Source organism: Sebastes umbrosus, chromosome 3, assembly GCF_015220745.1.
Source record: "Sebastes umbrosus isolate fSebUmb1 chromosome 3, fSebUmb1.pri, whole genome shotgun sequence".
Taxonomy (NCBI): Eukaryota; Metazoa; Chordata; class Actinopteri; order Perciformes; family Sebastidae; genus Sebastes; species Sebastes umbrosus.
Window position 1 is genome coordinate 36,307,270 of NC_051271.1, and position 124,797 is coordinate 36,432,066.

Genomic DNA, 124,797 nt, shown 5'->3' on the forward strand with positions numbered 1-124,797 from the left:
CATTACAAAAATAAATATAGAATCACAACCTTGCTCACTCACCAAGTTCATGTTGTCTGATGCTTTTAAAGGTTTCTTTTATAAACAGCCGTCAAACAATAATGACACACAAAAATCTGATGGTGGCTATTTGAATTTTCAACTTGTGACATATGTAACGTTAATAATGTAAAATACAATTATGGACACATTGCAATAGGCTACATATAAGTTTAAGTCCAATAAACACTTTTATTTAGGGAACAATTTGATGTTTTTCTCACAACATCAGCATTTTTTAGTCTGAGGTGAATGCACGTTTAAATTAGAACAGATGACTACGAGATACAATTACGATAAATTGAGTTAAACGAAATGTATGTAAAAACTCTGGTTTATTGAATTAATAATAGAAACAGAAAAAAAAGTTAATATATAATAAATGTAATATAACATAGCATTTCAGTAAGCTATATCCAAGCAGACTTTTTTTAATCATTTGTAAAGTGAATGAAAATTGCACAGGATTCGACAAAAGAGGGATTGTATAAAAATCCGGAGGATCGTTTTCATTTAACATTTCATCCCTTTAAAGACTTTTGTGTTGAAGACAAAGTTGAGTTTCTGGTATGTTTGCCTCTAACAGTGTCTAGTTTGACAGCTGGCACACACACACACACACACACACACACACACAGAGGACTGAGTGAGCGGCTCTGATTGGAGCAGACGAGAAGGCAGAGTCAAACCCTGACAGCTGATCTGGAATCGGCTTCCTCTGTTCCAGCCTCGGGGTTGGAACAGAGATTTACAACAAAGAAAACAATCCCAGACCAGCTACTGAGCCAGAAGTGGCGCGCTAGGCAATGACGCACATTTTGATTAAAATAAATAAATAAGACAGAATTTATGTTTTGTTTTTTGTTTTAAAAAATAATAATAACCATAACAATAATATAGTAATGATAAAGCAGACACACCATACCGGTAATAACGACAATAACAAAAGATACTTTTAGAGAATCATTTCAAAATGAAATAAAAAGAGAGATCATCTTAATCTGATGATCCCCTCCCACTCCACTTCCTCCTCCTGCTGTGACATCATTTCCTGTTCACGCTGGAGGAAGTGATGAGGGAACTCTGCACAGACCGCAGGACAGCATCATCCATGGACAGCACTGCATGCAGCTCAGCACCACTAGATCTGTTCGGCCTTGATGTATTGCCAAGCTTTCATTTAAAACCAGCTGCTACTGCTCCGTCAAATAAATGCATGTTCTCGTGCCACATGAAAATATGTACAATCTGTTTGATATAACACTGTAATTTAAGCGATAACTAGATATAATCCCACTAAATAAATTTCTGAGAAAATAATGGTGGGTTAAAAGTGATATCTGTGTTGTTTGATTTAAAGGCTGCGAGGATGATATCATGGTTTGGTTTCATCTAGAGGAGCAATATAGATCCCCGTTTTTAGGACCACGTCACTTTTTTATGTCATATTGTTGATCATGATGGGATATGCAAGCATGTGTAGATACACAGATTGTGAACATAATAACTCAGAAGTAGGGTGAGCAGATCCCAACAAACCAAGTGTGGGACAAAGAGTATGTTTTTGTGGGACAATGTGGGACATGTTGCTAAGAGGTAGTCTTCAGTTTTGATATATCTATCTAACTTAAAGCTGCAGTGGGCAGAATTGGAGCAAATATGATTAAAAGAAGTTATTTATATAAAACGGTCGCTATATCCTGACAGTAGTACATGAGACAGGTAATCTGAAAAAAATCATGTTCCTCTGTGTCCTCCGGTGCTCCTAACGGCATCTGCAAGTTTTCACAGACTGGAGGAAAACAAGCAGTCAGAGCTGATCTGGAGTCTGCCGTCCAGCTGCCATCTATGAGAGCCGGCTGTCAATCACTCGCGAACTCCGACCAAACGGTCAAACTAGGTAGCGCTGATCAAATATGAATCAATATTCTGTTACTGTAATGCCTATTTCTCTCCTCTAATGTTTTCAGAATCATCTTGTAGTGTACTGTTTAGCTGTAAAATGAGAAGGTTTGTGACCCGGCAGCCATGTTGAGATCAAGTTGAAGAAAGTACCAAGCACCGCCCACCAGCTGGAGCACAGCCAATAGGAACGCTCTCTCTCTGAAATGACCTGTGATTGGTCAAAGTCTCCATCACAGGCTAGATATTCTAAAGCCTGAAAACAGAGCCATGAGGAGGAGCAGAAGTCTAGTTTTCTCTCAGAACACTTGAATTACAATATGCTTGGTTATTATTGAAAATGGTTGCCTACTGAAGCTTTGATGAAGTGTTTATTCACCCCAAACAGCAGCCAAAGACGTTAGCATAAGGCAGCTGTAAACTAGCTAGCAGCAGACCGTATGTTCCTGTTTGTTTGTATGGCCATCAAGCCTCTGACTGAACTCATATTTCACAAGAAACTCCAGTTCTTTCTTTAATTTTCCTCCAGCCTCTCTCATTTTACATCTCACCCTCCATACATCTTTATGAAACAGGTTCATAGGGCAGCTGTGCCTGCTGAGTTACAGATACAATAAATGATTTCCAAAAAAAAAAAAACTTTCATGAATATGTTGAGTGAAGAGGCAAAGTGATGGACTGACTAACATGTAAAAAAATAAGAACAGAGCATTACATCCAAGTTCACAAACCCTTGATATGACATCATCATCACTCTTGTATTGCCACAGGTATTACATTATATCAAACTGAACATTTCAGCAGTGACCTGTCTGCCCTGTCTGTTAGAACACATTCGTCCTGATTGTCCTGATTGACCTCTGCACCTCCTTCCGCACCATTATCAGGATTTCTAGCACTTTTGTCGATTGCAAGTCAAAACAAGTTACCAAAAGTCAACCAGAGTCATACCGGAAGTTAACTCTTCCACCTTCATAATAAAAGCGAACATATGTTAAACTGGGTGAGAGCGTGGGTGTAAAGAGCTCAAAATATCAAATACGAATCGTAGAATTATATTTATTTAAAATACACTTTACAATACAATAAAATGCATTAAAAGGTCTCACGATACTTGGCGTGTAATTCTAAATGAATTTTATTTTTAACATCCAAACCGGAAGTTGTATTTCCGGCTGCCTTCACACTGTAACGCCTAGGATAGCTAGCTTGCAGTCATTCATATTAAGCTAACCGCTTCATCGCTGGCTGCCTCGGCCTCTTCGGGCTTCCTTATACCAGTCCGACAGTACTAGAGAATGGCTCTGCTAACGCCGTTATTCGCCTTCCTGTACCACCTGCCGCAGGTGTACAAGTGGCTGCTGAAGCCCTACTATGTAGCCTCTCTCTTCATGTCTGTAGCCTTCCTAGCTGTCCGCAAGACGCCGGGCATCTGCGACCATCTGGCCACACAGCGAGAGGACGGCAACTCCTGCGACTTCGACTGGGTCCGTAGAAAAATGCTAGAAAGTCACTAATTTGCTTTTCAAGAACTGCTCCCAACTAGCTGTCTATCCGGTCAGCTGTGTGTGGTTGAACAGGCTGACAGCAAGGGCTAGCTGTTAGCTGTTCTTAGCCCTATACTATACTATATATTAGGCCTATATAAGGAGGTTGGGGCACGGGTCAGGGTACTGCACATGCGCAGTGTAACTCAAGCTGCGGTCGAGTGTTACGATTGGCTCAATTTCAACGAGTGCAGACCAGGTTTATACTGCGCGTGCGTAGATATGACTTGTGACCCATCCTCCTTTCCATAGGCCTTGGCTACAGGGAGAGAATGACAGGCCAAACTACGGTCAAAAGACTGCACATTCATTCTGTTCTGCTTATTGTCGGAGTTACTCATGTCACAAAACGTAATGTTTTAACTCACTAGAGTTAATTAAGGTATTTATATTATTACCGGCATACATAGACTGTAAATCGGTGTTTATTTAAATGCAGAATGAACCGAGAGCGAGTCGCAGTGCTGCAGTCAGTATTGGTTTAACGTTAGCTAACGTTAGAGCATTGATCGACGTCCTCTAACGTCAATAACAGTGTTTCTCTAGTGCCCCCCTATCCATCATCCTGTTCCCTTACCGCCCACCATCAAATACAATGTAGGCTAATTGTCTCCCTAAATATTAATGTCGATTATTATTTATTTATATTTTCATTATATTATATTTTTATTATTATTATTCTGTTATATCATTAAAAAAGCATGTGAATATAATATATATTTATGAGTTTTGCAACAGTTATACATTTGACATTCAGACTTTAATTAGGTATCACAAACATACTTGCTCACTTTGAGACCTTTAAAAAAGGGAGGATTTCTAAACCGGGTCTGTGGGTCCTCCCTCAGACACATTAGAGTTTCAGAGACTTTGTTTACTGCATTCTGACGACTGTAAAAGAGTGAAAATAACAAAATAATAACTTCATTGCAACAGCATTTTATGTTAAACTTTTAATTTGACCTTTAACTCCCAGGAAAGAAAACTGAATAATTGGCCCCTCTGGTGTGAACTTGAATGTTGTAAAAGTGTCAGACTGTCGGATGTGTGGAGGGAGGGAGTTCTAGAGCCTCTGTAAGATACAAGAGTACGTAGAGAATCAATGCAGGAGAGTATAAGAATCAGTGTTTTTAAGGACACATAAGCCAAATCGTGTATTGGCAGTTTTGCCCGAATTTCACAGTAGGTCCTTACTAAACTGTTAAAACTTGTATATCTCAAACTCCAAGACAGGAATATATATCGACGAGCAAAATGTCTTAAAACTCTTAGATATCTTATGGAGTTTGTTGTGTTGTTGTCGCCACATAAGAGAGCGTAGACTAGAAAGGTACGGTGGCCTCCTTGATATTCCACTAGCTGCTGCTGAAGCCTGGACTTACACCTGATTTCACCTGATCATTTTTCAGTAATAATATAATTAATACATCAGCAAGAAGACATTGTGTACATCCCCTTTTATCATTATCGGTTGACTTTGCCTCCATTCTCCCTGTCCCCTTAGAAGGTCTGTGTATTGGCAAGAATCGATACGATACGTATCACGATACAAGGGTTACGATTCAATATATCGGGATATATTGCGATACTGTAAGCAAGGCGATCAATTGCAATATTTAAAATCAAATTTCAGGAAAACTATCATAGTATAAAGAACACACCACCATTTGCATAAAAAAGTTTTTTAATTTAAAAAAGTTTACTTTTTTCTGCATCAGAACAGTGGGATCTGCATTTGCATTTATCACAGTCCCTGTAACATCATAACACTACTTGTTGTGCAATCTGAGCCACTGTCTACCACAAATCTTTGCATGTAAACTATTAATTAAAAATCAATCCAGTATTTTTTGAGACTCTATACAGTGTCAGAAAACATAATATCACGATACTCAAGTGTATCAATATTTTCTTACACCCCTACCCCTTACTGGCACATTATACAAATATGCTGTCACAAAATGTAAAATTACCAGGTAGTGTGACATCACGGTGTCCCACAGTGATCTAAACGCTGTCAATATGAACAGACTGGTTAAAGTGGCTGGCTATAGTTAAGGACATGTCATGTCTGTGTTCTCAGAGGGAGGTGGAGATCCTCATGTTCCTCAGTGCCATCGTCATGATGAAGAACAGACGAGCGAGTGAGTAAATGTCATCTTTTCTGTTTTGTTCTGAATTAATTTCTCCTGAGTAGCAATATGATATATTATAATGTGATGCATGGATGATAAAGAATGAGTTACAGGGAGTGTAATGATACAAGCGAGAGTAAACCAAGGTATGACTAGAATAACATTCCTGAAGGAACACATTAAATCTCTTGAATTTAATAGTTTGTTTTTTACAATTGTACATTTTAAAGAACCTGAATATCAGCTATTGTCATATTCAGTTAGAAAATATTGACATCATCCCCCAAAACCCATACAGGTTGAATCTTAGAAACAGCACTGCTCAGGATTTGAAATAACAGATGAGCATCATTATCCGCTGCTCATTTTTATGGATTTTGGACAAAAGCAAGGAAAGTGTCTTTGTGTCTGTTTATTTCAGTAACTGTGGAGCAGCATTTGGGCAACATCATCCTGTTCAGCAAAGTGGCCAATGTCATCCTGTTCTTCAGACTGGACATCAGGATGGGACTGCTCTACCTGACACTCTGCATAGGTCAGTCTAACATTTACACACATACATCAGCTGACACTTCTGTTTCCTGTCTTAGGAATCAAATGTCAAAAACCAGGGTCTGATGTGAGCGGGTGGGGGGAAAAAATCCATTCACCTATGTATCACAATTTTCTTTTCTTTTTTTACGATTTTGAAATAGACCTAATAATGCCAGAATTGATATATTTGCTTCATTTGAGTCTCTGCGGAGGTAGAAGGAAGTTACCGCTTTTATTGCTGTGGGAGGGGATTATTCGAATAATAATCGAATTTCAATTAATAATCGATTCAAAATGTCCTAGGGCCCAGGGTGACGTCTTCATATTGCTTATTCTGTCTCACCAACAATAACTAAAAACAAAACAAACAACAACGAAGAATCAATTTAACAATAAACCGCCGAGAGAAGCAGCATACGTGGAGAATGTGGAATTAGGGAATGTTTCGTCATTTTTGCTTTATAAATGACCATAAAATGATCAAATGTGTGCTCGTTGATGTCAGTGACGGATCGGTTGACGAAACCAGTATTCTGCAAACATCCTAACGTCCCCCTCTTCTGTTGGTTCTTTGTGTGTTTTAAGTGTTTTTGATGACCTGTAAGCCTCCTCTTTACATGGGACCAGAATACATCAAATACTTCAGCGACAAAACCATCGATGTGAGTAAAATGGTAGAATTTGTAGTAGCAGTTTGTCTGTTACCAAGACAAGAGCAAAGATGTGTACAATTTCTTTTGAATCATAAATCAAAAGTAAGTAAGTAAGTGTGTGTGTGTGTGTGTGTGTGTACAGGATGAGCTGGACAGAGACACTCGTGTGACGTGGATTGTTGAATTTTTTGCCAACTGGTCTCCGGAGTGCCAGTCCTTCGCTTCCGTCTATGCTGATCTCTCTCTCAAGTACGACTCCGTCCACCCACGCAGTAACAGTATAAAGCACACTCAGTGGCATTAACAAGAGTAACTTTAGTTACTTGTTTTGTTCTTGTGTTTCAGGTACAACTGTGCTGGTCTCAAATTTGGTAAAGTGGACATCGGACGTTATGGAGAGGTTTCCAAAAAGTAAGACATTATATTTTCTCTTTTGTCTTTAAGACGTTTGTGTCGTAGATTTGATGGGCTTTCATTTTGTCAGAGAAGACACGCACTAGACTTGTAAACATGTTGTAACCGTATGGATTTAATTCTGTTCTGCAGGTACAAGGTGTCCACGTCCCCGCTGTCCAAACAGCTTCCATCCTTGGTGTTGTTTCAGGGAGGGAAGGAGGTGATGCGGCGCCCCCAGGTGGACAAGAAGGGTAGAGCCGTATCCTGGAGCTTCACCGAGGTCAGGCTGGACAATGCACTTCAGATCTGTGGCTTTTAAATTAGAAAATACATGGCTTGTGTAGTCAATAATATGTGCTGTACAACCTCACTTTACTTTACATTCAAACCATGCTGTTTACACCTCAATATAAGCCGCAGAGTTGTCACTAAACAACCTTGTTTAAATGCATTTGTGGCATGAATTATGAGTGTCAATTTGCAGCATCTTAAAAGTGGCTTTTGGCATTTAAAATGTGAAAGGTGACTTCCAGGAAATATCACACCTGCTAATGCTCCAAAGCATAAGTCTCTATGACCTCATGTTGATATAGCACTATGTCACCTAGAGCAGCTGTTCTCAACCACTGGGTCTCAGAGCACCATCTAGTGTACTGTGGATTGTAAGTACTTTAGGGTGGGACCTCTTTGCAGTCAGTATGGACAGGAAGAAGGATCACAGTGACCAATAACTATTTCAATATACATATACAGTATGTGAAAATGTGTTTGTATCTGGCATTGGGTTCTATTCTTTATTATTTTTGTGTTCGCCTTGTAAAGCACATAATGAGCGCTCGTTTTGATAAGTGCTTTATAAATAACCTTGATTATTATTATTATCAACCACACAAGATGTGTTTATTAACATGTGAACACCACATGTTGTAGAAAATCCTAAAAGCCAATCAGCTCTTTGATCAGTGTGACAGCCAGGCGTTTCCCATCATGTCCTGGGTCTTGCAGTCGGTGGAGAGCAACTGCGGCGCCTGGCTCTAAAAACTGCGGCCGCCTCAATCTCGCGAGGTTGTCGTTGCCCACGTGTGCGTGATGTAGGGATCAAGTCGGACACAAATCTATCCGGCATGCATTGCGCACCGATCGCCGGTGATCGATTCTGCGCAGGCCTGGCACGCGTCGAACGAGCCTAATATTTACCGGAGCAAAACCGGTCAGGGAAACCTTTAACCTTGGCTGCAGATGTTGTTAATTTCTCCCCGATTTCGGGATCACTTTCTTGCTGGAACGTGTGCCGTCCAGTTTTCGGTTTATACACTTTTAATCCGGTCATTATTGACTGTAGAAGTGCTGATTAAATTCATGTAGCTCACACTGAATCCCCGTTCCTCGGCTGATTGACAGCAGAGACCCGGAAACACTGACCACTCAGAGCAGACTGGGCTGTTTGACGGGGTGAGGGGGCTTAAAGGGACAGGCACTGAACCTGAGGGTGAATACAGGCACATTCAGACAGGATGAGAAGAATAACGTTTATTTTTTAAACATTACAGCATGTAAACTAGTAGAAAATTAAAACAGATGTATGAACCTGAGCATAATATGTGATCTTTAAACTGTCTGATTCAAATAAACTGGTATCAATAACGGTCTCTGTCTCTCTCTCCACCAGGAGAACATCATCCGAGAGTTCAACCTGAACGAACTCTACCAGAAATCCAAGAAGCTCAACAAGACCAAAGGAGACAAGGTCGGCCAGTCCCAGTTCCCACCGGTCCCCGAGGAGGACGAGTCCGAGCAGCAAGGAGCCGTCGAAGAGGCGCTGGAGTCTGAATCCAAGAAGGACAAATAAAGACGGTTTCCAGCACTCGGCTTTCACTTCTGGATGAAACCTGTTGGTCTAGGTCAGCTTCTCCTCCTCCTCCTCCTCCACCTCTTCTTCCCTCTCCTCTTTAAATAGTTCAGTTTGTTCACTCGTGAATCAGAGCAGGGCTGGCGTCGTGTGGATCATCGTGAGAATTTAAAATAGCCACGGTACTTCTGCCTCTCTCCAGCACCATTTAACGCTAAACCCCAGTTAAACCCAATCATTCAATATCCCTCTATAAAAGAGCAAAGAGAACAAGTGTACACTTTCGCAGAGGAGCAAACTGTATATGGATGTAAGGCCTGGAAATGTGCTGCGCAGACCTGCCATGTGCACCAGGTTATTAGAGTCCCCACCACCATCATTTGTGATGGTTAAAGCTGTGAAGTCTGAGGGACCGTCAGTTGAGTTCTTACTAATCAACAGTAAGGGAGTAAGTGAATGTGATGCTACTTTTGTTGTTTTAGAATTTTTATGCAACTAATTTAATTAGATTAGAGTAGATTGTTTTGTTTTTTTATTCATTCTATGAATAACTGTATATTCATGTAAATTTAAGTTCTAACTCTGCTGTTTTCACATATAATTAATTTGCAGTGTGAAACATTTCATTCTGGTTCCTGGTGGTCTGGGCTTGAAATGAGAGATGCTATATGGGAGCACTTGGTTTAACACGAACACGTCTGCATGAGTCGGGTGGTGTTACTCAAGTTTACCAATAGTTGGGCTAGGAATGTTAATAATTAACCGTTTAACCGATATTACGAATTTTAACCGATTTAACACTATCGGTTAAACGGTTAACCAGCTTAACAGCCCACCTTAAGAGAGTCTGAGCCGGTGTTTCAGGATACAGGGAGTTGGCTCGGGTCTTGAGGAGTTGTAGCGTCTATCCACCGACAAATAAACTGCACACACACTGCTACAGCTACGTTCCAAGCTATAACGCCGCCGCCGCCACACACACACAGTCTGTCGGACACTTGCTAACGTTACGCCGGACAGACACACAGCTGACAACCTCGCATTGATTCGGTGGAGACTTACTGGGACAATACACGCAGCATCGTGGCTGTTACAGTAACTCTCCCGGACGGGTGAACTGGGGACTCAGTTGTCTGTTGTGCTCATACACTGCAGCTGGTGCACCGCTGCAGCTGCATGCAACGCACTAATCTTGTTGGTTAACGGTTAATAATCGCTTAACGAGGGTCAGCTATCGGTTAAAAAAATATATATATAAATTAGCATCCCTATTCATCCATGTTTACTGACCAAGCTCAACTCTACCGCCATTCCATCAGTATTTTTACAAATTCCAACTCTCCTTCATGTGTTGTTGCTTTTTGTATTCAGTGTCCGTGCCTATCAGAGAGACGACTGTCTTCAGCTCTCGGTTACCATCGCTGCCATTCATTCGTCATTCATTCGTCATTCGTTTTCTTCTTTGAAAACACTTACAGCTTTTATACTAACTATACTGATTTAGTTGTACCTTTTTTTTTTGACTATTCTTATGTTGCCAACAAGGTAACCAGTATTTTTTATGTTTTTGGAAACAAGCAGTGCTCGAGCTTCTGCATCCACTGGCACTCCGTGTTTTACAGTTTCTCAACGCCCAGTCGGTTTGGTTACAGTTCCAATAAAGTTCATTTAAAAAAAATTACTACGTCCTCAATAGTGTTGACAGAAACAGATGGACATCCTTTTTGTGCACTTTGTGTAATTCCATTATGTATGGACAGTAAGGAGATGCGGATAATATGGTCCGTCTGTTGTGAACTGAAGTTTGTAAATTAACTGGTAAATGGACTTTTAACCGCCAGATTCTTTGATCGTTCAAGCAATTAAGCCCATGACCTCAAACTCCACGTTCAATGACAACCGATTCTAAAAATGAGTTTGGGGCGACCGGTTCCGGTTTATAGTTTCTCTCGATCGCTCTGGCTCATTTTTTAAAACCGTTTCAACATTCTCTAAACTGTCAGTACAAATGTCACAACTGTTTGATGGAACATCACAACTCTGTTGCATGTCTGCAAAAGGTAGCAACTGACCAATTTGGCCAGTTGGCCCCAAAATGAAAAGTTGTTTCATCATCATGTGAGCCGTACCGGTCCAAATGTTTGTGTTTTTTCACTACGGCAGTCAGCTCTGGACATGTAATCTGTTTTGTTTTACTTTTTGTTAACACTTTGTACTATACCAGAATGTCAGTTTTGTCCAGCTAAATGCTGTCGTGTATCACACTGAGCTTTTTTAGATCCTCATTTCAATTGTATGCAAACGTTTACTGGGAAAGGTCAATACTGTACAATACTGTAGTACACAGAAAAGGGATATGCACATGTGTACAGTATGTGTACAGTCAGTCAGTTTCTTTGTAACAATGTGTTACCTGGACTGTAAATGGAAAATTCACCTTTGATCTCTCATGTAAAGTCATATACAGAATTTGCCACTAAATAACATCAAACATGCAAAAAAAGAAAAAAAGGCTGCGGTAGTTCAGTAAAAAAACAACTAATTGTACCTCCTCATTATAGATATTTATGGAATATACACGTATATCTGACAGGTTTTGATAACTGAATGGATCATTTTGCATGTGACGGCTCAAACGATGAAAGAATGTTTAGAAGTCGTGAAGTTGAAGTTGTGACAGTTTCACTGAGAATCAACTCATCGGTTTTCCTCAGCAAGGCGTGTGCAAGTGGTTATTGTACTTACTCATTTGCACACTTGCCACAAAACACGTGCAGTTTGCTTGAATGAATGAATAAAAAATTCTAATCTGTTATGAACAACAAACTCATTGTTCAGAGATTTGAATTTACTTTTTTGAAAAAAACAAAACAATTCTCATTCAAGAATTGAGCCAAAGCGAACGAGAGAAACTGTAATCCGTCCAGTGTCCGTCTGGCTTTAGTCCTTTTCACAGTTTCAGATGTAAATTTTCTAAATGGTTTCATCTCCTGTTGCTGCGTTCACTGACGGCAGCGGCTCCTGTAACTTTGGACCCTGTCAGCTGTTTCCTAGCAAAGCAATCCTGAAACGCTTTAAATGGAAATAGTCTATTGAATGATGAGCATGCTAATTCAATTTTGCACAGGCATTGATTTTCTTCCGAGAATGAATCCTACTGACTTTAATGATCCTCTGACTTTTTCCTCTAGCGCCACCATCAGGTCAAAATGAAATGTGTCCCAATACTTTGGTTTATGGCCAAACACCTGCAGAACTAATGACATTCCCATCAGCCTCAGCTGTACTTTGTATTTACTGTTAATTAGCAAATGTTAGCATGCTAACACACTAAACGATGGTGAACATGGTAAACATTTTAGACATTAGCGGTGCCTTCAAATGGCGTCGTGTTTACCGTGTTCACGAGAAGAGTCCATATGGACTTAGGATCATTTCAACAGAATTGCGTTGCTAGGCAACAGCTTGGGTTCATGTTTACGTTCACAATAGTAAAATGGTCTATAGTTGCTGAACTACAGCGTGTTAGCATTGTCATTGTGACCATGTTAGCATGCTGACGTTAGCATTCAGTATAGCCAGAGCTGCTAACATGTCGGTGGACTCCTAGTCTTATTTAAATCTATTTTTTTTACAAATTATATCGATGTTTCGGACAGAAACAGTGAAGAGTGTTGCTGGCAGTCGCATAGTTCCATCATCAGACAGTACCATGATACCTGTACTGGATCTTTAGACTGTGTCCAGATCCAGGACTGACTCTTCCCCCATCAGATTCTGATGTCAAAACACTCGTCCTGCACATTGATTGGCTGAATACCGGACAAGTATTTTATTCTACAAACTTGCGATGAGCATGACGATGAAGTGAAAGCATGTTTGCTGCTTCGAACTGAAGTCTGGTCCTAGTGAGAGACCACATCACATCGTGTGAGACATTCACGCATCCACTTTCATTTTGATTTTGTTTTTTGTTCTGTATAAACTACAGCTTGTTCCAGTCTTTTACGCCAAATTCACACCAAAGCAGCGGCGAAGTGCAGCCCGCGGCGAGCTGCCGTGCAACGTCTGTGAAAAGATCTGGTGTGCATTTGGCGTCGGGACCAGATAAGACGATTGTTTCCGAGGCATTTTATTCAATTTTCCGGCATTATTTCCTGCTTTCTTGCGAACATTCCTTTCAGGATTTTGAGTTTTTTCCACTTGTAAATTGGTAAACATGTGCACACATACACTGTATACATTTGCTTTTTGAAGACACTGTGAGTTTATTCCTTTTAATCATTATTTTGTTACTAAAACTGTTGTTTTGCATTGTACACTTTTTGTGAAATTGATTTGATCTTTTGTCATGTTGCATTTCAGTTGAGCTGCATTCTAAAGTCCTGTATGTATATTTGCTCCTATACATGAATAGAGAAGTCTGCTGAAAAGACCTCCGAAGTCTGTCCTGTTTTGTTATTCATGCAATAAAACAATGTACACATGAAGCGTTTCAATGCAGCCGTCGTTCTTCAGATAAATGATGCTCGGCTGATTCTTCAGTGTTCCTCTGAAACCTTCAGTGCGTCTTACTTCCACATGTACTCTATATACAGTGCATTCAGAAAGTATTCAGACCCCGTGTTATGCTGCAGCAGCCTCGTGCTAAGTAAGGGATAATGTACAGCGAGCCGGTCATTGTTGTGAAAGAATCCCAGGTCGATGCAGAGCCGAAGGGGATTATTTCACAACAATGACCCGCTTAGCTGTACATTATCCCGCTTATTACACGGCTACTTACTGAAGAAATCAATATTTTGACACAAAAACGGTCCTCCAGAGTCCGACATCAGAGCTGCGCCCATAGCAACGGTCTGTTATACATAGCAACGCCGCAGAACGCCGTGATTGTCCAATCAGAATCGAGTATTCAACACAGCCGTGTAAAAAAAAAAAAAAAAGATTATTTAATTTTCCCTCATCAGTCTACACTCAACATCCCATAGTGACATTGAGGAAAAAAGGGGAAATTTCACATCAACAGAAGTATTCAGATCCTTTGCTATGACGCTCAGGTGCCTCCCATTTCTCTTAATTAATTTGAGTAATTTAAATCTTGATGCTAGTATACTAACGACACAGAAAATAATATATATAATAATATAATATACTTGCCTGCAAATATTTCGCAATAAAACCATTACCGGCAGCAATGTGAATTTGCGACAGTTGCAACACTTGTTCAATAAAAAGTTCCGATAGATTTGCGCGGGCAGAGGACCAACTACTGGAATCATATTTACCCAGTTTGTCTGAGCTAAATTGTTGTATAGTCTAAACTACTAAGTTATTTTTAAGTTTCCTTTTAGCAAAATGTTCTGAGTGAATTTGAGTTCCCTCTGGTAAACAGTTAAACAGTGTACATGTCTAGGGCTTTTATTGTGACGGGTAAGAACAGAAAGAGTGGATCTGGTCTGATAACTCTCTGTGGGTTCATCACAACGAGTGACCTCTCTTGAATGACACAGCTTCATTTGATCCATCCTTTAAAGCCCCTCAAGCTGTAGAGTTTGAAATGTCCCTTTACTTTCGTGGCCTCCGGTGGTCGTATCAAAAAAAATGCACTGTGGGAGACAACGATGCATGAATCTGACCCGAGGACAGTTAAGTGAATGGAATGAAACTGCACCCAATTGTTTCTACAATCTAAAACTATCCATCCATCTGCTGGAAAATGCTGGATTGCTCCCTCTGGACTGGGGAGTGCGTTCCTGCCCCAAGCGAGGGAGTTCAGGTATCTCTGGGTCTTGTTAACGAGTGAGGGTAAAATGGAGCGGGAGATGGAGACAGGCGGTTCGGTGCAGGCATCAGCAGTTATGAAGGCGTTGTGCCGGACCGTTGTGGTGAAGAGGGAGATGAGCTGGAAGGCAAAGCTCTCGGTTTACCGGTCCATATACGTTCCAACCATCACCTGTGGTCACAAGCTTTGGGTAGTGACCGAAAGAATGAGATTGCGAATACAAGCGGCCGAAATGAGTTTCCTCCGTAGGGTGGCTGGGCTCAGCCTTAGAAATAGGGTGAGGAGCTCAGACATCCGGAGGGAGCTCGGAGTAGAGACGCTGCTCCTTCGTGTCAAAAGAGGCCAGCTGAGGTGGTTCGGGCATCTGATCAGGATGCCTCCTGGACGCATCCTTTTGGAGGTTTTCCGGGCACGTCCAACTGGTAAAAGGCTCCGGGGTAGACCCAGAACACGCTGGAGAGATTATATATCTCGTCTGGCCAGGGAACGCCTCAGGATGTTTCTACAAACTAAATGTCATGAAAATAAGAATGCTGTAATTGCACAGTTCCACATATTGGAGGGTTGACCAGATTGGCAGTGGCAGTACAATCACTCACCTCCATTGTAATTAGGCTGGTGCCACAAGTTTCAGAGGCCAAAATCTCTGCACATAAAACTGAAACTATCCGTATTGCTGCTGCATACCACTACGCCTCATTTATTGTGTGAGTTAGATGAAAAGGCCCTTTAAACTGCTCGAGATTTAACAAATAGCACTAAAATAGAGGGCGCCAAATCACTTCCGTCTCATAATGCACCTACAGTGCAAAAGTCTGCAGAGTCGAATTTGAGCATGTTCAGAATTCTCTAGTCTAGGTCTCTAGTTTGTGGCTGTAAAGTTTCATGAGGCTGTGATTATCCTAGAGGTCAACACAGGTCGTTTTGTAACAGGGAGGTCAAGTTTAAAAAAAATGGTCTCACTACAATGAAATGTCTCCTATGGGGAGTAACATCATCACACGTGAATACAGTTGGGCTCATTGGATCCACAAGAGTCTCAGCTTTACAGTGAAACCCAATTTATGTAATTCTAAGACTGTTTAGGGACCCCAGTATGCAGAAATATTCAAACACACCATTTTTAGAATAGGAGAAAATAACATATTTATACTGGATGCAAAAAGCTGCATGTGATTATCATAAAGTGGGTCAGGATATAGTGACTGTTTTATAAAAATAACTTTTTGTTTTTTTAAATCATATTTGCTCCATTTCTACCCACTGCTGATTTAAGTTAAAGCTAAATTATAATTCCTTTGGAGACCAGAAGGAATTTCACTCATGTAGTCTCCAATTTGAATAGTAAGACAAGAGTAGTTGGGGCCACTGGCTTAATTCTTTTAACAGAAACCATAATACTCTATCGTAGAATAGAGATCATTTCCACTGGAAATTTTTTATAGATAATAACTAACTGAAATCATGACTGAAGATGCAATCTGACTGAGACCATGTTATCTGAGAGATTCTGAACTGCTTTGTAACCGTGATTCTAAAACTCTCTTTTGAGTCAATATTAAAAAGTCTTCACGTATCAATAGCTATATTTCCATATAAATTCATATAAAACAATTTCAAATTAAATAGGTGACATAAAAAACACTTTAATTTTTCAAGGCAATTGCTCGAGGAATGAATTTTTCTAGAGAGACCGGCCCATCGACAACAAAAGGCTAAAACATGAGTTCCTTGTTCACTTTAGTTTCCACACGTTCTCTTTGTTCAAACAGACCACTTGGTCCACAGCCAAACACAGTGGCCTATAGTGGCTAGTAGTAATAGTAGTGCATGCTGCAGTCTGGTATGAACGCCACTTAAAAAAAAAGAAAAGAAAAAGAAAATCCACACTTAGAATCACATCATCCTGTACAAACATGGAATCATATTCACATCTAGGAATAAATCAACAAATGACTCAAAGAAAACAGGGAATCAGCTTCTTTTTTTTTTTTTCTTCTTCAAATGTCACATTTTTCATCCCTCCATCAAAAAGGCAAGTCAAATTCACGCGGCGACGTCGATCGGAGAGAGTTCGTGTGTGACCGTTCCCTCCGGCCGCTGGTAGATTGTCACAAGTCCATAATAGATCCTACTAATCGCTTGATTATTGACCCTCCTGTCGGCTCCCGTTGTGCATTTCCACGACTGACTGGAAGGCTGTGAACGAGACGATGGCCTCGAGGAGACGGACGACAGCTTACGAGGATTCTGCCATTACTGACTCCGTGCTTCACACACACACACACACAACACTTGTGTTCATGGTCCAATGAAATCGCTCCATTTGGTGGATTGCTGTTATCAAAAGTCGGGTTTAACTGACAACTGGGGCCATAACTTGTATTAACCATAAACATATACACAGACGCCGCACTGGACTCTTCGGCCCGTTGCGGCGATACGTCAACGTGGGCGCCATATTGGACCAGGCAAGACTGACCTGTAACCCTATACAAGTGAACGGGGGAGCTGCCGTTTTTCTGGATAAAAAGCACTATGAAGTCTACATTTCTCAACCGATTTCAACGAATCTTTATTATATTAAATGGTTTATGATCTACGAGGAGTAGAAAAATAAATTTTGTCTCCAGTTACTTAGAATCTGGATAGTTCAGCTATAATCGCTGCTAGACGCTCAAGAGACGGAGATGCTGTAGAATGACATGAACTGAATTATTGATGTGATAGAAAATAATTCATTCATCATAAGGAATTATTAAAACTCACGTTTGTCAAGTATGGCTTTGGCTTATTTTACTTGTTTAAGGTTAATACTTGTAGAGAGGTCCCTGTATAATAATATAATATCATATAATATAATATAATGTACAATGAAACGTCTTCCTCCGTTTTAGCGATCATGCTTTCAGTCTATAGGCTACCGCTAACATTGCTACTGTTATTACTATTATGTACTCACTAATAAGAGCAATCAGAATAACAGGCAAATAGTAGTACATAAATAAATAATGGTAACAATAAATATTAATATAATAATATTAGTTACGATCTGAATTTATTGAAATAATAGTGATAACACAGCAATTATAAAAAACTAAATAATCTAATAGCGTAATTGTTAACCAAGACATGCCATCAGTTTTATTGTTTGCATTATTAGACATATATCGTTTTTAATACGTATCGTACATTTCATGTTTTAAACACGATATCATGATAGATATGAACATCAATAAGCTAACATTAACTCATATCGATTAGCTAACATTAACGAACGTTAGCTAGCTCTCATCTGATGTTACAGAAGCAAACGTTTTGTAAAAATGTAACGTTAACAGCTGATTATGTGAAAAACGCTTAAAGGAGTTTTGAATAATTACATAATTGATTGAATCCCACCTTATCGAATGACAGGCTGGTGATCCATGAACTGGAAGCAGTGACGTTAACGTATTACGTTTTTCGGCATTATCTTTGAGAAAAGAAAAAAAAAAATTACAACGTTAACTTAACGTTTCGCCTCGTAGATCGTAAATGTTTGAATATAAAAACGACTCGTTGAAATCGGTTGAGAAATTTAAACGTTATAGTGCTTTTTATCCAGAAAAACGGCAGCTCCTCCGTTCACTTGTATGGGGTTACAGGTCAGTCTTGCCCTGTCCAATATGGCGCCCACGTTTGACGTACGATCCGGGAGTCAATGCGGCGTCTATGTGTATATATGTCTATGGTATTAACAACTAGCTATGACTTCATCCGATATGACTGATCACACATGTAGTTTTACACTAAACTGGTTGTCTATGGCAAGCCCTTAACTTTAAATGGATCCTACTTTGATTTTGATCGGGTTCCACAGACTGTGCATGAATGTGTTTTGTTATTACTATCATCATCATGGGGTTTTTGTGTTCAATGATGTTCCAAATGTGAGCGTGAAAATGTTAAAATATTAAACATCTGCACCAATTTTGACCTAAACGCAGCTTCAGTCCAAAAGTGCTGATTCGAACCTTCGTAAACTTACAGTCATCAAACCTCAGTCCAGAGCTCACTGGTGGGGATCAAACTCCTCACCCTGGCAGTGGTAATGCCTTGCGCTGCTATAGCCTACTTGTGTAATGGAACATCCAGACCTGACCAAGCTGGTGGCCTCATGCTACCTACTGAGCTACAGTCAGGATAAAACCCACAAAAATTCGCCAAATCATGGTTCTTGTTTGGTCCTGTGAGACCCCCAAAAAAATGGTCTTTTATAGCTCAATGCCAGCAAGTCCTGGCTTACATCAAGTCCAGGTCTTACTCTCAGTTATTGTGGTGGATGTCTGGAGGCAGGACAGTCCAGCAAAGTTTAGCTCCACAATCAACCAGCCAACGAGGAGCGACATCTGGACAAAATGGTTCAACTCATCCTCAGATGTTCAGGTCTACAGTCGGTCAGTGGTTTTGTTGTATTAAATCTCTCCCTCAAAAGGCAGGAGACAGCAGCACCTCCTCTTCTTCTCGTTGGTCCTCGAGCAGGGAGGCCTGTCGCCACTCAGACAGAAATCTCGTAGGTGGTGCCTCCGACGCCCGTCACCTTCTTCACCCCGCCACCCTGAGGCTTGTGGGCGGGACTCTGCGTCAATGCCGAGCTGGGATAAGCCACTCCGTGGCGGGCGGACACGCCGACTGGGTGAGAGGGGGAGGAAGGGGCGGAGCAGGAGGAGGCGGAGGAGAAGGGGTGGCTGCCGTTGGTCCGACACAGAGGTTTCATCTGGATCAGCTCATCCCTGATTGTAGGAAAACACAAAGATGATCAGGGTGACAGTTCAGGACAGGAAGTCCAGGGTTCGTTTGAAAAATAAATGGAGAACTCAATGACACTAACAATCAGTATTTTACCACTTCATTTTCCAAACAGCTGGCTCACTGCTACAATGCATGAGATATTACTACAGGTCTGAAATAGTCTGAGTTAATTTGGCCTGGATCAAGGGGACAAAATGACACACAGTTGCCTTTTAGCTCTGGTCTGGTTTGTGTTCACACCATGGATGTATAATGAGACCTGGATACGCCATTGATGTATTAAGAGAACTGGATACAGCGTTGGAGACGGGCCCCTCGTTCATTACTATGAAAGTTGCTCAGTGACGCATGAAGCCTAAGTGACTCGACTTCCAAGTGGAAAAGAACCCGGATCTTCCGCATCCATTGGGCCCATGGAGCAGGCGCAGTAGCGTCCGCTCGGTCACATGACTCGGTCACGGGGTCACAGCCGTCACGCTGTCGTCACGGCTTGCCAACTCCGCCTCCCAGCCCTCGCTCCAGCCTCGGTCTGGGTCTCATTCACATGAACGGAGGAAGGAAAATAACTCTGGATTTGGCTATTAGTGCGTTTTACAACTTTTAGGACCTAATGATTTAAATAAGGACTAGTAGAGTGTTCATACTGGGAAGTTCTTTTACATAAAAAAAAACAATTATCCACTGAGTTACAGACATCTCTTTCCTAATGTAAGTCTATGGGAAAAAGTCTTTTTGGGCCCAATGGCATCACGTGACGGACACAGAAGTTGCAGTACCGCCATTTGGCCGCTACAGAAGTTGGCATCAACGACCGACGCTCTTCCCGGGGGGTTGGTATGCGCCAGATGAGCAATTCTCAAAGGACTGAATAACCCAACCATGTTGGGGGTCCGGTATCCAGTTCTTATTATACATCCATGGTTCACGCTAACAAACCAAGACGAGTAAACAAGAAGTCCCACACACACTGACAGTTAACTCATTGATTGATTAGTTTTCATTACTGTGGGACGGGCATGTGACACACTGATTAATGGACTTAATGAACTGCTTCTGACTGTCTGATTGATCGGATGGATTTATATCTACTTTCAAAAAAAAATCCTGTGCTCGATTCATTTACGAGTTTGACCGACAGCTTTATCACGAGCCCAAACAAATCAAACTAAACGGGCTGAACGCACCAGGGTTCGTTTTTTAACCGAACCAAACAAGATAAGTGTGAAAGCCCCCTTTTTGTGTTTCAGCTTTAAAAACACCGTTCACAGCTGGTCTACACATTATATTCTCACTCCAAAACCTCGGTCTAAATGGGCTCACAGTCTGTATGTAACGTACAATCTCACTACAAGAACCACAACCACAGTTGACAGAGACAACAACGATGGAATGGTTTGTGCTGAAATGGACATTGAACTGAAAGCATCTCACCCAGTAGTACATGTCACAGTGTTTCTGTAATGCTAAAGTATGAGGGTTGAATATCAGACTAATCGTTGATTAGGATTTTTCGCTCTGCTGGAGGAAATGATTTTCATTTAATAGTTGATTAATCTGTGAACTGGAATACGCGCGACATTCAAACTCATTTAGTCATCAAGGCTCACAATGAAGACACACAATGAGACATCCCTGTGGTCTCAGGACCACAGCAGTAGGGCTGCACGATTATGGCCAAAATGATAAATCCCGATTATTCTGATCAATATTGAGATCCCGATTATTTATCACGATTGTTCATAGATTTTAGGGGGCAATATATCTTTATTGCAATTTCACATTTAAATAAACAGAGCGCTGCTTTCACTTCCATATTGTGCTAAGATAAGATAAGATATACCTTTATTAGTCCCCAACAAATTCTAAATATTATCCTTTTACTTTCTTATTGTCATCTATGGTGGTTATTTGCATAAAAACTCAAATGATTAGGAAATATATGATTTTATTTGAATAAAATATTTGCTTTGATTAAAAAAAAAATCTTGGCGTTAGTAGTTTTAATTCTATATTATGAGCTCCTCAGAGTTAGATTTAGGACGTTAAACAGATCATAATTCCCTCTTAAATATCTATTTTATATTGCTGTGAAAACATCTCCTTCAAAAACAACTGGATTTATTCAAGTTTCTCTCCAAGATTACATTCGAAACGCATCATGATAGCAGTAAAATCCATCATCGCGTAATGCATTTTTAATTGTTAACGGAGCTCTGAAACTCCGTGCAGTCGGCAGACGAGCCGGTCACTGTGATCACTCTGAGCAGCATCACGGGAATGAATTACAATATAATCAGTGTCTGATTAAGTTAGTTGTTCCAGATGTTGTTCCTCCACGGCGTATTTTGGACTTACAGTTGTAGCTTTATGTCTTCTTCACTCAAGCTGAAGAACTTCCACACCGACGACATGTTGTGTGTGTGTGTGTGTGTGTGTGTGTGTGTGTGTGTGTGACGTTACGGACTGTGCTGCTGTATGCCGACCATCATGTGGCGACTGCACATGTGTGTGACCGGCAAAGAAATCTGATATATGAGACTGCTGAAAACCGGCCGGCTGATTGATGGTGCGTTCTAGCTGTTAGTTTAGGAAGCGCATGATTTATGCAGCAGAGTTTTCTATGAGCGGAGCATTTTTAAACGTTAATATCGCAGTCGATCATGTTCATTTTACTTGTGGGAAGCCAAACCAGCCGTACCAGTGAGCGGAATGGACAAGCAACAGGGATGTTGGACAGGACGGAAACACGCACAGCAACATATCAGAAGATCAAACAGTTGAATTGTCGTCATGCAAAAGTTTGGTGGTAATAATAATTATAATGATCGTGTAGAGGACAAGAACAAACAGGCAGACCACAACAGCGTCATACACTACATGTAACATCACTGACGAATGGAAGAAGAGCCAATGGAAAAGAAGGAAGAACTCACAGGAAATCTGGCAGGAGGAGGAGGAGAGAAGGGAAGAAGAGGAGGAGGAGGAGCAGGAGGAGCAGTCAATCAGGTAGTCAGGTTTTCAGGCGGGCAGCTGGTTTTTTCGGGGTTAACAGGAAACCAATTGTCCTGACAAAAGGCGAAATTCATACTCACTTCGGCGCTTGTATTCCTCCTCCTCCCATCCCTCCACTTCCTCCTCCTCCCACCCCCGCCGCGTTCGCGCCGGCTGACGCAGAAGCCTTTCGGACCAGCCGGTACTGCATTTCGGCGGCGGCGGCACTCGAGTAAGAGAGCGACTTGCCCAGAGGCGGTGGGTGCGGGGAGCGGGGAGGGTGGGTGGTGGAGGTGGAGGAGGGTCCCAGAGGTGTGTCGGTGGAGCGAGTGCGGTAGGGGTAAGCGTGGTGTGGTGGTGCGTGAGGGGCGGCGAAGCGGGGAGGGCGGGAGGTAGAGGAAGAGGCGGAGGAGTGGTGGTGGTGATGATGTTGTGCGTGGTGGTGGTGATGGTGGTGATGATGTGCGTGGTGCTGGTGCGGGGGAGGCGGGGCAGAAGAGGAGGGGGGAGCCGGGGCCTGATTGGCGGGCGCGGGGTGAGCGCCGGGGTGGGGCTCGGCCAGCAGGCGCTCTCTCTCTGGAGGAGGCGGTGGGGAGGAGGACGTGGTGGAGGAGGAGGAGCGATGGAGGTAGGAGTGGTGGTGGTGGTGGGAGGTGCGGTGGTAGTGACGGGGTGACTGGGCGGTCTGGGAGTGCATCTCAGCATCTCTCTGTTGTGATGACAGGAAGGGGGAGCTGTAGCCACCTGCCGCTGGTGTGCAGGGTCTCCCGGAGGAGACCTCAGGGGCTGCTGAACCCGCCGCCACCCCTTTGTCGAAATCCTCACCACCTGCCAGTAGGCTGTCATACGACAGGCTCCCGTTGCGGGACGGGTGGTGAGGCGGGGGCGTCTGATTGGCTAAGCTCTTGAAGCTGGCCGAGGCGGTGGTTGCCTCGGAGACGTGGACGGCGCCCGCTGAGGTGTGCGTGGAGCTGGAAGATCGCGATGCCACTCCCGAGAGGACCGTCGGGTCAGAGAAGGAGGGGTACGAGCGTCCGCCGAGGGAGTAGCCGGGGATGCCTCCTCCTCCTCCTCCCCCCGCCTCTCTTCTCCCCTCTCTCCTCTCCCCACCTCCTCCCACTCCCACTCTGTCGGACGAAGTGTCCCTCCGGTCCAGGCTCGGCTGGGAGCGGAAACCGGGCTGCTGGCTAGCCTGAAGGAGGGAGGAGGTGGAGGAGGAGGAGTCCCTGGCACTGCCAACACTCTCCCCTCGACTTAACTGGAGGAGGCAGGGGGAGGAGGAGGAGGAGGAGGAGGAGGAGGAGGAGGAGGAGGAGAAAGTGAAGGGAAGGTGAAGGAAAAGAGGGTCAGCAGGAAGGAAAAAGAAACAACAAGATGCTGAGCAAATAGGAGTAGAGACCAGTATTGACATCCTGACACAACACCTCAACTGTTGCTGTCGGCAATATTTCTTTGCTAGACAGGATATTGTCGCTTTACAGATACTGTTGGTCTTAATCTTCATGTACATATTCAATATGTTTACTTTGACAGTATCGCCACACAATGCTAAGATGAAGGAAGACCATAGAGAGATGAAGGCTCTGCACACTTATGTCCAATGCAAGTATCTAAAAATGAGGCCAAGCTTCCGGTCACTGGACCTTCATCTGAGCAATCAGGACATGACTTTCTATTAGGGGTGGAACAATACGTGTAACTGTGTTGAACTCTTCCGTACCGGACGTTCGGTTCGTTCCGCGACCGAAAGAACGTATATTGCTATGAAGTGAAAGTCAATTATACGTTCCATTGCAACGCCAGCGCCCAGCAGCAGACCTACGCCTCCGCCGGCTTGGATTGTAATTGATTTGACTACCATAATGACGCCTACAAAGTGCCGTACAAAAGTAAAACTAAATTATTTCTGTTGTATTGTCATCATTTTAATCTCTCTACCGAAATGACCTGTGTTGAACAATAAAAATATTATAAATATGCATAACATAACAACAACACAACAACTATTTACTTACTTTATTTATTTATTTAACTTCTTGGGTGTATTAAAAAGGTAATAAAAGTGATGAATTACAGCCAATATATCCGTTATTACAGCCGCACACAGCTAGCAGGAAGCTGAAAACCGGATATTAGGGCTGTGTATTGGCAATAATCGGATAAAATACGATACGTATCACGATTCAATATATTGCAATATATCGAATCGCTGGATTATATAGACAATATTATGTTGTGTATAATTAACCTGATATCAATATTTCATTTTTAAATATCATGGTTATCGTCAATACCACACCCCTTATTTACTTTACTTATAAATCTAATTCTCTGTGTGGCACTTAACCAAACAAAATACCACAAATGCCAACAGCATTGTAAACGATACAGACTGATTAACGCGTATTTCTCGTGGCGTGCAGTCGCTGAATTCAAATAGAAAAAGCTTTTATAGTTGAATTAAAGGTTACCAGTAAATCTCCACCACCTGCTGCCAGTTCATTATCAGCTGGTAGAGATTTAAACATCGTAGCTGCTGACATACAGGCCGCCTGCACTTACTGTAAGCATCACACAGCTGTTAAGTCTTTCTCTATTTGATATCCTTATAGATTAATAAATGAATTAAAGTAAATAAATAGATTCCCTTTTGTCCTGATAAAGGTCAAGTGAATGAAAGCTGGAGTTAATCATTCATTACAATGAAGACATACAGTAATATCCCTCATGAATTTAAAAAGAAACTATTGTCCAGACTTAAGTTTAACAGAAATAATGAAAAACAATCATTGTGTTGGTACTCTTATAGGCAGTAATGACCTCTTTCTGAGTCATCAGGAAACGTTTTCTCCATACGAGACCATCAAAATTAGATATCCAAAGGTACTTGTAGGACACTACTGAAACAAGGAATTGCTAAATGGAGGTACATTTGAGCTTTTAATACTGAATCTGAGTTACAGGGGAACAACGTCTGGAGAGAATCTACAGGAGACACACTTCTAATCAGGGAGAAATGAAGGAGAATCAAAACAATATTTGTATACGGTGTGTGCTGGATTGACAGGTGGGAGGATGTGGACCAGACATGGGTACAAATACTGAGTAGAACCGACTTATTCTGTACCAATCAATCCAGATGTATTCAGGTATAATCCTTTGATTCAAAACACTAAAATGACTTTCTCTTTATCGGCCTTAAATTGACTCTGTCAACAACAGTAATGCCATTAAAGACAGGTGAATCTAGTCACTTAACCATTATAAATATGTTCAAACAGTATTTCACCCATGTTCAGAGCAAACAGAAAAGGGGGGTGGGGACAGGAAACAAAGTGAAGACGAGAAGGAAAAAAAATGCTTCGAGAACAATCACTTACTGATACTGATCAACAGAAAGCCACTGAGAAACCAAACCCACATGACCCGACAGGAAATCAAAAGAAAAAAAACACAAACAGAAAATGGAGATGCATTAGATTGAAATCAAAAAAGATAAAAGAAGCAGAGACGGGGACAATCTCAGCTCAGAAACATACCGTACATACACACAATGCTCTTTTTAAATGGGAGTGTACGGCTGAGATGTTGCTGCTAGGTTTATAGTGCGGATTTGGAGTCCACGAGCTTAGTTAATATGTCCAGCGAGGAAAAAACCTCCCCAGCATGGGCAGCTGTAGCTGAGAGGTAAGAGCGGGGTCGCCCACCGATCGGAAGGTCGGCGGTTCGATCCCCCCCACACGTGTCGAAGTGTCCTTGAGGAAGATACTGAACCGTGTGAATGAGTATTTAGATTAGATCCTGATGAGCAGGTTGGACACCTTGCATGGCAGCCTCTGCTTCTATAGTGAAAATAAACTATTTTTCTGGGGACCCCCTGGAACTCGCTCAAGGACCCTTGAGGGTCCCCAGACCCCTGATTGGGAACCATTGGTTTAGAGACCTGCATTTATTTTGACAGGCCGTTACGTTACTTAGACTATCGCACATTCACACACTTTACTTTTTTTGGTCAAGCTTCACTGACTTACATTTAAAACTAGATTCAGAATACGTTCAGAAGGGCCTGGCGACACCGATGGAGTTTGTCCTTATCTGAAGCAAGGGTCTAAAGACAGAGGTTGTCGTAACGTCCTACAGATTCTAAAGCCCCTTGAGGCAAATTTGAGGTATTGGGCTAAAATAAAATTGACCTGACTTGACCATCCTTGTATCTCACCTGGCTGTCTCTCCTGTTGTGTGTTTACGTGTGCGTTACCTGGTTGGCGTAAGCGTGCGTGAGCGCTGTGTGGTTCTTGCCGGGGCTGTAGGTGGGCCTGTATTTGTACATGGTGGGGGTGGGAGGGGCTTTGTTCAGTAGACTGCAATCTGCAGGAGGGTGGGGAGACAAAGAATAAAACAAATGATTACTGTGAAATCAACGTAGAATCAGATCAATGTGTCGTTTTTACAACAAGACGTCGAGACAAAGTGTGCGGATGGCTGGTGACAGTAAGAGCATAGCAAGAAGTTAGACAGTATTACCCTCAGTGTTTCCTCTGGTGATTCCAGGATAGCGGAGCTCTGGTTTAGGAGGAGGAGGAGGCTCAGCGTCACACGACTGGCTCTCCATCATCTCCAGACTGGACTTGGACTGGATAGACGAGAGATAGAAAGTCAAAGAATCACATTCAGTTGACTGAGAAGTATGAGATTTTCATTTTTCAAGCCTCAATTTTGAGATAATTTGTCACATTTATGACTTTTTATGGGAATTATGTCCAAATTTTGACATAGTAAGCCAAAGTTATGAGATATTAAGTCTAATTTATGAGTAAAAATGAATCATTAATTCCAATTTTGCAATAAAATACACTTCTATTCCTATTTTTGGAGTGGATCTTTCATTAATTGTGAACGTTTTCAGGATGCACTTCTTTACACGAACATGAAGGGAAAATGTTGACGTGTTATCATTTTATAGGTTACTATGCAATGGTTTTACTGGTCTGGCCCACTGGACACCAAACTGGACTGTACGTTTGCCACCCCTGGCCGAGCAGGTTATACCAGCTACCTGCACATTTACTACACTTTATTATACTATACAGATCAAGCCCTCTGGAAATATGTAATTTTGCAGTCAAGGCAATTAATACAAATTCAATTAAAATACTGCAATATTAGTAAAAGCTTGCAATTTGATGCAGTCACTGCAATGTTTCTACAGAGATAGATTGATAAATTGATATATAAAAATGAAAATTCGAAAAATAATAAAGTTTTAAATTAACACCGTTTCCCCCCCCACAAACATTTGAACATCGCGGCAGTTTCTCAAAAATTAACAAAAAAAATTGCGAATGACATCACAGTAACTCAGAAAAAAAATTCAGCAATTCAATCAATTTTTGGCCACGATAACCTCCGAGGCCCCGTTTGAACCGACTGATGTGTGTGTTTTTGTATTCTTCGTTTGAAGCATCACAGACCGTCTGGGCTGATGGATGTGGTCGTCTTACTGATGTGACTTTAGAGGATTTCTGGCTCTTACATTTCAAACGGCCTTAAACCTCTCGTTGCCATCTGGACCTGCCTATAAGCAAACTCACCAAGTGCAGATTTGAATGAGAAGCGTAGCGCCCCTTCCGCAGCACGTGTTTACCGACAGTATTTAAATCAAACCAAATGATGAGAACACTGCGGTATTTATGAGCACCCGTTCCCCTCTGTTCTTACCCGGTGCAGGTCTCCCTGTATGCCGTTGTCCAAGATCTTTGCAGCCAGCTGGGCCTCTGTCAGCTGTGGCCGCAGAAAGGGAGGCTGCACACACACGCTCTGCACACACTTCTTTCTGCCCAGATACCTGCGGAGAGCACGGAGACAGTGAGTGTCCGTATCATAAAGACAAACCACGACACAAGTACACTTGCACTGAAATATGCTACTCATCAAAGACTTAAATACTTGCGAATACTACCTAGCAATCACATTTGCTCCCTAAAATAATGAATGTTTTGTCTATGTTATTGTGCTGTGCAGTGTGTACTGAAGCATGTTGATGGGTTTTGGGTGCAGACATGCCTTTGTAAGGCGATGTAATGCTTATGAACAACTGAACAGATAGTTAAAAAAGAAGGAAAAAGCACCTGGGTGCCTGTGAGCTGCAGAGGACATGAGAGACATTCTTCCGACAGCCATTGGTGAAAGGGTTAACACCTCCTCTGAACTTCCCTGTTACCTGGAGAAAGAAAGAGACACCAAGAGAGGCATTGAAAAGATGAGAGGGAGGATGGACAAAGTATAGAAGGTTGTTAAACATGTCACCACTTTATTTATTATTTATTATTTATTTATTTCATTTACAAATTAATGCAACCTGATTTAAGGCACGGACTCTAAATAAGTTCTAAATAACCTCACTGATATTGAAATCGTTCTAATATTTGTAAAATGAGACGGTGGGTCATTTGGGGCAAGTGGTGGAAAAAGCCCCACCTGCTGGCAGAAAAGAAAAAAAGTGAGGTTTAAGAGGTACTGAGTAATTTAGAAATTACTTTAATTCTGGATTAATGCGAGATAGGAAAAAAAAAAAAAAAACTTGGTTGCTGCTGTTATTTATCATTATTCTACAATTTTGTAGAACAATTTCTATAACTTGTAATTTTGGACTGGGCCCCGAGAGGCTGGTCACTTTTACTTGTCACTGGTGCACTCGTACTGAAACACTGAGTTTCCCACCTGTTCGTTGGTTGTCCTGCCTCTGGCCACAAGCACTATGTGGAAACCAGTGAGGCCAGCAACAGGGATGAAGAACAGGCCTGCAACACACATTACAGCCAGCCTGAGAGCACAGGATGGGGGGAGTCAAGGAATATCTTATGAGACCAGATTAAACAGACAGAAGAAGGCCCACAGAGAATACTTGAATAGATTTCGTTTGATTTGGATATTTCTTGTGTATACATGGACAGTTTGGCCCTGTGGTGGTGTTTAGTAGGGGGTGTAACGATTCATCTACTACATCAATGTATCGATTTATATTCCTACGATCCAACTACATCGATACGTACTCGGCAAGTTGTCCTTCACGGGGGAAGTATATCGATATAAAATCGATTTGAAACGCAAAAAAAAACAATTGTATCGATACTAAGGATTTGCACCTTGTATTTAAGGACGACAAACGTTATATGAAAGTGTTTTTTAGCACTTTTATTAGTAAAGGTCGGCACCGGCCTGCATGCTGCCGGTGCTGCGAATGTAAAGGAGCCGGTCGGCAGAGTTTCAGACGCTATCAATCCACCTGACGTGGGCGACTTCACCCACATCTGCTTTCCCTGTGCGCTGTCGTTTTTTCATTCAGAGAGAATGACTTTCCTTTCCCCGTCGTGATATCTATGTGCATGCAGCATCAGCCTCACGTATCCAGCCGGAAAGTAGACGGTCCGCGAGGCAAATTATCACAGGAGTAAAGTAAAAAAACAAAACAGAAATTCAACTAACGTTAGTCTAACATAGTTTTAAAATGTTGTTCCATATGTTTTCATGTGTGAAAAGACCCCAAATGAACACTGTAGGTGGACTACTTGATTACTATAAGCAGATTATTTATACAGCGTTTGTAGAGGAATGATTCTGTCCCAAGCTGTTATATCACTATCAGCTGTTTGATCACTATCAGGTGTTTGATCACTATAAGCGGTTGATCACTGTATTATTGATACCGTTTATTTTAAAAATGAGGACAGAAGCAGCAGGTTAAACCACTGTTCATTTAACTTGAATAGAAGTTGGTTTATTATATTTTTTGTTAAATATTGCTCTGTCTTGTATCTTGAGAACTGAATCAGCAGGTCCTGCAGCTGCACTTTTTATTATTTCCAAATAAAAGGTTTACGTATTTGCCATTAATCGTTGTTTACTTGTTTATATCCATAATTAATTCATCCCTGATTCCCTTACAGGAAAAACATTGAGGACTCCTGACCTGCACTGTCCAGTATCAGATATTTATTTCACAGTCACACTGATTGAATTTTTGGCAAAAAAAGTTACTGTATCGATTTCAAGTCATTGAATCGTATCGTATCGCTCTAGATGAGCCAAATATCATCCTTGAATCGTATCGGAACCACGAAAAGTGATACGTATTGTACCGTTGTAAAAACGTATCGTTACTCCCCTGGTGTTTAAACACACAAGAGTTACCAAAATAATCAGAATTCATCATGGAAAGCTGACAGCCTGACATTGACACGTCATCAGGACACAACAACGTGCTCCCTAAAACTGGACGAATAAAATCTGTTGAAGCTGGTTAGCAATTCCTTAAGGCAAAAAAGTACAAGTTTCATTACTTGTCTCAGAATGTTGAGAGAAATTCTCCCACACCACACTGAAATGAATGAATCAACCATAACGACGTGTTGAAGCCAAGGAGGACCTTAACTGAACAGTATCTGCAATCTTAAAATGGATAGGAGAAAAGAATGCACGGGGAAGAGATCTTAAAGGATACGTGACGATGGCGTGCAGGCGGTCGATGTTTTGGCGATGGTAGAGGATAAAGAGCAGGCCGAAGCCAAACACGGCCATGATGTGAGCCGTCAGAGACATGAGGAAGAGGAAGAAGTAGCGGTAGTTCCTCCTGCCGATGCAGTTGTTTACCCAAGGACAGTGGTGGTCAAAGTCCTGCATTATGAGGGTTAAAAGACACTGTGGTAAGAAAAGAAGTCATGGCTTTTTTGTCTGTACTTTTCAACATGAATACAGTTATCAGAAAGCGTTGTATCATTCCTTACTTCCTCATACAGCAGCGGCAATTCACATTTACATTACACTGTCTTGCCACAACAGATCCAACACTGACACTCTTCTCTCCAACCAGGTACTTTGAAACATCATTTTATTCAGAGACGGCGTCCATTAATAATGTCGGAATTTATCATATGTAAAAGGTGAATGGGTGTGGATGAGCAAACCTCGACACAGTTGTCACAGACGGAGCAGTGGGAGCACCGTGGCGGCCTGTAGAAGCGACAGGTTGAACACCACTTCATCCTGACCTGGATCCCTCTGATCTCCACGGTCTTGTAGAGGGGAGCACGAAAATCATCCTCCTTGTCCTCGTCCTCCTCAGCTGCAGGGACAGGAACAGAAGACACACACACACACACGTGATCACACACACACAACCCTGAAATTTAACAACATTTCAGCCCTGACATCAGATTACATTACACACCTTGACCTATTCAAATCCCTCACCCTGACATGATCAGTGTTCGGCAAAGTTTTTGTACCATTTCTCATTAAAACTGTGGCACTAGAATAACAGTTCACATGCTCAATATTCCTACATAATACAGCAGAAAATCACTGATTAGTGCAACATCTGATGATACAGATCCTGCTTGACCCTATTTTCTCCTATACTGGATCAACTACAGGCCAATTAGTCATAGCTGTACATCAGTTAATATGACTGATGTGAGCTCTGATCACATTTAAAAATCAAACCAAATCAAATTGTGAATTGTTAACTTCTGCCTCAACTCCTCCTCTCCTTACCGATCCACCAAGAATCTGCTTGTTGGACACAAGCGAAGGAGTTTTTTTTATCTTTTTGAGGCTATAAAAGCCGTTTCACACCGAGCACGGATTTTTGTCCGAAAAATTCCCACGGAAATCTATTTAAAAAACTGATTTTGTGGGTTCTTATGAATGCTTGCACGAAACCAGTGGAATATTCGTGCGGGGTACTTCCATTTCAGCGTATTTCAGCCTGCGGAAATATATGTGTGTTCCAAGTGATGTCATACATCCAGGTATAGCTCCAGGTAGCTTTGCTGCCAAAACGGCAGAACATCTTATCAATTTGATTTCTCAACACTCAATATTGTAGGAGATACACCGCAACGACTACCTCAACAACCAAATAAATGACAAAATATGGCGTGAGATCGCCCAGCAGCTGGGATACGATTGAGATGGTGATGTAGCTGATATGCACTTGCTAACATTATGTGTTGGTCACCGAACGGGGCTAGCCACAACAGCTTGCGTTAGCGTCAAATTTGGGATCTGATTAGTTTATGTATTGTGTAGTTAATGTAAGAATATTAGACATTCTGTGTCTGGATATGTTTTTTGTTATGTGGAATGGAGCACTTTATAAAATTAGGGATTTTTTTTTTTTTTTGTGACGAAAATGGAACATGGCAACGCAGATAATTCACACCGGACCCGTTGTGCATAGTTGCCACGCGCATCCATATTTTCGCACCACATTTTTTGCATCACATTGGTGAGAAACGGCTTTTAAATGGAAATCAATTTTTGAGGCTTTAACAGGGAATCATCTTCATGTGTGGATAAGCGAGAATGTATACACTTTGGAAATGAAGCCAAAAGGCAAACTTTAAATTTTGTAACGACAGCACACATCAACATACAGTATTTAGCAGCCTGTTTGGTGACACATGAACAACACATAGAGTACATTCAACCATCCGTGCTCTCACCTCTCGGGAAGATGCCAGGGTCCATGAACGTGGCCATGCAGAAGTTAGCCAAAACAAACAGGAAGATGACTCCATTGTAGATGGGCACGGCTACCGAGAAACGCTCTGAAAGCCACGGACACCTGGGACATGAATAGAGAAGGACAGTGCCTGACATTCAGTTGTAATCAAAGTGATGCTGCGGTCACCGGAAGACCAGCTGCAGCAGCACATTTTTGGTACTTTTACCGACTGATAATTATAAACATTATTAATATTACCTGAGAAAAATATTCCTGTTTTGGTGAATTTTTAGACTGATGTGTATTTTCTCAGGTACATCCAGGACAGAGAGGTCCAGGGCATTGTTCTCCATATGTGGTGTTGGATTGATTGGGTTGCAGATGATTTCACATTAGCCTGGGTTTAGAGTTGGTTTAACATTTTTATGGCGCCGTTACCACAACAAATGTCCGTAAGCTCAAACTTGCGAAAGTGTAGGAAGATTCAAAGTGAGCTGAATCAGTGATCAAGCCTTTTAAAAAGGCTGGTGGGTCCTTCTAGTCTTTTATTTTGTCAAAGAACCCCATGAAAAGACCAAATCAAACAGTGTCCGTCTCTCAGTACTCTGACTGCCCTACCGTCTGTGGCATTCGGCCTCATTCGCGCAGATCTATGAAAGTGGCTCACACCTAAAAACATACTTATTCTAAATTAAAAAATAACAAGCATATCAAAATGAATATGAAGCATACTACTGCTTTATGGTCTCCAAGGAGTTTTTCTTTGATATGTTTGTGTTACTCCCTCATTATTATTATTCGATAATTGTTGTCAGCCTTTTTCGTGTAGTGTCGTATTAATTCACTAGTGAGACAATAAGAGGAGGAAGTGTGAGAGTGACTGCAGGGATACAAACACCAACAGACTCGGGGAGAAAGAAACAGTGAGAGACTGGATAATGGGCTTTTGTCAGTGTGACAGATGTTGGCCTATTTTCTCCTCACTAATCTGAAGCACAGAGCTGACCACACACACACACACATAAAGTGATTCGATTTTCTCACATACGCACACACAAACACACACAGATAGACAGGCATGCGCGCACTCATTCACAATCTGACTTTGAGGTGTCAGCAAGATTAGTAATGACAGTCTCTAACAACTCATACTGTAGGGCTGAAGGCCGCACTGAGGCCAGAAATCTGAAAATGCTGTTTACATGTGAAAACGACTTAAGTTCAGTCCTCATGACTGGTTTCAGTTTGTTTTTGTTTTTTTAACGTTCTGCATCCATACTCCTAAACTATAAAGCCAGTTAAATGATCCAGGCTTTATCTGAGGACAGACACAGCCTTCTTATGGTCTGGACAGATATTACTCTTCTGTTTGTCGGCCAGCTAAAATTATATCCTCGGGGTTAAGGCGTCGACCGTTAACTTCAACATCCCTGGTTCGCATCCGGCCGGAGACATTTTGTCGTTCCACATCTCTCTTTCTTCCTCATTTCCTGTCATCGCTCTACCGTTGCCATCGAATAAGGCCCCCCCCAAAAAATAATTATTAATATTAATCGAACTATCTTTTTCATTCAGCTGAAATAGGCTGTTGTGTTCTTCAATCACAGCTTGAGGTCTGATTTGTTCTCGGATGAAGTTATCTTGAATGACGGTGCGCTCTTATTTTCAAATAAAGTTAAAGGGTGGGTCCATTATATTATTATTATTATTATTTTTTTTTAGGTTTTTCTATTATTCTGTAGCTTAGCAGTGGTGCTCCTTATGTATTCAAATCAGAGCATTCAAATTTTGGTCGAAGTAATGTATGTTTTAGCAACAAAATGCTATTTTCCCCTTGAAGTGTTAGGTTCCCCTTTAAAAGGACTGGTAAAATTGTAACTCACTGTAGCCATGCGAAAGTAAACAGGTCTCAATATTTTCGGCCAACAATTTCCAACTCCGTTTACACAAACGATGCATACGACAGTCTCTATTGAACTACTGGTGGAGTTAAGGCAACACGGAGGCCATATCAAACAAGGCCAGCATCTTCAGGGCTCATAAACACTATACATAGTAGTAGTAGGCACTTAAACTAAAGTGTCCATAAATTACTACGGTCTCCAGGGCTTTAAGGCAGCTTCCTGGCTGAACAACGAGGGCATAACGTTAATGTCCATCGTATTAATGTTACTATAACTAGGTACACCTAACCTGTAAGTCAGTTTCTGAGGCTGTTGAGGTCGGACCTGTGCCTTCCTTGTGCGTCCCTCCAACCCCACACTCTCCATACCGGGAGCACATTCATTTTTTTTTTTCTTGTGAAGGACTTTGTGATCTTTTCTATGAGCGGTGCTACACTAAGAACTAGAAAATGGATTAGTAGTTAATTAGAACCTGTAACAGTTGTGAAACCGAGACCAGAACACAAACGTCCAGAGTCTCGTGTCGCGGTTCCGTCTTCCATAAGGACACACACACCAAACGATTCACTCACTCACTTGGCGCTTATACTACACAACTTCAGAGTGGGGATTCAAGCGACTTAAGTGATAAAACGTGACTTCAGAAAAAAATAAACATGGAGGCAGATGGCTTGTTGGTCTGTTCTATACAAGTACGCGGTGGATCCGGTTGGTGACGCTTTATGGATGCAAATAAGGGTCATTAATATTTTGAGCCTGTGAAATGATGTTCACAGCCTTCAGTTGTCACCTTTAGATATAATTTGCACATAATAAACCTCACTGTTGAAAATATTCCTGTACAAATTTTAATTACACATACACATAATATTTCTCCAGCTACTTTTGACATGTGTGCAAATTATATATTTTTGCGTAAAACCTTTCTTCGGTAACATTGTGGCAAAGTGGCAATCCAAAAAAATATGATTTTGAATTTCTATTTTGAGTGAAAACAATGGAAATGTGCTGAGAGTTCAGCAGTCTGGAGTCGTTTTGTTGATACATGAGCATAGAAATAGAATAATAAATAGAATCTCCCTTGTTGTTGTTGCATATTGATTGATGGATGGATGGATGTGATGATATTATTGGCTGAAATTGGTTGGCAGCCTTCTAGCTTACGTAAGCAAATATATTTTGTTTTACAGGAAGAAAAAAAATTATTGGATTTTGATACAAAAATAGGAAGAAATTGTTTTTTTTGTATATTGTTAAATAGGTGCACAATGTCACATTATGACCGGGGAGGTGATCTCAAAGGATTAAAAATAAATTTTTAATTTCATCTCGACTTTAAGATTATGTCTATGTTCACTGTGACATATGTTCATTTCCAGGTTCATACTTGTATTTTGGGTTTCTGCTAGAACATGTTTATATGCTTTAATGTACAAAAACGGTCTCATACTGTCTGTCTGAATGTACCTGTATTCACCTTCTGTCTGAAAGACTCCGTTTTAGCGCCTGTCTCTTTAAGCCCAGTCTGCTCTGATTGGCTTGCGAGAAAAATTTGGCGCACCTTTTCAAAAGGTAGTTCTCAAGCCAAGGGTGGAGATACTCAGATGGGTGGCGATATATTCTACGAAGCCCTGCATGCGACATACAGTAGGAAGGGGAGCCAGATCTGAATGGCTTGTTGAATCACATGTTTTCTGATCCAGGCAGCCCACAAAAGACCGACTGGGTTGTCTTATTTCATACTTTGTGGGTTGGTAGGCACTCCGGATATCCAAATGTTTGTGCACAAGCATTGAAAAAGGGAATTTTTCATGATATGTCCCCTTTGAGAACGTGTTACTCTGAAAAACAGCACGAGAGCTGAACAATCATGTGTCAAGTCGTCACCAATCGAATCAAACAAACTCAGTGTAGAAAGAACCAAGGCCCTGGTCTCTATTATCACATATATTATGTTTCTTATGAAGTATTTAATTAAACAGTCATTTCATTCCAGCTTCTAAACAGGCCTGTATGTATGTGTGTGTGTGTGTGAGACTATGCACTGTTATCACTTACGTGAAGCAGAAGAAGAGCGTGGTGGAGCCGACGAGGAAGAAGGTGGCTGCCGACACCGGGACGTAGCGGGAGGGTCTCAGGGGTCTGCTGGGCGGGACTGTGCCATGGGGGAGGGGTGACGAGGACGGACCCCGCCCTCCGCTCTTACTACTGCTGACACCTGGCATCACTTCCTTTGCGTAGTGGTGTGCGTGTCTGTTCAGCAACTGCTAGCATTCAGAGTTAAAGTGTTCCTTTACGTGTGGTGTATTGAGTGTGTGAGTGTATTTGTAGTTTGGGTGGGGGCAGAAATGATGGATGGCAAAAAAATAAAAAAAATGTAAATGACAGATAGAAAAAGAGATGGAGGGATAATTGAGGAGGGCTTCCTCTTTCGCATGGACAAGAGGAAAACACTCCTCGGCTTCACCACCCTGAGATGGGAGGAGGAGCGTTTGCTTGTTTTCTAAGGTCAACCCTGATCTACTGTGTGTGTGTGTGTGAGAGAGATTAAAAGAAGCTTACAAGTCTCTTTGCTGTAAAAGCCTTGTTTTGCCGTCAGCCAGAAAACAGGTGGGAAGGCGGAATGAACAAGTAAAACCACTGATTGTAAAAAGGAGAAGGTGTTTTGACAGCTATCTCTTAACACAGTTGCAGGTAATTACACAACACTAGTTTGAGTCTGTTCCACCCAATATGTCAATTAATTACAAATACAAGCCAATAGAAACTGATTATTCTTACAGGTCTGTTGGAGTAAAATCAGTCTAAAAAGAGGACATCTGCTTGTTGAATAAAGGCTTGGTGAAAAACATGACAATAGAGCAATAAAAAAACATGGCTGTTATTGAGATATAAAAGAAAATTTTGGACCCCTTCCATTAAAACATAATAATTCTTAATAGCTGTTAAGTGATTTGGTGCTGCGGAAGTCCAAAATCACATCCTGACGGACAGAAAAAACCTCAGCTGAACTGATGAACCTGATGTGAACCGGTTTGATTTGATTGGTCTGTAAATGGGAGTTTAGTGAGGTAAAAGAGTTGGCAGAGGTAGGCCTGTATTGGTAAGAGATGGACCTGGACAAAACAAAAACAGCAAGAAATGAAATGAGGCAGAAAGAAAGAGAAAATGGGAGTGAAAAGCTTGAAAGGAAAAAAAAAAAAAAAGGCCGGGATGATAACTTTCCTCAGCTTAGAAAAAAGTGCAGGTCGAGACCTACAAATGGGAAACGGGCTTGTTTGTGCCAGCAAAATGTGTATGGAGATTTCCTTTCACTTCAATTCAAAGTTGTTTTTTTTAGCACCCAGATATCAGCGGTCTGGGCAGCTGTAGCAATATGAGAAAATGTCGTATGATTAAAAAGTGACAACCCCCTTGCTCTCTGCTAGAGAAGGAGACAATTTGCCTTCAGTCCAGGACTCGTATTAGAAACAGCAGTCTGTTAACGGGCCAGTGGAGTAGCCTGGTTTTCCTGTGTCGGGGCATCCCTAAACCCCGCCGGTGGCTGATTCACACCAGCTCACCTGCCAGCTGCACCAGGGATGTGTTCGGAAGACAGGAAGCAGGAAGTGGAGGTGTGGTTCTTTCCAAAACATCCATTAGTATCCATGTAAATTAAATTTTTTTAAGAAAAAGCTAAACAGTGTTGGCTTGGAGGAGCGCTCGGGGGATTATGGGTGAATAGATAATGGTGTTATCTCATATATCAGCCAGCAATGGCGGCGTAGAAAAACTCCACGCCGGTCTCCTTGTTCCACTGTGTTAGCGGACGACCACGCCTGTTACTTATGTAACCGTCAGCGTTCCAGCTTCGGGCCGTTTTCTGTTTTGCCCTCTTTTTTTCCAGGGACTTCCAGGGCCTTCCCTCCGCTTCCTACCCCAGAGGAGAGCACTGAGGCTTGGTTAACATACTCCCACAACAATCCCTTGGAGGATACAGCCTCTACAGAGCAACGTCCTAAAAAATTACATCAACAAAAATGTGACAAACTGTGGCTTTTTATGTGTGTAAAAGATGGAGATTCCTAGGGCTATTGAGATGTGTCAGGTTTGAAGCATCCTTCTGCGAACTCGAAAACAGGACCCGGTGCTGATCAGTGGCCTCCTCGATAGCTGAGTTTGATCGCTTTGCATATATGGACGAAACACAACTTCAACAGGTCATCTTGCGTCACCAAAAAAAAAAAAGGGTATCCAGTCTGATGGTTGGTCAGGATGCTCCACCTACAGTAGCAATGAGAAGAACAAAGGTTGTGTGAAGATCAAATACTCCAGTATTCAGTATTATGTCTCACTTGACGCGCTAATGTTTAATATATAAATATATAAATGCAAGTCCAAAAGTGGTCACTACGATCAAGTCACATATATTCATGAACTAATCATTAGTAGAGTAGTTAGATAGTTAGTTAGAGTAGGATCTCCCAGTCTGTTCTCTAGAATCTCATCATTATCTACTATATAGTACTCCATTAACAATTATTAGAGAAGTACTCCTTAACGACAATCATTAGCTACTGTACTCTAAATTTGAGTGGGAGTTACTCCACTAATGGTTCACTAGCAGTTAGATCCTCATTTGTTTTTTAATTACATAATCGTTAACTAATCATTGACTAATCATTACCTACTAGAGGTGTAACGATTCATCTACTACATCGATGTATCGATTTCTATTGATACGATCCAACTACATCGATAGGTACTCGGCAAGTTGTCCTTCACGAGGGACGTATGTCGATCTAAAATCAATTTGCAAGGTAAATAATCGATTGTATCGGCACTAAGAATTTGCACCTTGTATTTAGGCACCACTATCGTTACATGGATGTATTTTTTAGCACTTTTATTAGTAAAGAAATGTTAAACGTTACTCCGGTTCACTCTCCCTGTTTTATAACTCCATTAACATGCACCAGCTTGCCAGCTCTGCAGCGCAAGCACGTGCGAGTGTGCATCGATGGCGTGCCGGGACTCCTCGCTCTCTCACCCAGTAGCGGCGTGGAGGGAGACGGGCACCGGTTTGCGTGAGCTGCTGGCGCTGTGGTGCAGAGGAGCCGGTCAGCAGAGTTTTAAGGCGCTATCAATCCACTTGATGAGGGCGGCTTCACTTGCTCAATTCATTTGCTTTCCCCGTGCACTGTCGTTTTTTCATTCAGAGAAAATTACTTTCCTTTCCTTGTCATATATTATCAATGTGCACGCAGCATCAGCGTCACGTATCCAACCGGAAAGCAGACAGTCCGTGAGGCAAATTATCACGGTAAAGTAAAAAAACAAACAGAAATTCAACTAACGTTAGTCTAACGTAGTTTTAAAATGTTTTTTCTGTATATCTTCATGTATGAAAAGACCCCAAATGAACACTGTAGGTGGACTAATTGATTACTATGAGTGAATTATTTGTATAGGAATGATTCTGTCCGAAGCTGTTTGATCACTATAAGCGGTTGATCACTGTATTATTGCTCTACCGTTTATATTGAAAATGAGAACATTTAACTTCCTTCGCGACAAGTTAGTATGACATGGCTGGTACCAATGGATTCCTTAGGTTTTCTAGTTTCATATGATGCCAGTATCATCACTCTGTGAAGATGCGTTATTAACACAAACACTTTTGCTCTACAAGGCCGAAGTCTCATCAGAACTACTACCAGCCTCTCTCCCTCCTCTTTGGTTCATCACAGAGCGCTCACAGCTCAGCAGCTGAAGCTGTTCGCAGGGACACAGACCGGCAGAGAGACACAGTCCCTGTGAACAGTTGTTCACTTCATGGACTCAAGGCTTCAACCCTTCAATCAATAAACAAATGAGTGCACCTGTTCAGGCTAGGCGTGATGGATGGACCTGTCCTCCTACAGTTTATCTGTTACTGCTGCCCCATTCATCAGCATTAATTGCTCGCTCCTTCTCTCTGCCTCAACCTGTTGATGTTCACGGCAGGGTTCACTGCACGATTATGGATAAAATAATGATCACGATTATTTTTGACCAATATTGAGATCACGACTATGTTGTTGTTATTTATTTATCTTTTATTGACAATATGTTAGTATTGTTCACACAAAAAAACTAGAGTAACAGCTGATTAGTGAAGTTGAAATGAGGAGTTATCTGATACGATACCTCCTCATTTCACTACAAACACCTAAATAAGGTGACAGCAGGCTGGAGGGAGATTACCAGGAGATCACCTAAAAGTTTATTTAGGCTACCGTTGGCTGTATTGTATGGCATTTTCAGTTAATATCGCAATATAAAACCTGTGTTTTCTGTTTAAGAAACACAAACGTCGGGTGGTTACGTGTCCAGTCTGATCTGGAGCTCACAGCTGATAGGTACTAGGGATGCACCGATACCAGTATTGGGTATCGGGTCCGATACTGTGCTCATGTACTCGTAGTCGCATGGTCTAGTGTTAAAAAAGTTTTTAAAAAGAATCGTAATATCGAGTCGCATATTAAAAAATCGCAATACATTGCGAATCGCCAGCCAAGTATTGTGATAGTATCGAATCGGGAGATAGGTGTATCGTCCCAGCCCTAGTACCAAACTGTGACCCCAAAACCGAGGTACATACCGAACCGGGAACTTTGTGTACCGTTACACCCCTACCATTTTAGAATGGGCGAACATAACACATTTGTACTGCATGCAAAAAAACGACTTGCTTTTTTGCCCCAAACTGCATTTGATTATCATTAAGTGGGCATGTCTGTAAAGAGGAGACTTGTGTGTACCCACAGAACCCATTTTCATTCACATATCTTAAGGTCAGAGGTCAAGGGACAACCTTGGAAAATTGGCCATGCCAGTTTATCTTTGGAGCGTTATTTAGCCTCCTTCCCGACAAGCTAACTTGACATGGTTGGTACCAATGGATTCCTTAGGTTTCATATGATATACCAGTATCTTCACTCTAGCTTTAAAACTGCCACAGCCTCTGAAAGACATGTATAGCTGCTAGTCAGATTTTTAAGAGGTTAAATGTGTGTATTTAATTAATATATAATCTTTATTTCGTACTGTTCATTTATTGCATCAATAATCAGTTATCATTTTGTCACCCAGTAATACAGGTAAGCATCTTTTCTACATTTGACTTACTTTTAATGTTAGCCTATTGTATCTGTATATTCATCTGTATGTATTACACAATTACACTGAGATTTGAGTAAAACATCTTGGTCATACCATCGTGAAACGCCAGTGTCTGTGGTCATTTTCTACCCACTTTCATGACCTTAAATCAGTAGCCTATTCAAACCAAACAGTCTTCAAAATATGGATTTCAGAGAAAATCTACTCTTCGATTGGACTTAATGAACACAGGCTCAGGTTTTAGTTGTGGAGGGGATTTGTAAAGTGTGATAGCAATCACATGCATCCTGCTACGCAAACTGGCAGGAATACATGACATCACTTGTGGTTTATTACCCAATATTTGCCTGAACAGTTGGCAGGCGGCCATGTTATGACATGTCAAGGCCAAAAATCAAGGTTTGCAACTCTGTCAAACGGACCTGGTACCTCCAAATGGCATGATGCCCAATACTGAACATACACACACTCCTGTACAATAAGGGATACATCTGCTTTTGACATGCTAAAAATCTAGGATTGTATTTAAGCCAAACATTCAATAAATCCCAGCCTATCACATTTAAAGACTAAACATAATGAGGTGGTTTACCTTGATCTCAATTTACTCAAAAATGTACATTGCAGAGGAATTCTGAACACACACCACCTCATTTGCATTTCCCCAAGCTCCATAAACATATAAGATATGTATTCCCTCATTCAACCATGAGTCCTTTCCATGTGATCTAATCAAAACTGTGCATCCTTACTCCCATCAGGCAGAATCTCTACCCTACAATGCTGGAAATGCTAGAAAATCCCCGGACACAATGGCACCTTCTTACATCTAAAAAAAGGAGCCTACAACATTGCACTTACACTCATAAATCCTGGGTGTGTAAGGCAGCTGCAGTCACGGCCAGCACCGCTGTAACCACAGCAGTTAGAGCATCGGTATATGCACTAAAAACCGGTCAAATCATGCCGACAACCTCATTCCATTTGTTCCCCAATTTTGGATTGCCATTTTAGTGACATTTTGCAGCGTTGGTTTGAATGGACTAGCTTGTGCGTCTCAAATGCAGGCAGATGATGATGATGTGTAGATACAGCTGAGCCGGGTGTCACACACACACACACACACACACACACACACACACACACCCCTATACTGGCCCAGCAGCGCTTGATTTGACAGCACCAGTGGACACGATTTTAGCCCGGACAAAGATGTGTGCCATTCACTTTCTAAAACCGGAGCGTCACGCCAAACTACATGTGAAAATCTCACAATTTAGTGTGTCGGCTGTGATTAGCGAGTGTACACGTTTCACATTATTCATTAAAGCCTTCTCTCCATCATCGCCTGTAAATCGGCTCGCACATATGACGGCGTGCAGTGCGGAAACAGCCCGATCTCAGCCGTGTGTGCAGAGACATTCAGCCCAACATTATGACAGCAGCGTTGAAGAAGCCGGGGTGGGGACACATAGTGGGGACACATAGCGAGTGATCATAACGTTACAGGAGGAGCACAATTAAGCCCACGATTACAATGTGTAGTTTCTATATGAATGCTGACTGTAACGTTGTGGCGTGTCTCCATAGCGATGAGAGGAGAGTAGGGTGGAGGTGGAGGTAACCAACGTTAGCAGCACGATCAATGATCTAACGTTAGCTAACAAGACACAGGGGACGTGTATTAAAGCATTAGATTACACCAACACAAAGACGACTCGTGGTTTAGACGAGAAGTAAATCATGCGTGTGACTGTGTGGCCCAGTAAGGGACAATAACATTAGCTCGCCTTAAAGCTAACGTTAGCCAGGTCTGCTCCGGTTTTAACGGCAGCCCTGCTGACACCCAGCAGCAGGCTAACGACTCAGCTCACCTGTGAGAGGAGGTTTTATGTATTACAGTTGTTCTGGGTCCAAACACGGTGAATGGGATGTTGCCAGGTCCTGGTCGTGTTAATTCCTCTCAGCAGAAGACAAGTCCTTCATCAGTTATTATCCACAGTACTCGTTGAGCGGTGCCAGCTGAGCTGTCCGGGGTGTTGCTGTGAAGGCTAGCTAGCTCTCTCCCAGCAGCGTCAAGCTAACACGGCTAACGTTACATGTTTGGCTATCTAGCCACGGACGTCTGACTAGTGATGTGTCGTCACGAACGAGCCGGTTCAAAGAGCCGGCTCTTTTAAGTGAACGATAAGAGCCGGCTCCCCGTCCGAGAGCCGTTTTTTTTTTTTTTCCTTTAATTAATTCAAGGCAGTATACGATACGATAATGCGATAATACTTTATTGTCAGACAGGTCTGAACATTGTTTTGCATCACAGCAGCTCCATTTGCAACATCACAGAAAGGACAAAGACAAGAAACAAGGATACATACATTTAAACATTACAATCACAGAAGACGATATTCAGGGCCCTTCAACATACATTTGATCTGGGATTATGTATGATAGGATGATCTTCTCCGCGCCACGGGCATTCCATGCACTGACTGTGACTAAATGTTGTGTTAATGACGTCCGTGCGAGACAGATGAGGATCATACCATCAAGCAGGGACGGGCGGGGGGATGCACGGCGCGCTGACGGTCTACAGGTACAGAGCAGGAGGGAGAGGAGGGGAAAAAGAGAGAGGAGTGCGCTGCGCGAATAGCAAGACAAGATGAGTGACAGTCGGAAACGAAGCAGCATGCAAAATTGCGGTATTATTGAAATTATAAGGTTTAGTATAATTATATTGAATAATTTAAGTGATATATGTGCACACATACTAATCATAGGTCAAAACAGCGCTAAATTTGGCTGAATTATAAAAAGGCAGAAGTGGTAAAACGAAGAGCCGTTTGGGAGCCGAAAGAGCCGGCTCTTCTTGGTGAGCTGAGCCAAATGATATTGATCACTAAAAAGAGCCGGAATTCCCATCACTACGTCTGACGTTACTTTACTACACGCAGCTAGCTTAGCTAACTGTTAGCTACAGGGATGGAAGCTGCTGGGTTTTTCCTTCTTTTTTTTTTAAACTTCTTTATAATAGCTATATAGCATCTGTCTGCAGGACGCTCCACCTCCACCAATATGGACATTAAAGAGAGGAAAGCCAAGTGAATGTAATGCCGAGACTATATTATATTATATATATATATATACGTATAATATATATATAATATATAATATATATATATATATATAATATATATATATATACTCCTCATATATCCATAATAATATTGGTGGCCAAAGAGATTTCCCAGAGGCCAACATGTTTGTCATCAGTACTACAGTTGTACTCTAATGCCAGCAGGGTCCAAACAGCGAGCCATACAGGGAGCACTGATTGGACGTCAAGGCTGTCAATCAAGATGAGAGCGTTTTGTTGTTGTCACTAAGCATGGCTGGCACATAAACTGTCCCTGACATGAGGTTTTAATCCTCTCATGTGACACACTGACACAGTAACGTATGCTTGTGTGTGTGTGTCCACATAATGAGAATAGACGTGCACACACGCACACTGGCAACACAAAGGGGAGATTAAAATGACAGCAGGGGCTATGAGGATAAACCTAAACCCACACAACCACAAGATCCTCATCAACTCTCACACACACACAAACACACACACACACACTCTCCAAAATAACAAATCTGAAATCCTGCCATCAAGAACTCATGGAATTGGATTGTGACTCTTTGTGTGGCATAAGAGTGTGTGTGTGTGTGTGTGTGTGTGTGTGTGTGGGCGGTGGCAGTTGGCATATGAGTCCATAAAGCTCTTACGCTAAAGGGGCAATCATGGCATTAAAAACACAATGGCTGATTCTGTGATGAGCCGTTGGGGGTCGAACAAAAAAAACTGTTTTTTTCAATATGTGTTCCTCCATGTGAAGCTGCAGAAGTGTTAAAGGATAGGTCAAGGTCTATCTTACGGTAATGCAATACTCACCTGTCCAGAGAAAGAGCACATATAGAGGTCATAGAGTTCAGAAGGAGCAACAATAACTAAATGTGGGTATCAGCAATGACTGCAAATGGTCTTCATTTTATACCAAAAAGGCAACTGCATCTCAGTCACCGTGGGGAGGGAACTGACACCCATCTTGTAAAGGGACTCTCACATTGATGGTTCAATCTGAATCTGAAATTTAGACATATTATTATTATTATTTTTTTTTATTAGGTTGTTCCCCCACTGCAATAAGAACTCTGAACACTTCTCACTAACCCTCACAGATGTACTGCCCTTAAAACTTTTGTATCAACTAAATACTGTCTCTGAATTTCGTTTTGTGGTAATATGTGAATTATGTCTGTTGTGTTAAGCTGGGCATACGCTGTGCGATTTTTTTTTTTTTTTTTTTAAAAGTAATTTTTTTGGGGGCATTTTCCATTTTTATTGAGAGGACAGTGGATAGAGTCTTGGAAAGGGGGGAGAGAGAGAGAGTGCATGCGGAAAGGGCCACAGGCCGGATTCGAACCCGGGCCGCCGCGGTCAGGACCAAGCGTTGATACATGGACGCCCGCTCTACAAACTGAGCTAACCCAGGCGCCCAGGCTGTACGATTTCAGACAGTTTCTGGCCCCGAATTTTGAGCCGCATGACTCATTTTAGATACGGACGGAATTTCAGCTTTTGTCGGGCGTCGTTTGCCGTGTACGGGGGGTGGGGGGGGGGTGGCGAGGACCGCTTAACTCGTCCCGACCAGTCGGATGAATTTCTGACATTTTTCACAAAATGTTGGTCGGCCAACCACAGGATCTCTCACAGTTGAAGCAGAGCCACGAGCCGATTCCCCAACGTTTTTTTTCTCCTCTTTTACAATAATCAGAGCTTAGCTATCAAGATAACAATGCACAATAGATATAGTAAAACATAGCTCCTCCAATTCTCTCTGCAAAATGGACAAGCCATTCTGTCCACATCTTCCTCGCCACAGCGAGTCCATATAACGTTACGCTGCTGCCTCTTTTTTTTTTTTAGACGTTTCAGCAGACAGGATGTCACAGATGATCAATGCAGCACGTTTCTGCCTTGTTAGCATTGTGACCCGTACAGACCTCTGCTACCAAACAAACTTTACCTGCCTTGGAGCTTTCAAACAAATCTTTATTGACAACTGTCCAACAGCCAGAACGGCCCTTAGGAGTCGACAGGCCGTGTTATTTTTATTTTCTGTTTTACACGTACAGTGTGAGCACTCAGGTCGTGGCTGATGATCGGACCGTACAGTGTGAGCACATAAATCGTGAGCTTTGGCTTTACAGTAGGAGTAGGAGTTACACAACAACATTTCTAAAATCGTAAATCTATGCCCGCAGCTTAAGTCATGTGCCTCATGTGATGTCTACGTTTGATGTACTGACACTGTCGAATTGAGATTACCGACCATGCTGCATCGAAAGCAAATTCCTCGGTCTCGTGGTCATTAATAAATAATGGATTTATTTACTGATTGATTGATTGATTGATTGATTGATTGATTGATTGATTGATGGATTGATTGATTAAATAAGCAAGTAGTCTCACCAGTTAGGAGCTATTCTCAGCCTTAAAATGTTCCATGAATATGATCCTAGATCATTAGACTGGCTCAGCAGGAGCCTGGTGGAGAAGCAGCAGGAGGAGCCCAACAGCAATCTCTTAAAGCTCCAGGTAATAGTGATGCCAAAGCTTTGCCAGTGTGCCAAAAATGCTGCAGGGCCTCTGGCATCTCTCTCAATCAGGATGAGATGGTTCTTTCTCTCCAAGAGAAGGAGCTGAACTGTTTAAGGCACTGACCATCATATAATACCATATTCATTTAACTATCCAAACACAATTTTATACATACATGTGAACTTTGGTAAGTCAACTGACAAAGATATGACCCTTTGTGTCAGTGATGTTCTGGATAAACAATATCCGACCACTGTGTTGGACGGGGGAAGACTGAAGGGGCATGACAGCGATCAACCTTTAAGGTATCGCGAATGCTCAGCGAGTGCGAAGTACCCATATGTGCCGTTCATATGAGTTACACTGTAGCTGGGTGATGTCAGTGCAACACAGAATTAGTTTTGTAAGAAACTTTATTATGAAAACAATGGACGCAGGAGGCGAAGTGGTACCTCTCCAGCTACCAGTCCACACTCTGTTCTTGGTCTGAGCTGGACTTGAACCGGCAACCCTCTGGTTCCTAAGCCGGTTTTGCATTATGATGCATTCATCATAATTCAGGGGACGTAAGGAATCTATTTTGGCTTTCTTAGCAAATTCCTATTTCTAAAAATGTGAAACGTGGGAACATGAACATAAAAAACACAATTTCATTTAACATTTACAATGGTTTTTAATTCTTTACATTTCTCCACGTCAAATCAAAGCAAGTCAAAAACCAAATGAATGGAACACAGAAAACATCTTCCAAGTTATTTACACCGAACAATTACTTTTATTTGAAAAAAGTCATTCAGTTTTGAAGATTATTATAGGATTTATTTTTATTTTTTTGATAAAACTTTAACTCCTCTTCATCACCAAAATAAGTGATGACGAACGCTGTCACAGTTGATTCTGCTGTGACCAGAATCAACTTAATTAGCACTGATAAACAATGCAATAATAACACACAGTAGGTGAACACAATACAAGCAACACCTGTACACTGTGATGCAATACAATAAATACTACGTCTCTGAAGCTTATATTGTCAAATTCCCTGCAGTCTTTGTCAGAATAATTCATGTGGCCAGTGTTTCTGTGTTGGATTGCATTATGTTTTAAGGTGCACCTGCTGTATATTCTGTGTAGTCTGTCTATAGACGGCTATCAGACGAGCAGCATGTCTCAAAAAAAAAAAAATTTAAACAAGGTGCTTTCTATTTGTACATATGCTGCCTTTCAATCAAGACAGTTAAACATCAGCAGATTGCACTTTATACTATAGAGTACAACCCAAGGCACTTCCAAAGCATGCACATTATGTCACAAATACAAGCACACATTATTTCAACTATTTTACATATCATTATGTATCACTAGGCTGCGACAATCATGACTTATCACATTCACTACTTTCACCCCCTTTAATCACAGGGCTATCCCCCTCATGACGCACTGACAGTCTGGGAGTCCTGTAGAGAGTTAGTTTTGAACTTGAACAATCTCTGTCACATCATGTTGCTCGCCACAGTCACACATCTACATGTAGGCTATTATAATTAGAAAATGTGGAGCTCAGAGGACATTTTGGCCTGGACGGAGACACCGGGTGAAAGACAGACGGTCCTGAGGGAGTTATAAGCAGAGCTAAAAGCTTTAAGCGATTCACTTTCTATTCACCTATTAATTCGCTAATTTTTCGCCTACACGCCTGTTGATGTGCAGAAGAAACTAAAAACGACACGTTTGATGTGCAGATAAAAACGGGGGGAAAACGTTTGGTTCTGGGGTTCAACAGTCTGATGCTGGTTGCACAAAATGTAACCAGCAGATCTGCTGTGTCTGTGCGTAATGTGACTTCACAGCGCGCAACATCATTCTAGTTAGAGACTGCAGCGGGGTGCGCTGCGCCGGCTCTCTGTATATATATTTATTTTGTGCACACAAATTAATGAATGCGTGATACAGAACATGATAAACTTCTATTTAAGTATAAAATTATTATCATTATTTTAATTGTGGTGAAATCTGAGACATTTGTGTGTTTTACAGATATTTGTTGGGACTCGGGACACATAGCTTGAAACTGCGGATTTTGTCATGATCATAATTGTCTCATATTTTTCAGGATAACAAATTACGTTATGTCATTTTATGCAATTAAAGTTGAAGGAGAGGTTCACAATTTTTCAAGTCCGGAGAACTACGGTGGCCTTCAGGTAACGTAAAAATATGAAAGTCTCTCTCTAGAGCCAGAGTTTGGTTTGTCCATTCTGGGCTACTGTAGAAACATGGAGGAGCAACATGGCGTACTCCGTGAAGAGGACCCGCTCCCTATGTAGACATGAAGGACTCATTGTAAGCTAATAAAAAAACAATTCTTAGTTTCAGGTGATCATACACTAATGAAAACATAGTTGGAAGAATATCATATTCCATTTCTGCTAATAGATCCCTCGAAATGTCACACACTGTTCCTTTAAGACAGACTTGAAAAATGGTGAACCTATACTTTAAAGTAGACATTAAAAATATGTCTAAATTATCTTACTATGTCAAGATGACAAATAGTGCTCATAACTGTAACATACAGTATGTGTAGGCATGCTTTATTGGTTTGCAGTTTTGCTGTGATGGATTACTTAAAGGGGAACACCACCTAAATTAAGAATACCAATATGTTATTTCCACGGCCTAGGAAAGTTCAATCATTATCTATGAACATGAGCTCCTCTCTCTGAGAGAAGTACGTCTCAAACTTGTGATGTCTTAAAGTATTAAGTCTGGAGCGGCTCCATAGACGATGAATGGGAGACTGAGTTTGTGGACCCACAGAATGTTTGTTTTCTTTTTTTATATACAAAATTAGCTTATTCTATTGTAGTGGTCTGAAACAAAAAATTTACCCATATACTCTCTTAGTGTCATCTATAACATCTTTCCCTATTCATTGTCTATGGAGCAGCTCCAGACTTTATACCCTATGACATCACAAGTTTGGATTTTGAGTTGCTTGAATTCTTTCACTCTAGTTTTTGGATTTGGGAGAGAGTTGTTTATTAATATTTTTGGAATGTCTTAGACCAGTGGTTCTCAAACTATGGTACACGTACTACTGGCTGTACGCGTGCTCTCTCTAGTGGTACGCGGAGGAATCTTTGCCTATCGATTCCTCCGTATTGATGCTTTCCCACAGTTACGCATGCCCAATGACGTATAAACACGCTGTATCATGTTTCAGTTTGTTTGGGACCGGAGCCACGGTGAAGAGAAAAAAAAACGCTCAACAGCATGGCGCTACTAAATCTGAGGGGACTCACCCTATTCTCCCTGATAAACTGTGAACAACAAACCTGTGTTGAAATCAGCAGGAGGAGAGTTAGTAACGTTAGCTGTTAGCAGCCGGTGGGCAGCACAGTCCTGACTGGCTAAATACCGGAGATACGAACATTAACGGAGGTGCCATTGAGTTATTGTTATGATGTGTTCGAGTCGGCTCAGGAAAAATGACTATTGGACGAAAGTAAATTACAACGTTATCATGATGTGTTCAAATGTAATCTCGTAAAATTAAGTTTTGGCGAGAAACTTGAATAAATCCAGTTATTTGAAGGAGATGTTTTCTAATCAATATAAAATAGATAATAGAGAGAGAATTATGATCTGTTTAACTTCCTAACACTAGCTCTAAACAGCTTGCCAAGAATTTTTTAATCAAAGCAAATATTTAAATAATCATAATCATTTGAATTGTGCGTTTTTATGCAAACAACCACTAAAGGTGACAATAACAAAGTACAGTACAGTACTGTGTACAATAGGCTACCCTCCCTGCCATGAAAAATAGGGCTTTTTGGACCTGCAGTGCATGCTGGGGGATTATCTGTTTTGTTAAGTTTTGTTAATGGAAACGTTACTACCCAAAACAGTCAGTCCTGTACGGTTCAAAAACTCCTGCATATTATGTAATTTTCTTAATAATATGCTGTTTGGAGTGATTATCAGTATAATAAATGCAGAAGAATAAGTGTGCAATATGTTTTCTATAAATTAATCTAGTGATAAAATAGAGGTTAGGTCTGACAGAACTTATTTGGCCCCCGGCAACAATCTGGGTTTTCTCATGTGGCCCCCCAGGAAAAATAATTGCCCACCCCTGGTCATAATGGTGGTACTTGGAGAGTCAAATATTTTCTGAGGTGGTACATGGTGTAAAAAGTTTGAGAACCACTGTCTTAGACCATAGGACTAACATGTGAATTTTGAAAATGGGTGTAGTTCCCCTTTAACCCAAGCAAGTTTCAAGTACATTCAATAATCTAAAAAGTTACGCTTTGAAAATGGCTGGAAATACTCCAGTCTAGCTACTGTAGGTGATTCATATTACACAGGAGGAAACATGCAGAAACATGATATGGTCCTTGCATATGGAAATTCGATGCTTAATGCTTGGGTCAAGGGTTTGGGGACTGGAAATTTTCCCAGCATGCAGTTCACTGGTCCATCACATGACGGAATCTAGTGAAAACTCAAAGAGTATTTTCTAAATGAGAAGCTGGACATTAGGGTTACAAATGTAGCTTCCAGTTCCATCGTCAATTTTTGCCAAAATGTGGCACTATTGCTGGCTATAACCTTTGTTTTAAATAAAGATAAAAATACAATTTTGCTCAATATGTATTCTTTTTTTTTGTCCTGTTTTGTTTTTGCTAGATGTCACAGTTTTCAAACCAGAGTTGAGGTTGCATTTACATCCTCAGACTGAGACTGAATGGTGTTATATAAATTGATCGTTTCACTCCTGTCAATCATCTTAAGCAGTGTGTCCATTTGGTGTGTATCCATTAGCCGCATGTCCGTTGGCTGGTCTCTTAGCAGTTCCACTGTCTGATTTGGTTAGAGGAGCATTCTCTTTGTCTGATTGGCTGGCAGCCAGCCTATCACGCTCTGCCTTTGCCCTGATCAGGTTTCTACGGTGATAGAACAGATAGCCTGGCAACAGGAAGCCCGCCACGGAGAAGATGAGAAGGCCCAAATTGATCTGTTGTAAGGAGAGACATGTCAGTGCATGTGATAAACCTGTTATAAAACCTGTTGTATGTATTTGAATCCTCGCGTCTTCTCTATGATTGTGTGTGTGTGTGTGTGTGCTCTCTACCCAGTAAGGATCTCCATTGAGGTGTCCCACCATCAGTATGAACAGTGGCTGTTGGAGCAAGGCGAAAGCAGCACTGATCATTGACTGCAGGCCTGTCAGTGTTCCAAAGTGGTTGGCTGGATACCTAGAGCGGGATGGGAGATAATACATGATTCACAACATAAACAGAAAGAGCATGAATGTCTATTTCCCAATCATTGTCTTAATTTAGAGTCAAAATATTCTAAACCTAGCACACAGAGCAGTGCTGGAATGTAACTAAGTATATTTACTCAAGTGCTGTACTTTACATACATTTGAGGTCTTCTCTAACTCCTCTAACTCTGAGACCCGCGACCGACTTTACTGTCTTTCAGAGGCTGTAGCAGGTTCAGTTTTAGAGCTAGAGAGAAGATACGGATATCATATGAAACTAAAAAACCTAAGGAATCCATTGGTACCATGTCATGCTAGCTCGTCTGGAAGGAGGCTAAATAACGCTCCAAGGTTGGACTAAATTTTGGCGAGGAAAAACTGGCATGGTCATTTTCAAAGGGGTCTCTTGACCTCTGACCTCAAGATATGTGAATGAAAATGGGTTCTATGGGTTCCCATGAGTCTCCCCTTTACAGACATGCCCACTTTATGATAATCACATGCAGTTTTGGGGCACAAAACATGCAGTACAAATGTGTTATTTTCGCCTATTCTAAAAATGGTGTGTTTGAATATTTCTGCACACTGGGGTCTCTAAACAGTCTTGGAATTACATAAATTGGGTATCACTGTAAAGCTGAGACTCTTGTGGATCCAGTGAGCTCAATTGTATTCATGTGTGATGATGTTAGTCCCCATAGGAGACATTTCATTAAAGTGAGACCATTTTTGAGACAGGACCTCCCTGTATAACACGACCTGTGGTGACCTCTAGGATAATCACAGCCTCATGAAACTTTACAGCCACAAACTACAGACCTAGAGCATTCAGAGGATGGATGGCTTTCCTAGCTAGTTTGACAATAAGGCGGTTTCTGAGCAGTTTACACAGCAGAAGTGCGCTGAAAAATGAAAGAAATCTCAAAGGTTTTTGATCCCAAATCACAGCATGGCTTTTTCTATGGTGTTCCTCAAAGGTCTTGGTGTCTTAATGTGGTATTTTGGAGGGATTATTCATCATTTTTTATTAATTTTTGAGTGGTAAAAAAAATGGTTAGATTTAGCACCAAATCTGTGTAACAAATGGTATCAACCCAAAAATGTATGCGACATAATAGAGCATGGGGATGATCATCATATACTTCTATCATAATGTTCTAAGCCCTTATACACTTTAACAATTCATTTTAAATAATTAATGAACTCATGTTTATTTCTGATTATTTATGACTAGAACAACTTGACACACAATGCTGAGCAGCATCTCAAATTAATCTTCAGATTCCTAGCTTTCAGATGATGTACACCACTTCTAAAGACCCCCTGCACCCCCCTAAAAGAAAAGACAAGAATGGGTCTATGGTGGGTCTCAGAGGGTTAAAGATGCCAGTGGTGTTACTCACACAGCAGCATAGAGACCTCCACAGCAGGAGTGGATAAATCCTCTCACTATGGTATGCAGAACAAACGACACCATCTAATAGAAAAAGGAAAGACAGAATGACAGAGAACAGATTCATTAATGATCATCAACGGCGACACGTTGTGTTTCTGTATCTGTGTGTGCCTGTAAATAATTCATAGGCATTGCTTCTGTATTCAAATATGAAGTAAAAACACATTGTATTCCTGAACAGTATTTTTGTCTAACCTGTAAAGGCAGGTTGTCAATCAAGGAAATTATTCCGAAGGCGACCAATAGGAGGTTGGTGAAGATGAAAGCTCTCATGGCATTGGTCAGTTTCTGGATCTTTCTGTCTCTCTTTGGGGGATCTGATTGGCTGAAGGGGACAAAAATAGGCTGACAGCTAAGGAGGAGGTGTGGATGTTACAGAGTATGAAACTGTGCTGTTTCCTTCATCTTTTACAGTGATAGACAAGGATGGGATCACTTCAGGGCCAGTATGGACTGCAACGAAAATTTCAAAGTACATAATATGACATGTGAGTGTTGAATTCCAAATTGATAAATCCAGAGAAACCTTCTCAACCTAATCTGTACAATAGTCATCTGTGTTGCTGACTGCTGTAAAACAATGCCTAAACCTAAAGAGATGCCATCTTCATACCTCTTCTCTGTGTGTGGGTTTGCATTTTCCTCTTCACACTCTTTCAACCTCCAGTCCATGATGTAGCCGATCAGAGGACAGGTCAGGAGACACAGAAGCTGCATTGTGCCGAAGATAGATGAGTAGAAGCCAACTGGGGGGAACACACAGAGATAGAGCGATGTCCATAGAAACCATAGAAGTAACGGGAGACAGACTGACTGTACAGTAGGCCACACCTATTGTCTTATTTTAGAAACACTGACTAGATAAAACCCAAATGTTTTAAAGGTCCCATATTGTAAAAAGTGAGATTTGTATGTCTTTTATATTATAAAGCAGGTTTAAGTGATATATAAATACTGTTAAACTATCAAAATGCTCAATATATGGAGAAATACACACAGCCCGTAATTACAAATTGTGCGTTTAAAACAAGCAGTTCGGATTTCTGTCCACTTGTGATGTCACAAATATACAATATATAGATCATTACAAGATTTTAAACACAAACATTCTAAATATATCCCAGTTTATTTCCTGTTGCAGTGTATGTGAATGACATCAGCTGACAGGAAATAAACATCGACCCAAGCTGTTGCCTAGCAACGCAATTCCGTTGCAATTGCATTGAAATGCACTAAAACAGAGCGTTTCAGACAGAGGGTGAATACAGGTATATTCAGGCAGTCAGTATGAGGAAAATAAAGTTTTTTTTAACATTAAAGCACGTAAACATGTTCTAGTAGAAACAAAAAATACAAGTATGATCCTGAAAATGAGCACGATATGGGACCTTTAAGGTTTCATTTCCCAAAATGAAGGTCTAAATGGTGTTTCAAAGCCCTCTCACACTGTTAGGAATACAGTTCAGATGGAGAAAAACTGGATTCTGGGGGAAAAGCACTAGGTCTGAAAAATACTGGAATCAACCTAACATAATGTGCAAGGACCAAGGACACCAAGGACATGACCTCAGTCACATCCAACTGATGAATACAATATCATAACAACAATATGTGGTTGTCTTTGTAATAATTTGATTGGATTCCACACAGGTAAGCTTAAATTGCTTTATTGTAATGTTCAATGCTAATATTGCCCTGTGTTTTAATAATAATTTATAGTTTTTAATAGTCTAAATGCTCTCTCAAAGGCCTGATTATGAATACATTTCTAAGAATAGTGTTGTGGAGTAAGCACACAAAATACAACTGGAAACATCAGTGTAGTAACTCCACTCAGCCCACTGAGTATCCCGACTCTTACCTTGTTCCTCCACCTCCTTCTGCAGCTCTTCTGAGGCTGAAAGAGACAACAGCTTCAGGTCAGGGGTCACCACAGATGGTTTAACACGGGCTGTTGTCATTCACTGTTCGTACCTACAGTATACGTACGAAAAGTAATGCACTGTAATTCGTACATATCCCATGTAATTGTGAGCCGGGACGTGCAGGCTGCCTCTAAGCAGACAGGTGACGTAGTATTAAGAGCGACAAAGTCTGCGTAGGGAGGATGTTGGGGTGGATGGACGGTTCAAACAAAGACAGGTCTTTTCACCCAGGAGACCGCTGCTCGGGTCCCGAGTGAAAAAAAAAGTTAATATTGACTTATTTTAACACATGATTAGAAAAAAGTATTTTTTATTAAACGGTCACTACTGTATATCCTGACAGTAGTGCATGAGACAGGTAATCTGAAAAAATCATGTGCCTCCGGTGTCCTCCGGTGCTCCTAATGGCATCTGCAAGATTTCGCAGACCGGAGGAAAACAACCAGTCCGAGCTGATCTGGAGTCTGCCGTCCAGCTGCCGTCTATGAGAGCCAGCTGTCAATCACTTGCGAACTCCGACCAAACAGTCAAACTAGGCAGTGCTGATCAAATATGTATTATTATTCTGTTACTGTAATGCCTATTTCTCTCCTCAAATGTTTTCAGAAACATCTTGTAGTGTACTGTTTAGCTGTAAAATGATAAAGTTTGTGACCCGGCAGCCATACTGAGATCTGTTGAGGAAATACCAAGCACCGCCCACCAGCCGGAGCACAGCCAATAGGAATGCTCTCTCTCTCTGAAATGACCTGTGATTGGTCAAAGTCTCCCGTCACGGGCTAGATTTTCTAAAGCCTGACATTCTAATTGCTTCATCTATAATTTTCTCCATTGATGACAAAGGAAACCAAACAATCTTCATTCCTCTTGCCATTGTTTTGTCCAATGATAACAAAGTAGTACTTCAGTTATTAAAAAAATATACATTCATGTAGGTTATTGTTCTTACGGTTGGGGTTGCCGTGGGTGACCAGGAACTCCAGCATCTTGTTCATGGCACCCATGAAGAAGATCAGCCTCAGCTGGGTCATCGCCATGGTGATGAGACTCCACAGCAAGATGGGAGTGCACATAGAATGACAGAGTGGCACCGAGCCTGAAGAAGTAGAGAGAGAGAGAGATAATTATGTTGAAGCAACCTTTAGTTCAGGTAGAGAGCTACTCATGGAGTCACACACACACTCAAACATCCGTCCACCCATTGAAACTGCGACCCCTCTCGCTTCGAGGCGACCGGACTCAAACAATTCAGCCAAATTGTTGCAGCTCACTGGGAGTTCAGTTCCATAGAAAATTCCAAGAATGAACTGTTTCTCTTTTATTTTTCACAGCACTTTATACCTAACCCCGGAGTTGGCGTAAAATTTCAGAGGTTAATGGAGGTGACTAATACATCAGTGAAATACATCAGAAATAATATTCATTGAAGCAGCATCCTAATTCACTGTGTACTTATTCACTACCAGTAGAGCAAGGAACCAGTTTGAAACACTCCAATTCGGTGGATGAGACTCGTGAAAGCACGGCAACGACGAGTGACACTTTAAGTTGAAGGCTCAGGAAGTTTCAGGCTACACTAAAAGAACCAGTTTCACTGTAAAACAACAGTAGAATAATCAATTCAAATGTTATCAGTTGGTCCATCATGTTGGCAAACGTTCCAGTTTTGAATCCATATGCAGTTATATTGATATTTTCATTGGTTCATGTGTTGTTTTATCAGTATGTAGTTGAGTGGCACACAGTTTGTGGCTTTAGTGACAGGCACTTTGTATAAGACATCAGATATGTTACCTTATCACATAGAATGTGAAGAATATGGAGCAGGGATTTACTGTAACTTTATGTCATTTTTAAAACTTCTACGAAGAACTTCCATTTTTTGTGTTGATTTTGGCGGCCCCTGTGGACAAAAGCGGAAATGTTTCCAAGCACCAGAGTCCCTTTAGAAAAACCTCTAATTTTACTGCAGTAGGGTCTGACAGTCTGCCCCGTGCAGTCCTGGTTCTGGTTCTATACTGCCTGCATGGGCCTCCAGCAGCGTGGTGGAGCTCCACCTCCCGCCGGAGCTCCGACTGCAGATCGAAGGCGGCAGTGAAGCCGGATCTGGGTCTGTCTATGGGGGGGCGTGTCACTGTCGGAGTCCCAGCTGAGTCTGAGCTGAAGGAGTTTCTGGTGAACATGCATGATTGTGTCTGATTTTTCCGGAATCTGACCCGGTGGCACCGATGATAAGCATTAAAGGGACTATTTGTAACTTTCAGAAATGCTTGTTAACAGCGACACCTGTGGCCTTGAAATCAACGAAAGTCAGCGTCGAGCTTGCGCTTGCTCGCTCTAAATAGACATGAACGAGCATCGCTCAAAACAGTGAGGCGACACACGTCAGCTAAAAGCACAATATCACTCTATATTTCAGCTGCTTGGCAGTAATGTTAGCTGACCAGACGAAGGTCTCTCCATGAATCACTGCTGATCCTAGTGTTGGCTTTTCCTGCCTCAGCGCAGGCTCAGGCAGCGGGGCTCCTTAACGAGTTACGTTATCGCCTCCCGACCGCAATCGGCAGCCGCAGGGAGACACCAGCATCCGGTCGGTAACGAGACGACAACGTATCACGTGGAGGAGCCCCGTCAATTCACAAGACACGGAAAACCTCTGTTGGTCTGGAGGAGCTGCTGCATTTATTTCTGCACAAACGTCCCCTGTACATTCACTAGATATTCTCAGAGCTAAACTAACTCTTCTGCAGTGTAGAGTGAGCGTGCGTTCACGTCTAGTAGAGGTGGAGCGAGTACGCGAGCACGCGCGCTCTGTCTGAGTGAAGGTAAGCAGGCAGCGGAGACGAGGCTCCAGCCACACGCGAGCGCGCATATGCGAACGTGCATGTGTGGCGACCCGCTACATTTATACGCTTAAAAAGTTACAAACAGTCCCTTTAAGAATAACTAGCCAATTGTCTCACTGATGTTCTTGTTTACTTATGTAGGTCATATAGAAGCATCAGTATTGCATTGAGACTTCATAACGTTTCATAACCAGTTAAAAGTTCCTCATACTAACTTTAAAAAATACAATAGGTTCAACTCGTACTTTTATAGTAAGTTGTTAAAAATTCAACTCATAAGATGTAAATATCATCACTAGCAGTTTTAAATTAAATCAAAGGTGACTTCCACCATGTTTATACATCAGGATATCTATGCCTCTGAGGCACTAAATTTGACCATTATTTTAAAGAATCTCTCTCTTGTGAATCCCCCCGTTTTATGGAAGTGCAGTACTAAATTGCTGCAGTCTTCTTTACATTTGCATGATTCACTTCATGGTACACCTACAGGTCTTTTCATTTATTTTGCCAAGCCACAAAATTACCAAATAGACTGGAGCACAAAAATCGGAACTGCTGCTTTGCACCTGTATGACAACAGAGGGCTTGGTGTCATATATACTGCAGAGATCTAAATGCTGTTTCACACCTTTCCATTCTGGCATCAAGTAGAAACATAAAAAGTTGAATGTCTTACCCTGGGTTGGGTTTTTGGAGTCTGTCTGCTCGGATTCTGACTGGTTAGGTCCCATCGTGTCTTCCATGACAGTCACATGGGTGATGTACCTGTCCCCAGTAATCTTGTCCTCTGTCACAACTCCACTCAGCTTCACCTTTTTACTGCCGACAAAAGAGAAAGAGATTGAATGTATAATGAGACATATAAAATCACGACGGAGTATACGACGAATAAAGTCATAACTTTACGAGAAAAAAGTCATAGGTTTACGAGAAAAAAAGTCGGAATATTATGAGAATAATGTCATAAGTTTAAAAGAAAAAAAAGTCGTAGTATGAGAATGAAGTCATAATATTATATACATTTTATGTGTTATTTTAGAGGGGAAAAACGGCGTTTATTTCGAAGAAAGAACCACACGGACCTGATAGGGAAATTAGCTCTTTTGTGGTTAAAGTTATTACTTTATTATTGTAATATTACAACTTTTTTTCTTCAAATAGTATGACTTTTTTTCTCATTAAATTACGACTTTTTTCTCGTAATATTATGACTTTATTTTCGAAATCACATATTTTTTTTCCCCTCAATGTGGCCCTAATACTCTGTCATATAAAATAACTCCAGCCCTTACTTACTTAGTTCAAGAAATTGATATTAGATGCTAGATGCAAGATCAATTAAGAAATTCATCAATAAGCTCTAAACCTAAATTTAGAATTTCAATGAAACTGCTTCACACTCTTCCCTCTTGGTGCTTCTTAAACTCATGCATTAATACCTTAAAACTACATTTTCTCGATAAATGTCATTGAATTGATAGATATCAGTCACTGAATCTACCTGTTCAATTCATGAGTTTATGATTAGTTATTAATTATAGTTACATATTTTGATGTTAATTCATTATTAAATCTGCTACAAGCAATAATGTTACAAGTAGCAACGGTAAAACTCATTACTGGACTTTACGGGGATGATTGTGTTTGTGTGTTTCCATGAGTATAATAATGTGAGTGCACTGACGTGTATCTGATGTCTTCGGGTGCAGGGAAGGATTCAGCAGGCCAGTTTAGGAAGCAGTTGACGAAGACTAAGCCGGCCAGACCGGACCAAAGCCACATGATGGTGTGGAATGACACGCCGAGGTCATAAATCACCTGGAGTGGTGAGAGCGATAAGATGGGGAGAAGACGGGTAAGGAGAGAGACAGAAATGAAGACAGGGATGAATAGAAGAGAGAGGGAGAAGCAAAATATGGTTTAAAAAAGTGTACATTAGCATGTTGTAAAATTGACCTTATTGCATCCTTACATTTGCATTATATTTAACTTTAACTGCACAGTGGATAGCACTGTCGCCTCACAGCAAGAGGGTCGCAGGTTGGAATCCTCCTGTGTGGAGTTTGCATGTTCTCCCCGTGTTAGCGTGGGTTTTCTCCGGCTTCCTCCCACAGTCCAAAGACATGCAGGTTAGGTTCATTGTTGACTCTAAATTGCCCGTAGGTGTGAATGTAAGTGTGAATGGTTGTCTGTCTCTACGTGTCTATCATGTCTGCGATAGGCTGGAGACCTGACTAGGGTGTACCCCGCCTACACCCAACGTCAGCTGGGATCGGCTCCAGCCCCCCGCCATCCCTAATAAGCGGTTGCAGATGATGGATGGATGGAACTGCTTAAAGGTCATCACTGAAATCCCACCGTGAACCCATTTCCCCTCTCTCTCCCTTCTGTTTCTTCTGCACTTCTTTTACTTTCTAATCTATTCCTCCTTCTTTTCATTCTTCCTTCCATCCTCTCCATTTCCCCCATCTTTCTTCCCTTCTTCCTTTCTTTATTTTGTTAATGTTTCCGTAATGCTTCTTGTACTATACCCACAGTTCACAGTCTTAAAATGCACTTTTGTAATTATATAATTCAAAATAGAGGCATGGGTGACACTATACAATAAGACAGTGGTTCTCAAACTATTTACACCACGTACCACCTCAGAAAATATTTGGCTCTCCAAGTACCACCATTATGACCCATGTTAAAGTACAGCGTATGCCTATACCCTAGTCAGCAATGCACAGTTCACGCAGGAGGCAAATTTATTCCTAATAATAATAATATTACTTATTGTTGACTTTTGTCAGCCACAGCCACGCTGTACAAAGGGCTAGCACTAGAACTGGCACTTAAACTCTTCCATAAAACCAAAATAATAGTTCCCGTTTGGTGCCACGATTGCAGTGTTTTTGAACCCTTCATCATTTTAGCTACCTCCTACCGCTTACTATCTTGTCATCACAGTTTAGCTTCTCACTAATTGTGGATGTTTTGCACGCACTACTACCCGACTACTACGTAGCTGCTACGTGGCGGGGTGGCAGCGCATGCATAAGTTTTTTTGTTTCAAAATAAAAATATTACAGCAAAACCAAAACTTATTTTAAATCCCATTTCGATGATGTCATGGTTAAGGTATTTTCATTTGTAGTAGTATTTTGATATTATTATATGTTTTCAAATTAATTTTATTTCACTTTTTAAAAATATTTCAGAGATTCCTCCGCGTACCACTAGAGGGAGCACGCGTACCACCAGTGGTACACGCGTTTGAGAACCACTGCAATAAGGGAAATAACATTTTGAGTGAATGAGGAGCTAACTGCTTGTAGTTCATCAGTAACTCCTTGTCAACCATTTGTAAAGTGTTATAATAATATAATAGGCACAGTTGGCAAAAAATCTTGCGAACTGGATATTTAAAGGTAAAACTGCACAAGCAAGGCAATGACAACAATCCTAAATAAGGATTTTTGTTATGATTATTTTGTATAAAGAAGATTTTTTTTTCAACAACAGTTCAAGTAGATTTGTGCATGCATGTGTGTTTGTGTTTGTGTTTGTGTGTACCTTGACACCAGGAAAGGTGACGGCTGAAGAAGCGTAGGAGCCAATCATCAAGGAGAGGATGGTTGACCGTACATTCCCAAACATGTTAGGCAGCTAGATGACAGAGAGAGACAGAGATTAAAGAGCAAGGAAACTTCTATAATATCAATTAACGAATAAATGAAACATTATCATTATCAGTCAACAGTAAGTCCTAACGTCTTTTCCTAACCACTTTTCCTTTGACCTCGATGGAAAACGTCATGAGGTCAAGGAAAGATGAGAAGGAGAATTTAGAAGAACTTAGGAAAAGACAAATGTGGTGTAAAGAGAATCCAACTGCACTTTCACTATAGGCTCTGTGATTATGATGCGACGGCAGTGGATGTTAGTGACGCAGGTCTGCCGTGGTGAAACTACAATGTTCCAAAGATGGACTACAGCAGGCGCTGCTCCGTCCATCCGTTCTAAAATAATTCTTTCAATGACAGACTGCTTCAACCGCGGTGTGTGAAAGAGAGATACCAGAGGTCCTTCTGCTGCTTTAACACTTTACATCAACAGATAATAAAAGATTATCTGACCTAACGTGGACAACCGGTGAAAAATATCACTTCATTACCGAGGTCGGAATTGAAATAAACAAAGGAATATATGATAAATATTGAGTTAATTGTTCGAGTTATGGAGAAGGTGTAGGACCGTGTATTTCTTCCAACTTCTTTTCGGACATGTAATATTTATTTATGTTGATTATTTGTAAATTGATGGTTTACTGTTAATTTTATTTGTTATTCTTGTTTTGTTTTTTACTGAGGTATTTGTTACATGTTCGAAATAAATAAATAATTAAAAATAAAGTGAAACAAAATGGTTCTCACTGTCCACTCATATTAAACATGAATCCCAATTAGCATATCGATCAGCATATCGTTTGTTATCAGGATCGGCCGAATGGTGCGTCGATTTAAAAGCTGCGGCCGCAAGTAATTGTGGGACGGCATTATATCCTTTCCTTTGGTAAAGGATGGTTCAGTGTATCCTCTGCTAAAGGAGATAATAAAGGAAGCATTGAAGCTCCTTTTCTCAGCATTTAGAGGATTCGACCAGCTCTCATCATGGCTGCTGCCGAGATACTTCCGGGTCATTTCACTCCGCTAGGAACCTTCCTAAGTGAAAAAGGACTATTCGACCACCAAAGCCTAAATGTGATCAAATAAGCTACTGCTAATTCCTTTAATCAGATATGACCTTTTGACCATTTTTCAGGTATTTCTATAAAACAACATACGATGTGAAACCGACTAAAATGAGTAAACTAAATCAATGTTATGAGTAAACTAATGTAGATTCTCAATGATTCACTTTGAAAACCCCTAGGTGGTGCAACTGCATTCTTACACACACACACACACACTGCCCCTGTGTGACTGTGACTGCCACCCATCCCTTTTGTTATGACAACTTGGTGTGTGTGTGTGGGTGTGTGCATGTGAACATTCTCTGGCTATGCAGATGGTAAGTTTTGGAGTGTGTGTGTGTGTGTGTGTGTGTGTGTGTGTGTGTGTCTGGAGACTTTCACTCTAACTATAGACGCAGCTGGAGTGCCGCCAATCACACTGCACGCGGCTCTGTTCACATTACAGGCCGTCATGTTCGGTTTAAACTTACTGCTCATATCAGATTTTATGGATGACTGTTTATTTCAATTCTACAATGTTGCCAATAGTATATCCCATACAATCAATCAATCAATCAATCAATCAAACAATCATTCAATCAATCAATCAATTTGTCACATGTAATCATATAAGGTTAGGTACAATTTCAGTGCCAGTTCCTTCAAGTTGTGCATTAAAAAGAGTTTAAATAGTGTGTATATGTGTGAAAAGGCCGTTATAAGGGTGATTGGGATCCTTAATCGATGTCATCGGTGACATTGACGGTGGTGTCCTTGAACAAGCTCCAGACTGTGTCAGACTGCAGACGATTGGCCTAAATAAAGTGACCTCTCGAGTCTGTTTGAATACTTTGACCTCAGCAAGCTGGCTGTGCGGTCGCCCGTTCCTAAACGCGGGTAGCGATTCCGCTGTAGCCGTATATTGAATGGCGTGTAGCAGTGATCCAGAGTGTTTAATCCCATTGTGGTGCAAATAGTTCGATGGTTAGTTTTTCAGGTTTACCCGTATGAACTGAGGCCAGGACAAAAACACAAACACTGAAGTGTCCCCAACAACTCTGATATTCATTACAGCCCCCGTACACCACCAGCAGTGTGTTGTTTGTCCTGAAGGTCAGGACAAATTACAACCCAGTCCAGTCTGGTCTCCTAAAAATGACCTTCCAACAAAAACAACAAAACTGCATTGTTTTGAATGACATTTTGAGGGAAACCTATTTATTATTATTATCATTATTATTATTATCATTATCATTATCATTATCATTATTATTATTATTATTATTATTATAGGCTTCTCTGTAAAGAAGGCAGAGACTTAGTTAGGCCTGGTTTTGATTTATTGATTTTGATTATTTGGCAGAACCATTTTGTCCCTACCTCCACCACATTTGTCAACCTTTAGTTTCTTTAATAAACACCTTTAATTTTGCCCTTCACTTTGACTCTGTCTAATCTTTGGTTGTTGTTCAGTTATTGTTCCACCTAGTGGACGTAACATGGACCATCAGCCGTTCTGTGGCGTCTCTCTGCCTCTCCGGCTGGTGGTGCCTCATTCCACATGACAGACCTGGACCTCCGTCCTCCAGGGAATTTAGCCTCTCTAATAAATTGCTTCAGTCCAAGGGGGCTTATTGGCATGGGTAATATACATTTACATTACTAAGCAACTGTGAATTACAAACAAAAATCTGGTCCTCTCTCTAGGTTCCATGGTGGAGAGGAGGTTGTGTTGCTCTGGCTCTATCTATCTGGCGTGGAGAGGAGGTCATGTTGCTCGGGCTCTATCTATCTGGCGTGGAGAGGTGGTTGTGTTGCTCTAGCTCTATCTGTTTGACGTGGAGAGGAGGTCGTGTTGCTCTGGCTCTATCTGGTTGGTGTGGAGAGGTGGTTGCGTTGCTCTGGCTCTATCTGTTTGACGTGGAGAGGAGATTGTGTTGCTCTGGCTCTATCTATCTGGCGTGGAGAGGTGGTTGTGTTGCTCTGGCTCTATCTGTTTTTGACGTGGAGAGGAGGTCGTGTTGCTCTGGCTCTACCTATCTGGCATGGAGAGGAGGTTGTGTTGCTCTGGCTCTATCTGCTTGGCGTTGAAAGGAGGTTGTGTTGCTCTTGCTCTGTTTGCCGATGCCTGGAAGCTCTCTCTAGGTTCCATGGTGGAGAGGAGGTCGGGTTGCTTTGGCTCTACCTGTTTGGTGTGGAGAGGAGGTCGTGTTGCTCTTGCTCTGTTTGCCGACGCCCGGAAGCTGCTTTACATCCTCCTGGATCCCCCTTCTAACATATGGTCACATTATATGTATTATTTTTTGTCATATGGATTGTCTATGATGTATTTTCATTATGTTGTTACTCTGTACACGCGGCATCTATTGCACGTCTGTCCATCCTGGAAGGCGGATCCCTCCTCTGTTGCTCTTCCTGAGGTTTCTAACATTTTTTCCCTGTTAAAAGGTTTTTTTTCTGGTTACGTTTTTCCTTATCCGATAAGAGGGTCGTACTGTAAAGGACAGAGGGTGTCGTATCCTGTACAGATTGTAAAGCTCCCTGAGGCACATTTGTGATTTTGGGCAATACAAATAAAATTGACTTGACTTATTCCCAGATTACTTTTGTTTTTGATGTATCACAAATACGTCCACTGTTCCGTGTGAAACCAAAATTGAATAATTTACGTCTGTAACTTAAATAATGTAACATTATTTGAAGCCAAACGATGATGTTTTACTAAACTTAGCCAAGTACTTTTGTTGCCTAAATATAACCAAGTAATTTTGTTGCATTTTTGTTTGGTTTCAATTTACAATTTAACCACATGTTCAAATACCTTTCCCCTCTAAATGTAATTGAGAATGCAGTTTAGTTGTATGGGAGTGTATTTAGTAGGAGACAGGATTACCCAGTCATGGGGGCAGTAGTTTAGTGGTTTATTGCAATGTGGGGTTTTCTATTGACAGTACTGACAAACACAGTTCCACCTCTGTCAACACTGTAGACTGATATCCTTCTCAGGGTCTCTTGGCTCTTTGACAATCACGTAGTTCATTGTGTACTCTGCTTGTGTGTTTTTCGCCCTCTTATCCCAAAGGTTCTAATCTGACAAATTCTAAACTCACTGGATAAAAGCTTTCCTACTCCGAGAGAAAAAAGGTTCAAACACACCCCTTTTAGATTCTATTAACTGGAACTGCATGAGCTTTTTTTGACCCATGTTAATATTACAGATGTGCCCAATGGGTATGTTATTAAATTAAAGTGATGTATGGACACAGTATGCTCTCATATTTCTATTCAAATATATGAACAAAAATAGACAAATCTATATAAGATTGAAAAATGAGTGAGATTTTATTTATTTTCAGCACTGGTCTTAGCTGCTAACAGAGGTTGTTTCGACTGAAAGGAGATCAGAGACGAAATATTGTGTCATGATTTGTATTATCTGAAGGTCATTTACTTTCAGCTGATGGTGCAGATGTATTATATGATTCCTCTCGACTCTCAAAGCCGTATTCAGGGCGAGATGGTGATCAAAACTCCATTTACCTAAACTGTTTACCTAAAACATTGTTCGAGGAAACAAATGAACTCTCATCTCCTGCCCCTTCTTCCAATTGGTCTGTTGATCGGCCCACTCTGTCTGTGGACCCAATTCAATTTCAGCGCCGGTATCACCAGATGGAGAATGAATGACATGACGATTTGTAAATCATTTCACGTGCAATAACAACACCTTTCGTGTTTTGTCATTTCATGCCATGTAGTCTGTTTACACTGAATATGCTACGCTAATAGCTAGTGACGTAATATAAAGAGTGAGACAGACTGCTTACGTTGTGGGTGGGAGGTGGGAGGTAGGAGGCGGGCGGGCGGGCGGACGATGGACGGGTCAAACAAACAGGACTTTCAACAAGGAGACCGCTGTTCGTGTCCCAGTTTTGCCGAGTTATTTTGAAGTGACATTTGTCATGTGATTTACATACTTATGTTACGTTGTTTACGTACTTATTTCAAGCTCAACCATGATGTTTTATCCTAAACCTAACTTAGTGGTTTTGTTGCCTGAACACAACCGTGACCGTTCACGGTAACCACCCCATTGTTACCGTGAAAAATCACACGTAAAAAGCTGTTTTACAACATTAATAATAACGTGATAATATCACAGTAATGCGTTACTTAGCCCCTTTCAGATGGCAGTGTTATCTGTTTTGGGGAGCTCTGATAGATGGTGTAGTAGTTCATTCTCAGCTAAAGGACAACACAAGATTTTCCAGGACATTTGACTTTTTCTCTCATGTGTTTTCCATGACTGGAAAATTGGTCAACTGTTTTCCAGGTTTTCCATGACACGTCGGAAGTTAAAACAAAAACCTGATAGCTTTGGCCAGTCAATTTATTATAGTACAAACTGCCTTATCAAATTACACAGAGCAGAGTGTGTTTGCAGCTAAGTTAGGTTAGCTGGAAATGTACACTGTTTGTATCAAGTAGATATGTTAAGAGCTTATCGACAAGATAATAACACAGCAGACACAAACACACACCAGACCAGGAATGACAGCAGTGAGGCCACAATGACCATGTCAAGTCCAGGACATGGTCTAGGTCAGGAAGTGGGAGGGAAAGAGAGAGAGAGACAGAGAGAGAGAGATGGTGTTGACAAGGAGACAGGGCCTACGGAGGGTGTGTTGGCCGCCCATGCTTTGGATTGGCTGAGAGGTCGCAAGAGAATTTTGAATACGTGGAACAGCATGTGCTGCTTTGCAAAACACACACACACAAACACACGCACACACACACACACACACACACACACACACACACACACACACACGAACATGTGCGTCTAATCCCAGGTACACAAAGAGCAGTCATAACCACACACACACATACTGTTTGGAACATGAATACCAAACGTTATGTTTGTAGATGTAGAGGGTGCAATGCCATGTTCCTACGGTCCATTATTCCAAAACCCCAATAGTCTGAAAAAATGTCCCACTGGACTCAAAAGCCCATTTGTCTATTTGTCTGACAGCCCGTTATCTCCCCAAAAAACTGCTATTGTTCCGAAGTCCCATTGCTCCGAAAATACAAACTCTCCGTTCAGCGAACAGATGATTTGAACACCAACTCATGGTAGGTATCTGATAACTCAGCATTAAAGGACCAGTGTGTAGGATTTAGTGGCATTTAGTAGTGAGGTTGTAGATTGCAACCAACTGAGTACCCAGGTCCGCTCCAAGCCCCCAGGAAGAGCGCCGGTCATTGATGCCAATTTTCATAGTGGCCAAACGGCGGTACTACAACTCCCGTGTCCGTCACGTGATGCCATTGGGCCCAAAAATACTTTTTCTCATTGTCATGTTATCACTGCCTGTAGTCTAGGGTTTCCTTTTATTTCCTATGTTTCCCTGTCCTTTTGTCTCTTGTGTGTTTTCCCCTGGTTTGTCTAGTTTGTCAGTGTGTTGAGGGGTGTGGCCTTCCTCCTCCTCCTCCTCCTCTGGGCGGGCTCGGCTGGAGCAGCTGAGAACAATCTACCAATCATCACACCTGCAGTATATATACCCCGGTTTTCCTGCTACTCATCGCCAGATCGTTCCGTCACCCTCCGTGGTATTTACCTAAATCAGGCTCCTTAAATTTGTTGCTCTTGTTTTTGCTGTTGCTCTCGTTTTTGGATCATTTGGACTTACCTCGTTTTGCTCTGTGCTCAGGTCTGTTCATCTGTCAGCTGTGGCTACTACCTACCTGCCTGCTCACTCCTGCACGCTGCTCCTGGATCAACCTGGAACCTGTTTTTGTTTAAATAAATATTCTTTTGTTCACTCTTTAAAGACTCTCGTGGTGTGCTGCTTTTGAGTCCACGTTTTTGTGAACTAGAACATAACACTCATAGACTTACATTGGGAAAGAGATGTCTGTAACTCAGCGGGTAATTTTTTTTGAGGTGAATCAACTCCCCAGTACGAACACTCTAATAGCCCTTATTTAAATCATTAGGTCCTCAAAAGCTGTAAAATGCACTAACAGCTGAATCCAACTTTTAGGACCTAGTGATTTAAATAATAATGATGGGAAGTTGATTTACCCAAAGAAAATTATCCGCTGAGTTACAGACGTCTCTTTCCCAATGTAAGTCTATGAGAAAAAGTATGTTTGGGCCCAATGGCATCACGTGACGGACACAGGAGTTGTAGTACTGCCGTTTGGCCACTGCGAAAATTGACATCAACGACCGGCGCTCTTCCTGGGGGCTTGCTGGGAACACTTCAGGATTCCTCAGCAGGAGATGAAGGAAATAGCTAGGGAGAGGAACGTCTGGGCTACTTTACCTCACCCACTGCCACTGCGACAAACCGGAATTTTGTAATATAAGTAGCTATTTTTCAGTGCGAGGAACTATTTTGTTAAGTACTGGTTCAGTTGTGACTACATTTTGATAGGCTAGTCTGCAAAGTGTGTGTGTGTGTGCGTGTGTGTGTGTGTGTGTGTGTGTGTGTGTGTGTGTGTGCCTGTGTATGAGTGGGAATCATACTGTGAGTGAAGTGAAGGTCAGGCAGATTCCTCCAAAACCGTTGAAGGAGACAGCGAGGAAGATGAGGCCAGACAGCACTGGAACACATGGAAATGAAGATTACCATAAAAAAAAATTTGAATGGTAAATTCAGTTGTTTTGGGGTTTTTTTACAATGTGGACATTCATTTTTGTACCTTTGTCCCATTATTCCCACCTGAAAGTGAGTGCGTCCAACATGTCAGTTATAATCTCATTGCGTAGAAAATGATGGTAAATAGGGTGGGTCAAAGTGAAGAACCAGGAAGACCGGCTACAAAATATACACAGTTTGAGTATTAATTGTTCTTTCTCTTCCAAGTTCCTTAAAGATCCCACATTGTAAAAAGTAAGATTTTCATGTCTTTTATATTATAGAGCAGGTTTAAGTGATGTATAAATACTGTGAAAGTATCAAAGCACTCAATATACGGAGAAATACATACGACCCATATTCAGAAACTGCGTTTGAAACAAGCCGTCAGGATTTCTGTCCATTTGTGATGTCACAAATCTACAATATTTAGACCATTTCACAGTTTTAAACGTAAACATACTAAATGTGTCCCAGTTTATTTTCTGTTGCAGTGTATGTGAATGACATCAGCTGACAGGAAGTAAACATGGACCCAAGCTGTTTACTAGCAACGCAATTCCGTTGCCATTCCGTTGAAATGGCATAGCGTTTCAGACAGCGCGTGAATACAGTTATATTCAGACAGACAGTATGAGAAAAATAATGTGTTTTTTGAACATTAAAGCATGTAAACATGTTCTAGTAGAAACCCAAAATACAAGTATGAACCTGAAAATGAGAATATTATGTGCCCTTTAAACTGTTGGAGTCTGTTGTGAAGATGTTGCAGTGTCTCACAGTGAAGCTGGTGATTAAGTATTACCATAATTGGTTGCAAAACTACAAAAATAAGTGGAGCTGTAAAGTACTGTATCTCTGTGGGAATGCTGTTGCAGTAGCGGAATTGGTTTGAAGGAAGCTTGAAGCATGATAATTCAAGGTTTTGATGTATTGATGTTGTGGTGTCTCACCTTCAGGGTCATATGTAGCTGCAGCTATCATTGCACAGGAGGCTGCGAAACATGAACTGAAATATATACACAGGGATGTCAGAGCACATCTGGGTGTGGTTTCAATGTCATTTTCAATTCATATGGTGACAACTCTCATCTACAGATAAAAAAATCAAATAATAAAAGAACTGTCTGTCTGTCACACCTGCCAATGAGCCTCAGTGGGCGCGGCCCATATCTGTCCATCAAGATCCCCAGAGGTAAAGTGGCTGCGCTCAAGAGGAAAGAGCCAATGGTGAAGCCAAGGTTCAATACCTCTTCCTGCTCCACACAACTCCGCCAGCTGTCGCTCTCCGTGGAAGTCACGTTGGTGACGACAGTTTCATTTTCTAGATAGAAAAAAACAAGTCGGAAGAAGGTAAACTGTTGAAAGTAGAGAAATGAACACTTCCTCACTGCACTGAAAAGATTAGGCATGACAATACATGAACCAAAATAAACACAATATACTACTACTAACAGGATACGCCCTGATAACATCAGTCAGGTGTTAGGGGTCAGAGGCAAGGGGCAACCAGTGAAGCCAATGCAGAAGTGTCTTAAACCTGCATTCTTTCTGACAGCCAGCAGGGGGCGACTCCTCTCAAAAACGTGAATGATGCTTTTGCCCAACAGTGCTATACGTGTGCACATTCGCTTACAAACACAGGTTACTCCTATTCAAATATTACACTACTTTTGTGAATCTAAGACTTTGGTAAACACATTTCAAGCAATAAAGCAATTCGTCCACTCGAGTAAAGTTGTGTTTTCACAAGAGATTTAAAGAATTTCAAAAAAGTGGACTTCAACTTTTCAACTTTAGAGCCAAATTATCTCTTTACACAGAGTGCTCTGGGACTTATGGGAGCCTCAGTGCAGAGAGGGCTGAGAGTGTTCTGCAAATTTTGATATGCAAGTACCTTTAAAAGGTGAATTAAGGACGTCATGTAAAAATGGAGAAGACTTCAGAGGGTTCCAGAGGCATCCTGTCTCACATCTGACCTCTACTGTTAACCAGTTGACAAAAAAGTGCCTCCATCCTGCTTGTTTTGGAAGAAGCTTCAACATGAATTAACTTGATGAGCACAGTAACTAATGGCAAAAGTTCAGGGACAATGCAAGATACAAAGACTGGAACAAAAACACTTCAGTCGGTCTTGTTGGATTATTTGTTCTACTGTATTACAACTGAAACCAGTCCTAAAATGAAGACACTCATGGTCTCCTCAAAGAACCAGAAACACCATCAATGACATTGATCAATATCACGGTCAGAGCATGTCTTCACCAAGTCACAGACACCAAAACATTCAAGCATCCTGTCTGTGGCCGTCTGTACTGTATCACCAGAAATGCAGTTAAAATGCCCTTTTTTTTTTAGTAAAACTGCATCTTTGAAACAATCCAAGAGAGGTATGTGTCTGATATATCTGACTGTGGATGATCACCGTGCTAGAGATCACCAGAGGAGCTGCTTGGATGGATGGTCTTACCGATACAAAGGTGGGAATAGAAGCCTTCATTCTTCAGCATGATGAGCAGTGAGCCCCAGCCCAGCAGAACCGCAGAGCAGAGCAGGTTCTCTATGATGGCTGTGATAGCCATCCACCACCTCCTCCTGAAAGCTTGGGCCAAGCTTGGAGCCATGACAGCTGTAGACACACAAGAGCAGGAAAACATTAGCCCACCACACAGCTGGAAGCCAACAAGTACAAGTACAACAAATCCTTACATTGCACCATCCTGTATTACTACTCTATGCCCCTTTCACACATGCACTGCAACCCTGAATTTATCTAGACTGTAGACTGTATATAAGAAGTGGACGTAGTCCCCGTCAGGGCTGGACTGGGACAAAAAATCGTCCCTGGCATTTTGGCCCAGACCGGCCCCATCACCGGCCATTTGCGCTGTGTGTACCACGTTTTGTTGAAGGCTCTGTTTGAGGAAATCCCTTCAAATGCATACTTGCCAACCTTGAGACCTCAAAAATAGGGAGGATTTCAAAACCAAAGCAGAGGGGTCTGGGGGTCCTTTGTTTCCTGAAATCTCAGGAAAGGAAACTGAATAATTCACCCCTCTGGTATAAACTTTGCGTGTGAATATCTAGCATAAACTAATATTCATCAGTTATAATTAAATTGTTTTGCCCCTGCTAGCCCATAACAGCTTACCGCAAGCTCTACACTCCCTCATAGCCGAGCTCCACAATGTACCAACGATGACCTGGCCGAAACAAATGCCGCTGCGCTCGCCTGCGCCAACCACTGGAAAGATGTGATATAGAAGATGGCTGGACACGAGGAAGAAGATGGGCCAAAAAAAAGAAAAGACATCCCACGGGAAAATACCCGGTTAGGCCAGATGGCCAGCCCAGGCCTGGTTACCGTGACGCCACCCATTGGTTTACGGACTGCGCTTTTGAAACCTTGAGTTTGGCATTTTGGCCGTCATCATCTTGTTTTTTGTGCAACCAGAAGTTGACACGAGAAGGTGGAACTAAGTAAAACCGAATGCTGAACAAGACATTTTTGGCGACCAAAATGTTCCAATTAGAATAGAATAGAATAGAATATATCTTTATTGTCATTGTACAAGTACAACGAAATTTAAATGCAATCCTTAAGAAGTGCATGAAACATAAACAATAACGTGCCTCTAAAATTATATAAAAATGAATAATAATAAAAACACACACACCACACACAAGACATTCACATTCTGCAGGTATTGCACGACTCATATCATTATTGCACAGTGAATATTTACAAGATGTTCAAGTTTTTTGCTGTGTTTAGTGCAGTTATGGCTCTGGCATAGAAACTGTTCTTTAATCTGTTTGTCCGTGCTTTCAGTGTCCTGAAACGTCTGCCTCAGGGCAGCAGTTCAGCAGTTCATTAACTTTCATGAAGTGAAAACACAATGTGAAAGGGTTAAAGTTCTAAAACAAAAACACAAAAACACCCAAACAGGAGAATCACAAGGTAGCCACGCCCTTAAGCACACCCTATTAGACGAAATTAACATCATGCTGTACTGAAGAAGACTTGAAACTAGCAATTGAGTCCATAAACTAAAAATTTTCTGAGGTAATAAATCAAGTGAGAAGTAGGCTCATTTTCTCATAGACTCCCTAATACAAAGTCTGATTGACCCATGTGTGAATAGAGACAGTCATTGTCCGGAGAATTTACAGTGAGTGAGTGGGCATGTTGATAATGTTTCTACCATGCAGCTGGCGCGAAACCTGAAATTGTCACGAAGCAATCCAGCGAAGTGATTTGCAGATAATAGCCTAACACACCCGAATATTAAAGGACAGCTATCTCGGTGTGTACAGTATTGCAAATATTTATCATTTCATTGTAGATATTGTCATATCGGCCATCCATACAGACTAAACATAAATATGTACACAATGCAGGTTTTCAAAATATTACATTTTGACATGCTGCCTATAATTTGTCATTACTTCCGTTGCTGTATATGATTCAATAATAAAGAATAGTAAAATGTATGTTTAAGTAACTTAAATGTTTTGTGGAAATTCATTCAACACTAGTGTTAGGCCATAAGGATACATGCGATTGGTTTATGTGAGAAACACTGGATGTAAACTGTGTGTGTTTGCAAGAAAACCCTACAAAGTACCCCTTCATTCTGTCCATGGATGGATTAAGAGAATTGGATACAGCGTTGGAGACGGGGCCCCGTTCATTCCTTTGAGAGTTGCTCCGTGGCGCATGAAGCCAAAATGGTTCGACTTCCGAGTAGAAAAGTACCCGGATCTTCCGTTGATCTTCTGCATCCATTGGGCCCATGGAGCAGGCGCAGTAGCGTCCGCTCGGTCACATGGCTCGGTCACATGGGTCGGTCACGGGGTCACAGCCGTCACACTGTCGTCACGGCTTGCTAACTCCGCCTCCCAGCCCTCGCTCCAGCCTCGGTCTGGGTCTCATTCACATGGAAAATAACTCTGGATTCGGCTATTAGTGCATTTTACAACTTTTAGGACCTAATGATTTAAATAAGGGCTACTCAAGTGTTCGTACTGGGAAGTTGATTCACGTCAAAAAGGGAGTTACAGACCTCTCTTTCCCGATGTAAGTCTATGGGAAAAAAGTCTTTTAAGGCCAAATGGCATCACGTGACGTACACGGAAGTTGTAGTACCACCATTTGGCCACTACGAAAGTTGGCATCAACGACCGGCGCTCTTTCTGGGGGCTTGATTCTGTCACCATTAAACACCATCACTGTTGCATCAGTCAAACTCTGTGGAGCTCTAATGTACATGGTTATTAGCTGTGAGCTGTCATGAAACCTGAAAGGCAACAAGTGTTAAGGAGGGGAAGGGGAAGATGAGACTCAAACAGGGAGGAGTTTGACCCTATTTAACCTTCTACTGTAGCTGGAGCTATCAGGTGTCGTGCACTGATCTAACCCATGTGCACACTCACACTACGCATGCAAACAGAAACACTCATGTTGAACTACAAAATAAATGGACCCCGTGTTCTGCCCGGCAATGAGTGTGCAAATATTTAATGGACTGACTTAAAAACTTGAGTTGGTGTGTGCGTGTGAAGCTTTAGAAAGCGGTGACTCAACCTGTGTAAGGCACATGTTTGCACACTGGGAGTCCAGCTGACCACGGAAATAGCACTCCCCTCTCTCTCTCTCTAAAACACACACACACACACACACACACACACACACACACACACCGCTGTCTTTTCAAAATAAACTTCCATGTTCACAGGAAACGCACAGTTTCCCGCTCATTACATGCATACAGTCTCTTTTCAAAATAAACTTCCAACGTAGGTTTACTTTGTTTTTAAGTTTACTTGCATAACAAAACTACTTAGGGTAGGTTTAGTCAACAAAAGTAGTTGGTTAGGCTTTGGAAAAGATCACTGACCAAGCATCAGCTTTGATCAAATGAGTTGGGAGTGAGAATGAGCGAAGTATGATATTCTTGGCGTAGAGAAACGTCATGTAATCCAATCCATATTTATTTATAAAGCACATTTAACACCAACAAAAGTTGACCAAAGTGCTGTACAATTATACATAAAAAACGTGAAATAAAATAAAAACTAAAACACAATAAAACACTCAGACCAATTTAAAACCAACAGGACATTAAAGGCGGATTCATGCGTCATCAACGCGTCATCAGCTACACTGCGCATGTGTTATACCCTGTGGTCTAAATGCTCAGGCTGATTGGAATCCTTAAAAATATTCTTGAATCCGAATCATGATTCGGATCGCCACCAAAATCGAATGGATTGTTCATTGTGCTACACCCCACCCCTCCAAAAAAAATTCATTCAAATCCATTGTGAACTTTTGGAGTAATCCTGCTAACAGAAGGACAGACAGACAGACAAACAAACAAACCAACGCCGGTGAAAACAAAACCTCCTTCCAAGGCCCTTATAATAAAAGTGTTAAGATCAATAGGAAAGGAAAAAGGATTCTCTCATGCCGAGCCAAAAGCCAAGGAATAAAAGTGCTTTTTGAGGTTTGATTTAAAAACAGGCAGTGTGAGGGACAGCCCAACAGGTGGAGGCGGAGCGTTCCAGAGCTTAAAAAAGGCTCGGTCACCCCTGAGCTTTAACTTTGACCTGGGGACAGTCAGAAGCAACTGGTCAGTGGATCCGAGCGTCCTTGATAAAAGATGTGGTTTTAAAAGGTCTGAGAGATGAGTTGGAGCTTGCCCATTTAAAGATTTATGTGTTAATAATAAAGTCTTAAAATCAATCCTAAAACGCACTGAAGAGAAGCCAGAATAGGGAAGATGTGCTCACGTTCACGTGTACCAGTTAAAAGACGAGCTGCCGCGTTCTGAACGAACTGCAGGCGAGACAAAGAGCCTCGGCTAACACCAATGCAAAGTACATTACAATAATCAAGACGTGTGGTGATAAAAGCATGTATTACCTTTTCAAAATCATTAAAAGATAAAAAAAAGGACTTAACCCTAGATAAAAGACGCAGTTGGAAAAAGCTTGATTTCACAACTGAGTTTATCTCTTTGTCCATTCTAATGTCCTTATCCATTATTAACCCCTAGATTCTTTACAGGAAGTTAAAGAAAAGGTTCCCAGAGGGGGAAAGGTCCATGTTGGGCTCGTGGCTGCTTCCATTGGTCCCAACAATAATGACTTCTGTCTTGCTCTTGTTGAGCTAGAGAACTTAAAAACCTGACGTGAGAACCAGGTGTGAGCGTTGAGTATAGTTAATTTTCATTCAGCATCACACAAATCCCATCTACAGATGGACCAAATCAGCTGTGATTCTGACACATCAATTCCTTCTTCAAGGTTCAAGGTTAATTTATTGTCACTGTACATCACAGGGTTGCACAACGAAACCCTTTATGTTACACAAGAAAAAAACAAAGTACGGAGAATGAGTTGAGGAGTCTCACAGCCTGAGGTAAGAAGCTGCTCCGTAAGTCTGGTGGTACGGCAGCATAGAGAACAGGCCGTTGCTGGGGTGGGTATCGACAGCATCACCACGGCATCCCTAACCTTTACAGCTTTATGCTTTGATTTTGTGTGTGTAGTTGCCAGTTAATATCGTTGGAGAGCAGTCTGATAAACTGGATAATGAACAAGAGTTCAGAGCAGCAGCCAGGTTTCTGCTATATTTGTTGAATCATGGTGACCTCTAGCGCATCAGCTAAAGAAATGTATCCCATGCTATCCAGGCGCTAAAAAAATAATACACTTAGAGCCCATGTTGTCGCCTAATATTCCCATTTAAAGTGAGACGGTGTGACTTTTGAAAGAGCAAATAACACAATCTTCTCCTCCTACAAATGAAAAGTTCAATTCATAACGTAAAATTATATACATACATATACATATAATCTTGAATTTCCCTCGGGATCAATATAGTTACTATCTATCTATCTATCTATCTATCTATAAAATACACCGATCCGCCATAACATTATGACCACCTGCCTAATATTCAGTAGGTCCCCCTTTTGCTGCCAAAACAGCCCCGACCCGTTGAGGCATGGACTCCACTAGACCTCTGAAGGTCTGCTGTGGTATCTGGCACCAAGCCGTCAGTAGCAGATCCTTTAAGTCCTGTAAGTTGCGAGGTGGGACCTCCATGGATCGGACTTGTTTGTCCAGCACATCCCACAGATGCTCCATTGGATTGAGATCTGGAGAATATGGAGGCCGAGTCGACACCTCCAACTCATTGCCATCCACGTGATGTAAAAGAAACCGTGATTCATCAGACCCGGCCACCTTCTTCCATTGCTCTGTGGTCCAGTTCTGATGCTCACGTGCCCATTGTAGGCGCTTTTGGCGTTGGACACGGGTAAGCAAAGGCACCCTGACCGGTCTGCAGCTACGCAGCCCCATATGCAACAAACTGCAATGCACTGTTCTGACACCTTTCTATCGAAACCAGCATTAACTTTTTCAGCAGTCTGAGCTCCAATAGCTCTTCTATTGGATCAGACAACACGGGCCAGCCTTCACTCCCCACGTGCATCAATGAGCCTCGGGTCTGACCCTGTCGCCGGTTCAGTGGTTTTCCTTCCTTGGACCACTTTTGGTAGGTCCTGACCACTGCAGACCGGGAACATCCCACAAGAGCTGCAGTTCTGGAGATGCTCTGACCCAGTCGTCTAGCCAGCACTATTTGACCCTTGTCAAAGTTGCTCACATTCTTACGCTGGCCCATTTTTTCTGCTTCCAACACAAAGTTAAAAATGTTCACTTGCTGTCTAATATATCCCACCCACTGACAGGTGTCATTGTAACGAGATAATCCATGTTATTCACTTCACCTGTCAGTGGTCCTAATGTTATGGCTGATCAGTGTATACTTTTGCTCAATTCAATTCCCTCTGGGGTTTCTGCTTCTACAGCCTTACTTGGCCTGGTAAGACCAGTAGCTTATGCTAGTGAGTCTCTAGTGATTCTCTACTTAGCATGGCATCATCTTGTAATTGTCACTTGTGTCAACAATGGCTGCTGTTCAGCTAAAGTTACACAGGCTGGCTTTAAAGCCCACCGAAATCATAAGCCTTTATAATATAAGTGAACGCAACATGGGCCCATGTCGGACCTGATGGTAAATCACACACGGTGTCCAGCGGCCCATTAGTGACCCACATAGGCACACACTATATGGAGTCATACGCACTTCTTAAAATCCCAGCCCATCACATAACTACAGTATGTGGGGCCCTCAAGGACAAACTGACTGTAAGTTCTACAGTTCTTTCACTCGGTGATGGATAATAGCAAAATTAATTTTAAACTCTATGTTAATGTCCATAATTATTACTTTAAATAGTTGGGGTACTTCCTATAAAAGATATCTCGTGAACTCCAGAAAATCTGAAAATGTCCCCTAACGAGGTCATTAATGAGCACAGTAAACACGAAGACGTCGTATACTTCTACCTTTCTCTCCCTACATAACATGTCACAGTAACACCTTTTCTAAGTTGAGTTAATAAACGACCATTTCCATATGAAAATGACACAAACAAATATTCGTTACCAGAAGTTGAATTATACAAAAGCTATTGGCCGTCTCCGTCGTTCCATTTCATCATCACATAGCTCCCTTTCAAATGTTGGGACGTGTTGGAAAATTTGACTCAGTTGAGTTAAACAAATGAAGATGATGGTGGTTGACAGGAGAGGGAACTGACTGGTTCTAATGCAGATTTGACACCATACATACCCCTAACCTCAGAAGTACCTCCAATCCCATTACAACAACACAACTTGAGTCATTAAATGGCTTTATGAGGGGACCCTGTCAACTTTTGTCTACAATCCAAACATGTGCAACAAGTTTAAAGTTACTTACTTCACGAGTTGAGCCTCCAGTAGATGATCTGTGTTTGTATGCTGACACGTTATCTCCGCTGCTGCTTCTGTTTCCAGACAGGAGAATGTTGGAGTTTAAACTTTCTTCCTTTCTTTTGCAGATTTAAAGTATTCCTCCCACTGTGTGACAGCTGTATTCACTCGCACATGTGCACTCACATTGACTCTCTCTCTCTCCCTCTCTAAGTACAGCAAGACTATAAATGGAGCTCAAGTCTCACCCGCCCACTGACCTTAACAAATCCACGTTCAGAAACCCCCCCCAGAACCCTTGCTAAATTTGTCCACATCTAATGTGTTTTACAATCTGGACACATTAGGTCTGATGGTGAAATAAGTTAAGGATGTACATGTCATAAAAGCATTACAACTCTTTTTTTGAACTTTGGTTCCTGAAAAGCTGAAAGTTTAACAGCTGACACCCGTGACACTGATAGACTGGTAGCTTGCTCAATGGCCCCATCATGTGGTCTCTAAACAAAATATAAAAGTATATATTTATTTATAACATTGGTTGCACTCCTTAATCATACATTTCAACTGTGAATAAATTGCTGATATATATAATTGATATAGTCTTTCTCACACCAACGCTAAGTGGCTCCTTTCCAGGAATCATCGAATAAAAACACAGACTTAAAAGAGAGTATTATAAAATCATATTATATTATTACACAGGAACCTCTCTACAAGTATTAACCTTAAACAAGGAAAATAAGCCAAAGCCATAATTGACAAACGTGAGTTCTAACAATTCCTTATGATAAATTAATTATTTTCTATCACGTCAATAATTCGGTTCATGTCAGCGTGCGGTACACACTCGTCTTCTGATCGTCTAGCAGCGATTATAGCTGAACTATCGAGATTCTAAGTAACTCGGGACAACATTTTTCTACTCCTCATAGAACATAAACCCTTTAATATAATAACGACCCGTCCGAATGGGTTGAGAAATGTAGACGTTATGGTACTTTTTATCCAGAAAAAAGGCAGCTCCCCCGTTCACTTGTATAGGGTTACAGGCTAGTCTTGCCCTGTCCAATATGGCGCCCACGTTGACGTATCGTCGTAACGGGCTGAAGTGTCTAATGCGGCGTCTATGTATTTATGTCTATGGGAAATGAATACATGCAATGTGCGGTAGTCAGTGCGAGGGAGAGGCCCAGATGGAGTAAAAAATATTGTCAGTTAGTGACTCAGAGGAAATCCTAAATAGTAGCTGTACATATTGTGACTTTACTCACACTTCACAACATTTTTTTCTCATAAAAGTATGACTTCATATAAAAGAATTATGACTTTTTTTCTTGTAAAATGATGACTTTACTTTCAGAACATGATGACTTTATTCTCCAAATCTCAGATTTTTTGCTTTTCTAACAGTGGCCCTAATACTCCGTCATCGTGGCCAAATGTGATATACAACAAAAGTTATTGTTAACTACATGAATCCAAAATGCTTTGTTCACAAATAATAATAATAATAATAATAATAATAATAATAATAATAAAAAAAATCCCTTCAATGGCAAACAAAATGACAAAAATGGCTGGTTCGCACAAAAAAAACAATCATTTCAAATGAAACACAGACTCACTGTCAGGCCTGCTGTATGACTCAATAGGAATCTATGTATTACAGCTCTGCTAAAAGCATCGCAATCCTGCGTGTGAAATCATTTCCAGTATACTAACACAGAGGCAGACTCCGTGGTACACGGGAGTAAGCAACGAAACGAATAAGTGTTGCAGTAAGGACTCGCAGGAGTGAAAGTAATAAATACAGACAGTATATTCAAAGCCCTAAACATAAAGAACCATATTAATACATTTAGCTTACATACGTGTAGCAGTCGCATCATTAAAACGCTGACTGTACCTGGAAGTACACAACAACCTCTACTGTGTTTAAACATGAATATAAATAATAGAATCAACAATGTGTGAAGGCTTTAAGTCGGCTTCGGTCAGTCTGCGAAGCCTCGGGATGTCAAGTCAAGTTACGTAATATTTAAGACTTTCTCAGCTTTTCAGCATCAGTAACAATCAAGAGAAAAGACAAAGAAGGATACTGAACTGGAGATCTATCAGAATGACTGGCCTTTAAATGCTACACTCTCCTTTACAACCTGTAGACACCCCGCTGTATATACGTCCCACTTTAAGCCCAGACTCTGCAGGAAATGATGCGTTTCTGCAGAATCATCAAATTCATTTTACAGCTTTGCAAAATGTCATGGTAATTAGGTGATAATTAGCAAGTAACCTATTTGAAATTTCTTTGGAATTACTGCCAAATTACCCCAATATGACTTTGTTTGGTTACTTTGTTTTGCTTTATTTCCATGTCTGCTGGTAAATAGATAATAACCAGGTTACATTTGTGTAGACAATAAGTCACACGATGGGGAGTTTTGTGCCTGATCAGAAGTGTCTTCTATTAGTTTTCCACGTCCGATGAAGAGCAGCGCACAGCCGCTTCTCAAGCCTATAGGCCCTATTTTAACCATTATATGCTATTTTAGCAAATAATTATTAAAGCTGAAGTAGGCGAGAATGGAGCAAATATGATTAAAAAAAGGTTATTTTTATAAAACGGTCACTATGTCCTGACAGTAGTACATGAGACAAGTAACCTGAAAAAAAGCATGTGTCCTCCAGTGCACCTAAAGGCATCTGCAAGATTTCACAGACCGGAAGAAAACAAGCAGTAAGAGCTGATCTGATGTCTGCCGTCCAACTGCCGTCTATGAGAGTCGGCTGTCAATCACTCGCGAACTCCGACTAAACGATCAAACTAGGCAGCGCTGATCAAATATGAATCAATATTCTGTTACGTTAATGCCTATTTCTCTCCTCAAATGTTTTCAGAATCATCTTGTAGTACACTGTTCAGCTGTAAAATGGGAAAGTTTGTGGCGCCGCCGCCATGTTGAGATGGCTTGAAGGAACGCCAAGTACCAGAGCACAGCCAGTAGGAACTCTCTCTCTCTCTGAAATGACCTGTGATTGGTCAAAGTCTTCCGTCACGTGCTAGATTTATTAAAGTCTGAAAAGCCATGAGGAGGAGCAGAAGTCTAGTTTTCTCTCAGAACACTTGAATTACAATATGCTGAAAGGTTATTATGGAATGTTTGCCCAATGATGCCAAAAATATACTGCCTACTGCCACTTTAAATCACGTTTATAATAAAGCAATTTTCGATAAATCTTGAGGTAAATATTGGGGTAATTTGGCAGTAATTCCAAAGAAATTTCAAATAGGTTACTCGCTTATTATCACCTAATTACCATGACATTTGCGGACCTGAAGTGTTACCCAGAATCCAGTAGTTGTAGTACGGACTCGGGCTGAACATCCGCTCTGAAACATTTTAAGAAGAGTGTGACGTGCACACTGACATGCACCCTGTGATGGTCTGCTAACAGTCTTCCTTCACAGGTTGATGCAGATCTAACAATAATGTGATTGCAGTGTAAAGACTGTTGCAGTGGCCAGTTGGGGGATTCTATAGTACACCTAGTCATCTGTCCTTTTTACGCCTTTTTACTGACCACAGATTTTTACTGGTGAATTACAGTGTGGACGTAAAGCTGGTGTGTGTATGTGTGTATGTGTGTGTGTGTGTGTGTGTGTGTGCGTTTGACTTGAGACCACTCAGCGCTTTTCTCTTTCATCTATCTGATCCACTCGTTTTTCATCCAGACATCTAAAAGGTGCTAGCCTATATGTAGCATTTTAACCACCAATACATCATCGACATGCTGTTAGCATTACTCATTAAACATCTACAGCAGTGTTTGTCGGGACCACAGAGGGATTATATCAACAAGAAATGTAAGAAAAGAAACAAAAAGTATTTCTGCTTACACAAATTATTTTTTCTGACTTTCTGATCTTTGCAATTTTTATTTTGAAAATTGTGTTCACCTCTTCGGGAGCCGGGTGCACCGGCTCTTCCAAATTTCAGCGTTCAGCCTCATTATAAGCAGAAGGGTTTCACCACAGTGCAGACCTATGCGTCACTAAATGAAATGGGGTTGCACCAAACTAGGTAGAGATTAGCCGTTACTAAATGTTTACTGCCACTAACTGCAGGTAGAACTGTTGTGATCTAATATTTGATATATTAATCTTTGAAAGAGGTAATGGGATATAGTCGATATATCTGACTCTTAGACACTATTTAATTATGTAAACTGAAAAGACTTCAAATTACATTTCACAAAAAAAACAAAAACATCATATCTCAAATTACAAAACGTTATGCCAATAATCTCACACAAAATATGCTTGGTTAGGTTATCTCAACCGGATATTTCCCTCCCACTCTAAAGTACGTGAATACTACGACGCCTGAAACACACCCGTCTCTCACTGTACTCATATATAACTTATATTGTTTGGCCGCCCAATCTCTTATACAGCTTGTGATGCTACAACAACTTCCTGTTGATTGCATTTTAAAGATGTTTCCTAGCAGCATATTTACACATTACTGAAGTCTTTACAACCGAAGACATTTCTTAAAGGGGAACTACGCCCATTTTCACAAATGTTATTCCTATGGTCTAAGACAGTCCCAAAATGTTTTAGAAAACATGAACAACTCTCTCCCAAATCCCAAACTAGATCGCTGAAGCTCAAATGTGTGATGTCATTGAGTATAAAGTGTGGAGCTGCTCCATAGACAATGAATTGGGAAAGATGTTACAGATCATTGAGAGCACCCAGGGGAACGTTCTGAGTATATGAGAACTGAGAACACTAGAGTAAAGCTCATTTGGGTATAAAAAAGAAAACAAACAATTCTGTGGGTCCTCGAAATCAGTCTCCCAGTCATTGTCTATGGAGCAGCTCTAGACTTTATACCAGGGTGGGAAATTAGCAGACCTGAAATCATCAGGACACCCGCCACTTTGGCCAGAGAGAACCGCAGCTGTCCGATTCCTTGGCATCTCATGCCTCCGTGACCATCGTTTCCTCTTATTGATGTTTCCGACAGTTACGCTGCACAATGAACCACACGCACGCTGTAGGCGGAGAGAAAAAAAACGCTCAACAGCATGGCGCTACTAAACCTGAGGGGACGCATCCTATTTACCCTATTTAACGTCACACTGTGAACAACAAATCTGTGTTAAAATCAGCAGGATGAGTGTTCGTAACGTTAGCTGTTAGCAGTCGGTGGGCAGCGCAGTCCTGACTGGTTAAATAGCGGAGATACGAACGTTAACGGAGGTGCCATCGAGTTATTATTATGAGGCGTTCAAAGTCTGCTCAGGAAAAATGACTATTGGGCGAAGGTAAATTACAACGTTATCATGATATGTTCAAATGTAATCGCATAAAATTAAGTTTTTGGCGAGAAACTTGAATAAATCCAGTTGTTTGAAGGAGATGTTTTCACATCAATATAAAATAGATATTAGAGAGAGAATTATGACCTGTTTAACTTCCTAACAACTTACCAAGATTGTTTTTAATCAAAGCAAATATTTAAATAATCATAATCATTTGAATTGTGTGTTTTTATGCAAATAACCACTATGGATGACAATAACAAAGTACAGTACTGTGTACAGTACCCTCCCTCCACGGTGTAATCGAACACTGTAATTTAACGTGTATATAATATTTTTTGTGTAAAATATATCGAACATTGAATGACATCAGATGTAAAATGTTATTCCTTCATTTAGGGCAGAGATTTCAAAAGTGGCAGATCAAATTTCTGAGTGGCAGACAAAAAAAAATACTCGCCTGCCACAGGGGCAGGAAGTGAAAAAAGTTAATTTCAGACCCTGTTTTATACCTGATGACATCACAAGTTTGAGACTTACTTCTCTGGTTTCTGGCTTTGAGAGAGAGGAGCTCAAGTGCACCAATATTGATTGAACTTTCCTAGGCCATGGATATAACATATTGGAATTATTATAATTTAGGTGGTGTTCCCCTTTAAGTTTTATTGGTGCATTCTGATTTAGTAAATGACTAGTTGGAAGCTAGCTAGTAGTTACTGAGAACTTTACACACAAACTTAGTGAAGGTTTTATGAATAGATGGTGCAACCCAAAGATATTAATGCATCCTGTGATGAGCCAAAACGGTTGGGAAACCATTGATTACAGTGACGTTTACATGCACACTAATATTCCACTATTATTCCGAATATATGACAATGTTTCAAACTTGATACCGGTAAACAGCATATTCCCGATAAGACATGCGGGATATGCTGATGTCATTCTGGTTTTAGGAGCATTCTTTGGACGTGTACACAGAGCATTCAGAATATGTGTCTGCATTTGAGTTTTTACGGCAGTTTGTGACACGTGGCCTCTTGTCTGTTTACGGCCAGCTCAACCCAACTAGCTGCCCCCCCAAAAAAAAGACACACATCTGGTCGGAAGGAGAAACACACCTACTTTTAAACATTATGAAAGACTCGGATAGCAACTGGTTTTTGGACATTCGCAAATATCGCAATGCCGACCTTTGGGTGGTCGAAGGAATGAAAGAGAGAGGCTGCGTTTGCGCGGTCAAACAAGTCCGCCACCGGTTACGTTGATCATGCACAGCGGCATGTAAACAGGAATATTAGTGGAATATTAATTTTCATAAGCCATGTAAACAGCTTTGTAGGAATATTGTCTTTTTTTGGACAAAAAAAAAACCTGGAATATTTTGTAGTCACTGTGTCCCTCATCTAAATGCTTTACACACAAAAAAAACGGATTATAGCATGCTAACATGCTAATGTTTATCATGTGACCTTTAGTATTTTAGAATGCAAAGGTTAGCGTTAAAGTACAGCTTTAGCGAAATCATGTCATAAGAGACATAGTTCACTCAAGTGTTGGACAGGCAAACCGGGCCTAGGCCTTCCTAGACTCATACAAGTGCAGTCTTAGTAAGCTATGGGATTCAAATGAAATGCTACACATAGCACCTTTTAGTATTGAGGAGGAGATGGTCTTTCCTTCTTGTTGTTTTCTGATTGTCTGTTGGCTAAATATTTCACTCTTTAGTGAAATATTTTCACTCTTTAGTGTTAAGTATTTATCATCTTTGCTTGTTTCTCTCTCTCACCTTGCCTCACCCCTACACGCCCAGTCCTCTGCATTTTTTTTTTTTTCCCGACAGTCCTTCTTTAGATGGTCTCTTTCTTCTTCTTCTCCCCCCCCCCCACACAGTCCACCGGTCCTCTCTTTCTCCCATTACTCCCAGAAGATGTTGGTGATGTCAGAGTCCAGGCTGAAGATCCAGATCAACAGCGGTGCAGAGATCAGGACGAACGACCAGGACACGCCCCTCAGCGACTGGCGCACCTTTGTCGTCACGGCGCCGACCAATCCCGTGCTAAGCCCCATCCTCCGCTGCTCCTCTTCCTCTTCCAGTGTCTTTTTTGAGAGATGGATTGCAACAAAGAAAAAGGGTTAGTTAGACACAGACCGCTTTGAGATACAACTACCGATCGGGGACACGTTTTCTGACCTGGATCTGGCTTCCTGGCTCGATGTAGTTGCGGGCCAGGAACTTGAGAGCCTCGTCCATCATGATGACAGGAAGTGACATCTTCAGCACTACCACCCACTGAGGCCACGACAGAGGGCGTATCTGGAAAACCACCTGAAAACACGCACAGAAGGAATGGGGGGATATATTTAAGCCCGCGATAGACAAGAAGTGTCAGCGAATTACATATATACATTACATGTGCATGCACGCTTACCGGCAGTGGGTCTACATATAGAATGAGGAAGTGTAGAGCCATGGACAGACAGATGGCTCCCACCAGCCAGGGGTTTGACCAGGGAGGCATTTTCAGCAGAGACTGGTTCTCTGAAAGACTGGACAGCACGGCGACAGAAGGAAAACATTATTTTCTGCTTTCTGACTTTACAGTTTCGAACAACTCCGGGCTCTATCTTACACCCGGCGCAAAGGCTAGTTTCAGACCGACGCGGTTCTCATTTTCATTTACGTTGTGTAAATAGCAAATGTACTTGCGCCCATCATGATTGGTCTTAAAATGAGGTGTGGTCAGGTGCTTTGTTTGACGCCTTGCTATCTTGAGGCAGCAGAAAGCGATTGCATCATTGACCAAAAGAAACCCGGTTTAAAGTCAATGGTGTCGTATTTTCCTGCTATTTAAAGTGGCAGTAGGCAGTATATTTTTGGCATCATTGGGCAAAAATTCCATAATAACCTTTCAGCATATTGTAATTCAAGTGTTCTTAGAGAAAACTAGACTTCTGCACCTCCTCATGGCTCTGTTATCAGGCTTTAGAAAATCTAGCCGGTGACGGGAGACTTTGACCAATCACAGGTCATTTCAGAGAGACAGCGTTCCTATTGGTTGTGCTCCGGTCATGTGACCGGAACTTGGCGTTCCTTCACCAGATTTCAACATGGCTGCCGGGTCACAAACTTTCTCATTTTACAGCTAAACAGTACACTACAAGATGATTCTGAAAACATTTGAGGAGAAAAATAGGCATTAACGTAACAGAATATTGATTCATATTTGATCAGCGCTGCCTAGTTTCACCGTTTGGTCGGAGTTTGTGAGTGATTGACAGCCAGCTCTCATAGACAGTAGCTGGACAGCAGACCTCAGGTCAGCTCTGACTGCCTGTTTTCCTCGGTTCTGTGAAATCTTGCAGATGCTGTTAGGAGCACCGGAGGACACAGAGGAACATGATTTTTTTTCCAGGTTACCTGTTTCATGTACTACTGTCAGGATATAGTGACCTTTTTTTTAAATCATATTTTCTCCAATCTCACCTACTTCAGGTTTAACCGATAGCGATAAACGGTTAAAATGCTTAATGTCGGTTAACGGTTAATTATTAACATCCCTAATTCAGATAGTAAGATGTGTTTATTTAGGCGGTTTCACAATGTGCATATACTCTGCTTGTTCCACACACAGGGACGTGCAGCAGCGCTTTCCTCCTCAGTTAAAGAAGTTATCGGTTCATTTGCTTGTATGCAGTCAAATGGAGATGTTGACGGGGCAAATCAATAAATAGCAATTCACAATGCGCCAGGTGCAGGTACACCTGGCTTTTAAAGGGAACGAGAGGAGTGACACTCTGATTGGTTTAATTCATGTTACGCCCAAAACACACAAGAGACTAAATACAACCCCTTTGCCTCGGGGGGCAGCTGTGGCTTAGAGAGGTAGAGCAGGTCGTCCACCAATCGGAAGGTCGACGGTCGGTGGTCAATCCCCAGCTCCTCCTCCGGTCACATGTCGAAGTATCCTTCACTTAACCCCATATTGTGTACGAATGTGTGTGTGAACGGGTGAATGCTAACGTGTAGCGTAAAGTGCTATGAGTGGTCGGAAGACCAGAAAAGCGCGATATAAATGCAAGTCCATTGACCTCTTGCGCCTTACTTTGCGGCCAGATTATGCCGTTTAACTAGCAAAAGTGGAGTTGGACGCGCCCTAAAATGCACTTGCGCCATGCTCTTTAGACACGTACTATAGATGGTTTAAATAGCAGGACCCCATCTCTTTCCTAGATCTACAGCCTTCAAACTCCAAACCATTACATTCATATATATGTATAGATAGTTTTATACAGGACAGCACTGTAGGATATTTGCTTTAGTGTGTGGGTGTGATTGTTTTATTCTTACCTGTTCAAGGCGTTACACATCTCTATGGTAACCAGGACAGACAGGGCCATGGTCATGGGATAAGGAGACTCAAAGACTGAACACTGCACACCAGCAAACTCAGCATGGCCTTCGCTGCACTGCAGGTAGTGGGACTGTGGAGGAAACAAATGTGGAAATAACATTCTTGCCATCTTCCTTTGGATCACTTATTATCCTGCAGGTGCAGAGCTCTCAATCCGATACATTGACATGGCAGTTATCTTATCACTTGTGCGTATATTTTTTCAATGTAAAATCTCCTGCTCGGCACACATCTTGGTCACAAACAATAACTAGACAAACCACAATTCAGCATTGGCCTCCCCCAAGTGTTAATGTAGCCTTTAAGCCTGTTTGTTGGCCTCTTAACATATTATGTTCATAACTATGAACATGGTAGCAAACGATGACGTGTTAAAGGGGTCATATCGTGCTCATTTTCAGGTTCATACTTGTAATTTGTGTTTTCTACCAGAACATGTTTACATGCTTTAATTAAAAAACCTGAATGTACCTGTACATTCAGACAGAGTGTACCTGTACACACACTGGAAATGTAAATATTTAAGACATAGCAGCTGAAACTCGGGTCACACGGCTCCATTAGGTCTGACCTATAATGCAGTTTTTTCTATAAACCTATTCTAAATAAGCGATTGTTAATATTATCAATAACAAATACAAGCTGTTTATTGCCTTACTTTTATTGTCTAAAATTTGAATTGAGTACATCTATTACCTATATTACCTACAGTTTGTCAACAAGTTGCTTGATAGTTTGAAATGAACATGGAGCTATACCCTTTTTGCCTGTGTAATAGTAATGGTGTGATTTCTTTTAAATACTATTTTTAGCAATATGTAATACCATGTTTATGGTTTCAACTGCTCATTCTTCTTGTGTTAGTGCCACAGCGTCTCCGTTCAACTACAGTATATAATGTAGGACATGAAAGAGGTGTAGTGAGACAGCTTACCAGTTGATAGAAGGAAAGTTTTGGTCCGTCGTGGGCCGCCATAAACCACCAGGCAGCAGCTCCGACTGTGGCAGCTCCCACATAACCTGCAGAGAGGAAGGGGGTGGGAGGGGGGTATGTTTATAACCTGCAGACTGTGTGTAGCAGGACATCTTGTCTAATAGGTAAGATGCTCTGATGATGAATAAATAATCTGCAGATAAGATTTTTTAGTGTATGTGGCTAATGAAGATAATCCCATTCTGTCCCGGGCACGCGACTCACATCCGACGATGAGGTAACGGCAGAACAACCAGCTGGAGATCAGAGGCTCTTTGGGGGAGCGGGGAGGGCGGGACATGATGTCCAGGTCTGGAGGGTTGAAGCCCAGAGCCGTTGCTGGGAAACCGTCGGTGACGAGGTTGACCCATAGCAGCTGGACCGGGATCAGCGCTTCAGGCATCCCCAGCGCGGCCGTCAGGAAAATACTGAGGAAGGAAAGACGGATGGAAGAGAAGACAACAGTGAGAGGGGCCAAATGATCCATAAACTGAATGTTTGAAGTTAGTTCCACCACATTTTCTCTCGCTCTTTTTTTTACTCACCAGACCACCTCTCCTATGTTCGATGATATCAGGTATCTGATGAACTGTTTCATGTTGTTGTAGATGGCTCTGCCCTCTTCCACCGCAGCCACAATGGTGGAGAAATTGTCATCAGCCAAGATCATCTCAGAGGCCGACTTAGCCACCGCCGTGCCGCTGCCCATAGCGATGCCGATCTCCGCCTTCTTCAACGCGGGCGCGTCGTTCACCCCGTCACCTGTCTGAAACCATGAGACAGGATGGGAGGGATGGAGGGTTGGTTATCGACGTGCCCTTGATACTACTTCGAAGTGTGAGACGGCACTACTCTCACCATGGCAGTGATGTCACTGAGGCTCTGCAGGTACTCCACTATACGACTCTTGTGTGCCGGTTCCACCCGGGCGAAGCAGCGCACCGTTCTGCAGGCCTGGCGCTGCAGGTGAGGGGGCAGCTCGTCAAACTCCCGCCCTGTCAGGCCCCCGTTGACCCCGGAGCCCTCCTGCTCCTCTTCCTGCTCCGTGATGATGCCCACCCTCCGACAGATAGACAGGGCCGTCCCTTTGTTGTCACCTGGAGAGAGAAAAATGAAGAGAGAGATGGATTGCTCGATTAATGCTCGTATCGGTTAGCTAGGTTAGGTTTCTGACAAAGTTTCTAAACTAACCTCACTGATCAAAGTCAGATTGAAGTTTTTCCAACTAAAACAGGAAGTTGAGCGAGAGATAATAGATAATTCTGCCCCCCCCCTAAAAGAGAAGTAAAGCCTATGTTCAACAGATTTTAAGAATATGAAGCATGAGAAGATACTCCAAGAAATGACATCACAATAAGCAAGAATACCAACATACCAAGGCACTGGCTATTTCTATTGTTCTATGGCAGAGTTCAAAGGGTTAAAGGTGTGTTTTTGCACGCATATACAGTAGTGTACATTTAGATGTGTGCGTGGTTGTGCGTGTTACCTGTGATCATGATGACTCTTATGCCAGCCTGCCGACACATTCGGACAGCGCTGAGCACCTCTTTCCTGGGAGGGTCCAACATGCCCACACAGCCCACAAATGTCAGGTCCGACTGGGGAGATGGAAGAAGAGGAGGGAAGGCGTAGGGGACGAGTTTAGGCATCACCAACAGTTCACTTCTTTAGTTAGAGCCACTCTAGTGAAGACTGACTAAAAGAGAGTTCCCAATTCCCATTCAGCAGACCAAGCGGGATTTGACAATGTAGGTATTCTCTGTCTTAACTTCATATTTTAAAAATGATATGGATATTCAGCGTTATATTTCATCACCATCACCTCATAGTCAGCAAAGGTAGCTGAGTTCTCCAGGTTGAGGCTTTTGATGTCAGGGGGTGTGTCCCTGGTCGCCATGGCGAGGCAGCGCAGTGTGTCTCGGCCCGATCCCCATTCCCGCACCGTGGACAGGAGCTGCTCTCGAACCGCCGGGGTCAAAGGCACGCGGGAAGAACCGCCGACCCGAATGTAATTACAGCGCTCCAACACGCTCTCTGGAGCTCCCTGAGGAGAGACCGGTGAGAAAAAGATGAGACACCGCAGGGAAGAAGAAGAAGAAGAAGAAGAAGAAGAAGAAGAAGAAGAAGGAGACATGAAGAAGGAGACATGATAGTCTCTGGATAACCAAATTTGGCACAGTGAGCCGTGTGGAACACACCTTGATAAACATCTTGGCTCCAGTGGAAGACCTGTTGAGTTTATTGGAGGAACAGAAGACAGACATGGACTTCCTGTCTCTGGAAAACTCCAGTGTCAGCTCTTTCCTCATCAGCTGCTTAATCACCTGAAAACAAGAAATAAAAACTAAAGCATGTACAGTACGGTTCATTTATAGCACAGTTCAGTCATTCATTCATTCATTCATTCAATGACCTAGCTGTACATTATCCCGTTTATTACACGGCTACTTACTGAAGAAATCAATATTTTGACACAAAAAGTGTCCGAAATCAGAGCTGCGCCCATAGCAACGGTCTACTATACATAGCAACGGTCTACTATACATAGCAACGGTCTGCTATACATAACAACGGTCTGTTATAGAGAAATTACAGACCGCCGTGATTGACCAATCAGAATTGAGTATTCAACACAGCCGTGTGTATATATATATATATATGTATATATATATATAGTATATTTATTTAATATTACCTAGCAGGAGGCTGGCTTGTCACGATTTACCCTCCTTCTGGACAAGCCAACATAACATGGTTGGTACCGATGGATTCATCAGGTTTTTCTAGTTTCATATGTTACCAGCTCTCAAACTGAGCCGGCTACAGCCTCTGAGAGATGGTAAAGTCAATCGGGATTGCTGACGGGTTAAAAGCGTCTCACACACACATGCGTACGTACGACACGTACGTGTCCCTTTCTACCCCCCCATACAAACACGCACGCGCACACACACACACACACACACTTACGGAGCAGCATGCTGTAGCTCTCTCAACAGGGCTCAGTCCTCTCAGGTCAGTGTCGAACACGTTCATTTTCTCCACGAGACAGCAGAGGGCAGTCTCTGTCGCCTCCCCAACCTTCTCATATACACCTTTTGCCTGGAACAAACACACACACACGCACACGCACACGCACACGCACACACACACAGAAGGGACATAGCATCAAAGTATGCTGCTGACGGTATTTGTGGTCTAAACATATTCAGAGACAGATTCCAGCTGTAACTGTTCCAGCACCATATACGGTAATCCATGACGGTCCGAGCCGTCGCTGCAGTCGTGTCTTACCTCATTGTAGTCAAGCGATGAGTCATTGCAAAGTGCACAGATGGAGGCCATCTCCACCAGGCCTTCATATTGACTGGACTTCACCACTGAGCCATCCTTATAACTAGAAAAAGACAGAAGTACAGGCCATGACGGAGGAAACACGGGAATAAAAGAGGGAAAAGTGGAGGGAATGTATACAAATTATGAAAAAAAAGGGGTGGATAAATGAAGGAGGGGTAAATTGTGGGCTCTCACAATCCATATCCATAAACTGCCAGGGGGTTAATGGGCTAAGTGTTAAAGGTTAAAGACACTCACACTTCCCCTTCAGGGGCGTAAGTAGATCCAGTCACTGTGAACTCGCTCAGGCTGCAGCGCTCCCCTGACACACTGTCTACTACAGACATCTAAACACACACACATGCACACACACATAGACAGTAGTTGATTAGTTCAATAATATTAGAAGAAGGGATGCACCGATTTTGACTTTTTCAGTCCCGATACCAATAGCGATACTTGGGCTTTGGGTATCGGCCGATACCGAGTACAGATCTGATACCAGTGTTTAATGAATAAGCTGTGTGCCTGACTGTGTGGAGGTGAATGGGATCATTCTTCTACATCAGGCTGGACTTAAACATTGCTTTCCTAACTTTGTAAAAACAAAATGTAACAAATAATTACATGGATATAAATTTAGTGAATTGTTATTATTAAAATAATAAATTGTAAGGTAGCAAATTGGTAAAATAAAAATCTTAAAAATGAACAAGAATTACAATTCAAGCGTAAAACCTTTTTTAATGCTGCAACAAATTAGTCAAAACTTAAACAGGAATTAAAAATCCAGTCTATAATGTATATAGTATATAAACATAGAATTTGATTGAATAGATCGGCCCCGTTGTCACCGATACCCGATCCAGCTATTTGAGTCAGTATCAGCCCGATATCCGATATCAGTACCGGTGCATCCCTAATTAGAAGATCACATTTAAGATTAGGTCCACATTCCAACAGGCCATTCCACCTCATTAGCCCCAGGTTTTTATATCAAAGCTGACACTACATCAAAGGCAGACTTCCAGACTTAATTAACATTTGAATACTAAAATATACGTATGTGGCAAAGTCCTGTATCTTATTGTCTTGACTTTTTAATAGTGGAAATTCTCAAATAAAAGCCTGCGTTCAAAAAACAGCTGTGGCCAGCAAATAAAGACCCGGTAGAAATCATTAAAGGGGGCTGGTGACTTTGGATAAAGTCAATTTCTACAACACTGAGTCCGTCATACTCACCACTCTGCTGCTCTGGGTTTCTCTTTTTAACACATTTTTGTTTTACTTCACTATAGGGGTGACCCCGAATAGTCGGCTACTCGACATGCTCTAGGACAGTGGTTCTCAAACTATGGCACATGTACCACTGGTGGTACGCGTTCTCTCTCAAGTGGTACACGGAGGAATCTCTGACTATCGATTCCTCCGTATTGATGCTTTCCCACAGTTACGCATGCACAATGACGCATACGCACGCTGTATCATGTTTCCATTTGTTTTGGAACGGAGCCACGGTGAAGAGAAAAAAGAGCACTCAATAGCATGGCGCTACTAAACCTGAGGGGACGCACCCTATTTTTCCCTGATAAAGCGACACTGTGAACAACAAACCTGTGTTGAAATCAGCAGGAGGAGAGATAGTACCGTTAGCTGTTAGCAGCCGGTGGGCAGCACAGTCCTGACTGGCTAAATACCGGAGATACGAACGTTAAGGGAGGTGCCATTGAGTTATTGTAATGAGGCGTTCAAAGTTGGCTTTTTGGACCTGCAGTGCATGTTTTTAAATTTTGGCTAGCTGGAGGATTCTCTGTTTTGTTAAGTTTTGTTAATGGAAACATTACTACCCAAACATCCTGCATATAATGTTATTTTCTTAATAATATGCTGTTTGGAGTGATTTTCAGTATAGTAAATGCTGAAAAATAAGTGTGCAGTTTTTTTTCTATAAATTAATCTAGTGATAAAATAGAGGTTAGGTCTGACAGAATTTGTTTGGCCCCCTGGCAACAATCTGGGTTTCTCATGTGGCCCCCCAGGAAAAATAATTGCCCACCCCTGGTCATAATGGTGGTACTTGGAGAGTCAAATATTTCCTGAGGTGCTAAAAAATTCAACTTAGAGCAGGAAAGCGGCCGACGTCATTAGTGTTAATTCTCATTGTGGTGACTTATACTAGATACCCGGAGCTATGTGACTTTACCAACCATGTCTATCATCTGACCAGAAAACAGCAGGCCTGGAGGCTGTTTATGGATACCCGGAGCTACTGCATATAAGTTTACTAACCACCATGATCAGAACAGAAAGTAGCAAGAGGCAAATTAGTGCGGTACTTGAGATTTCAATGTTTTCTTTTACCCGGCCTGTATTAGCTACCAGGCTTTATTTGACTGCTGGCACTCTAGAATGTAAGTGAGCTGTTGAATCTAATGTTAGTATGACAAGCCATTAGATGTTCATTTGGAATAAGCAAATTACTTTTTTTTTATAGATTTTCATGTTGCCTGCTTTTGGATATTACTAATCAATGCCATGATGACTGTGATGTAATCAATACTACTGTATCATATCAATCATATGAGAGCTGAATGAGGCTGACTGGCCCATATAGCAATTTTGACACAAGGCGGATGTATCGGTGTGATCGTACCCTGCAGACTGACATCTGGTTGGTGGTCAGTGTTCCTGTCTTGTCAGAGCAGATAACAGAGGTGCAACCCAGCGTCTCCACTGACGGCAGGCTGCGGACGATGGCGTTCTTCCTGGCCATCCTCCTGGTGCCCAACGCCAGGCAGGTAGTGATGACTGCTGGGAGGCCTGGGACAAAACACAACCGGCAGACACTGGTGATGAGAGGGAAGGAGTTTTTTCCTGTCATTCTCCACTTGAGCTGTTGGGTTGTATGTGCCTTGCTCAAGGAAGGGCACATGTAAGGTTATTTAAAGTGAGTGGACAAGTTATTTACAAAAACATAGGAAAAAAACATCTGTAAGAAGTGATTTTCCTGCATCGATAGATAGATAAAGATATTTGACCTTCGGGTATTGCAGCTACAGCCAGAGCCACAGCGATCTTGAAATAGTAAACAGCTCCTCTCAGCCAGCTGCCTCCATGGACAGGGTCATTAAAGTGGCCCACATTGATGGCCCACACTGCCACACAGATCAAGCTGATGACCTGCAGGTTGAAACAAGACAACTGTAACTGTAGTAACACAGATATATTAATTCTATAGACTATAAAGTATCAAAAACAATGAGTCCAAAGTGACCCCAAGCACTACATTACACACAAACATACACACACACACACACACACACACACACACACACACACACACACACACACACACACACACACACACACACACACACACACACACACACACACACACACACACACACACACACACGTCCTTGCCTTAGACAGCTGTTCTCCAAACTGGTCTAGTTTCTGTTGTAGCGGGGTCCTTTCAGGGTCAGTGGAAGCCATCTCATCTCGGATTTTCCCAATCTCAGTCTGCACCCCTGTTGCCACGACAACCCCGACGGCACGGCCCGCTGCAATGTTGGTACCCTGGGGCAAAGGTCATAAACTTTACTGTCAAACTCCGTTTTAATCAAATATTGAGAGATAGTTTCTGTAGTTCTTCAGCAGTGTAAGAGTTTTAAGCAGCAGTTTAAGAGATGCTGAGTAGAATCTGGATGTGTCTATTTTATTTATATGCTCTCACATAAAGCGGTCAAAGTGAAATGTGGTATCTAAGTGTAGTGATTTCTTTCTATCCCATAATAGCAGGTTTCCTCCACATCAGTGAGTGAAGTCACAGTTGGTCCAGCAGTGACAGATATGCAGCCTGTCAGAGTGATGGTGCTAAATAAAACATCACTGGCTGACAGACCACCTGGAGGCTCAGCACACAAACACACACACACAAAGTCAGCCATTTTGAATTTTGTGTGATTTTTTTCGTGTATTTTTGCTATTTCCATGCTCTGTACTTTAACAAACTCCTCCTACAGATTTAACCTGATCACTAGTTTTGTTGCCTAAACCTAAAGAAGTTGTAGTTTTATTGTCTAAACCTCAAGAAGCTATAGTTTTATTGTCTAAACCAAAAGAAGTTGTAGTTTTGTTGACTAAACCTAAAGAAGTTGTAGTTTTATTGTCTAAACCAAAAGAAGTTGTAGTTTTGTTGACTAAACCTAAAGAAGTTGTAGTTTTGTTGTCTAAACCTAAAGAAGTTGTAGTTTTATTGTCTAAACCTCAAGAAGCTATAGTTTTATTGTCTGAACCAAAAGAAGTTGTAGTTTTGTTGACTAAACCTAAAGAAATTGTAGTTTTGTTGCCTAAACCTAAAGAAGTTGTAGTTTTGTTGTCTAAACCTAAAGAAGTTGTATTTTTATTGTCTAAACCTCAAGAAGCTATAGTTTTATTGTCTAAACCAAAAGAAGTTGTAGTTTTGTTGTCTAAACCTAAAGAAGTTGTATTTTTATTGTCTAAACCTAAAGAAGTTGTAGTTTTGTTGCCTAAACCTAAAGAAGTTGCAGTTTTGTTGTCTAAACCTAAAGAAGTTGTATTTTTATTGTCTAAACCTCAAGAAGCTATAGTTTTATTGTCTAAACCAAAAGAAGTTGTAGTTTTGTTGTCTAAACCTAAAGAAGTTGTATTTTTATTGTCTAAACCTCAAGAAGCTATAGTTTTGTTGCCTAAACCTAAAGAAGTTGTAGTTTTGTTGACTAAACCTAAAGAAGTTGTATTTTTATTGTCTAAACCTCAAGAAGCTATAGTTTTGTTGTCTAAACCTAAAGAAGTTGTATTTTTATTGTCTAAACCTCAAGAAGCTATAGTTGTTGCCTAAACCTAAAGAAGTTGTAGTTTTGTTGACTAAACCTAAAGAAGTTGTATTTTTATTGTCTAAACCTAAAGAAGTTGTAGTTTTGTTGCCTAAAACTAAAGTAGTTGTAGTTTTGTTGTCTAAACCTAAAGAAGTTGTAGTTTTGTTGTCTACACCTAATGAAATTGTAGTTTTGTTGTCTAAACCAAAAAAAGTTGTAGTTTTATTGTCTAAACCAAAAAAAGTTGTAATTTTATTGTCTAAACCTAAATAAGTTGTAGTTTTATTGTCTAACCCTAAAGAAGTTGTAGTTTTATTGTATAACCAAAAGAAGTTGTAGTTTTATTGCCTAAACCTAAAGAAGTTGTAGTTTTATTGTCTAAACCTAAATAAGTTGTAGTTTTATTGTCTAAACCTAAAGAAGTTGTAGTTTTATTGTATAACCAAAAGAAGTTTTTAGTTTTATTGCCTTAACCTAAAGAAGTTGTAGTTTTATGCCTAAACCTAAAGAAGCCTTTTTGTTTGTGTTCAAAACGTGATGTTTCATTCAGTTTTCCAACGTGTTAGAACTGTAAAACAAACGCATCTCCCTGCCCTCCAAGGAAGAAAAAGAAAGTCGCAGCGTGCCTTGCTCTGCTCACTGAGGCAGTCCTGCTGTTGTTGGGTGACTGTTCGGTTTAGCCATCTGATTCTCATGCTAATGCGAAACTAGCATCTTGAACAGAAGCATCTGCTCAGTTAACACAGGCTGAGGGTAGAACTCTAATTACATTAGAAATTTACGCTAAATTTTGGTGAGGAAAAACTGGCATGGCCATTTTCAAAGGGGTCCCTTGACCTCTGACCTCAAGATACAGTATGTGAATGAATATCGGATCTGGGTCTGTCTGTCGCGGTCTGGTCGCTTCCGGAGGCCCCGCTGGAGTCTGAGCTGAAGGAGTTTCTGGTGAACCTACATGACTGTTTCATAACCAGTTAACAGTTCCTTGTAGTAACCTTAAACACGTAAAACACTTTGTAGTCCCATTCATCCTGGTCTCTTTCCTGGCTTTTATGTTGATTCTATGTGAATTAGGAAAAGACAGATATGTTTGTTGAAACTCACAGAGAAGAGCATGTTCTTCTTGTCCTGGTTGACAGCTCGGGGATCCGGTACAGGGTCTGTGTGTTTGATCACCGACACAGACTCCCCCGTCAGAATGGACTGGTCCACCCTCAGAGTGGTGGAACAGATGGACGTCAGCCTGATGTCAGCTGGGACCTTATCACCGACTGCAGGGTGTTGTGAACAGAGACAGAAAAACAAATCTTAATTTCACTTTTCATTTTTGTATTTAGTTTAGATTCGGACAAATGTGGTGTTTGTATTCCATTCTGTATATAAACTTTTCTTCCCGAGTTAAAAAAAACAAGCCACAAGTAGTGGCCAAGAAGTGTGCCTCTAAAAACCCACAAAGATCCTAAGATGTAGATTATGTAGCATCCCTTCCCCCTCTCCTACCTCCACACCATAAAAGAACAAGCAAGGTCATGATCTTGAGATCACGATTAGACACATCAACTACGGTTCAAATTAAAAAGCACTCTCTCTGGATGACAAGCAAACAGTCGCACTCCAGTTAAGATCACAACCAATCAAAATGTCCTTGACTTCAGACACTGCGGCTTAAACAATCAGAGCACTTCAGTTCTCTCCTTCCCGTCAAAGCTTCAAATTATGAACTTGCTCCTCCACATGCTGCAGTTGCCTAGCAATCAGCAGTCTGGCCTTGTTACCTAGATCTGCTGATTGACAAAAAAACAGCAAAATGATGCTATTGACCAGTGTCGTTTGTCTGAAATAAAAGCTCCAAAATACTCCTTGCAGAGCATGTAGCTGTTCCACCTGAGGGTTCAGAGGCTTGCCACTAAGGCTGCATTCAAATCAGATCAGGCGTTGCAGCGAAAACGCAAGTTTTCCCATTCATCTGGGCAAAAAAAGAATTACTTAGTAAGGCTTAGGAAAAGAGTGACTTGGTAAAAAAACTACTTAGTTAGGTTCAGGCAAGAAAACTACTTAGTAAGGCTTAGGAAAAGATCGACTTTATAACAAAACTACTTAGTTAGGTCTAGGCAAGAAAACGACTTAGTTAGGCTTAGGAAAAGATCGACTTTATAACAAAACTACTTAGTTAGGTTTAGGCAAGAAAACTACTTAGTAAGGCTTAGGAAAAGATCGACTTTATAACAAAACTACTTAGTTAGGTTTAGGCAAGAAAATTACTTAGTTAGGCTTAGGAAAAGATCGACTTTGTAACAAAACTACTTAGTTAGGTTTAGGCAAGAAAATTACTTAGTAAGGCTTAGGAAAAGATCGGAGTTTGGCTTCAAATAACGGAAGTGGCATTACTTAAGTATGCAACTAACGTGACAAATAAATCATCGTTGACTTCTGGTTTCACGCGGGACACGAACGCCGGTCTCCTGGGTGAAAGTCCGGTATTTTTTGACCCACCCATCCACCCAAACCTCCTCCCTATGCGGCGTGTCGCTGCTATGTATATTTCCTGATTCCCGATTACATTAATTACACACAAACTGATTTTGTGGGATACACACAAATTACAGTGCATTACTTTTCGTAGGTATACAGTAGCTACGAGCAGTGTATGAAACCAGCCTGCTTTGATGAACATATTTAGTTATATTTAACGCTGCACAACACCAGACCAATTTGATCTGTAGTGGAGAAATCAGAGACGTGGGCAGTGATTCACAGGTCTGGAACCAGACTACCTCAAAAGGTAGATGTTTGCAGAAAGAACATATCACAGCTGGTACAAAATGAAAGGTTATACTGCAGAGTGACCTTTAGGATGACAAGAATACATTGTTGGACCAAACAGTGATCACATCAATAGGGCTGCCCCCTCTTGGTCGATAAGTCATAGTTTGTATTAGTGATGGATACGGTTACTTAAAAACAGCCAAAATTACTTACACAAACTACTGTCAGTTTCACTCCAAAAATGTACAGATGTACCCAGAAAGTCATATTGGTCACTCCATTATGTTTGGCAAAAAACATCGGAATGAAACACAGCCTCCGGTCTGTTTAGTGTCACTGAGTTCCCATGCTCTGGAAGGCGAATATTTTACAACAAACAGACAGGACAGTTGATCTCTCACACACACACACACACACACACACACACACACACACACACACACACACACACACACACACACACACACACACACACACACACACACACACACACACACACACACACACACACACACACATACTCCTAACCCTTCCTCTCTCTGAGCAGCTTGAAATAGCAGTGGGTATCTGGAGGATTCAACAGTTGTCTTACTGGGAAAAAATTGTGTGTGTGTGTGTTTAAGTTGTTACTACAGCTGACAGTGTTCATATAACTCAGCTGGACTGTGTTGTGCATGAGCGTGCTAAAAGAGCGCCATTCATTGAACGTGCTCATATTTTTGGTGAACGGTGAACGGAATGTATCTGTTTGCAACTAATGAGCGAGAACGAGAGCCTCGTTAACTCACGGGACAGTTAACCACGCTCAAGGGACAGTTAACCACGCTAAGGGGACAGTTAACCACGCTAAGGGGACAGTTAACCACGCTCACGGGACAGTTAACCATGCTAAGGGGACAGTTAACCACGCTCACTGGACAGTTAACCACGCTAAGGGGACAGTTAACCACGCTCAAGGGACAGTTAACCACGCTAAGGGGACAGTTAACCACGCTAAGGGGACAGTTAACCACGCTCACTGGACAGTTAACCACGCTAAGGGGACAGTTAACCACGCTCACTGGACAGTTAACCACGCTAAGGGGACAGTTAACCACGCTAAGGGGACAGTTACTGTAACCATGCTCACGCACGGTGTGGCCGGCAGTGCAGTCAAAGGACATCAGCCACTGCCTTCCATTCCCGCCTCCGCTTGACAAGAGAGCGTGGGAGGGTCGAGCTCGTGCTCGTTACAGCCCCGTGCTTGCGGGACTGCATTTGTGCACACGGAGCAGAAATGCTAATTCGCGAGGATGCTTACGGATACTGTGTGCTCTTATCACGTGCACGTTTCTGTTTTTTGTATTCGCCGGGTTTGTTCATTACTATCATATGCACAACAATTACAAAGAAGCAGACGTTGGCTCTTGAATCTCAGGCTTCCTTCAACAATGCTCCTTAAATATGCAGGCCTATATAAAAAAAGGAAGATCACACAAGTAACAGCAAGGCTATACAGTAGGGCTATATAGACTACAGAGATGTAAAAAGCTTTTAAAACAGTAAGTAAAGTATATAGAGGTAAAGTGACAGTCTAATGGTATGAAGCTGTCCCTGAGCTGACAGCAGACCACCAAGTCGGTATGCTAATGTTGAACTGGTAGCTAGCTAGCTAGCAGAAGCTACCGGCAAGTTACGTAAACAAACGCTATAATGTAGGCTTCAGAATAAAGTAGTGCTTTGGGCGTTTATTTCCTTAGTGACCCTGTCTTTGAACGGTCTGAATGAGACAGCAGATGAAGATGAAGATGTGATCAGAGAGAGGAGAGGACGGGAGATGGAGAGACAGTCAGCTGACGCTGGACTCAGTGCCTGTCGGAGGGCTCTTTCAGTGCCACTAGCCAGCGCTGCAGTAATGTTACTGATCTCCGTTTCAGCGTCAGTTTATTAAAATGGACTGTTTTGTCCTTGGCTTTAACATTGTAAAACTCATCTTTACATCTAGTAACAATACAACATTGTTCCCCCTTTTGTTTTCTTCTGTCCCGTGTCTCCTCAGTCTCCGTCTTTCACGGTCTCTACCGTTGTATCTGTGTAACTCAGCCGAGCCAACCATCCTTGTGACATCACAGGCTAAAGTACTGTATCATGGCGATCTTTTTTTTTTTAAATGCTGACATTTGTCATGTTTGTTAGATAATAGTTCATTAGAGTGGAAATCCTTTTTAGTAAACCAGCTTAACTTGGTTGAACGCTTCACTTCCACTTTAGAACTTTACACGCACTCTCACACTCTAAAACATTTGAGAAAAAATTACAGCACTCAAAAAAGCACTCCACAACTGGATGAAAAAAGGTTCACACACAATATCTAAACGACGCTTCAGACCCTCCGATTCTTCTCGTGTATTCCACCTTTCATGAATCCACACTACGAAAAGCTTGTGAAATTGCTGCTATGAGATGCACTCCAATCAAATATTCTCCATCCCAGCCTTGTGTGCCTCTCATTGGGTTTTCCATGATGATGATGACAGCCAGAGGAGAGGGCAGAGATTAAGATGTTTGCCAGGAATGACTGGACTAAGACGCCACAGTGGTATTTCAACCATGTCTATAAACAGCAATGCAGTGTATATGCATCGTGCTTGAATACAAATGTCTTTCCAAGCTCATTGTAGCACTACAGACTACATACTATTAGACAGAATATCAAGTGTGTGTGTGTGTGTGTAAAAACATGTTAGGGCTTCAATTCTCCATTATTAATGTCTCCTGTTCATACTCTCCTGAATGCTAATGCCTTAATATCACTAAGCTTCTTATATTTGCTTTTATATGCCTCTAACTGACTGAAAAGAATGACGGCCTAATGGGTTTGGGGCAGAACTAGATAGATTTGAAACAGAGGAATAATGCCCAGCTGTGCAAACAAGTATTACTGGAATTAAATTACAGTTTCTGTGGGACATTATTCAACATATTCAGTGCAGAAGATGGTTTGTTATCTCTAGTTTGTCAGTGAGAGATTCTAATCAACTGGATACAAAATGTTTGTGTTCTACTCCACGTAGATCACAAACCCTTGAATATAAAATGACTCGTTGAGATTGGCTTAGAAATGGAGATGTTTTTTGATCTTTAAATCCACTTCTGGGAATTATTGAGGCAATAAATAAACTGTGCAGATTTCCAATATTGGCAGTTTTACAAAAATTGATGGCAAGTCGAAAAATGTATGGCAAGCCAAAAATTTGCTGCATTTTTAACGTTTAGAAGCTCCATAAGACCGCGAGCAGACCAACCCCTAGTTTATGCAGTGTAGAATGCCATAGTCTGGTTTCTGGGTGGATTGTGCTGCAGGGCTGGCTGTAGAAAGTTCTGTGGCTGTTAGTTTTCCCACTGTGAAATGTAGAATCCCACATAAGACATAAACCTGCTTTACTGCTTGAAGGTGGAAGTTACAGAGCTACAAAGGGTGAGTGTTTGACACTCAACAGATGTTGAATGAATTGAATTTTATTTGTCTACTTACCAGCGACTTCCACAATGTCTCCAGGAACGATGTCTCGGGCTCTAATTCTCTGGACGCTCTTCTTGTCCTGTCGGTACACCTTGCCCATCTCTGGTTCGTACTCCTTTAGAGCCTCGATGGCATTCTCTGCATTACGCTCCTGGAGGACACAGCATCATAGAACGGTTCTATGAGGTTTTTTTCAATTGTTGATATAGAAACTACAATTGTACAAAAAATCACTTCCAACACGGTTGCCCTCATGTGAAGATAAAGACGGAAGGGAAGGAGAGACAGGAAGCTCTCTTTATGTTTGATTCTCAACATCCATAAGATTTCTCTATTTACAGCAATGCTTTGCTATTCATTTTAGCTGTCGGTGTTAACACGCATTTTCTGCAGGAAATGCATTTTCTAGTTAAAAAGAAATTCATTATTAATTGCCTTGATATGATGATGTGATTGTCAATCCAAAAAAAACTGCACACACACACACTGTTTACCTGCCAAACTCCAACAATAGCATTGGCAATGAGAATGAGGAGGATGACGAAGGGTTCAACAAAGGCTGTAATTGTCCCCTCCCCTTCTTCGAACCAAGCCAAGGTCTACGAGACAGAAGACACAAGACAAAGAGAAAGGTGAAGATTTGTGTTATTAACGATCCTTTCATTTGTGTGCGTAAATAGCAGAGTTAAACTAACTAATCAGTTTACACAAATCCACATAGTCCATACATACTTGTAGAAATTACTACCTTTACTTGTATATGTGAGTGTGTATGTGTTTGCATGTGGTTGTGCACACGGTTGCATTTTCTTACAAAGGAGATGCACGCAGCCAGCAGCAAGATTCGAACCAACAGATCCTCAAACTGTTCCAGGACCAGCTCCCAAAGTGACTTCCCTGCATGAGGACACCAAGAAACACAATGAGCAGCAGAAGAAAGAAAAAGACAAAAAGACAGACTTTGATTTAGATGAGATAAAGACGATGGGAGAAAGACAAAGAAAGAAGAGGAACAGAATATGATGATATAGTGAAATAGATAGATATCTCACCTTCTTCAGCTGGCAATTCTGCGAGTAAAGAAAGAGTTAAAGGTAGATAGAAAGGACGGAGGGTGGAGAAAAAGAAAAAAATACATTATCATCACCACTGGCACGTTGTTTAATAAATTACAATGCGGAGGGGGGTAATGATCGTTTTGAATTTTCAATTAGTTTTTATTTTAGTTTTGACTTTTTGATTTTTTTGTTTTCAGACTGCATTTGCTATTTGTAGTTTAGTTTCACTTTTTCAGAAAGTTTAAGTTTTACATATTTAGTTTTTGTTTTGCAGTAGTTTCAGTATGTTTTTGTTAGGGCCAGGTATAATGTCTCAGAAGTATGTAGCTATATATACATATAAAATACACGGTTGGAGAACTGTGTAGGAATGGCCATAATGTTTAATCTTCCCACTTCTTTAGTTGAGCCATCTCCTGGAATGTCAACTCCGTTACGTTTTGTGGTTCAACGTCACGAGAGTTGACGGAAATTTCCTTTTTTTTGGTAGTGACATATTATAGCTAAAAAATTAAAACTGCTATGAATTTATGTTCATTTTTAATAGTTTTTTGACCCAGGCAACACTGTTTCAGTTTATTTTTATTTTTTCTTCTTAAAGGAACAGTGTTCTAGCGGTTGAGGTGAGGAGATTACAACCAAATGAAGCCTCTCCCGTGTGTGCACTCCCAGGATGTTGGTGAGCTACAGTGGCTGACGAGAAAACATAAACGGCCCTCTCTAGAGCCATCTGGAGCGTGGCCAGTGCGTGTCTGTACATGGGAAGTGAGTAGTGAAGCAAGATACAGGGAACAGTGGTGACGGGAGCGAGTAACGTTTTCGACTCCAGCCCAAAGCAGGAAAAGTTATCAGAGTTTGGTTTGTCCGTTCTGGGCTACTGGTGAAACATGGCGGTGCAACGTGGCGGACCCCGTGAAGAGGAACCGCTCCCTATGTTGATGTAAATGGCTCATTCTAAGCTAACGAAAACACAACAATTCTTATTATCAGGTGATTATACACTAGAGAAAACATACTTATTATTTGTATATTCCATTTCTGCCAATAGATCCCCCTAATTGTTACATACTGGTCCTTTAAAGGATATTGTTTTTATTCAGTTTCAGTTTACTAACAATATTTTTCACTGCCTATTTTCATTTTAGTTTCAGTTTTAATTTACTTTAATAACCCTGATGCGGAGCAGTGATCGGTTATTTTTCCTTACCTGAGATCTTTTGTACTGTTTGTCCCACTGTTTGTATCTATTGTTGCATTATGTGATTTATGATGAATGTGTTTATATACCTGACTGCAACCAAATTTCCCCTGGTAGGGACACATGACTCGACACATATGATTTTTTTTTGTTGTTGGCTGCTGCAGCAGCAGGTCTAAAATGATATTGTGCTTGCTAATACTTGAACATGATGCAGATATACAGAACATATTTTACTGAAAATGGATATGATGCAGATTCACAGCACTGTCCAGTAAATGTGTATCCATGTTAACATTTACTGAATTATATAATTGTTGCATATGAGGAGCCTTTAACCTTAATTTAATCTAATGATATTTTGTATGACCATGTTTTTATTATCATGATGGTTGTAATGTTTTGTTAGTGGCAGTAGTAGTAATAATTGTATTAATTGCATCTAATAAACAAAAGATGGATAAAATTTCTTGTGACACTACAGTGAATAGTCTATTTGTTTTGAAGAAATTGAATGAATGAGTGTTTAATGAAAACAAAAAAAAGATTTCCATTTGTACCGTTGGGTCCCCATCTCTCCCTGTTCTTCTTCAGCTGCTCACAGCTCAGACCTGTAGACTCATTTACACTGCAAAAGCCCAAAACCTCCTCCACCGTCTTAGTATGAGCATTATCCATCACTGTGGAGGGAGGAGGAGGAGGAGAGAGAACACAAGGCAAGATCAATATCAGCGATAAGCTTCTTCAGTACAAAAATATCACAAGAAGCTGTCAAACTCCTATTTTTGCTAATTTACAGAGGCAGTTATGTAACAGTTGGATTCAAAAACAACATAGGAAGGTAATATATAGCTTGAAAGCTGCAGTCGGTCACTTTGAGCAGATGTGATGAACAGTATTGTATGAGACAGATAATCTGTGAAAACAATCATGTTCTCCTGCCCTCCCCCTCGTGCTCCTAAAGGCATTTGCAAGTAAAAACCTTTGCAAGAAAACATTTGAGGTGAGAAATAGGCATTGCAGTAACAAAATCTTGATTCATATTGGATCAGCGCTGCCTAAATTGACAGTTTGATCGGAGTTCACAAGTTTCATGAGCGGTGATTGACAGCTGCTGTAGAGACTCCTCGGCTCCGATTGGTTGTTTTCTTCCGGTCTGGGAAATCTTGTACAATTCTGGGCATGATTTATTTTTTTCAGATTACCTGTCTCATGCACTACTGGATATAGTGACCGTTTTATAAAAACACCTTTTTGTTCTACTATATTTGCTCCAAGTTACCAACTTTAGCTTTAATAAGGCTGACTACACCGATCAGCCATAACATTAGGACGGCATGGGCACCCTGACCGGTCTGTGGCTACGCAGCCCCATACGCAACAAACTGCGATGCACTGTGTGTTCTGACACCTTTCTATCGGAACCAGCATTAACTTTTTCAGCAATTTGAGCTCCAGTAGCTCTTCTATTGGATCGGACAACACGGGTCGCCGGTTTTCCTTCCTTGGACCATTTTTGGTAGGTCCTGACCACTGCAGACCGGGAGCATCCCACAAGAGCTGCAGTTCTGGAGATGCTCTGACCCAGTCATCTAGCCATCACAATTTGGCCCTTGTCAAAGTCACTCACATCCTTACGCTGGCCCATTTTTTCTGCTTCCAAGTAACACAAAGTTCGAAGTTCAAAATGTTCACTTACTGTCTAATATATCCCCCCCACTGCCAGGTGTCATTGTAATGACATACTCAATGTTATTCACTTCACCTGTCACTGGTCTTAATTTTATGGCTGATCGCTATATATTTTAGGTTGAAAATGCAAACAGCAAATATTGGTAGAATTTAAATTTTTTATTCTTATTTTATTCTAACGTTTATCTATTCTTTTGTTATTATACTGTTTTGACTTGCACCAACATAACCAAAGCAAATTCCTAGTGTATACCTCTTACACCTGGCAATAAACACGATTCTGATTCTGATTTTAGCTGTAATGAACTTTTTTTTTAATATTTTTAAATTTTCAAGTTATAAAATATTTCTTAATATTCAGTGTTTTCCTCAGGCTAATATTCTTATCAGTCCTATTTATCAGCTGGTTTTCAATAAAAAATATGCAATATTTCAGTGTGATCCACACTTGAAAAGTAGCCTGCCACTTGAATGTGTCAATAATTACACACTGTTACAGCATTAGTTGGCTGGGGAATCAAATGTACTGTTTAGCCAAGCAACCGCACAAACTGGAGCCCACAGAGAATAAACAGGCCCCAGACACATGAATCACTGTATCCATAGGGTGAGCTGCCTCTGAAGGAGCATCTCCTGCTGTTGCATCCTATTGGTACAATATTCATATCTGTGCTTTTAGGCTGTTTATTATTCAAGTTTACATCAAATGCACCCAGGCTATCTATAGTTCACCCATTTAAATAATATTATAAGAAATAATGTGGGTGGGAAGGAGATCAAGGGAATACACCCACATATATATGTGGGTGTATATAAGTCAAATGCAGTGAGGGCCAAAGAGCAAATGTACGACGGAGTATTAGGGCCACATTGAGGGGAAAAAAACATCTGAGATTTACAGAATAAAGTCATAATATTATGAGAGAAAGAAGTCGTAATATTACAAGAAGAGAGTCAAAACTTTACGAGAATAAAAGTCTTAATTTTACGAGAATAAAGTCCTAACTTAACAAGAGAAAAAGAAAATAACACGTAAAATTACTACTTTATAATATTATGACTTCATTTTCGAAACCTCAGATTTATTTTTTTCCCTCAATGTGGCCCTAATACTCCCTAATACTCCGTCATACCGTAGACCTACAACCATGATACATAAAAATGAAAATCCACAGGGAGCCAGTGGAGAGGAGCTAAAGAGCCGCATGTTGCTTAGACCCCTGGTATAGGCCGAATTCATCACAAGTCTCTGTTCTCAATCATTATTAAAGGCCCAGTCAGGTTGGAAGAACTGGGCCTGAGAGTTTAACAGAATTAATAATGTCTTATGCCAATTTCTGCATCTGCAGTATCATCCTGAGCGACCGTCCCTGTATCCTGCACAAGATGCAAATAAACTGGGTACCAGCGAAACTAATAATGAGGACACTTCCGGTCATTTGTTTAATGACAGACATTAAAATATGAGGGTCTTACGATCCTTATACCTTCGCTCTGTTATTACGAGAAGCCTCGCCTTCATGTGGATGACATAACGGTGAAAAGCTGCAGACATATTGCTCACTAGCAATTTGATATGGCTGCAACTGGTTGTAGGCTGATAGCAGAGCTATATGTCAGATGACAGGTGAAAAAATCACAACAGGCTGAAGCCTTCAGCTAGCAGAGAGCTAGCGGGCTGGCTAACTGTCTGTGTGGGTGACCAAGGCCTATAGAAGTAGGCTAGAACACGCGTCATCCATACGTCATACCTCAGGGGGTACCACACATGCGCAGTAGAATCTGGTCTGCACTCGCCGAAATTGAGCCAATCAAAACGCAGGACCGCAACTTCAGTTACACTGCGCATGCGTCATACACATAACCCCAAAACCGTGTCCCAGCCTCCTTCTATAGGCCTTGTGGGTGACTAGCTTAGCTACCGTCGGGCAGCTATAGCGCGGTGTGTGGTAACGTTAATCCTCCGGAGATGAACAGGTTGCTTACCAGAGTGTGACGTCGCTCCACCGTCCCTTCACTTCTTTTAGTAAGACACGATATATCACAGCACCATGCGTTTCCGATTGATTTCCCAACAGCAACGAAGAAAAAAAAAAAGCAGCAACAAATATACTTAGAAAATGTGTTTTTTTTTACAACAGGCTATCTAGCTCAGTTATACTGTGACCAACACTCATAATAATCCATTCAAACAGCGACGTCGTCTAACTCCCGAGCGGTACAAATATTACAAAAATTAAGGCTTATTTAAGGCAAATAATTCTCATATATAGTTGCAGACTATTTTCTACAGACAGTGTCGTATTATTCCTCCTGGCTGCAGGGGTGTGGGTCACTAATACTCAGCCTACAGGCTACAGCAGCCAATACAATCAAGCTGCACAAACACCGAACACAACTTCCGGTCGGAACCTTCAAAGTAAACATTTCTGCTTGAGAAGATTCAAAATTCAAGTCCTTTATTGTCATTGTAAGTACAACGAAATTAGATTGTGACAATCCCATAGGTGCTAAAAAAAGATAGCACAAAAAAAAGAGATAGTGCAATATAAATATAAAAAAACATATACAAGATAATACAATATAAAATATAAAATACAATATGTATATTGATGAGATGACAGTTTTGCCAGATTATTGCACAAAGTGTCCGTCAGATAATGATATAATTATTGCAACAGAGTGATCAGCATGTTATTGCACATATATCCGTAACAGTAGATTTACAGTATTTACATTGCAAAAGTGACCAACGTGTTATTGCACATTTACATTGCACGTGTTCAACTCAGACAGAGGAGACGTCACTACATGCTGTGATATAATCTAAATGCACGTTTCGTGACAATGCTTGTTTCAGCGTATTCTCCACCAACGGGTAACTGACAGCTGTATTGTCTCCAACACCAACACATTTTGGACTTTTATTTTGAATAAAAGTCGTCTGACTTCTGGTATTATCGCGGCTGATGTTGTCCACCTTGACGCTGCTAGCCAGTAACGAACATGATTAAACGGTCCTCAACGCAGCTAAGAATAAACCAATGAGAGGCCGAGGAATCTGAGTGACGCAGCACGTCAACGTATCACCGTGTAGAATCCTGTCAAATCCCGCCCACTCTAATCTTTACTACCGAAGAGACCGCCTCCAATCTCAGTCACCCAGCTCTCGACCAATCAGAGCACGGTGCGTCTGCTGTCGCTCAACTGATCGACGTGTGAACCAATCAGCTTTGAGTGTTTGACGACACTACAGACCAATCGAATACCGCTAGAGGCGGGACCTCCTTTTCGTCCATCTGTCAAACATTTTTTTTTAATTAAAGCTGCAAAATTCAACCCCTGTAACCCTCACAACCAGTATTTTACATAATAAAATTTATAAAAAAGAGCGTTTCATTTTACATAGTACATTTTCTTCTTCTCAAATGCATTCTCAATGGATATACAGTATATGGCGAGAGACCTACATATTACAAGGAGTGTTATCATGTGTGTGCATCACTTTTTGGAATATGTTCCAAGTGACAACCATTCAAGTCTTTATTTTCCAATCACTTTAACCACTAACAAAGGCTTACACAGACTTTTCATTGTAGCTAGAACACATCCACTCACTCAGTCTCTACCTCATGTATCTCGTAGAGTTGAGAATAAAACAGACTTTTAAGTTAGGTCAGTTATAAAAAGACGGAGGCAAATGTATGTCAGTGTGCAGTCCACATGGGAGATACCAGAGGGTAGCAAATTATGTGAATGTGTAACTCTTTGGTATTTATGTCTCCTTCACCATTTCATTTCTACAGTGTCAACGGTGAGGTAAACCCTCCTTCCATTATGCATCACAAGACAGAAGAAGACAGTATTTTTGGTAGAATTATTTTTTTAATTAAAAAATGTTAATACAAACATTGTGTGTAAAAGCCAACGTAGTACAACTGCAAGAAAAAACAACAAATGGATGCTGTGTCATTCTTCTGTCTCCATCCTGAAAGAGCGACCCCTCCTCTGTTGCTCTTCTTGAGGTTTCTCCCTTTAAACATCTTCAATCTTTTCAGGGCTTAAAGAAGGTAAATCCCTCTGAGAGGTGCATATACATTAACCTGACTTTTGCTGGAATCTGCATTCTTTTTCTCCTTCCAGTGATGTCTTCCTCACAAAGGATAATCGCTCCATAGGCTGAAAGACAAAGAACAAAATAATTACCAACAAATTAAGACCGACTTTATTAATATGAATCTGTGTCTCTAAGAGTTAGGGCTGAATATCATTCCACATTTTTCAGCAGTACATGAACTTTGCCTACATTAAATGCAGACTAAAATGACTCATAAGTATAATACTGTAACTCTCTCATGATAATAGAATAATTAAAGGTCCCATATCCAGGTCATTTTCAGGTTCATACTTGTATTTGGGGTTCCTACTTGAACATGTTTACATGCTGTAATGTTAAAAAAACAACTTTATTTTTCTCATACTGTCTGTCTGAATATGCCTGTATTTACCCTTTCACTGAAACGTTCCGTTTTAGCACATTTCAACGGAATTGCATTAAATAGACGTACTATCATATTACATTTTCCTTTAAGAATTTTTCACATTATCAAAACGTTTGCTTTCGTAACTTAGCTCATCAGATGAGAGCTAGCTAGCGAAGAAAGGAGGTTGAACGCGCTTCAACCGTTTCACAAGGAATTGCCGGCCTGTCCGGTGCTCACAAAATAGGGCAACAGGAGAAACTTCAGAGACCAGGTCCAAAGCACACTGGATCACATGGTTTAAAGGCAATCAACTTTATTACAGACTAATGTTTCAACGCCATATCAACTGTTCAGTATAATAATATTATTTTGCCCCCATATTTTGTTAACAATAGGTTTCTCTCCAGCAGTAAATTAGGGGTTCATCCAAACTGGCATGAGGGGAGGGATAGGCCAGAAGTACTAAGACGTCTATGATGTTCTTATACCTCCCATGAATGGAGGATCAGGGGGATTATCAATATTTTATTACATTTTGGATAACACCAGTGGCTATGATTTTTTATTATAACCACCTCCAACTACCTTCTTCACAGTGTTTTGACCCATGATAGTTTGTATCTGCCATAAGCCTATAGGATAGATAATATGAGTAAACATCAGGTATACCTCAGCCACACATATTTCTAGAGTTGGTGGATGTTAACATTGTTAGTATAGGAGTTAATAAAAAGTAAGCATCGTGTGGTACTTTAAAATACTCTACGGATACCACAAATGGGGGATAAGTGTGTGTGTGTGTGTGTGTGTGTGTGTGTGTGTTACCTCTGGTTGTACTCATTGTCAGTGTGTGTTTGCAGCAGCAGGTATCTGATCTCCTCAGGTGGGCTCAGACCATGAAGCTTTGCTCTCTCCCATCTCTGCAACCTGCTGATACCTGGAGAGAGAGAGAGGTAATATGATAAATGATAAATGATTCAGGGTTTTGTGTGATGGCTAAAAAAAGGACAGACGGGAACTGCAGAGTTGGTGATAATTCTCTGTGGGTTTTGTCACTACAAAACGACACCTTTCATATTAAACATAATGATTTGATCCACTGTTAATATAAATGTAGTGCAGCTTTAATAAATATGTTTGTGTGATTAAGTATTGCAGAACACGCGTGCTTTTAGTGCATGTGAGCGTGCCCCACTGGCCTGGTCACGGCCGCCGCTCTGCACCCTGCTGATAAGACGGTTACAGCTGATAAAGCCGTGCCGACCGACGTGGAAGTGTAGCGCCCACCCTTCGGTCCATATGAAAACGCTCGGTGAATCAACTGCACTACACACTGTATTCATTTGTTAAAGCCCTTTGACTACTCAGAGATTGTCATCCCGTACACAAATTCAAACCGATATTTAAATTGACACAACTTAAATCTTATTCCAAAGCCAGATATTCTACAGTGTGTACACATGTAGGTATGTTACCTGTGCAGGGACCAAATCTCCAGTCCAGATCAAACTGTCTGAGCGTCTGCAGATCCTTCTCTCGGACCGTTTCAGTTTCAGCCTCTGCTCCAATGAAAAGATTCAGAGAGAATTCAAGTCACTATTGTATTGCTGGGCAAATATATTGATATTATATCGATATCGTGATATGAGACTAGCTTTCATTTTAGATTATATCGTAATATCGTCATATGGCACAAGTGTTGTCTTTTCCTTATTTTAAAGGTTCTATTACAGTAAAGTGATGCAATTTTCTGAACTTACCAGAATGTTCTAGCTGTTCTATTATTTGCTTTTACACATGTAGTCATTATATCCACATTACTGATGATTATTTATCAAAAATCTCATTGGGTAAATATTTTGTGAAAGCACCAATGGTAAACCCTACATTATCGTTGCAATATCGATATCAAGGTATTTGGTCAAACATATCGCTATGTTTGATTTTCTCCATATCGCACATCCCTACAATACAGAACATAGCAAAAACAGGACCTCTATATACAAACACTGTGCTGCTCTTCACCTTTCTGTGGCGGAGGAGGAGTAGGCTTCTTCTCTCGCTTCATCGCCCTCCGAGCTTTCTTCACCACCTTGAATGAATCGGTTATCAATCCGTGCTTGGCTGTCATGCTGACTGATCTAGAACATACACACAGGCACACACTTTACTGGATGCTCCACATTACTGTTCATAGTTTGGGGATTTTTTTTTTTTCAAATCAAATAATACTTTTATTCTGAAAGGATATTAACATTTTTCAATGAGAAAATCTATGTATATCCCAAAACTACAGCTTAGGGTCGTGATTACCTTACCATCCTTCTCTTCTCTGGTAATAGTCATCAACGTTCAGTTTTAATGCACAAAAATGAGGAGGTCTGTAGAGATGACAATGTAATTTAGTATTATTTTCTTCCAAATTCTAAGTAGTAGCCTACTTGCAGCTCCAATGAGAGTCGGCTACCTCTGCCAAATCCTTGATTTAACCACATTTAAAATGACTACAAAGTAAACCAACCTAAATCTAGTTATCACCTCTTTGTGCATGGAGACTACCCTGAATCATTCACCTTTATTCAAATTAAACTTAATTCAATTTCACATTAAGAGGCATATTAGTGGTTGCTGCCTCATTATGGTCACATATTGGTGCTGGTCACACAGTAAACTCTTTTGATTTAAATTTACATAGCAGTTACTTTGTTTGGGGTGGTACCACAAAATGTCACTTTAAACAACAATAAACTAAACCTTTTACCTTTTGCTCCGCTGGTGGCCAGACGACAAATTTTGATTAGATGGAAAGATTGCAACCCTCCAACATTTGCACAGTGGCTTAGAGATATGTTATACTTTATTAAGTTGGAGAAAATCCGGTATACTATTAAGGGGTCAGCCGACAAGTTTTCATTGATTTGGCAACCTTTCCTTAGTCGTGTTGATTCCTTAGACTCAGATAACTTTGTGGCTGATTAAAGTTTGGTGTATGTGTGTGTATGTATATATATGTGTATGTGTCTATATATGTGTGTGTATATATATGGATATATGGATATAGTATATGTGTGTATATATTTGATCAGGAATATTTCAAACAAAACATTGGAAGGACCCCTGATTTATCTTTGTGTTCAACTCTTCGGCTTAACTCCTGTGCTTGTTTTATGCATGTCAATGCCCTAGATGATAGGGTGTACTGTCTTAAACCTCTAACAATTTATCATGATTTATGTTTATTTATTTTATTTTAATTTTATTTTATTTATATTTATTTTTGTACACTTGTTTTTTTTTGAGTGCCCTCTGGGTATTGTCATGGGTGGGGGGTGGGATATCTATCAGTCCAAACATATTTGTGCAATGGATTGTCAGAGTTGTATTAACAAAATTCAGAAATTAACTCTGTTTAAAAAAAAATGTACATAGCTACCTGTCAATTATTACGTTTTAATGATAATTAATTATTGAGAAATAAGTTTCCATGCAGCGTTTAGCTATTATTTGCTTGGAAACATTCACATTAACCTCTTTTATGTATAGTTGAACATGTCTGGGCAAGGGCTATACTACTTCCGGTTTTACCTTTCAAAATAAAACAACTCTTAACGATACAGCGTTGCTCATGTATGTAAATGATTATAAACAGCATGTTACCACAAACAATGAAAGTGACACATAGGCTGTTCTGGCCCCGAAGTTGCACTTCTCACAAGGTCAAACCAAATTCAATTTAAAAATCGGGTTAATTGTGATTACAATACGCTTCTTGGCAAATATATATGCCGATGGGATGACATATTATAATGTTTACGACTCTTGGCAATTTAATCTTAAATTCGGCACAAACTAATAACCGCTATTTCAATGAGATTGTGAACTACAGCTCACTGTTACATCAGCTGCCACTCCCCTCGTCTTCATAGAAATCACACCGTCATCTGGCTGGACGGACGTTATGGACCGGTTATGAAAGCATTACGCACTAAAATAGACGTGTTTCAACGTGATTGTCCAAGGTCGTCTCTCAGTCTACTGAACTCACCTCGTAGCTTCAAACAATAAAAGCTCCAACAGATGTGCGTTATTATCGCCCTGTCCGAAGTGTTTTCTCTTCGTTCAGTCTGCAGCAAAACCAGTCGACCAAAACAATGACTACTTCTTCTTCTGTCTCTCCGGTAGACTCCAGACTATTGGGCCCTTTTCCTGCCGCCTGCCGGTACCTCCGGGTATTATGTCTACATGGTCAGCAGCAGTATCCTACTGCACTATTCAAACCAAATTCATAATTTACAGTTTTTCTCATTCGCTTATTTGGCTCAATACTTGAATGAGATATTTTTTTTTTTTTTTAAACAATAAGCTCAAATCTCTGAACAACTAGTTTGTTGTTCACAACAGGTTCAAATGTATCATTCATAGGTTGGCCATAGGTTGCATCTTGCACCAGAGCTTTTTTTTTTTATATCTATTTTATATATTGATGTCCTTTTGAGTCATAGTTGATGATGCATTGAAGATGCTGATGCCAGAGGTAAGTTAAAAAGTTATGGTTGTAATTTTCTTTACAAAGTATAGATGGCTATACCAGACAAAGGTAAGTCAACACTTAATGACAGCATTAACACAAGTCTCCTGAAAGTCTCACTTACCTGTAATTCAAAGATTATTTATTATTATTACTCACTTTCTCTCTTTTTTTTCTTTAGTCATGTGTAGGTGGCTGTACCAGACGGAGCTGCAGGACCAGATGAGGAGGATGGAGGATTACAGGACCAGATGAGGAGGATGGAGGACTAAAGGACCAGGTGAGAAGGATGGAGGACTACAGGACCAGATGAGGAGGATGAAGGATTACAGGACCAGATGAGGAGGATGGAGGACTAAAGGACCAGGTGAGAAGGATGGAGGACTACAGGGCCAGATGAGAAGGACGGAGGACTACAGGACCAAATGAGAAGGATGGAGGACTACAGGACCAGATGAGAAGGACGGAGGACTACAGGACCAAATGAGAAGGATGGAGGACCACATCAATATCATAATCTTTCTTTAAACACTAATTCGTAAATCTGACAATGTATGATATTTTAGATACAATAAATATTGTGCAAATTATGATTTAGTGTGTTCTAAATTTTTATTTGACTCAAAGGCATTACTGTTATTACTGTTAAGTATTATATATATAATACTCATATGTGTATGTAAATCTCATATTACATGTTGATATAAATAAAATTGGGTACGCTTTAGATCACGGCCCGCAGTGTTACAGCGTAATTCTTCCCAATTTAATTCATATTAAATCATAATTAATTGTATTGTTTTTGCAATGACTGTGTAGCAGTAGAGGGGAGTGGTGTTGGATGTCATATTACATTTGCCATTATATGACATATAGTTGTAGATGGTTGCAGACTACCGTAAAATATGAATGAATGAATTAGTTAAAGTGACTCAGTGTTCTCAGTAGTACAATGTTAAAATGCTTCATACATACATTAGAATTAATCATCCAGTAATAATGTCTAGTTAACACTAATAGGGGACATTCTGCTTGACAATGAATACTTTGATACTTAAAGTACATCTTGCTGATGATAATATAGATGAAGCATCATTTCCACTCAGACTTGCAGTTCCAGTTGTATCCTGAGTGTCTCTGATGGCAGTATACTCAACATTTAGCACCAGCTCTCTCTTTTTCGTTATTCTATCACACTCTACAAAAAAGGTTAATCAATTAGACTCTGCGTTGTCTTTAGTGACTTCAGACTAGTTGTACATTAAATACTGCATAGTGGAAAGAAGTGCATCCAAAGAGGCCCAGAGAGAAACAACATGAAGACGACTGAAAATAAACAGGATAAATAACTAAATAAATTAATAATAATAATCCAAATTAAGTGGATCATAAAGAAAACACAATAAATATAAATAAATAAATGATAATATAATAAAAACGGAGAGGGTTAGGGATCATGATTGGACTCTACTAGAAGAGGGAAATACCTGATCAAAATAAAATAAACAGGGTTGCCAGACTTTGTGGAACCTTGGAGAAGAGCATTGAATGGTGTATTTAAGGTGCTCAAGTTTGAGGTGTGGCATCACCTCCTCCAGCCGGCGTTTATGAGACTGTGGCTCTGCCTTCCTCCAACTGAAAATAATCAGTCTGCTTTTGTTTTATAACAATGTTTAATTTAATAAGAACAATAATGGCAGCCGTGTAATAATATATATTTTTTTTACTTATCCATCGCGAGCTGGACTCAGCAGTGACGGCTGAACTCTTCATCACTTCCACCCATCAGACAGTGAAAAGAAGACTCTATACTTTAGCATTATTTGGTTTCCCATTAGCTTCCACAAAGTGGTCACAGGGTCCAGATAATAGTGTACGGGAATGATCTTTGTGGCTAATGCTTCATTCATATGGATAGGTGTAATCTTTATAATGAAAATGGTGGTGATGGTGGAAGTTAACCTAATGATGATGATGATGTGACAGGAAGGCAGAGGATAATAACTCTCTTTCTCTCTCACTGGTCATAAATATAAAAATCAATACAAATCATTTAGACCAGTTATTCAGTCGTCTTCCTCGGTATTTCCCTCTCTACGTCTCCTTTATCCCCCCATCCAGATAGATCACTTACTGTATAATCTAATCTACGGTGTGTGTGTGTGTTAACTGATAGAGAGACATGCCACTTTCTCTTTGTGAATGCTTATGAGAGGCTTACGGTTTTGGAAATAACATTTCATGATTTTATTCTTTTTTTTGTTTGCTTTTGACATGGCAGTATGATTTAGTAATGAGCTCTCGATCTTAAAATGCAACAGCGACAAGAAAATCAATAATGTTCAGATAGCATAAACCGTCGTCATTATGTGCTACCTTCACTGAAACAGATGTTATTTTGTATGCAATAAAAGGTGCATAAATCATCCCCAAGATAACAGTTATCTCCAGTTTTCTACATTGGGTAAAGAATTTGAAAGAGTAATTATGCAAAAATGGCAGATCCCAAACTAAAAAAAAAAAAAAATCTAAATTTGCCAAGCTAGTAGTTTCCCCATTTCCAGGCTTTGTGCTAAGCTAAGCTCACAATAAAGGTTAAAGCAGCAGTGGGTGGAAATGGAGCAAATATGATTAAAAAAAAGTTATTTTTATAAAACAGTCACTATATCCTGACAGTAGTGCATGAGACAGGTAATCTGAAAAACGTCATGTTCCTCTGTGTCCTCCTAACGGTATCTGCAAGATTTCACAGACCGGAGGAAAACAAGCAGTCAGAGCTGACCTGGAGTCCGCCGTCCAGCTGCCGTCTATCAGTCAGCTGTCAAAGTCTGTCAAAACTAGGCAGCGCTGATCAAATATGAATCAATATTCTGTTACTGTAATGCCTATTTCTCTCCTCAAATGTTTTCAGAAACATCTTGTAGTGTACTGTTTAGCTGTAAAATTAGAAAGTTTGTGACCCGGCAGCCAAGTTGAGATCTGAGTGGGTCATAAGTGATGACTGAGAGGGATTATTTTTCTCAGTCTATACATTGTTTTTTAGGAAATTCCTGCAAAAAATTTAAGAAACGTAACAAACATACTTATTGTAATGTAACTTCAAGGTTGACATTTGGTTGCGGACCTCCTCCCCACACAGACTTTGTCGCTCTTTATTCTACCTCACCTGACTTCCTCCTTTATAATCCTCCACCATAGCCATGTAGAGCATCATACTTTGAAGCATATAGGGCCACTGGCCAAGCTACCAAATTTGACAACTTGGGAGTGAGGACGGGCTGCTCTTTTCTCTCTTTCTTATCTGTTACTCCCCATCATTTTCTTGTCTTCCTCCTCCATTTCTTCCTCCTATTTCCCCCCACCCCAAAAGAATGATATTTTACCACTTCCTGGTTCTCATCCAATGGCAGTCCATTATCGACTCTTCATAAGTGACTGCTGGAGGTATTCAGAGAGTCTAGGTAGCATTAGACTGAAGACAGCTGCGATTAGATTAGTGTGAAACGTTATCTCCTGGATATGGTTTGTGGTGTATATTCGGATGTAGAGACTGATACGGTGGGCTGCTGATAGCAGCCTTTTAAACAAAGTGAGGTCAGCTCCACTCACTGTGGTCCACCATTACATGATGGATATGATGAATTTTGAATCATATAAATATTTCATATAGATCATAGAATTGATCTTTACACTGTGTAAGGCAGTGTTCTGAAATCCTGAAATGATGCCAATGGGATACTGGATCATTTAGATTTAAAATTATGTTATCAGTATGTTAGCGATGTAACGATGTATCCAGCTAACAGTTTGATCCAGTATTAATTAGTAATATTATTATCATCATGGTTCATGGTGGAGAGGAGGTCGTGTTGCTCTGGTTATATCTGTCTGGCGTGGAGAGGAGATTGTGTTGCTCTGGCTCTATCTATCTGGCGTGGAGAGAAGGTTGTGTTGTTCTGGCTCTATCTGGTTGGCGTGGAGAGGAGGTCGTGTTGCTCTGGCTCTATCTATCTGGCGTGGAGAGAAGGTTGTGTTGTTCTGGCTCTATCTGGTTGGCGTGGAGAGGAGGTTGTGTTGCTCTGGCTCTATCTGTTCTCACATATGTTCACATTATATGTATTATTTTTATTATTTGTCATATGGATTGTCTATGTTGTATTTTCATTATGTTGTTACTCTGTACACACAACATCTATTGAAGGTCTGTCAATCCTGGAAGGGGGATCCCTCCTCTGTTGCTCTTCCTGAGGTTTCGTCCATTTTTTTCCCTGTTAAAAGGTTCTTTTTGGTTAAGTTTTTCCATAGTTTACAGAGGGTGTCGTATTCTGTACAGATTGAGGCAAATTTGTGATTTTGGGCTATACAAATAAAATTGACTTGACTTGAAACATGACATTGGGGTTTAAGGAGCTGTTGGGTTGTTGGAAGTTGCTGGATTTTTTTCCCTGTTAAAAGTTTTTTTTTTTGTGATTTGTGATTTTGGACTATACAATTACAATTGACTTGACTTGACTATCCTGATGTTTTGAGCGAAAACTGAAAGACCACAACTGTATCTAAAGACAAAAGCGCCTCAGCTCGGTATAGGGTCATGTCAGCAGTTCTTGGATCTGTGTCCTTGGGTCACTTTTGGATTGGTTCTCTTTTTTTGAAAATGGCTAAATGCATGTCAAGTTTTGAGGACCTCTAGTTACCAGCCTAACTATAACTGAAAAATAAACCTCCAGCAACTTCCAACAACCCAACAGCTCCTTAAACCCCAATGTCATGTTTCAAGTCAAGTAAATTTTATTTGTATAGCCCAAAATCACAAATTTGCTTCAGGGGGCTTTACAATCTGTACAGTATGCGACACCCTCTGTAAACTATGGAAAAACTTAACCAAAAAAAACCTTTTAACAGGGAAAAAAATGGACGAAACCTCAGGAAAAGCAACAGAGGAGGGATCCATCTTCCAGGATGGACAGACGTGCAATAGATGTCGTGTGTACAGAGTAACAACATAATGAAAATACAACATAAACAATCCATATGACAAAAAATAATACATATAATGTGAACATATGTGAGAAGGTGGATCCAGGAGGATGTCAAGCAGCTTCCCGGCGTCGCCAACCAGATAGAGCCAGAGCAACACAACCTCCTCTCCACGCCAACCAGATAGAGCCAGAGAAGCACGACCTCCTCTCCACGCCAACCAGATAGAGCCAGAGCAACACAACCTCCTCTCCACGCCAACCAGATAGAGCCAGAGCAACACAACCTCCTCTCCACGCCAACCAGATAGAGCCAGAGAAGCACGACCTCCTCTCCACGCCAACCAGATAGAGCCAGAGCAACACAACCTCCTCTCCAGGCCAGATAGGCAGAGCCATGTTTCTACTTTCTCTTTCTCTCTCCACTTTTGATTGAGCTGGGCTAGCAGTTTCGTACTCCTTCCAGTCCTTTGCTAAGCTAGTCTAATTATCCTTATACAAAAAATAATACATATAATGTGAACATATGTGAGAAGGTGGATCCAGGAGGATGTCAAGCAGCTTCCCGGCGTCGCCAACCAGATAGAGCCAGAACAACACAATCTCCTCTCCATGCCAAACAGGTAGAGCCAGAGCAACACGACTTCCTCTCCACGCCAACCAGATAGAGCCAGAGCAACACAACCTCCTCTCCACGCCAACCAGATAGAGCCAGAGCAACACAACCTCCTCTCCACGCCAACCAGATAGAGCCAGAGAAGCACGACCTCCTCTCCACGCCAACCAGATAGAGCCAGAGCAACACAACCTCCTCTCCACGCCAACCAGATAGAGCCAGAGCAACACAACCTCCTCTCCACGCCAACCAGATAGAGCCAGAGAAGCACGACCTCCTCTCCACGCCAACCAGATAGAGCCAGAGCAACACAACCTCCTCTCCACGCCAACCAGATAGAGCCAGAGAAGCACGACCTCCTCTCCACGCCAACCAGATAGAGCCAGAGCAACACAACCTCCTCTCCACGCCAACCAGATAGAGCCAGAGCAACACAACCTCCTCTCCACGCCAACCAGATAGAGCCAGAGAAGCACGACCTCCTCTCCACGCCAACCAGATAGAGCCAGAGCAACACAACCTCCTCTCCAGGCCAGATAGGCAGAG

At 41.2% G+C, this 124,797-nt stretch overlaps 5 protein-coding genes across 7 annotated transcripts; 1 reads left to right on the forward strand and 4 right to left on the reverse strand.

The window, feature by feature from the left end:
* Positions 1 to 3,120: 3,120 nt before the first annotated feature.
* On the forward strand, positions 3,121 to 9,675 carry tmx2b (thioredoxin-related transmembrane protein 2b). The gene is made up of 8 exons (XM_037765832.1): positions 3,121 to 3,428; positions 5,572 to 5,632; positions 6,045 to 6,158; positions 6,743 to 6,819; positions 6,953 to 7,059; positions 7,156 to 7,221; positions 7,357 to 7,486; positions 8,876 to 9,675. The coding sequence occupies exons 1-8, from the start codon at positions 3,240 to 3,242 to the stop codon at positions 9,053 to 9,055; spliced, it is 924 nt and encodes a 307-aa protein (XP_037621760.1). The 5' UTR covers positions 3,121 to 3,239; the 3' UTR covers positions 9,056 to 9,675.
* A 6,787-nt stretch (positions 9,676 to 16,462) lies between these two features.
* zdhhc5a (zinc finger DHHC-type palmitoyltransferase 5a) lies at positions 16,463 to 44,303 on the reverse strand. Of its 2 annotated transcripts, none has more exons than XM_037763942.1 (12): positions 44,051 to 44,303; positions 37,092 to 39,296; positions 33,128 to 33,249; positions 31,586 to 31,743; positions 31,123 to 31,295; positions 29,343 to 29,445; positions 28,751 to 28,842; positions 28,341 to 28,467; positions 27,147 to 27,255; positions 26,881 to 26,990; positions 22,724 to 23,880; positions 16,463 to 19,612 (listed from the first exon to the last, which is right to left on the reverse strand). In XM_037763942.1, the coding sequence occupies exons 2-12, from the start codon at positions 37,256 to 37,258 to the stop codon at positions 19,378 to 19,380; spliced, it is 2,553 nt and encodes an 850-aa protein (XP_037619870.1). In that variant the 5' UTR covers positions 37,259 to 39,296; positions 44,051 to 44,303; the 3' UTR covers positions 16,463 to 19,377. The 2 variants fall into 2 exon arrangements, 1 of the variants encoding a protein (XP_037619870.1); XR_005206134.1 differs by having other exon boundaries at positions 19,474 to 19,612; positions 22,565 to 23,880.
* Positions 44,304 to 52,491: 8,188 nt separating this feature from the next.
* Positions 52,492 to 80,747, reverse strand: slc43a1b (solute carrier family 43 member 1b). Its single transcript, XM_037764628.1, has 15 exons — positions 80,537 to 80,747; positions 73,166 to 73,324; positions 71,836 to 72,019; positions 71,649 to 71,704; positions 70,584 to 70,660; positions 62,890 to 62,982; positions 61,016 to 61,149; positions 60,008 to 60,150; positions 57,432 to 57,578; positions 56,419 to 56,454; positions 55,171 to 55,303; positions 54,753 to 54,882; positions 54,505 to 54,578; positions 52,967 to 53,090; positions 52,492 to 52,849 (listed from the first exon to the last, which is right to left on the reverse strand). The coding sequence occupies exons 2-15, from the start codon at positions 73,317 to 73,319 to the stop codon at positions 52,622 to 52,624; spliced, it is 1,713 nt and encodes a 570-aa protein (XP_037620556.1). The 5' UTR covers positions 73,320 to 73,324; positions 80,537 to 80,747; the 3' UTR covers positions 52,492 to 52,621.
* A 5,852-nt stretch (positions 80,748 to 86,599) lies between these two features.
* Positions 86,600 to 111,996, reverse strand: si:dkey-28b4.8 (sarcoplasmic/endoplasmic reticulum calcium ATPase 2). 2 transcript variants are annotated; one of them, XM_037764725.1, is made up of 24 exons: positions 111,634 to 111,996; positions 108,516 to 108,635; positions 106,752 to 106,769; positions 106,514 to 106,596; positions 106,194 to 106,298; positions 105,712 to 105,850; positions 100,536 to 100,702; positions 98,014 to 98,169; positions 97,629 to 97,770; positions 97,244 to 97,410; positions 94,849 to 94,937; positions 94,549 to 94,651; positions 94,225 to 94,356; positions 93,453 to 93,578; positions 93,077 to 93,298; positions 92,741 to 92,852; positions 92,110 to 92,348; positions 91,797 to 92,017; positions 91,477 to 91,679; positions 91,213 to 91,298; positions 90,215 to 90,348; positions 88,296 to 88,413; positions 88,058 to 88,192; positions 87,781 to 87,963 (listed from the first exon to the last, which is right to left on the reverse strand). In XM_037764725.1, the coding sequence occupies exons 2-24, from the start codon at positions 108,631 to 108,633 to the stop codon at positions 87,781 to 87,783; spliced, it is 3,198 nt and encodes a 1,065-aa protein (XP_037620653.1). In that variant the 5' UTR covers positions 108,634 to 108,635; positions 111,634 to 111,996. The 2 variants fall into 2 exon arrangements, with proteins under 2 accessions (XP_037620654.1, XP_037620653.1); XM_037764726.1 differs by lacking the exon at positions 111,634 to 111,996 and having other exon boundaries at positions 86,600 to 87,963; positions 108,516 to 108,633.
* Positions 111,997 to 113,512: 1,516 nt separating this feature from the next.
* pold4 (DNA polymerase delta 4, accessory subunit) lies at positions 113,513 to 118,328 on the reverse strand. Its single transcript, XM_037764727.1, has 5 exons — positions 118,177 to 118,328; positions 116,157 to 116,272; positions 115,607 to 115,690; positions 114,957 to 115,068; positions 113,513 to 113,826 (listed from the first exon to the last, which is right to left on the reverse strand). The coding sequence occupies exons 2-5, from the start codon at positions 116,260 to 116,262 to the stop codon at positions 113,802 to 113,804; spliced, it is 327 nt and encodes a 108-aa protein (XP_037620655.1). The 5' UTR covers positions 116,263 to 116,272; positions 118,177 to 118,328; the 3' UTR covers positions 113,513 to 113,801.
* Positions 118,329 to 124,797: the final 6,469 nt, after the last annotated feature.

What these genes read in the sequence shown, in the direction of transcription:
- slc43a1b (XM_037764628.1), bottom strand. Translation starts at nt 73,319, where the DNA reads ATGGCTCCAAGCTTGGCCCAAGCTTTCAGGAGGAGGTGGTGGATGGCT. An exon ending in AGCTACATATGACCCTGAAG is followed by an intron (nt 70,661 to 71,648) that starts GTGAGACACCAC and finishes CATGTGTTCCAG; the next exon opens with TGCTGTCTGGCCTCATCTTC. An exon ending in CACCCACGGCAACCCCAACC is followed by an intron (nt 56,455 to 57,431) that starts GTAAGAACAATA and finishes TGTCTCTTTCAG; the next exon opens with CCTCAGAAGAGCTGCAGAAG.
- tmx2b (XM_037765832.1), top strand. Translation starts at nt 3,240, where the DNA reads ATGGCTCTGCTAACGCCGTTATTCGCCTTCCTGTACCACCTGCCGCAG. An exon ending in TATGCTGATCTCTCTCTCAA is followed by an intron (nt 7,060 to 7,155) that starts GTACGACTCCGT and finishes CTTGTGTTTCAG; the next exon opens with GTACAACTGTGCTGGTCTCA. An exon ending in TATCCTGGAGCTTCACCGAG is followed by an intron (nt 7,487 to 8,875) that starts GTCAGGCTGGAC and finishes TCTCTCCACCAG; the next exon opens with GAGAACATCATCCGAGAGTT.
- pold4 (XM_037764727.1), bottom strand. Translation starts at nt 116,262, where the DNA reads ATGACAGCCAAGCACGGATTGATAACCGATTCATTCAAGGTGGTGAAG. An exon ending in TCCTCCTCCGCCACAGAAAG is followed by an intron (nt 115,691 to 116,156) that starts GTGAAGAGCAGC and finishes TCATTGGAGCAG; the next exon opens with AGGCTGAAACTGAAACGGTC. An exon ending in GAGATTTGGTCCCTGCACAG is followed by an intron (nt 115,069 to 115,606) that starts GTAACATACCTA and finishes CTCTCTCTCCAG; the next exon opens with GTATCAGCAGGTTGCAGAGA.
- si:dkey-28b4.8 (XM_037764726.1), bottom strand. Translation starts at nt 108,633, where the DNA reads ATGGATAATGCTCATACTAAGACGGTGGAGGAGGTTTTGGGCTTTTGC. An exon ending in AGAAGAACATGCTCTTCTCT is followed by an intron (nt 98,170 to 100,535) that starts GTGAGTTTCAAC and finishes CCTTTGCCCCAG; the next exon opens with GGTACCAACATTGCAGCGGG. An exon ending in AACATAGGAGAGGTGGTCTG is followed by an intron (nt 91,680 to 91,796) that starts GTGAGTAAAAAA and finishes TTCCTTCCTCAG; the next exon opens with TATTTTCCTGACGGCCGCGC.
- zdhhc5a (XM_037763942.1), bottom strand. Translation starts at nt 37,258, where the DNA reads ATGCCAGGTGTCAGCAGTAGTAAGAGCGGAGGGCGGGGTCCGTCCTCG. An exon ending in CCCTGGCATCTTCCCGAGAG is followed by an intron (nt 31,744 to 33,127) that starts GTGAGAGCACGG and finishes CTGTCCCTGCAG; the next exon opens with CTGAGGAGGACGAGGACAAG. An exon ending in GCAGGACAACCAACGAACAG is followed by an intron (nt 28,843 to 29,342) that starts GTGGGAAACTCA and finishes TTCTTTCTCCAG; the next exon opens with GTAACAGGGAAGTTCAGAGG.